At 41.6% G+C, this 124,525-nt stretch overlaps 10 protein-coding genes across 25 annotated transcripts; 7 read left to right on the top strand and 3 right to left on the bottom strand.

The window, feature by feature from the left end:
• The first annotated feature begins 6,812 nt into the window (after positions 1 to 6,812).
• Positions 6,813 to 47,170, top strand: ddr1 (discoidin domain receptor tyrosine kinase 1). Of its 8 annotated transcripts, none has more exons than XM_008295611.1 (20): positions 6,813 to 7,101; positions 18,749 to 18,906; positions 22,973 to 23,075; positions 25,398 to 25,473; positions 26,411 to 26,563; positions 27,201 to 27,348; positions 29,383 to 29,485; positions 30,205 to 30,391; positions 33,548 to 33,797; positions 35,288 to 35,434; positions 35,922 to 35,978; positions 36,960 to 37,123; positions 37,738 to 37,945; positions 38,802 to 38,921; positions 41,310 to 41,611; positions 41,696 to 41,823; positions 42,866 to 43,063; positions 43,157 to 43,424; positions 43,803 to 43,952; positions 45,467 to 47,170. In XM_008295611.1, the coding sequence occupies exons 2-20, from the start codon at positions 18,807 to 18,809 to the stop codon at positions 45,605 to 45,607; spliced, it is 3,003 nt and encodes a 1,000-aa protein (XP_008293833.1). In that variant the 5' UTR covers positions 6,813 to 7,101; positions 18,749 to 18,806; the 3' UTR covers positions 45,608 to 47,170. The 8 variants fall into 8 exon arrangements, with proteins under 8 accessions (XP_008293833.1, XP_008293829.1, XP_008293830.1 ...); XM_008295607.1 differs by lacking the exon at positions 6,813 to 7,101 and adding an exon at positions 8,378 to 8,555; XM_008295608.1 differs by lacking the exon at positions 6,813 to 7,101 and having other exon boundaries at positions 18,500 to 18,906; positions 38,844 to 38,921.
• A 62-nt stretch (positions 47,171 to 47,232) lies between these two features.
• On the bottom strand, positions 47,233 to 54,957 carry flot1b (flotillin 1b). Its single transcript, XM_008295603.1, is given in 14 exon segments — positions 47,233 to 48,898; positions 48,988 to 49,079; positions 49,081 to 49,152; positions 49,682 to 49,819; positions 50,041 to 50,086; positions 50,169 to 50,350; positions 50,575 to 50,727; positions 51,738 to 51,833; positions 52,204 to 52,323; positions 52,408 to 52,551; positions 53,257 to 53,347; positions 53,510 to 53,585; positions 54,037 to 54,087; positions 54,850 to 54,957. Coding segments are annotated over 12 exon segments (1,194 nt in total). The 5' UTR covers positions 54,080 to 54,087; positions 54,850 to 54,957; the 3' UTR covers positions 47,233 to 48,898; positions 48,988 to 49,046.
• Positions 54,958 to 57,161: 2,204 nt separating this feature from the next.
• On the top strand, positions 57,162 to 61,729 carry tubb5 (tubulin, beta 5). 2 transcript variants are annotated; one of them, XM_008295605.1, is made up of 5 exons: positions 57,162 to 57,280; positions 59,802 to 59,910; positions 60,173 to 60,283; positions 60,378 to 60,622; positions 60,743 to 61,729. In XM_008295605.1, the coding sequence occupies exons 1-5, from the start codon at positions 57,224 to 57,226 to the stop codon at positions 61,553 to 61,555; spliced, it is 1,335 nt and encodes a 444-aa protein (XP_008293827.1). In that variant the 5' UTR covers positions 57,162 to 57,223; the 3' UTR covers positions 61,556 to 61,729. The 2 variants fall into 2 exon arrangements, with proteins under 2 accessions (XP_008293827.1, XP_008293826.1); XM_008295604.1 differs by having other exon boundaries at positions 57,165 to 57,280; positions 60,176 to 60,283.
• A 1,789-nt stretch (positions 61,730 to 63,518) lies between these two features.
• Positions 63,519 to 74,346, top strand: mdc1 (mediator of DNA damage checkpoint 1). Of its 2 annotated transcripts, XM_008295601.1 has the most exons (11): positions 63,519 to 63,556; positions 64,053 to 64,190; positions 64,274 to 64,864; positions 64,945 to 65,023; positions 65,146 to 66,401; positions 67,163 to 70,353; positions 70,852 to 70,989; positions 71,848 to 72,030; positions 72,179 to 72,304; positions 72,756 to 72,866; positions 72,994 to 74,346. In XM_008295601.1, the coding sequence occupies exons 2-11, from the start codon at positions 64,055 to 64,057 to the stop codon at positions 73,198 to 73,200; spliced, it is 6,018 nt and encodes a 2,005-aa protein (XP_008293823.1). In that variant the 5' UTR covers positions 63,519 to 63,556; positions 64,053 to 64,054; the 3' UTR covers positions 73,201 to 74,346. The 2 variants fall into 2 exon arrangements, with proteins under 2 accessions (XP_008293823.1, XP_008293822.1); XM_008295600.1 differs by lacking the exon at positions 63,519 to 63,556 and having other exon boundaries at positions 64,021 to 64,190.
• Positions 74,347 to 75,034: 688 nt separating this feature from the next.
• On the top strand, positions 75,035 to 88,763 carry LOC103367538 (uncharacterized). Its single transcript, XM_008295599.1, has 11 exons — positions 75,035 to 75,113; positions 78,756 to 78,818; positions 79,150 to 79,170; positions 79,278 to 79,553; positions 81,560 to 81,680; positions 81,805 to 81,980; positions 82,241 to 82,386; positions 83,088 to 83,235; positions 83,472 to 83,653; positions 83,776 to 83,868; positions 84,604 to 88,763. The coding sequence occupies exons 2-11, from the start codon at positions 78,776 to 78,778 to the stop codon at positions 85,300 to 85,302; spliced, it is 1,905 nt and encodes a 634-aa protein (XP_008293821.1). The 5' UTR covers positions 75,035 to 75,113; positions 78,756 to 78,775; the 3' UTR covers positions 85,303 to 88,763.
• Positions 88,764 to 89,050: 287 nt separating this feature from the next.
• LOC103367536 (zinc-binding protein A33) lies at positions 89,051 to 92,239 on the bottom strand. Of its 3 annotated transcripts, none has more exons than XM_008295596.1 (7): positions 92,155 to 92,239; positions 91,886 to 91,960; positions 91,641 to 91,736; positions 91,224 to 91,457; positions 90,644 to 90,666; positions 90,338 to 90,453; positions 89,051 to 90,256 (listed from the first exon to the last, which is right to left on the bottom strand). In XM_008295596.1, the coding sequence occupies exons 2-7, from the start codon at positions 91,949 to 91,951 to the stop codon at positions 89,703 to 89,705; spliced, it is 1,089 nt and encodes a 362-aa protein (XP_008293818.1). In that variant the 5' UTR covers positions 91,952 to 91,960; positions 92,155 to 92,239; the 3' UTR covers positions 89,051 to 89,702. The 3 variants fall into 3 exon arrangements, with proteins under 3 accessions (XP_008293818.1, XP_008293820.1, XP_008293819.1); XM_008295598.1 differs by having other exon boundaries at positions 89,051 to 90,184; XM_008295597.1 differs by having other exon boundaries at positions 92,192 to 92,210.
• Positions 92,240 to 93,213: 974 nt separating this feature from the next.
• ino80e (INO80 complex subunit E) lies at positions 93,214 to 96,682 on the top strand. 5 transcript variants are annotated; one of them, XM_008295594.1, is made up of 8 exons: positions 93,214 to 93,240; positions 93,577 to 93,659; positions 93,747 to 93,817; positions 93,894 to 93,946; positions 94,062 to 94,152; positions 94,785 to 94,884; positions 95,221 to 95,319; positions 95,875 to 96,682. In XM_008295594.1, the coding sequence occupies exons 2-8, from the start codon at positions 93,579 to 93,581 to the stop codon at positions 96,076 to 96,078; spliced, it is 699 nt and encodes a 232-aa protein (XP_008293816.1). In that variant the 5' UTR covers positions 93,214 to 93,240; positions 93,577 to 93,578; the 3' UTR covers positions 96,079 to 96,682. The 5 variants fall into 5 exon arrangements, with proteins under 5 accessions (XP_008293816.1, XP_008293815.1, XP_008293814.1 ...); XM_008295593.1 differs by having other exon boundaries at positions 93,219 to 93,297; XM_008295592.1 differs by having other exon boundaries at positions 93,221 to 93,280; positions 94,062 to 94,143.
• A 1,128-nt stretch (positions 96,683 to 97,810) lies between these two features.
• Positions 97,811 to 101,783, top strand: LOC103367534 (uncharacterized). Its single transcript, XM_008295590.1, has 3 exons — positions 97,811 to 98,435; positions 99,206 to 100,138; positions 100,913 to 101,783. Exons 1-3 carry the CDS (start codon positions 98,121 to 98,123, stop codon positions 101,426 to 101,428), a joined length of 1,764 nt encoding a protein of 587 aa, XP_008293812.1. The 5' UTR covers positions 97,811 to 98,120; the 3' UTR covers positions 101,429 to 101,783.
• A 640-nt stretch (positions 101,784 to 102,423) lies between these two features.
• vars1 (valyl-tRNA synthetase 1) lies at positions 102,424 to 114,514 on the top strand. The gene is made up of 29 exons (XM_008295587.1): positions 102,424 to 102,516; positions 104,022 to 104,377; positions 104,453 to 104,596; positions 104,706 to 104,898; positions 104,981 to 105,096; positions 105,219 to 105,294; positions 105,785 to 105,885; positions 105,980 to 106,107; positions 106,268 to 106,432; positions 106,520 to 106,601; positions 106,692 to 106,811; positions 107,417 to 107,525; positions 107,626 to 107,805; positions 107,974 to 108,098; positions 108,241 to 108,344; positions 108,458 to 108,616; positions 109,302 to 109,392; positions 109,525 to 109,630; positions 109,771 to 109,841; positions 110,904 to 111,029; positions 111,116 to 111,220; positions 111,657 to 111,804; positions 112,019 to 112,146; positions 112,412 to 112,567; positions 112,686 to 112,910; positions 113,077 to 113,188; positions 113,549 to 113,724; positions 114,074 to 114,223; positions 114,309 to 114,514. Exons 2-29 carry the CDS (start codon positions 104,024 to 104,026, stop codon positions 114,375 to 114,377), a joined length of 3,819 nt encoding a protein of 1,272 aa, XP_008293809.1. The 5' UTR covers positions 102,424 to 102,516; positions 104,022 to 104,023; the 3' UTR covers positions 114,378 to 114,514.
• Positions 114,515 to 114,612: 98 nt separating this feature from the next.
• On the bottom strand, positions 114,613 to 123,917 carry abhd16a (abhydrolase domain containing 16A, phospholipase). The gene is made up of 20 exons (XM_008295586.1): positions 123,813 to 123,917; positions 123,184 to 123,240; positions 122,992 to 123,058; positions 122,068 to 122,154; positions 121,346 to 121,431; positions 121,078 to 121,151; positions 120,822 to 120,929; positions 120,565 to 120,679; positions 119,999 to 120,100; positions 119,825 to 119,888; positions 119,655 to 119,704; positions 119,238 to 119,361; positions 119,018 to 119,122; positions 118,872 to 118,935; positions 118,669 to 118,725; positions 116,468 to 116,530; positions 116,282 to 116,358; positions 116,043 to 116,141; positions 115,872 to 115,918; positions 114,613 to 115,276 (listed from the first exon to the last, which is right to left on the bottom strand). Exons 1-20 carry the CDS (start codon positions 123,912 to 123,914, stop codon positions 115,193 to 115,195), a joined length of 1,632 nt encoding a protein of 543 aa, XP_008293808.1. The 5' UTR covers positions 123,915 to 123,917; the 3' UTR covers positions 114,613 to 115,192.
• Positions 123,918 to 124,525: the final 608 nt, after the last annotated feature.

Below are 124,525 nucleotides of genomic sequence, written 5' to 3'. Positions count from 1 at the left end.
GGGGAGTATGTTGGGATTCTGCTTTTATTATAATGCTGTTTGTTTATCAAAGCACTTCCAAATTTCAATTTAATTTTACCGTTTGACATGACTGCTTTTAATAAAACAAGACGTGCTTCAGAGGAAGAAAGCTGCTCAAACAATAGAACATAGCTCCCACGTGGTGTCCCCAGCACCACAGGTTTTAATAACTCTGGAGCATATGGAAAAAATTATCACCTCTCCCACCTACTAATAAAATGATTTCCATAGTCATCTGATAAAAATTTGAAACCTGCCCTCGAGATTTATGTTCCATCTGAGTACTGTATGTCAGTGTCGATACGGAATGACTGCGCTGGCAGCGTCGTTCAGACTTTTCACACTCGACGCCTTTTTCAATCCTCTTGTCGGAGTAAATCTCAATGTAGATATTTCCTCATTATGTTTAGCGTGACCCACTGGGCATGTTTCATGAGCAAGCTGAGGCGGTGTGATTATAATCACTGGTGAGAACTGCCATAATCATTATTTACAGGATGGAAGTGGGTGTAAATCCCCTCATTTTGTGTAATTTGGAGTCAGTGCCAACTTGTATGGCACTTAGAGAAGCTATTCGCTGAATAGATAAACTCAGAGGAGGCAAGAATCATCTGGAATTGTTTGTGATTCACAGCCAGAGCCATGAACTGCTTCATTTCCCCAGTCAAAGCTGAAGCTATGTTGTGGCCCCTCAAACCTGCATGGCAGCAATTACAACCAGACAAAGACCCCAAATTCACTCGAGCGTGACACCCGTAAATTTCCAAACTGTTAATTAAATTCTGCTGTGTTGAATGTAGTCGCTGCCAGTGTTGGTCACGCCAGTAATGTCCATGTGGTTTGAATTTGATCTTTTCCCTTGTTTTGTTTTGGAAAGCTTTCCCATGATGCAATCAGGTTGTGGTGGGGACTCGTCCTCTCTCCCCTCCCCTCATTTGCCCTGTTCTTACTCCCTGTGTGACACCGGGTAACACGAGGGTGAGACCAGGGAGCAATGAATTAGTTTCATGTGAGAGCCAGAACACGAGCAGAAAAATCATTAGTCTGGTTTTACGACTCTGTCTCTGGGAGGGTTGGACACACACTAACAGGTGAGATGAAGAGTGAAGGGGAAGTTGTAAAAAAAAAAATGCTGAGGGTGAAGGAGAGTGGAAAGAGCCGCAAAGGTGTTAGCGTTCTCCTTTAAAGACAAAAAACTAAAATCAAATGTCCCAGTTGGCTCTATAAAAACAGCCAAACTGAAATGAGTCTCACAAATTCTACATCTCAGCTGGCAGGTACACGACTACGGTCACTAGAGGGCTATCAAAGCCTGCAGTAGTATTAACGGGAGTTTTGTTGCGGTTAATAGTCAGGTGTGCCAAGATGATTACACACAGGCACCTCAATTGCGGTGTTATTAGTGTGTAGCAGCAATGCTCTGCTTTGTCACCCAAAGAAAAAGTGGGTGGCAAATTATTCTGCTGGTGCTTTTATAAACTGCCTGTGTATGTTTTCAGAGTGCAAAGAAAAAAAACTTTCTGGAGTTTAGACCTCTTTGGATAATTTCCCTCCTCTCTGCACTGTGGGGAGGTTGTGCCAGCAATCACTATTTTACTCACATAGATTACTAATGCACTGTTTACTCATACACAGAGGCCACACAGACACTTTGTCTCCGTCTTTCTTTCACACACACACACTGATGTAAAAACTAATTTACAGCTTTGGCAGTAGCGCTGTGGGAGTCACCAATGAAGATTAGATATCTTGAGGTAAAAGGATGTGTCTCACTTGTATTAACAAATGTGAGAAATTAAATTTTTGGTGGCACAAACAGCCCAAATCGCTTCATTCAAACGCGAATAAAACAGATTCATCTATACGCAGCTGCAAACACAGTATTGTCACAGGAGAGCTCACCACACCCATGTTATGTAGGACAGCCTCCAGAAACTGCACACTTGGGGGAAAAAAGCCAGATCATCTTTTTCCTTCAGGTGATCTGCGCTTGGCAAACTCTCCCAGCATTATGTCAGCGTGGGGGAAACTAAAAAACAACATTTGCCTCAGTAAGCATTCGACACAATGTGTACAGAGCAGCTTTCCCATATTCCTCCTGTAGAGGGTCACAATATGGCAGCTGAGTTTGCTTGTTCAGAGGACTGGAGTGTGGAAAGGGCCTTGCTCTCTGTTTGACACCGAGCTTTCCAAAACACAAAGCGCTGCCAATGTAAACTCGAAGGGATCCTGGATTTTATAGTAATACTCCGAGCAGCATCATGTGTTTAATTTGCCGTTTTTAAGTGCGTGCGTTGGTGTTTTTTTTCCTTCCCTTGTGTGCGTTTCTCTGCCTGGTGACACCTGAACGGATGAGACCTCTGCAGGGTTGTGTGTTTGTCTGTGACCCTGCTTGTGAGTTGGAGCCCATGTGTCAATAGGTATTTTTAGCGCAACCTCTCACTGCATTGCAATGGCACTCATTCGCACCCCTGCGAGTCCTGCCCTCACCTCCTCTTCACCCTCCTCTCCCACCCGCCGTCCCGTCTCTAAGATCCTTTCAGTCCGCCACAACATTTCACTCTCACTGGCCGGCAACAGCCTGCCTCGGAGTTTTCGAGCAGGGTGGGAGAGTTTGAGATCCAGGAAGATGTGGAAGCAGATCAGACTCGGGTTACCATGGCAATAAAGAGCTCAGGCATGGTGTTCCAAATGGCTCCAGTGAATTAGCTGAGTTTTGTTTCTCCCTTTAATATTAATTAAAATAATTAAAGGATCGCTGTAATTATACGTCTACACACGCAGACCCTGGGAACAGTGAGGCGGCGATCGGCCAAGCTGAATTGAGCTAAAGACCAGGGGTGTGGAAACGGCTAAACATGTAATTGGTAAAGACAGTCGGGTGGAGATCCAGACACAGAAGAGTCCCACACAAATAAATAAATAGCTCCCGAGATGCTGTTGTTAGCGGCGCAGAGAGAATGAAGAAGAAAGAAAGGCCATTCATTCAGTGGTGAGGTAAGGAGGGGGGCAGTTTGAAGAGAGGGCAATGTTGTTGAAGAGCCTCCCAAATGCCATAGCAGGGCCTGTAGTTGTCCACGCTGTCAGATGTGTGTGTGTGTGTGTGTGTGTGTGTGGGTGTCATGCAGATAAATAGCCGGGGATTTCTAAAGGGGGGGGGGGGAAACATGACACCCAAAAAGAGTCTGCAGCACCTCCCTCCACCTCCACCTCCAGACATGAGGAAGAGGGACCACAAGTGCGCTGCTACAGCTGAGAGGGTCTCCAGAGAGTCCCGACTGTGCAAGAGGTCATCTGGAACGCCCAACAATTCCTCCTCCTCCTCCCCTCAACCTCCCCTCACCTCACCCTCTCTTCCTACAGCCGTGAAATTCTGTAAAGACGTTGCTGCTCCTCAGAACAGGAGTCCTAATTGCTTTGGTTACCCCCTGACTTTTCCTCTGTCATGACATTTGTGATTTCTCTACAACAATTAGATGGATTGCCAATAAGTTAGACATTCATGTTTTTCTAATCCCCTTTTAGTCCCCTCACATTTCCTGTAGGGCCGTCATCAAGGCCGATTTTCAATGTGTTTGGTATCTTTGTTTGAGACCTGATGATATTCCAACCAGCTTCAGCAATGTTACTATATTACATTTAGCTCAAAGCACCATTGGGCCCAACTACAGCCTCACTAGCAGAACTATAAACTCTTTCTAAAGAAATACATTAACAATCTTTATTTCAAAAATGAACAACAAGGAGCAAATGGAGCTGACACAAAATTCAAAGACCTCCGTGGAAAGTGAAAGGGGTGAAAGAGCCTTTTCCTCACCGTACACCTAAACAGAGAGCCTCGGGGCCTGAGACGCCCACTGTTACAACCTTCCCCCCAAAGCGAACACAGCTCATGCGACCCCGGACACCTCCAACACTCTGAGATCCTCTCTGGAGGCCAATCAAACACAACCTGCCCCAGGCCTGTAACGCTGATACTGACAGAAACATTAGAGGAACACAGGGGTGCCTGCGGATCTGTACGCTTACACAGACACACATGTGCACACTTCCACACACGTATGATTAAATATGCACGTGGAGGAAAAAAAAGAAGCGTTTTGTTGAACTTCAGGAGGATTCATTGACCGTTGAAAATCAGAGACATTTAGTGGTTTTGGATGTCCCCAAGAAAAAGACACTGGTGGGGATGTTTTAGACAGTAGAATGCATGGCATGTGGTTTTATACTGGTTCCCAGCATACTGCAATCTTTGCATTCTGCAAATGATCTGTGTTGTCTGAATCTTGCAGCCCTACACAGCTGTCAGACCACAACAGGAGGTGGGCAGGCGGCTGCCCAAGAGGGAGAGAGAGAGAGGGAGAGAGAGAGAGAGAATTGTCCAATGAAATACCTTAGTGGTGAATTCTTCCATTTCTCATTCTGATGTTTTTGTTTTTGCACTAAATAATATGTAAGAGGCAATAAATTCAAGCTGCATATTAACAATGACAAGCAACAGACCAACTGTCAACCCTTTTGAATAAAAGCTTTAGATGAAAAAAAACAATTTTCTACTGAATGCAATAACTTTTAAAAACAGTAAAGTCTTTCTTTTAACTATTAAGGGACTTCTGCACTCAGTGGAGACCCCCCTTTCGTCTTCTTGACACACCACTGATGTTGCAGGCAGCTCGGTCTTTTCCCCCTTTCTTTATCTTTCTTTCACCAAGTACTTGCTTGCCCCTGCTGACTCATGAGCGCAATACAATCCGAACTCTTTTTTTCTCATTCCTTTTCTCCCTGTTCATCTCTCTCACTATGTGAATTCCTCACAGGATCAGACCTGCTTTTTATGCTCCACTGGCTTTCACTCAAAACGAGAAGAGGAGGAGGAGGAGGAGGAGGAGGGAGAAAAGGGGGCTCTGGTGACAACCAACCAAAACTCTACAAGAGAAATTGAGTGTGTTTTTGTTAAAAGGGGGCGAAAAAGAAAATATGAAAAAGTATCATGGCAAAGATAAAGTGAGACACTAAAAGAATAGGAGAGCGGCAGAATTGGGTACAAAGGAAATAATGCTGAAAAAGGTCATAATTTCTGCCAGGGGATTTGCAGTTGCCCAGACAACACACAAAGCAGAGCCAGTTGGACTATGTGCACAGTAGAAAAGACTGAAAAGAGGAGGGAAAGGCTCTAGGGAGAGAAATAAGAGCTGAGAATTAGTGAATTTATCAGCAGAGCAATGTCTAGGATTCAGTAAACATTTTGTTGTGGATAATAACTCGAAAATTTCCACAGTTATTTCTGCACCGTTAACCGCATTAGCTACATCACTTTGTTTATTTGCATTTTATTACTCAGTTTATAAAGTTTATAAAGAAAAAGCGATGTCTGTGTATAAAACAGACTCAGGAGAATCATTACTGAGCCCTTATAGCATTGTGGTGGAGAAAACTCTGCTCACATGATTATACTGTATGTTAAAAAAAATAAAACAGAGGGAGAAAGAAAGAGGGGTGGTTGGGTTTAGCTCTGTATTGAAGAGTGATGAGAGAATGTTAATGATATGCGGTGAGAATGAGGCGAGCCCGGATGAAAGTCCAGCTAAAGTCTATATAAACAAAAGTTGGAGAGGGAGGTGGAGAGCTGGAGAAAAGGGAAGGCAAAGGAGGAGGAATGAGGATGAGGGAGTGAGCTGCAGTGAAGGTGGCATGAATGAGGTGGCATTTCTTGGTTTTAGAGGTATTTCTATTCATTTTTCTAATTTAAGGCAGAGTGTGTGCACCAAACACTAGCAGTAACACACACTCACTCATGTTGTTAATCTTAATCTGAAAGTCAACCAGTGCAGCCAAAACTAACAATGTTTTCCCCGTGAAAGAGTCCTTCACTTTGCTTACTTAACTTTGATCAAAAAATATTTGCTTTATTTGACAAAGCCGCCTCACTTCAGGAGATAAAATGTGCTCACGCATGCCGAAATACTGGCATAAGCACTCAGACATGCAAGGTAGGTAGCAGAGAGTTAATCAGTGTTCTCCTTCCCTGTTTATCCAAGGTGGAGCTCAGAGTCTGTTAAATGACCTTTATTGTCCCTCTCTGCTGATGGAGCACCATCTAAACTATCCCACCTTTCACGGGCAAGTAGCGACACATACTGTAACGACTTTCTCAGTCTGTCTTCGTCTGATTTGTTTGATGTAATTCAGCACAAAAAGTACAGACACGTGTGGCTTTTTTAAGAAACATGAATTCCCAGTTTCACGCCTGATTTGCCTCAGAGCCTCAACTGTCTTGGCTCCAGCTTCGTTGCTGTGTTTTACTGCAAACCCTTTAGTGTGAGTCATTACAGCCCCGGGGCAGTAATGGTATACAGTTAACCCACCAGTCCTCTGTAATAAAGTTTCCTGCAGAGGTAAGTACCAAGTGTGTGTGCTGTGGCTCTACATTAAGTGGCCCTGGTCAGATGCTACAGTTGCAGAACAAATTAATCAAGAGAAAACGGCTCCCAAACAGCTTGCTTTCTTGCAAGGGGTTAACAAGGTGAAATCATCCTGCTGCAGCTATCATATGTCAGTAAGAAAGAAATCCCACCGCTCCCACAGCCTCCACATTGGATTTCATTTTACAATGTTTTTCAGGTCACAGCTCCCTCCCACGGGATGCTCTGATTGGTCGAGCGGCCTGCTGGCATATCTAATGAGACACCTTACTCTGCGCTCTGATTGGCCGCAGCCGGTGCACTCATGTAAATGAGCACCTGGCGGCGCCTGCTGGCGGAGCCCGGACCGCGGACGAGCCGAGATTGAAGGAGGGGGCCGAGGCTGAGGTGTCTCCCACCAGCTCTCTTTTATAATGTCCCTCAGCGTCGACAAGTTTAAAACTTCCCCCCGAGAGTGTCAAATGAAAGTCAGGCCGAGGGAGTGAAAAACACGAGCCGGTGCGTTCACGGCAAAGTCCGGAGTATTGGCTGAGTTTCTGGGGCTGAGGTCGTTCAACAGCTGCTCCGGAGCTCCGTGTGGATTGTTGGGTTGTTCGGGACACTAAACCCAGAGTTTGTCTCTCAAAGTTTGGGCTGCTGTCACTTCTCTGTCTTTTAGGTAAGTACTGACAAACTGCCGCTAAACCCTGCGCGCTGCTCCTCAGCGGCCGCTCCGCTCTATAATAAGGAGCTGTGATGATATTGGTTCGGATATTTCCAGCTGTCTGTCTGTCTGTCTGTCTGTGTATGTGTGTGTCTGTCTGTCTGCTTTACTCTGTGACTTGGCGTCTGTAAGTCTCGCTGTGAGTTGCAGCTCTGGACTCCGGCCACGGTCTCTCCGGTATATTGGGTTTAACGCTGCCCTCCGGTCTGTGCACATTTTTCGTGGCAGACACCTTGTGGCATTTACCGACTGCGTAGCTGGAATATTGTGGCGGTGTACATCATGGTCTGGATTTATTGCAAACTGTGCCGCTAAATGTGGGTCACTGGCAGCAGAGATGGCACTATTCGGAGTGCTGGGGCTACTCTTTGCCCCTTTATGGTCACTTTGTTTTGCTTTGTTTCACTCTGTTTCTCTCTCAACCTCCCAAAAAAGTTGCCTGGGTTGCATTAAATTGTCACCAGTCATTTCTCTCTTGTCACTGGCTTTACACAGCACCTCATCTACTGAACCTCACAAGTTAAACAAAAGTAAGATGTTTTGAGGCAGCAGTCCTGATTGATGGCTCAGTAAAAGGTGTGACCATCACACAAACCGCTGACCCTGTGACCTCGCAGCATCTCCTCAGCTTTGCTTTCTCTAACATTAAATGAGGTGGTTCTCCATCAGGGAGCAAATCAGTCACCAGAACCAGCGCATGAAGCCTGGGAGGAGGACCTGTGTTGACTCTGGAGATGAGCTGCCACAATGTTTGGACTTTGATCAGGATGTACATTTGTGTTTTTATGAATCAGAAGAAATGAGCAATAGTGATGATTCAATCCTGTTTTCTGTGCAGAGAGCAGAAAAGATTATGTTCAAAACCTGCATATTTCACCTTTCTGCCTGTTTTTTTTTTTGGAGATATGGGTGTGAATGCATGTATTTTTGCTGACTGCTTGTTGTGTGTCTCTGTGCTTGCAGGGAGGCAGAGGTTGCCTGATGGAGGAGTTAACAATGGGCTTAAGTGTCTGTGTGTGACCGATCACCTTTCCCACCGAACAAAAATGGGAGATGTAGAGTAGTTTGTTGTTCAGGGAGCTGAACAGGCGGTCCAGAGGAGGTGTAGCGTTGTTGGAGGAGGGGGTGCTATTCGCTGAAAGAGACAATAAAATGTCATCTTCTCTCCCCGCCCCTCCATTTCTGCCTCTATAGTAAAAGCATAAAGTAAGAAGAATCCCCAAGTGTTGATGCACAGTCCCCTCGTGGCCAGCACATGTCTGCTGGATCCCTGTCTCATAGGCATCTGGCTGCTAAGTCTCCTACAGCGTCCCAAGAGAGTGATTGGCCTTGGATAGCTGCTTTTTATCAGCAGTGCAGTCCAGCAAATGACTTAGAGAATGTTTTAAATACTTGGATAGACCAGTTATGTAAGTACAAATATGCATGTGTACATTTGGGAAACAGATTTTTGCCTATTTGTCTTCCCCTTGGCAGACTTTTTTCATTAATTGCATAATGTGCTTTGTGAAGAAGTGGACTCACAGTAGGTGATTTGTTTAACAGTTACTGAGAAATGACTTGTATTTGTTTTGTGTCAGCCTTTCGAGATGTGAGGACTCAGCAGCTAATGTGTTGGAAGGCAGTTGTTTTTATGCACAACAGAAGATGAACGGGTTTTGCACTGTTACTGTTTTGTGGTTGCCTGTGTGTAAACACAGAGGAAAGGTTTGGTGTTGGCGATGGGAACACTGGTTGATCATTGACCTCCGTCTGTTGTCTCCAGTCTGAGCCATTGTTTTGGGGGCAGGCATGCTTTGTGACTTTGTCTTTGCTTTCTGGTTGTTGACCTTTCTGAAAAGGCTCTTAGCAGGTGGATAGAAGCCCAGAGGAGACAGACCCTGTACAATGACTGAATTGTAATGCTGGTTTTTATAGGGATGTGGGTAGTTAACCACTGGAAATAGCACAATAAAGATAATATTGTGTTCAACCCAGAAAAACAGTCTTTTACATGAGTTCCCTCACAGTGGTCATGTATTAGATGTATTGTGTTTATTTCGTTTGTAATTTGCTCCCAACAGATGAAGCAGGAAAGCCAGTGGGGAAATTAATTTTAGCATGATGACACACCATCATCACTCACCTCTTTCTACAGCGCCCCTTTAATGAGAAATGAAACCAATTACTGGCAGGACTACACTGTCCAGTCTGTTGTCCTACACCAATTTCCCTTCAAGTCCAGGCAACTGGACTTTTTAATTGCATTTGTCGTGTGCATGGTCACATGCAGAGTGAGCTCGTCAAGACTGTCTGACAAACAAATTGTTTGTGTAATGGGCAGTAGCACTTCAAAGCAGAATCTGGGACTTTAGTCAGCAGTGAGTTTTCAAAAATCTACTTCACTTCCTTTCTGTCAGTCTCCAAGTCCTACTGTCTCTCAGATCAGTTATCGCTTCTCTCCAGCATTGCTTCATCCCCTGTCCCTCCATCCCTTCCTGACATCCAGCATGCTTTTGATCCCCTAATTGATCATTCTAGCAATTTGTCTCTTTCCTGCATCTAACACAGATTCTGTCTCCATGTCTTTTATCTCTCCGTTCCCTTTGAAGCAGCACTAGATGTTTGGTTTATCCCACTCCTCCTCTGCTCATCCATGTTATCCTCAGTCTCCCCTCTGCTATCGTCCCTGTGAGTCTCCACATTTATCTCTTAGCTCTTTCTGTCAGTGCTGCCCTGTTTAGATAGCAATGTTGCTGCTTGGATGCAAGTCAGCCGGGGTTAAATTTTCTTCAAAGTATTTGTCACACACATCTTATCAAGCTTTCTTAGAGCTCGGCGTCATGAGTCATTTTAGCTCAGGAACCTGCAAAAATATGGTTCAAAAATGAAAGGTGGCCTGTTTTGAAGGTGCCAATGTACATTTATGATAAAGTTTGACATCAGGATCAGAATGTGGCAAAGTTCAAAAATCTAATAGACAAGTTATAGCTCCCTATTGTATAATTTCTAAAACATAATACATATTTTAGGTGTAGAAATATCGAAAACTTGTATTATGTTTAATACAATGCTTGTTAAGTTAATGGACTAATTAGATAATGCTTCAGTGTGAATGCTGTAAATCATTTGCTCGTTCACGCATCTCAGGCTGAAAGTTGAAATCATCAATGCGGAAAAATGAAGACAAACCTTGTGAAAGATGGAAACAAAGTTAGGTCACGATGCGTTCAGGTATCTGCCCCGCTCTTAAGAAAAAAAGAAATCATTTCATTTCAAGTGCATACACTTTGGTGGTGTTCTCGTTGGAGCTGCCAGCACACAGAGTGCCTATTACGATTATAATTACTATTGACTGAAGCAGGTGATCAGAAACATTGTTGGAACATGTAAGAAAACTGTGTAGAACATCAAAGCTTGCCTTATTTTTAATGTGTCTTCCAGCACATGATGAATTAAAGTTATAATGACATCCACATTTACTGGGCTCGAGATGTCTGTTTTTGCCTCCAAGGGATTTGGAGGGACACATTAGAACCAGGAAACTGTTGTTTGATGAGTAATTTAGCTATTTTTAGGAGTCCTTTTTTGCTGAGAGGGAGGAGGAATACTGGAAGTGTGATGGAAGTATCAGCATGTCCCTGAGGCTTTTGACAGAGAAGTGTTTGTTTGTGTGGCCGGAGTTTAGTGAAGCCCAGACTTTATATTAACCAGGTTACCACAGTATTGGTTCCTGGTTTGCTTTTGTGTGAGTGTAATTTTTTTTTTGTTGTTTGCCTCCTGCTGCTGTAGCCAAACATTAATCAGCCCAAACACTTGTTTCTCCTCAGCCATTTGTTAGAGAGCTGGGTAGGCAAAAGTGTTTTCATTAATTTGACTGAAAATGCTGAGTCTCGCTGAATTCATTCCTGTTTGACCCGATCTCTCTGCTTTGGCTTTCTGCTGCCTTCTGTGTCTCTCAGGTTCATTACTCTCCATATGCATCCCTGTCTCCCTCCTTCTGTTCCCTCTTTGTTAGTTTCAAAAGCGGCTCGCTGAATGAATAATTGTCAATCTCCTGTGGGCAAAGAGTTGTTTTTGTCCCATGCTTACACTGTCATTCTGGTTATCTTTTGTTGGATAGCTGGTGGGATTTTACCTTTATAATGTTCTTCTGTCTGTCTCCTGATCTGACTCTGTTTTCTCTTTGCTCATTGTGAGACTAGCACTGTGCTGCCACATGCCTCTCCTTTCTCCTTTCACCCCATCCTCCACTCTGCTGCTGGCAGTGGGACTGTGCAAACTGAACGCAGGGAATTAAGCTGCGTCGTGCCATCACACTGCAGCCCTAAAGTAGCGTCTGTGTCAAACCAGAACCAGAGATCCAGACACACCGTGCTGCTATTCTGTCAAATAAACATGCTAGTGCTCCGTCCTACCTGCTAGATTCTCATAATGATTGCACTCACGCTTCAGCTAAGGTCAGTCTGAGCTGATCCTTCCCCACAGAGGCAGTGTACGTTTATTGTTTCATTTATAGTAGAGGTGAGACAGGCCTCCCGTTAACTTACTTTCACGAAAAAGTGAAATGAACCTCGACTCATTCCTATGGATTATACAGATAAAAGGAGCTGAGGGTACATGCACTGACATGTATGAGGCTTCAAGCCCTGGGAAACAAAACTGTGTTTCAGCTACTGTCAGTCACAACCAGTTTCCCAAAATATACTCTAACGCACTCTCTTCTCTTGAGTATGCACAGGATGCACAGAGGGAGCATTTTTCTCTTTGATTCACACAATGCAGCTAATAAGACAGCCTGCTTTGTGTGTAGATCACATTGTGTTGCCAGAGGTGCTAACAAGGCCCTCACTTTTGTGCGAGTGTGTCTTTGTTATGCTCTGTTCTTTGTAGTATTTCAGCTTTGACAGAACATCTCTTAATGTTTTATTTTGGCTCTCTGCTATAATCAGGCTTATTTCCTTTTGATTGCCTCTGCAGATGCCATATTATTGGAACACAATGATACAGCTGTAATTACAAAAAAAAAAAAAGAAAAGAAAAAAAAGGTCCAGCCTGCTATACTGTTTTTACTGCAGGCCTGTAGACAAATATTGGATCTAAGTGGTTTGGCTTTCTCTGATGATCGACAAAAGACCAACATGCGATACCCACTTTTAAAACAGTTCACAAGATCTTAGTCGTCGAACAGATTGTAAAAATAACCTCTTATTAAGTAATATTACCAGGACAAGTAAGAGCAATGTATTGGCAGCATTGTTCTTTGAGCACTGAGACATTATGGAGCACATCGAAAAAGAGCTTCTGAATAAACTGTTACGCCAGAAATCCAGAATTATGTAGTCATTACTGTGTATTATTTACAACATTAAGATCGTGTAAGCTGATAATGAGGATAGACAAGGGAGCCGAGCCCAAACGATGCTGGATGTTTAGGTAGAGTCCAATGCCCATACTTGAATTAAATATTCTCGTAAAGATTCATCAGCTTGTCTTTCTGTTTTCACCTGCACATTTATGAGCATTTCTGCCCTGAAGTTAAAGTCTCAAATCTCAAAAACACTACTTCAGACTTCTGGAGTTTTCTGTGTAACAAGCCTAAGACACAATCTTGTCATCTTGTGGGGCAGGGCTGTGAATTATTACATTATTCCTCTTCAAAATCAGTTTCCTGTTGGAACAGATATGACTGAATTATTAAAATGCTACAACTCAACATTGCGTAGCACGGAGTACTTTTACCGTGCCACAGATGAGCTGGTGTGCTTGAACTGCAACAAGTTGCGTTTGAGTGAATGGAGAGAAAGTCTGGGATTTAATAGAGCCATATATTCTGAAGTATCAAACAGTGTAAAGTTACAACTAAACCATGTTGAGACGGAAAGAAATTATTGACATGATAAAAACTTGTAGACGTGTGGTTTGATTAAAGCAGGGAGGTTAAACAATAACTTCCAGAGTTGTGACTGTCTGTACAGACCTGAAGATTGTAATAACGTAATGTCAGTTCTCTTTGATGAGCTGCATAAAATGTGCCGTTGCTTGTTAACTGTTCTCAAACATACAACAACAACAAGGGTTGAGCTCTACCCACTGAGCAGATCTCCAGCAAACGTATGTAGTATGACCAACACAGCAGCAGACCCTCCTACATCATGTGGCTGACCTTTAAAAATGTTTTGGTTTAGGGGCTGTTGAAAGCATTGTGGTCTTGGATACCCTGTTTATGACACACATTTTATATGTTTTTAAGCTTTGATGTGTATGTTTTGGCTGTACTGTGTACTCTGGCTCTAAACCTGGTGTAATGTTTTGTTCCCTGCATTTACAATTAGGTTTGTGTTGCTGCTGTTGATGAAGGCTTTCTCCTTTGCCAGGCTAATCAGTCTCCATCCGTCTCTGTCTGCCATGCAGAGCTGCTACAACTACTGTGGTCTGTTCAGCCAACTGGACCTGTTTCCAAGTGTAAAGCAGGCAGCGAAAAGGGAAAAGATGAAAGTTTGACTCCTTAGCTATGACTGATTTATGCTTTTTGTAACTAGTTTTTGCTCTCACAGGTCTAAACTATTATGGGTGTTAGCTTATGAATTACATCTGTTATGAACTCTGTGTCTAGGGTAGGGTGTTTTTGGGTAAATGCTGAGCTGTCTTAATCATTTCGTGTTAAGCACAACTAAACAATTCCTGGAAACATGTTTTTCTCTTACAGTCCCCTTTCTTCACCATGATTCACCGCATGCTCTGTAGTGCTTCACTCCTGTGCTATGCTTTCTCCTATTATTGCTGCTGCTGTTTAATTGGTTTTTCTGACTCGTCTGCTGTTGTTGTCTCTCTTTAACTCTTATTGCCATGTTTAAGTGATTCATCAATTCCTCTCCTGGTTCCTCTGGTAAAACTCAGCAAAGTCAAATTTCACTTTCATGACTGGCACTTCCTTGTATAGATGAATGTTATGACACAGATGTACAATTCGATGATTCATGTATGACTAACACCATGACTAACACGGCCCTGTATTCTATAATTTACAGGACAAAACTGCTTTCCACTCTCACCCTTGTTTCTGCATTGAAGGAATTATTACACAGAGTAATAAATTAACATTTAACCAATGTAACCTGAAGGAAATGCTTTCAAACTGTGGGGACAAAAGAACCTCATGGGCAGATTGGTGCAGCCAAATAATGTCTGTCCTTGGAGCGTGTCTACAGTGAAACAGTGGCTCTGTGGGGCTCAGCACGTCTCTCATACCATCCCAGAGTCACACAGAAGCCAGCCTGTTTTCAGGAAAGCTGTCAAATGACCTTGTCTCTGTGGTGGGCACAGGCTCACCCATCAATGTGTTTTTAAGATTCAAGCTTAATTTGTGTTTCCTTCTCTCCAGCACTCAGAGCGTAGTGGTGCATACAGTCTCACCAGCGTCCTCACACACCAACAGTAATCCGAAACAAAGAGCCCACTACTCCGTCTCCCCAGCGACCATTAGTCATGTCTAACTGGCAGCAGGTCACTTTGTCTGGCCGTGACTTGAGACTTCACACTTTGATCAGCGTATTGAACAAGAAAGACGTGAAAGAAGCAAGTCTCATTGGTTTTGTATTTGGGATAGACTGATTGTTGGCCTGGCTGATTATCGTGGCCGATATTTGGCACTTTTCCTATTATCTGTATCTTTATCGGCTGATTGTTGATGGATTAAATGCACTACTTCAGGTCTGATGCTGCCTCCTCTCTCTGTTTGTCGTCACTCTGTGGGCTCAGAAATGTCTCTCAAGAGACTGCAAAAACTGAACAAGAAAAACAAGCCGTTGTCACAAACCAGGAAACTAGCTACTCTCACTGTGGCTGAAGCTACGCTAACAGCTAGTGGCTAAGTTAATGGGCAGCCACAAGAAAGAAGAAAGAAAATAGAGCAGAACAGCAGACTTAACTGCAGGAGACAAACTGATCAATCTGAGTCGATCCCACATAAACAGAGGAGAGCATCCTAATTTAATCACTTACTTCATTACATATGCAGTTAGTCACTTTTACTATTGAAGAACATGCTTATCACATGCAGTTAAAACATTATATTTAAGCTGTATTGGTTCCAAATATCAGTTATTGGACTCTCTTGCCAAATGCTAATATTCGGTATTGGTATTGGCTCTGTAAAACCCATATCGATCAATTCCTATTTTCTATGTTGCAAATTGTATGCATTGTTGGTGATTTTTTTTTTTTTTTTTAGATAATTTATCAAAACTTGATAAAACAAATGAGAGTATCTGCTGTTTTAAGCCATGTTGGTGATGTCTCTACTTCTGTTCAGATGGAAATGTATCAACGACTGCTTGATAAATCTCTTTCTACTTGTGGGTTACCGTTTTTAAAATCCCCTTTGCTACATGTAAGGACAACAACTTCCCAACAACAACCTACACGCTGAAAATGGCAAATTTTAAAGTGAATCAGGCATTTAATTAATTACCCCGTCGCCTTTGGTGCAAATGTTCTACTCTTGGCTCAGCGCTGCCCTGGATGATTGTTTTGGCTTAGGCAAAGCACCTTGTTTAGATTTATTTACGACCTAATACGCATCAGTTCTTTTCAATTACTAACTCAACAATACAGTAAGAGTTTAAAATCTGAGATGCTTAAAGCACACATGACAGCTATAAGTCATCAAAGTTATTAAGTGGTAATAAAACTGATAGATGCGTTCTACTCTTACAACTCCAAAAGTAAGCAAATAATAAGCAAGAAACTGCACAAGTGATAATTTGCAAAGGTAGTTGCTCAGCAGCTCTCTTGAGTCTTGGATTTTGACAATGTGACTGAGAAAGCAAAAATAGATTAAGCATCAACTGTGATTGATGACCTCTGTTAGGTTGTAAAGCTTGTGGAGTTGATTTTTTATTTTTTATTTTATACTGTACCCGCACTGATTTAAACTAATGTCTATCTGCAATGTAATAAATCACAAAAGCCTGGAAGTAATGATTTGCTTTGAAAAACAGTGAGCATGTGATATAAAATATTGCACAGTTTGCAGTAGCTTGGCTGAAACATGCAAAACTGTCTCCTTTAGGTCACTCCTGACAGTTGGATCGGCTTCATTCAACAACTGGAAAAACGAACAAATGCTAACATTTGATACCAACACGAGTGCCTCTCTGGAAAAGACACAACCCAGAGTCGAGGCACTCTGGCCAGCTTTTCACTGAAGCAATCTAGACTGACAAACTATCTCTAATGATGCTGCTAACTAAAAAAAGTTATCCTGTGTGTATCTGCTCTCCACTCCGTTTCTCTTGTCAGTAGTGTTTTGTTGTGTGGGACAGAAACAGCAGCTGCTTATAAGTATTCATTAGTCCGCTTGTGGATTAGCTGAGACAAAATGTGAGTGTAGATCAGGCTGCACACTGTGCTGCCTCCTCCAGAACACAGTAGGCCCTTTTCCCTCTCTCTGAGCACTAACCACAGCTGTTCAACACCACTTGACTTTTCAAGCAACAATGTTCTCAGATAGCTGTGGCCACTTTTGTTCTTGCTCGATGAAACATTTGTCTGGTCGGCTGTCTGCTTTTTTTTTTTTTTTTCAAAAGAGTTTGTCTCCCTGTGGAATCCTGGATAAAAGGTTGCTCTTTTGTTACTCCCTTGCTGGCAAATTGTTGAGACTCTGTTGAGGAAGATGTTTGTCGATATCCGGGCGGTTGTAATGGTGACTGCCTCGGATGTGTGGCCCCACTCATCAGATTTGTGCACTGAATTTGTCATCTGGGAGATAAACACACATACCCATTCATTTGGACAACTTTAAAGTTTTATTTTCTGCACAAACAAAAAGATGTCAGTCTCTCTTCCTGTGTGTTTTTTTTTAACCTACACTTGAAACACATACACCCTGTATCGGTTGCGATTCCCTTATTCAAGACAGCTGCACTGGCTGGCTATCCCTGAGCTCTCTATACCCACTTGCGCGCCCCACGCACCCGTGCAAACATACACTCCAAGGCCATAAATCACCATCTCCACACCACCTCCTTCCTCCCAAACGCACATACACCCATGACGTTGCTGCTCTTGTTCTGCCGTCTCTGCCCTGTTGTGCCCCAGCTAACGCTATTCGCCCATACATCCCCTCTCACTGCCTACCCTTCGTCCAACCCACCCCCACCCCGCAACCCTTCCGACTTTCTGTCACTACAGCTGTGTGTCAGCTGTCGGCCTGTCCCGGTCTAGTCAGAAATGAAGCCGAAACACAGAGGGTCTATGGGGAGGACGGCCTGGCCTCTCTGCCTCTCCCAGCTGTCACTCCCACTTCAGATATTCACCGATCATAAGGTTTCTTTCCCTCCATCGTTTTTCACAACCGTCTTCCTCAAAGACATTTGAAAGTAATATATGCACAAGGGACGAGGCTATTAATCTTGTTTTGTGTCCGTTCTTTTCTGTACAATAACTACACGTGTTTGTAAAGTATTAGGAGGAAATATTATGTCTTTTTGTAGAGAATAATGATACAGATATACTCATCAGCCAGTGTGTTAGGCACTAACAAACCAATAATACAGCAGACATGCAGTAAATAAAGGCTATGATGAAGTTCATAATGTAGTGTTAAAACTAAAGGGCTATTGTTTCAAACTTTATAGTCATTTTGGAGTTCAACAGCACGACAGACTCTAAAATGACCGTGAAGATGAATCAGTACAACTCTTAAAGATTTTTTAACAAAAACTCAACATTGTAACCTTCATGGAGGGCAGTTCATCGCAACTCTATTTTATACGCTTGCTTTAATTTCTGTAAGCGCGTTCCTGCAATTGAGGTGTAAAGCGGAGGTTGGTATGTTCAAAGCTTTCAAGGATCTTTAAAGAACGCATGCCAAATATCTGCGATGTGGTGTTATGAGCACGTAGTTTCCTTGGTAATAGCCTGTCACGGACCACAATCATGTTCCCATTGACTCAAAAATCTGACATCTGTACTTGTGGTTTCTCTCATCCATTGACTTTCATTTCTCTAGTCTTCGAGCTGTTTGTTTATTTATTTTCAAAAAGCTGTAATGAACTGAGTGCTCCAAATATGCTCCATCCTATTAAGCCAAAGAAGGTTTGAAATCAGTAATTTGGAGAAATGATTGACATTTCAAACAGAATAAAATTCTGTAGGCGCAAATTGGGATGGCTAAGTATACCATTCTCAATTACTAAGCTGCTTGTAGCCTTTCTGAAAGCAGAAAAGTTGTTGTATCACAGCATTCTGATGCCAGAGAGAAAAACTAATTAGACTTTGAAAATGGGGTTTGTTATATTGCTTTGACATGTAACGTGTTTTGGAATAAGAGGATTGGAGTTATTGATAGAGAGAGAGTGTGTGTGTGTGTGTGTCTGTCATTGTTGCAGTTCATAGACAGTAAGCAATCGTATGGTTAATAAACAGCAAGTGGAGTAAATCCAAAGAATTTGAAATTATAACAAGTAATAGAAATATTTACAGTGTGCAGGAATGCGCAAGTCATTTGCTTTAGAAATTTGCAAATTTACACATGTGCAGAGAATAAAAATGCTGTTTTAATGTAATATGTGGTAATGTATTGTGGATGCAGCTCTAAACGTGTGTTTTTCTCTGACAGGTATGCCTGTGGTCAGCAGTGTGTCTCCAGGGAGGTAACCAGGTGTGTTGCTGCTGTCATGGCCTTCACAATCCTGCGGCTGTGTCCTGTCGCTGTAGTCACAGTCCTCACAGTTCTGGTGTCGTCCTCTGAGGAACATGAGTGGCAGTTTAACCCAGGTAGGATGTCATATACACACATAAAGACAAAGACAGTATCTAAGTTTGTGTTAGAGAAATTGTATCTCTAGGTTTTTTTTCTTTTTTGTCCTTTTTTGATGTTTTTTTCCCCCAAAAAACATTTGTTTGAAACTATGTGTGTCTTGTGCCCGCTGTCCGTAAGGCTTGTTCTCCATCCACTATCAACAGGCTATCCTGTGTCCTCTCCTTGTCTGCCAGTCAGTCATGTGTAATTGGAGAATGAGATAGCAGGGTGGTTTCCCCCAGCTCGTCAAAACTGCTCATGCATCGGCAGTTTATGACAGTGTCCATCAAAATGTTCGGGAAGGGATCACACTGTTTGCACCAGGGGTCGACCAATTTTTTATTTTTTTTTCCAGGGCTGATGCCAATTATTAGTATTTAGGGAGATTATTAAGTAAAACTTGTAACCAATAGGTGCATCCAAACCAAGTAGTTCATTTTAAATGAACTTATTTTATTAGAGATCAGCTATAAAAATATCAAAAAACCAATACTAATCACTTGAACAAATCTAGACATTGGATCCAATGATGGGTCAAACTGATTATCAGTTGACCCCTAGTTTGCAGTCTGGACAGATTTCTGATTGCAGCAGTTAGACTGTTATTTAATTAAGCCAGCAACTACTGATTACTGTTGTAATTATGTGTTGATTAATTATTTAATGCATCACTTCGTCTACAAATTAATTCCCAGAGGCCATAGTGACATCGTGTCCCACAAACAGTTCAAAATCAAAATGTGTTATTATGATATATCCAGATAAGATAGAGCTGAGAGAAAACAGAAAAGTCTTCACATTTAAGCAAAGTGAAATCTGGGAATGACTTAAACTGTTGATCCAAAGTAGAGCTTTAAAAAAAAAAAAAAAATCCATTTGTTAATCAACAAAATGTCTGGGCAGATGTTTTGAATGTAAGTTAACTGCTTCATACAGTCAGATGTGTCGGTTCATCACTTTGGGCCTGACTGAAATACTTGCTTTGTGCCACTAAGGATAAATCGAGTTTTAATCTAGTACCATCATTAGAGCAATGTTTATGCTGTTCAGTACTTTGACTTGTTACTAAATACCTACAAAACATAAAAGATGTCCATCCATGTCTGCTGAATTTTGCTAAGAAACTAAACAGCACGCTAAAAAACATGATATATTTTACAACAGAAGTGAGTTCATCTCTGCAGGACATCACTTAAATGTCAAATATTTCAAATAAAAAAATCCAACAATAACAAATACTTTAGAAAGAGAATAATGAAATACAGGCCTCAAAGTAGAAAACTCAATGCAGCTAAAGTAAATATACCTGTGATCAGTGACACACAAGTTAGACAATTTGCCATCATTGAAACCAAAATGAGTCCACCTGTGATGTCCAACCAGCTTGATCGATGAATATGGTTATAAAATGACCTGTGAACACCAGAACCTTCTTATCTTTGGACCTGGTCCTGGACTGTGTCTGTCTGCATGTCGGCATCATGGTGCCACAAGAGAAAGAGCTGCCAGAGGAACTGAAACATTTGATTGTGATTCTTCACAAAGATGGAAAAGAATACAGGAAAATGAGTAACCAACTACAAATCTGTCAAAACAGTTGCAGCAGTAAAGTGGATACTTAGAATGAACCACAGTAGCACTAATCATAGCTACAGTGGCTGTCCCTCTAAAATGATGCCATAGACAGTGCGCTACTTGCACAGTTTCACTCCAAAGCAGACAGGCAAGTTTTGGAGGAGGCAGCAGAGTTTCTATGACAGGCTTTTGATAAAACATTGGAAAAAAAAAAACCCTGATGAATATTGGTAGCGCCTTGCTTAGATCTAGCATGTTTGGCTTGACCTACCAAAGTGAATGTACAGTTCTGACAGTGAAGCACAGAGGTGAGAGTGTTTTGATTTGGGGCTGCCTGAGTGCAAAAGGTGGTGGAGATAGATGACAATATGAATGCCTGTGGATATGCCATAACTGCCGAAGTCACAAAGGATTTGAAAAGAAGAAATAAAAGTATGACTTGGCGAAGTATTTCTCCTGACTTGAATCCAGCAGAAAAGCTTTTGACATGTTTTAACGTGAAAGGAAGAGGAACACACTCCCCCCCAGCAAAGAACAGCTGAAAACAATGGAAGAACATCTCTTCAGGACTTTTTGCAACACTGGTATCCTCCATGCCAAGGAGGCTTGAGTCTGTCATCAGCAATAAGAGTAGATATATGAAGCAGTCAGAAATAAAAGCTTTGAATCCCAGTAATGAAGATGTGCAGACTTTTGTTGCATCAAGTTCCGACTGTGAGACCTGTATTTTTAATATGGTAAATCTAAACTATTTTAAAATAGTTTAAAAGAAGTTTTAACAGAACAAGTACCGTATTGTTCAACTTAGAGGTCATGAAAAAATTGAGAGGTGATACATTTTTAAATCATTTGACATTTAAGTGATGTTGCCCAGGAGTGTCCTCAGTTCTGTTGTCTATGGAAGAACCATCCATCACAATGTCAGTATTGTCACTTGTTTGCTTGCTGACATTGGTGTTTACTTAGTTCATTACTGTGTCTCATTACTACCTCACAAGGCCACTAGCGTGGGTTTATACACTTGTTAAAGTGGCAAAATATTTCTCATTTCTGCTGTTTTTCTTTATCTTATGTGGTTCGTGCGCTGAATACTTGAGGGTTTTGGAAAGTTGATCAGAAAAAAATTGAAGTTATCTCGATGGGCGTTTTTCTTTTTACTACTTTTTTGACCTATAAACTGCACAATTAAGTGCGAAGTGAGAAATAGAGCCCTCATACAAGTTGTTATGAAGGCGTTATTGTCAGTTACATGACCAGTTGACTTCATTGATTCATGGAGTGATTTGTCTACACTAAATGAACGTAGAAATTGTAGTTAAGACTACAGATAAACAAAAACACATTTTGTCCTGACAGTGTGAGCAGAAAGGTTTAGCACATGGGCTTACATTTTTTGTGAAAAAATGACAAAGAGAAGGTGAAAGCCAAGGACACCGACATCATAGACATAGAGGGGTGAAAAGACTGCAGATGGTAGGCTGTTGACTGGCATGTGGTATAATGATGATGATGTAATGAAATGGGCACCTGTTCTCGGGGCGTGGATGGACTGTGTGTGTATGTGTGTTTGTTGTACCCGTTGGGTTTTTAGGGTTTGGCATGCAGCCCAACATTCCTGTTCACTGAGTCAGTGACAGAAACTGAGTTAGACACCCACTCCCGCCTCTTTCTGTCACCCTCAGCCAACACTCCATATCACTGTCGGTACCCCTTTCCACTTTATCACGGATCAAACACTCACTTAGCCTTCCTTCCCCCCACCTTCTCCTCATGACTGCTTCAGAGTGGATAGCCGGGTCATTGGGTAATCCCTGCCTTGGACCACACTATCTGAATAGTTTGATAGAGTGCTGCTGAAGCAGAGTTGGCGCAGATACCCTTGTCGGTATTCTATCTTTGCCCTTAGTTTCTTTCTCTCTTTTGTTCTCTTGGGGATCACCAGAGCCCTGAGGATGTGGGGCAGAGAGCTGCTTGGAAAGACAAAAGGAAAAGGAAACACAATAGGTGTTGTTTTATAGAAGACAGGTCTCATTGTCACGCAGGGTGCCAACACATAAAATATGATCATGCACTCCAAGAGGCATTATGGGTATTAATGACTACCTTTGATGGTTTCATTCGTAACAGGACAGAGAGGCCTTACCAAAACCCAACCATGACCTATTACATGAACTTGTTAGCACTAACCGATCCAAGAGATTCTGTTCCAAATGACAGCAAAAGGAACAGTGTCATATTTTTTCTTGCAGCACTCGCTGTCTGTTGAAGCACGAAGTCCGGAAGTTTTCCCAGAGATGACATAACAGCATTATGCTCCATGACTAATGATGGCTGCTGACTCCAATGGAAATATTGGGTTTCCCCTGGACAAGCGCCCCATACAGATGGGAATTTGGCGAATATCTCTGTCCAGCCTCTGTCTTCCCTTCACTCTCTTTTTCTCTTCTCCATGTCCCTCCCTTACAGCTCAGTGTCGTTACGCCCTGGGGATGGAGGACGGCACCATCCCAGACTCTGACATCACCGCCTCCAGCGCCTGGTCAGACTCCACCGAGGCCAAACATGGAAGGTGAGTAATGTGTGTGCGTCTGTCCAAGGAGGAAAGTAACGAATAACTAAGTAGATTTCCTTATACAACAACATTTTGTCTAAAACTGTAATTTAAAGAGTAATTTGACGCTCAGCTGAAAAGGTTTTTTTCAGTTGCTGATAAATTGCTTAACTTTTAAAGTGTTGAACGCTGTTGTGTTTGGAAAGTTAAGAAATATGAACAACAGGTTTTGATACAGTTACAATGATGTGATTTAAAGGAGAGCAGAAGTCTGTTTTACATTTTTGCAGACTTTTTTTGGCACGTGTGCTGTACAGTAATAACTTTCAGAAGAATTTATTTCTCCTCCTTCTATTTCTGTTTTGTTTTAATTATATCAGCCCTGTCTGTCACTGATTTGTTATTGTGAGGTGATGCAGTGCCGACAGGAGACATTACCATGTAATGACAGCGTGACATTGACATAAATTAATACAGACTTGATGTTTACTGTGATGAATTACATAACTGACATAACTCTGGAGAAAGTATCTGATTTTCATACCATAATGATGACAATTAGATGCCAAGATGAGTGTGAAAGGTATTTCAGATTTGTAATACAAATCAAAAGGATGGAGTGAGAGGAGAATAATTAATGTTCATGTATCTCCAGCCATAACATTAAAACCACTTGCCAAATATTGTGTAGATCCCTCTTATGCTGCAAAAATAAGCTCTGACCTGTTGGGGAATGGACACAGAACTTCTGGAGGTACACATCTGATTCGTTTGGCAAAATATATACAACATAGTTGTTAAAATGTGACTAAGTGGTAATTAGATCTGATACCAGTGTTTTCCTGTAAGTAGTAAAGGATCAGGATGCATCACAGGTCAGTTCACATGCCCTGTAGAAGAACTACTGTTGTACTAAAGTAATTTTTAGGAGGTCTATTAGATTTGTTAGAAGTTGATGGTGTGTCTTTGTATAACCCACTTGGTAATCATATTACCTCCGTCTCTGTCTGGCAGTGAGATCAGATTAATGAGAGCCAAGTTAGACGTGCAACATGCAAGAGCTTTTGCAGGATCGTAAGTTTGTTTGGGTTCATTTGTCTGCATCGGTCTCTTGGGCTGGGTGTCTAACCATGTGGAAGTGATTATTAGCCAAAACTCTTTTTAAGACACACCGGGGGGATCTTAAGAAACGAAGAGGAAACAGGGACCAGTGGATGCAAAGCAAAAAAAAAGAAGAAGATAAATAGGAAAGCAAGTGAGAAGTGGATTGCTCAAAAGCGTGGTGAAAGCTGTGGAGAAACTGATTTGAAAACAGGATTTGAAGTGTTGTGTGAAGGGAGGGATTCAGAACTGCTCGGGTTTTGTTATTACTCACCGCTGCATGGTAGATTGAAGTTGGCCAGCCATATTCCTCTTTCCTCCGTCTTCCTCTGTCCACCACAGAGCACTTGGTGGAGCAGCAATTTGTTGATATCATCTCGCGGTTCTCAGCTGCATGATCTCACTCACTGAAGGGAGAGCGGGATTGATTAGAATCCAAGTGCCACTGTCAGTGTGACCAAGTTGATATAGTGATTTGTTTTGGTGGTCTGAGCAGCAGCAATCATTTTTGAAAGAAGCCTCACAGTGGTCAGAGTGCGGTTGTGGCCTGCGTCTCTTCCAAAAGCTCCTCCAAAGCTCCTCATACGAGTTGATCTGACAACAGACACTCAGCCAAGTTTGTGGTCTTCACAAGGCCAATATGTGGTGCTAGTATGAGCTCTTCTTCTCCGGCTGGATTGAGGAAGGTCACAGCGAGTGAAAAGCTTTGATGCGTGTGTGTGGTCGAGGCAGGCCTGAAGAGCTGAGAGTTAAGATCTTGCCTTAAAGTCTATGCCAGATCTTTTTGTGAGATTTGAAAAATGTGAAGGAGCTAGTAATTTTCACCCTGCCTCCTTTAATCTCATTTCCTCTCTTCATGAACAGCGTGCGTTCTGTGTTTTTGATCTCTCTTCACTCCCTCTCTGTGTCTTTATCAATTGCCAAGTCTCTGTCTCTCTGTATTTCTGTCTGTGAGACAACGTTGCCCTATTTAAATGTGAATGTTTGAGCTGCCGGGGGAGCCAATATGTGCTGTGATGTTAGGGGAGGATTAGATTGTTTGCGCTGAGTTCTTGTTCATCTGCACGCTGCCGGCACTTAGAGTTTTAATGTAGTCCGTCTTGTTGTGTTTGTGTGGAAATGTTTGAATATGAGTGCGATTTATAGAACTTTTAAATTATGGTTTATTTTTTCAAATTCGTATTTTGTTGTTTCTATTTTATTTATCTCCCCTATTATGTCTCTTTCTCTGTTTCTAAGGTTGAGCACTGGTGAGGGGGACGGAGCATGGTGTCCAGCAGGAGCCGTCTTCCCCAGTGGATCAGAATACCTTCAGGTCACATACTCACTTTACTCTTTTTCAGTTAGCGCTCAGTGCTGCTGTATGGTTTGTGAAAAGAATAACATGCAACAGTTGTCATTTGTCACGTAATGATTATTTAGTCGATATTAAAGCTTTAATTAAATAGAATTTAATTAAAGCTATTAAACAAGATTGTCACTAGAATTTCAAACAAGCATGTTCCCAGCAGCCACTAGAGCTCCTTCATAACACCACCATGCTTTATTTGTAATGTTGTGACCCATTTTACCTTTATCCAAAAATTGCAGCTTTTGCAATTATACATATTGGGATTTTGATAGCATTTACAGAGCTTATGCCTTAGTTCAGACAGGCACGCAGGAAGGCCCTGTCTGTCCAATCATTCGCTGCTTAAGTCCAGCCCACCCACTTGGCGTGCTTTGTAACTGAGGCAGCGTTCATTCATTCTGCCCGCTCCACATCGCTGCTACACCAGCCTCTACAGATCAGCAAATCTCCTCCCCGACCTCCTCTCTTTTAAAAGTTCAGTTTCATAACTCTGGTTGTTCCTCATATTGTGGGAATGCAGATGGTTCATCATTGTACCTTGAAACTATGTAACTGGATTTTGTAAAGTGAGGACCGTTTAAGTTGGTCTCCTTGTTTTTGTGTTCATACTATATTTATTTGAACATTGTAAATTCAAGGCTCTGTTGGGGGGTTTGTGATCTCAGGGACTGTCTGTGTCATGCTTGTTCAGATTGTTCCAGAGCATCACGCAAGCAGAGTCACTGCCAAACTCAAATGCATGTCATTCCAAATAAATGGGCAAATCTGACAGAGTGTTCTGTTTGAACAATTCCACTATTAGCATACTATTTAAGTCTCACAGCTTTTTCATCCTTATCTGTGTTTCACGTGAGTATCTGTAATCCAGTGCGTGACATGTTTTGTGATGTATTACCTACAGATTGACCTGCAAAAACTCCACTTCCTGGCTCTGGTGGGTACCCAGGGTCGCCATGCCGATGGGCACGGCCAGGAGTTTGCCCGCAGTTATCGCCTTCGCTACTCCCGAGATGGACTGAAATGGATCACCTGGAAGGACCGATGGGACCAAGAAGTAAGTTGGAGTTTTCTCACCATGTCCGCTTGATTACACCACAACCGGAGCACATTGCCTCTTCTACATCTTGATGCAAAAGGAAAAAAGCGATTAGTTTGAATGTCAATAAATGAGCTTTGGGGTACCAACATACAGTTGAGGGGGACTCTTCCTTATTGATAGGAAATAGCTCAATGTCCTTCAGCTAATGAGTTTAAATGTAGCGATAATAACATTATATTATTTGTATTATTCATTTGCACTTGATTTACTTAGTGTTCATTGGGGAATGGAGCTTTTTGGAAGAGGCCCAGCTAAACTCTATAATTATGGTTCTATTCAGGCAGGAGCTGCTTTTACTGCCTGTTGAACAAAACACTGAGCACTTTACCTTGTGTTTAAAAGATAAACACCTGTTATTGCATTTGGTAAATGTCCAGTGTTTTCTTTGGTGATAAGTCTTGCTCTGTGTTTTGCACCATTATTACATGACAGTGTCTGACTCAAACAACTAATGCTGAGGGAAGGAGTCATATTGTTTGTGTCTCTGAATAAAAAGTCAGAGCCTTCAGGAGAGATTTATTCAACCCTGCAGTTGACAGCAGAGGGGAGCGATGTTCTCTGTGATTGAATACTTTGCACTTCTTCTCCCTAGGTCGTGTCAGGTAACGAGAACACCTATGATGTCGTGCTCAAAGATCTGGGCCCTCCCATTGTGGCTCGCATGGTGCGCTTCTACCCCCTCGCTGACCGGGTTATGAGCGTCTGCCTTCGGGTGGAGCTCTATGGTTGTGTATGGAACGGTAGGTGTGTGCATATGTGGAGTTAATAGAGACGCGAGAAGACTACAAATGGGTCATTCTGCCTCAATTCACCATTTCCCAGCTTCAATTTGACAGATTATTTTGTTTTTTTTTAAAGTGGTGAATATCGATTGAGTTGAAATCAGTACACTGTATTGTTGCTTCCAACTTCAGCAACACAGTGTTTCTATGTGACTAACTTTTTGCTAACAAGGTTATAAGAAAATGAAACAGATCTTGATAAAGAAATCAAAAACAAGTAAAAACAAACAACTAAAAAGGACTATGAGTTGGAAAACCTCAATTTTTCTTTTAGCCCAGTCACAATAATATATAACAGGTTTAGTGATTTTCACCTCATATTTTCACCCCAATTGAAAAAAAAAAAAAATTAATATTTTTTTTTCTCATAAAGTGCCTCTGACTGGCACCATATTCAGCAGTTTTGAAGCTCCTATTTGTACCAATCACATGAAAAACAAAAATCTGCCTCTTCAAGTGAACAATGAAGGTTTTATGGTTGGTGGAAAATCTGAACAGAAAAAAACAACAACATTTTTTTGACCAAAGTTGCACCATCATATAACTGGTTTGTTTTTTTCTATCAAAGCAGGGTTGTACCATTGAAGACCATGTGTACTTATCAGTGAGCCCACAGAATTTCAGGAATCTAGCTACATTAATTCTCAAGTTATGGCTCTTCAGACATTACTCTGCAGATTGGCACAAAGAAAACGATGCAAAAAAATTTACATGACCTGACCCTCCTTGAAGAAGTTTTAACTCAAAAATTAATGTTACCTAGGACCCCTGATTTTACACATTTTACTTAATAACATATGTAGCAAAAGAAATTGACAAATCTGAGATGGTCAGGCATGAGCCTTTTTAAAAATTTGGTGAACTGAGGTGAAATCACCCAAATATACACAGTGTCCCTGACTGTTTGGTTGCTTTGCTTTTCATTGGTTCTGTATATTCTGAGGCATGGCCTGTGGATCTTGATAAAGTCAATTAGTTCTCGAATATTGAGGGTAACTGAGTTCACTGTCAGCCTAGATTAATCCTATATCAGATGGTAATGATTACGAGTCTGTGTTTTTGTCATACGTCTGATGGATTTAGTTGAGGCAACACTTAAGATTTACACCCTTGGTGGGGTTTGCCTGGAGAAAAGAAGCCACACATTGATAAATGGTGTTGGTCTCCATGTTTCTTGAAGCAAAACACTGACTAACTGAGTATTTATGACTTGCTCACCTCCTCTCCTGCCCCATCCACCTCCCACAGACCGCACTTGGCTGCCTGTAAATCAGATCTGTCACTGATGCTAAAAGACCCAGTTCCCACTACATGTCTTAAGGGAGATCATCTCTCTAAAATATGCTGCAGCTCAGTTCATCTACAGACTAGATATTACGTAAAATCTAATCAATGTGAAGTTTAGCACATATTCTGCCTCATCTCACATTGTATCAGAACGAACAGAGGTGGAACAAAGTACTTCCTGTGTTTCTTTTGTGTAACATTTGACCTGCTGGACATCTGACCTGACTTACACTGGTTCGATGTATAATGACATCCACAGGCACTCATTTACAAACAGAAAATGCTGCACACATGCTATTAAATCCTACGTGAAGCAGTGTTTATTGTGGATGGCGGAGTGGTAGGCTGTAGTCAGTGCTGCTGACGTCACCTCTATTCTCTGGGAGCCGGCTGATTAACTGTATATTAGAGCTGAGAGGCCTGAGTTTTGTTGGTTAGTGGTGGCTGGGGCCAGCTAGACCTGAGGAGTCCACCTCTTTGTTTGTTTTACTACTTAAAAAACCAGCTGTGGTCATTTCCTTGCAGCAGTGCTTTCTGTCGAATGTTCGCTCAATAAATATGTAGCAGCTCATGATGAAAATTGAAAAAATAGTTTCACATGCACCGTTTCCACGTCTCTCTTAAATGGCAATCAACACAAAGTATGTTTTGTTTAAGCAATTTCATGATTCCTAATTGCTTTCCCTGTCCTTCTCTGTCACGCAGATGGGTTGAAGGCTTACACAGCTCCAGTGGGTCACCTCATGCACTTGCCCGGCATGTCCGTCTATCTGAACGACTCCACCTATGACGGGAGCACAGAACAAGGGTACAATATTCAGATGGTCTCAGCATTATATTGCCATTTTTCATTTTTATGTATGAGTAGGCATCTCATTTCCATAGATTCCTGGATTTCATTTTTATGGAAATGTGTGGATGTGACCCTTGCTGTAAATGACTACACTGCCGTGACAATGACTATTATAACAATTGAGGAATGTTACTGACAGGAATGTGGGCTACAATGTGGCTCGATCAGTGGCATACTTGGAAAAGTTTCTCTGCAGTGCACTTCACATCTGCTAGCACTGAAGTGGGGTTTCTGCCAAATCCTTGAAAGTTTATTCTGTCAGCCTAATCCAAAGGGAGCGACATTATTTTCTTAGTTGCTCTGGGTTTTGATGCGTGCTTCCTGGCCATAATGTTTTGGCAGGGAGCAAAGGAGGGGTGAATCGGGGAGGTGGGTGGCGCTCCACACTTGGATGGGTCCTGCAGTTAATGGGGCAGAAATGTTTTGCTTGTGTGTGAGCTAGAACTTTTGATGCTATCCAGAAGTACTTGTAACAGATGTTTGTGTGAGGGCTCATGTGGGACGTATTTGGTGACCCTGTTGTTTTGGCAAGAGGTTGTATTGTTGTGTGTGTGTGTTCATCTTTGCGTGCTCATACATAAATGTGTTTAGAAATAGAAAATGACAGCAAAGCACAGTTCCTACCATCATTGTTTGTACAAAGCATATTAAGCCACAGCGCTTTGCGTGTGCAGGATGCAGTTTGGAGGCTTGGGTCAGCTATGTGACGGTGTCCTGGGAGGAGACGACTTCATACAAACCAAGGAGCTGAGGGTGTGGCCCGGCTATGACTACCTGGGCTGGAGCCGAGAAGCCCTTGGGCAAGGCAGTGTGGATATTGAATTCGATTTTGAGAAACCACGTGTCTTCCACAACATGCAGGTAGGCACTGAAAGTTGCGTTTGTGTGTAACAGTGCATGTGTTGCTTTGTGTTAATGACTGTGACGGGTGATGCAGAACAACTTAAGCTGCCTGTAAATCAGAGATGCCATGAGGCTGAAAACCCTGTTTCCTGGTCTGTATGTTGAGGGAGACTCTCCCTCTAAATCGTGATTTTTATGCACCACAATGTTCATCCACTGTACATCCACATCACAGCACTTCATCCACAATGAGATGATGCAAAAATCAAGTTGTATGCACATACAGTCTTTTATTTCATCAGACCACATGTCAGTGTCCTACCTGTTTTGCTGTGTGTGAATTATTGTAAGAGGATTGCTGGACATTGTTATCCCACTGGGATCTGTGTCTCAACCCCCATTAAGAATAGTAAACAGAGCATCTTTGCTGCCTGGTGGCTAAGATGCACACTGTGTGTTGTTACTGTAACTTCCTTTTAGGTGCCAAATGGAGACCTTTTCCACCTTTTACTGCCAAAGACCTGATTTAAAATGTGAAACTGCTTGATATATAATATATTCTGCATATTAAAGACGTAAAACACATTTTATTTAACTTAAGGTCTCAAAATTCAATTCCGTAACATATATTCCCGTTCAATGAGAAGAAAACTAAGATGACAAAGTGCTATTTGTTAATGAATGCATTGTTTTGGTTAATAATCCCATAAGCCTAAAACAAGCATGTCATTGTAGTTATAGTCGGACATTAGGCTGATTGTTTTCCCATCTAAGAAAACTCCTGAGAAATTCCTGTAGCTCGAAGCAGGATGACCTCTGAAACAAACTACAACAATATGGCTGTGTGCTTATCTCATTTTCTTCCCAACAATTTTAACTGTCTTGATTTGCCATCTCAGGAAGAAACGTTGTGCGCTGAATAGCTCTGCAGCCGTTTAATTAGTTTGAATGCATCATTGTTTATCATTGGACAATACAGCTGTGCTCGTCTGTCTGGGAGCCACCAAATTGCATCACAGTCTGTTTGTGCGTCTGTGTGGCTTTTGGGGTTAGTGTGTGGAGCAACGAAGGGGATAATAATATTAAGCAACCTAGTTTGAGTTAGAACTGTGGTGTCTCATTGGACGTGGTTAGGAATGTTGGTTTGGGTGAGATGAACGCTGTGCAAGTGCATATGAAGCAGCCTGAATCCCCAGGCCGTCTTACAGCGGCACCAGTAGTCTTTTAGGCGCCTTTCTGGGGGATTTTACAAAAAGTTCTGGATGCTCTCTCTCTCTGTTTTTATTCTTCATGTGTTCATTGTACCCCAGTTACCTTTTTAAAATCTCCCTCAGTCCTCAGACCTCCCTTCCTCCCTTCTTAGTGTTTTCTTAACAGGCCTGTCTTGTTTTGCCTGCCCTCTCCCCAGGGGTTTTCCCCACACTAACCTCAGCAGACATGCCCTTGTGCTGGCCTGACTGAGCGGATATGTCAGAAACACGGGTCAAATAAATACAAAATGGGAACGTAACACTGATCCTGACTTGCCTTGTCTCTGCAGGTCAGAGTTCCTTAACCTGTGACTTCCAAAGGAAAATCTGCTCTTTAACCTTTTGTCAGGCATAATCTCCACCTCCAAGTCCCTTAACAGACTGGGGACACACTCATCTGCTTTTGTGGATCATTTAAGCTTTTTTCCCCTAAAGAAAGTAGATCTCCTTGATTCTCTTGATGTATTAGAGCCATACCTTTACCACTAACATGCAGTACATACCCACATACCCCCTTTTTTCCCCCCTTCCCCATAGATATGTGTGCATAATAACAGAGTATTTGGTGCAGCTGTTTGGCATTCATCTTATATGCGTGTGTGCATTAACATGTGGATTTGGTTAGTGTTTGGCCCTGCAGTGTGTAAGGTTAATGGCTACGCTGTCAGTCCAACCTTTACACTAGTTCTGCCATCTCCTCCTTAATTTTCCACCTCTCTGATCTATAGTATTCACGAGGGATTGGTTTATGTGTTGTTTTTTTTTGTGTGTGTGTGTGTGTGTGGGTACATATGTTCACACATTAAATCTTACATTAAAAGCATTTCACAACAGGGAAGCTGTCATTCATAACTAAGCTGTTATGCCCATGTTTCGTGGTACTTTGTGGCTGCTTCCTAACTTAACTGCCAGCTGTTAGCGTAGCTTTAGCCACTGTGAAAGTAGCTAATTTCTCGATTTGTCATGATGGCTTGTGCACTTCAGTTTTTTAATGTTGTGTCTGTGTTAGAAAGATATGTCTCTCCGTTAGGGCACCTTGCTAACATTAATCTTCAGAGAGATGTTGTGGATGCTCGTGATAGCCTTAGCCTAGCATCAGAATACATTCTCAATTGCGGTGACACCAGGTTACTATATGGGCCTTTTCAGTGCAACAGGAAAACTGGGCATGCTTTTGTAAGATTGCAGTGTTTATAATGACTTCAGCAGTGTTTACTACCTCACCTTCGAACCACTGCTCTGCCCTGCAAATGCTCTTCATCTATCCATGTTTGTACACCGTAGTGTTCAGTGTTGATTGGCTTTTTGTCGGGAAGCGTAGGAGCCATTTAGACAATGCTCTGGGGGGATGCTGCTTTAGCTGCAGCAGAGCCTATGTAGCACATTTAATTTATTCTATCGAGAATCGGTTAAAAATCAAATATTTTTGCAACCACAAAACCGATACCAATAATTGGAAAACGGACAAATATCAGCCCCAATAATTAGACAGCTGATAATTGATCTGTCCCTAGTTTTGACCTCTTTCTTGCTCATTTAATAAACCTCTATCTTCCTTCACATCCCCCTCTTCTCCTCAAGCGCTGCTTTCTCCTTCCAGCCACAATGACGCCTCATATATTAGACCAGCTTTTATGGATTCTTTGTCTCCCCTTCTGTGTTCCATTTTTGATCATTTGCAGTCCTGCACCGTTCTAAGTCGTGCCAAAGCAATTATGGCTGAACATAAAAAGAATGTGTAAATAATTTTGTGCATTAATTTAATCTCTTAATTGCCTCTCTACGAATAATAAATGAAAAAAGGTTCCAGGTATTTGCACAAAGGTCGAACTACTTGTGTCGGTAGTTAAAGGATTTTCTAACTGATTGCTCCTCTTTCTTGTGTCTTTTCCCTTTTCTGCACTCACACATCTCCCTCACATAGGTGCACAGTAACAATCGCCACACGCAGGGTGTACGAGTCTTCAGCAAAGTCGAATGTCTTTTTAAACCTGGCATTCTGCAGCCCTGGTCTTCCCCTGCCCTTACCCTGCCTGTGCCCCTCGAGGATCTGAAGGACCCCTCCTCCCGGCCCATCACCCTACCGCTCGGCGGACAGGCGGCTCAGATCCTTCGCTGTAAATTCTACTTTGCAGACCGTTGGCTGCTCATCAGTGAGATATCCTTCCTCTCTGGTATGAAACACAATTAAAATGGTCAGATTTTCCTTTGTCTTATGCTTGTCTGACTCAGACATGCAATTATACTTCTGAAGTGTCCTCTCACTTGTGTCACATCCTGGCAACCATGTCTATCCTGAAAGTCCAGCAGAGATTTGGTTTTGCCTAAAATATACAAAAACTGTGACTTTAAGTCCAAACACCATTTTTAACTGTTTAGAGTAAAAGGTAAATAAAATGAAAATAGCGTGCTAGATTTGTTTCCAGACCTAATGTGACAAAATCATACTCTGAGTCAGGTTTTTGTCCTGGATGTGTCCTTTTAATTGATTTAAGGTGTGAACTTTCTGACAGAATATGATGTTGTTTTCTCCACACAGAAAACATTAGCAACACAAATTCTTACCCCAAATAGTTGAACTCAAGCACATCATTTTACAAATATATAGGCCTCCTATAAACTTGTATCAGTTAGTGTTTACAACTTTTGAAGTTTATCAACTTTGGAAAATAGCTGGTACCCCTCCATCGTCATTGTCGTCCTCACTGTCTTCCTGTGTACCGGCTGGAACAGGTCCATTCAGCAAAAAAACGCTTGAAAGATGAGATTTATGCCTTTTTGAATGGAAGTCAGATAGAGGACCCCTCTGCTCTCCAGTTGAGACTGCTGTGACTAATTAAACTGTCTTCTCTAGTCAGACACACTGTCACTTGCGGTATGATAAGAATCTGCAAAGTGCACTTTATTCAAACCAAACTCAGGTTCCTGAAATTACTTGACCCAGCAGTGACACGGCTGGTTGATGGACCCGTGCCAGGCTATTGATAAATGACAAATGAGAACCGTTGATCTTGCACACTGGTCTGGTTTAAGGTCCTGATACTGCGGTATTCTAGCACAAGGGCTGCAGGCTGGAGTCCATGCTCCCAATGCATGCCTCTGAATGTACTTATATTGGTTAGTTTACTCACATCTGGTACCAGAACCAAGTACCAATTACATCAACTTGCTGCCTGGGTGACAAACTCTTAGTGAGTGAACTACCAAAGCAGGCCAAAACTGAAAATGAAGTGGGGATTTTAGAAACAGATATTCTTTATACATTTTAATCTATATGAACTTTGGCAATTATTCCATCTGATTTCAACAGCACTGAGCCCTGCATCTTCAGTGCTATCTGCTTCCAGAAACCGAACACCCTCCACCTCCCCAAAACAGAGATCATTTGTTTGCCACTTAACTGGTTTCGACCTATAAACATAATGAGTCATCTCAGTCAATGAATAACAGATCAGTTCCCAGTCAAAAACAACACAATTATGTATCCTGAAATAAATGGTGCTTTTCTGGAAACACAAACTAGCTCTCACCACAGTCAGTGTTTACCGACAGCTGAGGACTGCTAAAAGGTTTGTTATGCCACATGAAAAAACCCTTAACCGTACAAACATGGTTCATTTTCATGAAATATTCTGCTCCTCTCCCTTTCTTTCTCCCTATCCAGAGCCATTTGAGGAAGATGTTACAGGCGCTGATTCATTTCCTCACAATTTTCCCAAGAATCGCAACACCAGTTCTTTTCCTCCTCCCGTTAACCAAACCACCTCTCCTCCTACATCAAGCTCCTCCAGCACCACCGCCCGGCCTTCTGGTGAGTCCTGCGTTTCCCCTCTTCCTCTTTATGCTCCCACTCTTCTTTCTCTGTTGTCCCCTCCTCATCACCCACTATTCATCTACCCCTCCATGCTGCTCTCTTCTACTTTTTAAGTCCACGATCTCTCCATCGTGGCCCCTTTCCAGTGTGCACATCTCTTTTTCTCCACTTATGTGTGGCATTTTAGCAGTGTGTCTAATGTGTCTGTCTAAATCAGAACCAAAGGCAGGCAGTGCAGTAGGAGGCTTGTGTTTGACTTGCCTCCTTGTCACAGACACTTTGGCTCAACCCAAGTCGATGCTAGATGCTCGTCTGTATCATCACAGTCCTACTTCTAAAGTGTTGATGTGAACTTTTACAGATTTTTCACTTCGATGGCTGAAACCCAAATGAGCTACACTCTCCATGTATTTTCTCGCTCTCTTCTGAATCCTCACCTCATTTCTCACACATTCCTCCTTTGTCCATCCCTCACTTCCTCCAGACCCCCCCTTCACTACCACCTTCATGATGGACACCACTGGTAACTGGACACTGGCAGGTGAGAGCAAAAGCTAAAAAGTCGACTCAGAGGGAGGGGAGCTACCTTTATCCTCTCTGACCTTCCTCTAGCGTCGCACAACTGTCCCACTGCTCCGTAAAGAGCATGCAGAATAACAGAGGAAGGATTACAGGGGCAGGCTTTGGCACAGTTCTCTGTCCCCTGGGTTTGAGGATATACAGCTCTTAGAAAAAAACACTAACCGAGCTAGTAAATTATATCTATGTACAATAACAACTTGGCTTCCTGTGGTCTTACAAACTGCATGTTTTTTTTCGGGAACTCGCTGTAGTCTGCACAACTAAACAATACCAGGCTTTTTACAAAGCTGGAAATGGTTTTCTGTGGCGTGTATGCTGCTTTTTTTCCTTGTTACTGGTTGTGGTTGAACAACTTTGTTTGGGTTTTTTTATTGCCTGTGTGGTGTTGAAGTGACACAGGGAGAGAGAAGGAGGTTGTCTTCTGTTGTGACAGTGCTGTGTCTAAATCCTTGGTGGATAAATGTGTATTAATTAGGCTGGGCACAGATGTGTACTTGTTATGTGTTTATGTGCACTCATGCCCTTAAAGACCTCATTTGTGTGTATATGTAGTGTGCATGCCTAATTTGCTGGGCCTTCTTACCTGAAATATTTGTTTCAAAGTGTTATTAATACCTATAACAAAAGAGAAATGATAACTTGATGATTCAGAATAATAGTTGAATGTAAAGCTGCTGAAAAACAGTTTTGACATATTGTTCTCTGACGACCTCTGTGGTATGAACAAAACAAACTAAACTCACACAAAAAAATCTGCATCAGATGTTTTGTACGCCTGATAAAAATATGCTGGGGTGCGTGATCCCACTGAGTGTGTGACTGTGCTGAAAGAACTAAAGCGCAGTCTGTACTGTACACACAAACCCACACACACAGGAGTCCAGACACGCAACATTGGACCCATAACAGTAACATTTCATCCTGTATTTGTCTTCTCTAGGGCCTGAAGTTGGTGGTACTCCAAGACCAGGGCTTCCTGTAGCAGTAGATGATGGCAGTAATACTGCCATTCTGATTGGCTGCCTGGTGGGCATCATCCTGCTGCTGCTGGCTGTGATAGCTGTCATTCTTTGGAGACAGTATTGGAAAAAGATCCTGGGCAAGGTAGGTCCAGACTGAGGTCACGTGCAATGTTTTAGCTGAATTTTTAAGCACCTATTTCTGTTTTTAGTTGGTAATATGGGGCTTTCAAAAGGTCAGGTCACAAATACATTTTCATACTTCCCACTTTTTTTCCCCCAATACTTATACCCACCCATCAAGTCTTCATTTTAGCCAAACTTTTTAAACATCTGCCTCTTACATCTGCTGCTAAACCTTTGGCTCTCCTCAAAACTTTGGAAAGTACACTTGAAAAACTCTTCATCAGTTAGATTTTCCACATTGTGCCAGTTACTTTCGATAAGCCATAGATCTTGTTGTTACCAGCTAGCATCTTTCTAGGGAATAAATGCCCCTCAGGGAGACATTTTTTGTGTGATTAGGCTGAACTGCTGCTTTACCAATTTTAAATAATTGATAGCAGTCTGGGATAACAGCTGCCAGTCCTTTGGCAGAGTACCGCTACATCTCCTTGTGGATGTGCTTTAGGAATCCTTTCACACTCAATGCTAATTGTTCAAAGATTACAGTCTGTTTCTAGAGTTGATCTCACATCTACTTGAGTGATTGAAGTGCATTTATACGACCTGTACTTCAGTGAATTCTTTGCCTCCCAGGCCCAAGGTAGTCTTTCCAGCGATGAGCTGCGCGTTCACCTGTCCGTCCCTTCAGACAACGTGGTCATCAATAACACACACAGCTACTCAAGCCGCTACCAGCGCATCCATACTTTTCCGGATGACCGTGACCATGACAGAGAGGGAGAAGGGGAATATCAGGAACCCAGTGCTCTGCTCCGGACAAGAGATCACAGAGACAGCACAGGTAAGTCATAAACACATAATTGCAGTTATGTAGTACATTGGGAGAGCTGTCATGATACCTATGGGCTTCATTGTTTCTCAGTAGACTGATTAAAAACATGAGTAGCAAGACAAACAACATGCGGTAAAACCTGCTAGATAGACCAATAGTGAGCACACAACTGACATGAATCAGTGGAAAATTTGACCCAGCCCTCCATTGTACAATATTTCAAATTCTACAAACTTGTATGTGGTTTGTACAGATTGCTTTGTTTGCATGTCCATGTTTGTGTTCGTTTCTATCAATAAGCAAACTCATTTGGAGAGGGCAAACAGCAGGAGGAAAAATGTGACATGCATATTAGGAAAACAATGGTATTACAATACAATTCACCACACCAAAGAAAAATGAATCATACCAAATGCCCTGCAAGGGAGAGCGCTTTCAGAAAGATGCCCTGCACAGAGGAGGCACAAAAGAGCTATTGTTCTGAGGAAAGAAATAAAAAGAAGAGAGGAAGGGAAAAAAAAAGAGTGAAGAAAGAAAGAGTACATTTCTTCACTTGCAATATACCACAGAAAGTCGGCCTGCCATCTTTACTAGAAGCCTGTGTGAGTTTGAAACAACATTAATTCATCCACTGGTTCTTGTTATGTTTGGTCGTGGCATGAGTTGTGTTAACTTGCATGTTGTGATGCTCTTCCGTTCTGTGCTCAATGTGTGTCATGCTAATGGTTGCTAATGTGTTTTGTTGTGTTTGTATTTTGTGTCCTGTACCATGTTGTACGATCTGTGCGATCCATATTGTGGTGCCTGTCTGTACCCCACCTCGTCCTCTGCATCTTTGTGTGTTTATGTGTATGTGCCCTCCCAGCATTGCTGTTAAACAACCCAGCCTATCATCTGCTTCTACCAGACCCCAGAAAAGGCCTGAGAGCCCTAGTCGTCCCCAGCTCCACACAGGCTCAGGAAAAGAGCCTCAATGTGGCCCAGGGTAAGACGCCTAAGACTGGGCAAAACACAGTCAGAGGGCTGTACTGCGAAGCCAGATTAGTGGGTTAGCGAGGTGTGTCGAAGCAGAGTTTTCAGTGTCACGAAGGTGGCTCTATTTTATCCTGCGAGATCTCCATGGTAACTGATGCTGTTGAGCTAACCTGGTCAGGAGCAGGTTATGTTCAGTTTCGGGTTTAAATCGGCTTGAAGAAGCGTCTCCCTTTAACCAAATTGCTTCCTGACAATTCTTTATGAGCGATACAGATTCTCAGCTGAGAGAACGGGGTTTATCTGCAAACCTGTTGAGCTGCACGTTACTAATATCACTGAATAAAGCCGTACAGTTACAGTATCACACACTGTATGCATCACGTTGCCACTGAACACAACATGTATTTAGTTGATGATGCAGAAATCACATAAATATATTTTTATATTTGGCTCTGATTTGCTGTCAAGTCTGTTTACATGCTGGTACTGCAGCATAAGAAATGGATTATTCTACTTGTATTTATTACCAGACAATATTCAATCAGTAACATTAGTTTCTCTTTGATTTGGCCAAAAATTAAAGTGATGTCCTGCCTTATGACACAGTGTCAGATCCAGGTGCACTTCAAAACAATATTATGTTTAAATATATGAAGTTTTAATGTTAAACCATTTCAGTGTGCAGCCGTCAGTTAGAAATAATCAGCTGCACTGATCTGTAAAATAAACATATTAACCAACAATTAACAGTTTTCTTCCAGCATTCCTGTTTTGCATCATTTGCAGTAGCAGTGCTTTTTAATGTCATACATTTTTATATTCCTCATTGTTCTCCATTATAACAACGTGTTGACTGATGCAGCTGCACATGATCGTTTCATTTAGTGCAGAAGAAGAGTCACGTGATGCGCTAAACGCCTCCTTTTATGTGAACACACGCAGAGTTTGACGCAGGAAAGTCTGAGTTGACAGAAAGTTGAGAACCACCTTCGTGATAGCCGTAATCTCTGACTGGGGTTTTAGTTTTTGTCGAGCCAGCTTACACAAAGAAAGTCTGGCTATGTCAAAATGGCTTCGTGATGCAGCCCTCTGGAGGGGCTCCTCTCTCACTACCTACCTCCCTGTCTAGAATAGAATCACCCAGGTTGGGGCAGCAGAAGTGCTGTCACCATTACTGCACCAAAATTGTTAAGATGTTTTTTTTTTTGTTTGTTTTGTATGTTTGGTCGTTGATTTTTTTTGCATGTGTAACCTTCATCATCTCCCTGGTAACTTGAATAATTAGTCACTCATATTCTCTCACCATTCAAAAGACTGTTGCTTTGTTTGAAGAGATAGTTTGGCCTTGAAGGAATGATAAAATGTTTAACACTTACCAAGAGACCACTAAATTCAGATTTAAATTTTTTTGTGTGTGTTTTTTATTAAGTCTAGCAATGAGCTAAGCTGAACTCATGGCAGTGCTCCAGTGGCAGCATGGTTTTACCGGCGTGTTCCATGTTGTAATATCCTGACTACTATAGATGCCCACTCATGTTTCATGATCCTTGACTTTTCAGTTGGCGCCACCAGCTGGTCAAAGATTATATGTACCAAGTGAAATATGTTCAAATCAACTCAAAGTATTGTGCTGATATTTTGTATTGATATTTATAGTTTCTTCATAATTTTATGACTTATGTGATTTCCTCTATTGCCACCTGGACACTGACATTTTTGGGTTCAAGTGAAATATTATTTTTTAGATGGATTGCCATCAAAGTTGCTTTGATGCAGAGTTTTCTGCACAGAGGAGGCACAAAACACCTGCATAACTAATTACATTCTCATCGGTTTCTTCTTCATGATGTAATGATAAATGTATTTGAATGAGCAGATCACAGAAATGACAATGCAAAATACATTCATACATTTGTAATCATGTACTACTGTTATAAGTGAGGACAATGTAGACATCCCTGCTGAACACTGAACTTTCTGCTGGTAGACAGTTTATCTGCATAACTCCTGCTTCAGCTCAGCACCTCAGTAGATGAATAAGCTCCCAGTTGTCCACAGAAGTATCTCTTATATATTTACAATAATCAATGACCTTGTATTTGGTCAGATTTGCTGATGAATCTAATTTTTGCCATCTCCCTGTTTATTTTTGTATTACATGTATTTTTTGTTTTATGCTTTCTATTTTATATACAGAACTTTGTAAAATTAGGGTTCAAAAAGTTTTATTGTTGTTCAAATAAATTTCCCCCAAATTTAAGCGACCCCTTTTACATTAAGGTGTCTGAATTTATATTGATTCGTTCACTCACAAACAAAACTGTTTCTAATCACACACTTCTTCTTTAGTAATATCTCAGTTTCACCCACACTCTCTTCCTCTTCCTCATCTCTCCAGCCTGTGGTTTGGACTTGGACATGGAGAAGGGTTTCCCCCCAGTGCACGACGAGCCTCCTCCCTACCCCGGCTCCCCTCCTTACCCCTCCCTGTCTCCGCCTGTGTCTCCCCCGCTGCCTCCCAGCGTCCCCCACTACGCTGAGGCAGACATCGTGAGCTTGCAGGGTGTCAGCGGTAACAACACCTATGCCGTGCCTGCCTTGACTTCCTCGAGCCCCGGGGCCGAAGCTGCCCTGCTGCCGGAGCTGTCGCGTCAGTGTCTCATCTTCAAGGAGAAACTGGGAGAGGGCCAGTTTGGGGAGGTGAGAAACAAGATGAAAAGAAGTGCTTGTGGATGGCAGGGGGCATCGTTACTGAAACAAATACCTGTGTTTTTGTCCTTAAAGGTGCACCTGTGTGAAATTGAGAACCCTCAGGACCTTCCCAATTTGGAGTTCCCCTTCAATGTCAGAAAAGGTCGCCCTCTTCTGGTAGCTGTGAAGATACTGCGCCCAGATGCCTCCAAGAATGCTAGGTCTGGACCATCATATGCTCATCCACTCAGTCTGGACTCTAGTTTCAGTGTGGTTCACAGTTTTCTTTCTGTTTCAACAGCTTGTATCCTCTTTCACACTTCCTCATTCGTTCATTGAATTGGAGCATTCTCACTGATCATAGTCTTTCTGAAATATCACAGCATATTTAAAAGAGCCAAATCGATTATTTGTCATTGGCAAGCAAATGTAGTGGAAAAAAATGACTCGTTGTCAGGTTCCACCTTCTGAAATGGCAGTACTGTTTGCTTGTACTACAATAATTATTACTATAGTAACAGAAAACAGTGAAACAAGACTTGTAGGATACCGCCTTGAGTTCTGCGAGGCTGCGATTTTCATTTTACACTATATTTGACATTTTTTGTGTGTTTTTTCACCTGTATTTATGTTATTCCTACAAATATGACAGGAGGTTTTGGAGGAATGTACCAAAGTATTATGTATATATGTAAGTTTTTACTTACAGTTACGGCTAGACAGAGATTTTAAAGTCATATGTGGCCTTTAGAGGGTAAAGAGCACAGGCCAGACCAGCGTTCATGTACTACATAACAAACAATCCCACTCACACAATCTCTCAGTTTAGCCTTTGTTTGGCTCATCAGCTCCAATGAAAAAAAAATCTAGGTGTTGGACTGTCTTCGGCTAATGCTTGTCAACTTTGGCTCTTTATGCGTTTTGCATTGAGCAGCATGTGTGAGCGTTTGTTCTGGGAGTGCCTTTTCACAGGTTTATACATGAGGTTTGTGAGAGCCGGAGCAATGCAAACAAAACAAATCAATGAGAGAAAAAGTGTGGAAAGCCACATAAAGCTGCAGGCTGGGGCGTTAAAGATTAGAGGAATCAGCAGCCTCTTCTCTTAACTGGATTGTAGCAATAAAAGCGGTGCTTGGTAGTGCTGTAATGTTCAAGTGTGATATTTTTACATTAGGCCAGTGAAGGAACCCACATTCTGCATTATTTTCTCCATATTCTGCCTTTGCTTTATCTCCTGAATCTCACTTGTGCGTATCCTGGCAGAAACGACTTCCTGAAAGAGGTGAAGATTCTGTCTCGCTTGAAGGACCCGAACATCATCCGACTGCTGGGAGTGTGTGTGAGCAGTGATCCCCTCTGCATGGTCACTGAATACATGGAGTGTGGAGACCTGAACCAGTATCTCTCCCACCGAGTGCTTCTGGACAAAACCGGACCTTCACACAATACGCCAACCATCAGGTGCATACAAATGTACACACACACACACACACACACACACACTTACACAACAGTAACAGTTTTTATTTACTATTTCCCATCTATCCCCCCCAGCTACCCTGCCCTCATCTCCATGGCCAGCCAGATTGCATCAGGAATGAAGTTTCTCTCGTCTCTCAACTTTGTGCACCGGGATCTGGCCACGCGTAACTGTCTGGTCGGGGGCGAGAAAGGTGAAAGGGGAGAGGACCGAGGTGGTGAGCGTCACATCAAGATAGCTGACTTTGGCATGAGCAGAAACCTGTACGCCGGAGACTACTACAGGATCCAGGGCAGAGCTGTGCTGCCGATACGCTGGATGGCCTGGGAGTGCATACTCATGGTGAGAGGCCAGGAATATGCGTATTTGTGCAGCTGACGGTGTGTGATGGTTGTAATTCTGTATGTTATATTGCTGATCAGAATGTGTACTTAGATTTTTTGTTGTGCTTTTGGGACGGTGACAGCCTGAGGCCCGAGGCATCGTGTGGTTTAGTCTGTATGTCCCATTCTTGTGAACATAGCATCTCTCACGCAACTGAAGGCAAATCCTTCAAATTCAGCACAAATGTTTACTTGGGCTCAATGATGAACTGATTAGATTTTGGTGGTCGAGGTCACTGACTTCATAAAACATGTTTCTGACAATAATTTGATACTAGAGGTGATATTGATGATGAAGAAGATGACTGTGTCATTGTGTGTTGGTGTGTCCTCCCAGGGGAAGTTTACCACGGCCAGTGATGTGTGGGCGTTTGGGGTCACTTTATGGGAGATGCTGAGTGTCTGTCAAGAGCAGCCGTACTCCAACCTTACAGACGAACAAGTCATCGACAACGCTGGGGAGTTCTTCAGAGACCAGGGCAGACAGGTACATCACACATCCATATTCAACACATTTACTGTTTTTCAGTCTGAAGCTGAAACTTCACTTTTAAACCAGGGATGCACAACGACACCTGCATCATCATTGGTACTGGCTGATAAAGACTTTGAATATTAAATATCAGCGTCGGTCCAGAATGAACACTGACAGGCAGATAATACCTTTTTTACTTCCTTTCCCACTGAATATGCGAATTTGAAAGGCATTGTGTTGTGTATTTGCTTCTGCCAGTAGATACTACTACACTAGAGGTCTGTTGTCTGCAATTAAATGGAAAAAAAATATGTATATCATGGCTTCGTTAATGAGTTTGAAAAAAATCAGCAAAAATCCAATACCCTGTGTCGTCTTCTACACTGCAATTTTTGCGTAATGTTTAAGGTTGCGGTAGATTTAAATGGCCCCAAAAAATTAACACAGCATAAGCGTCACATATTGTATCAAGTTTTCAGTCTTTAGGCTCAGTAGGTAACAGTTAGTCATCAATTATTTCGCGTCCTGCAGAAACAGAGCAGATGTTTCTTTTATTCATATGTTGAAGACAAGTACAATACTGAGCGTTTGGACTCTAAACTATAACATTACATATTATTTTGTTGCTCCAGATGAATAATAAATACTTACTCTGTGTACATCAAAGTTTGCTGAAACTCAAACTGATGATGAACAGTAAGGAGTGACTGTCACAGTAACGAGACAAACAGTTACATAAATGCCAGATATTTTGAAATAATATATATTATATCAAAAATATTTTGATATCTGGGCTGGAGCCGAATAGCCGAACAGCCGAGTATTCGTTCGCTGCGCTGGAATCGGGATCTCAATTTTGATCTCCGAATATCCTTCAGTAGAAGGGATAGCCTCAGTAGAACAGCAAACCACATCTGTTTGACCCTCTGTTCTCAGTTAGACGCTTCAACAGACTGAAAAACAGCTTCTAGCCCAGACCCACAGGAGAACTGACCTCTGCCAAACACTCTCACTAACCATCTGGACCTGAGTGTCTACCAGCAACTTAACTACTACTTTATGCACCTTGTATTTATTTATAATGCACTGAGAGGATTTTTAATTAATTGTGCAATGACGATGTCAAGAATACTAATCTAGTCTAAACTGCATTCACAATATCTGTCAGAAGAATTGCAGTTCTGTTCTTCTCAATCATTCAGCCCTGATGTACCCTGGTACCAGAGGCCCTCTAGTGGCTGACATTGGGGATGCAGCTGTGTGTTGCATTTTTTAAATAATAAATAATGTAATACAGACTACAAGTACAACTTGTATCCACATTAGTTAAAAGCAGGAAATTAAATGTATTGGGCCAACAAATTAAATGTGAAAACTGAATGTGACAATTGTTCTTTTGTTAGTTTGTTTTTTCCTCATATTACCTTGCCGTTGTTTAAACCAGGTGTGATTTATTGTGTGAGGAAAACGAGGTATTCAAGTGTATAATCTCCATCTCCATACACCTCTCTCGCTCTCTGTTGCAGGTCTATCTGAGCAGGCCGGCCGTGTGTCCTCAGGGTCTTTATGAGCTCATGTTGAGCTGCTGGAACAGAGACTGCAAGCTCCGCCCATCCTTTGCTTACATCCACTCCTTTCTTACAGAGGACGCCATGAACATGGTGTAAACAGAGAAGCAGAGAAACACAACAAGGAGAAATGCAATGCTAGACAGGGGAACCAGCTTATACGTTCTTCCACCCTTGCTACGGTGGGAAGGCGTGGTGGAGGTTGCACACAGAGCAGATAAATAGGAAGTAGGGTGCTCGCTTTTTATTTTGTACTTATTGGGTGGATGGGCAGAGAGACCGCTGGTTCGGTTTTATTTTCCGTTCAGACCCCAAAGACGAATAACAGTCCAAGCTACATTTCTGCGGTTGGTGATGAGTGCAGTCTGCATAGAAACTTTGTCTCTTCTCAGATACTTAATTAGGGAGGGTTAGTGTTGGAGGTGATGAAGTTGATGATGCAGCCAGCTACATCACAGGAAATAAATAGCCAGCTGCAGATGGCAGGCTTCTCTAACCTGGGTGATGGATCTTAACGTTATCTCAGCCCCATATTCATACATAGCAAACCACAAGTTCAACTCTTGTTTTTGTGGACTAATGTGAAATGGAACAGACAACTCTCGCCCCCTTTCTGTAATGTGATTACATCTAGTTTGCCCCCGCCCCCAAATCTCCATCTTTGAGCCACGGAGAAAAAAAAGTACTGTGTACCTGGTGCCAAATGGACTTCCCAAACCTGAGGAAAGAGGCACAGAAGAGGAAGGTCTGCTGCTTCTGTGAATGAGACGAGACCCGCAACCTTAAACAGAGACGATGCTGCCGGGCGCGTGGATGTGGCACCTGCTGAGGTGTTGGCAGTTTCTTTTTTTTTATATATATATATATATTTGGCTGTGACTCAGTCAAAAAGATGTAAAATTCCACAACCAGCTGCACTTTAAACCCCTACATGCATATCCGCGGCCATGATGACCCTCTTCTCTGTGATGGACCTGAATGATATGATTCCTGTCAGTGTGGATTCTGATGCATTTTAATCGTGTAAGACAAACTCTGTTTGCCTTACAACTTTCGCTACGACAAAGGCATTGCCAAACCATTAGATGTAAAATATTCTTTTTAAAAATGGAGTGGCATCCTCAGTTCATTTTAAATGTATGACTACCTTTTTTTTTTCCATAAACTTTGTGTGTTAGGACATTGCTATAATGGGGAATAGTTGGATTCCTGGTGTTAGTGTGAATGTCAACATCAACCACTGCATTATCCCATGTTAATACATTAAGCTGACTGCGGTAGACTCAATGCATCTACCTTACTGACTACATATCACTGTAAATCAGTCCTGAGATGATCAAGTAATACATGTTTACTGATTGTAAAAGGTTGTGCCATTTGTCATTTTTGATACACTGTAGTTTGAGTAACCCATATTTTTTATATATATACTGTATGTACTTAGACTCCCCTTGATGTCTGATTTCATCCTTCTGTGTCTATGAGGCTGAGCGTTACAGTATGTAAATAGTCTAAGGACAGAATTGTAATTTCCTTCACTAATATATAGAAAACTGTTAAATTTGGGGTCTCTGTAGAATGCTTGCTATCTTGATGCTATTGTAATTCACTGTGTCGTCTATTTTTGTAGATGTTTTATTAAAGCCAACCTTTTCAAATCAAGGTGTGTGTCACTGCATTCAGTTAGACTTGACTGACTTCACAAAACAAACAGACCAGCAGGGTGGTTTCAGTGATTTAAACATATTTTATTATCAGTCTATAGATAATCTTGAATATTGACACAAGCAGCCGACTTTAACACTAATCAGGAACTATTTTTCATATCAACTAAAAACAGACATGCGACAGGTTTTGAGAGAAAGCGTTAGTCACAAGAATATACGAAAGGAGTCGAGACTAATTTGGCTTTCACTTGCAGGCCATCAATAGTGATGACCAATGGCTTAAGATCAGTCGGATATGAGGAGCTATTCCCTGACAGAAGTTTTAATAAGGTCAACTACAGAGGTAAACTTGACTGAGGAGGTCTGAACAGGCACTTGGCGGTGGAAAAATGCATAAAGCTTGGAAGCTGGAAAACTTTGAATAGTTAGTGAGTCTGAAAAAAGGAGAATATAAAGTCCTGATCTAAACCACTGGGCTATGATACGTTCAAAAACCTACTAAAATCAGCGATAATCAATAATACTCGGGATCAGACTATCATAGAAAATTAGTACAACAGATAAAAAGACAATAAAAACGACACTATGTCTCATATCATTTCAGATTAAAGTCAGCAAGCAAAGGAAGGCAGCACGCTGGTTAGTGAGTCCGTAACATAATGTTCCTTACTGATTAAAAGCCGAGACTGTAACATTGACAACAAAAACTCTGCAGCTTTTCTCACCGCAACCTACTTGCATTGCTTTAAACAGGAAAACCTCATTCCTTGTTCTCATCAACCACTTCCCCCCTCCTCATTTTAAAACAAAGAAAAATCTTTCCACCTGCAGTTTGAGTTGATGATTTCGGGGCCATTAGTGTAGTCAGTTACTAAACAGACATCAGTGACGTACACTCGCAACACCTCCACTTTATAGCAGATCAGTGAGGACAAAACAAACACAGAATGCCTGATGTGTCTAGTATATATAAAAAACATGGATGTCAGTAATAATATCTCCACACACAAAACTAGAAGGTGGTGGTGTGATAAAATAACACAGCAAGATGTCCGTCGGCCATCTCACACGAACTAAATGTAGGACAGAATTAATGTCGGGCGTCCAAGCTCTGACCTGGTCGCTTCTCTACAGGGAACATCAGGCTAAAGGCTCGTCAGACTCAGAGCCTGCAGGTAAATACTCCGTGACACTGACAGTTCAGGAACACCGACATTATTAATTGGATGTGTTGCAGCAAACTCGACCTGGGCTACCTGAACTAGCTCGATTTCTTTGCTTAATTGAATGAATTGAAAGGCACAGGACATAATTTGGACAGCAGCCAGAAACTTTTCCTCTCGGGGTATCACTGGCTAAAGTGGGATGAGGCTTTTGTCTCCTCCATACATATATATATTTTAAAAAAGGGGAGCGTCGTCAGAAATTCTATCTTTTGTAGCTGCTCGATTTACAGCAGAAAGCACAACGATCTGGGACACGAAACCACATCATTGAGGAGATAAAAATTGCATCCTGTGTAGATGAAGAAGGAACTCAAATGAAACACATGCATGCATACTGACAATGAGACGGGACTATGGTGCTATGGTGTTGCGAGTCAGCACAGTGGTTACAGGCACAAGGAGATGTGGAGCTCTTCGCCTAAATATTGTCGCCAACTCTCCTGATTGCGTTCCTGCTCCCTTTCTTCTCAATACACACAGGTGGTCTTTCCTGCAGCCTGTGAGGTCAGTGAGAGGAAAATGAGTTCATTATTACTTGCACTTGTTGTTCAGTCTGGTACATAATGTGTCTGTTTTTCATACACACCTGGGAGATGTCAACTCCAGTGAGTTTCTCCACAGCCACCGGCAGCCTGGTCATGATGTCTAGCACCTCTCCAGCAAGTTTGGCTGCTCCCACCTCTGAGCCACCACTGGACACCATGGTGACCTTCTGGGCCGCTGACAGTGGCCTACTGATCTCCTCGGCCATCTGCAGAAAGATGACGAAAGAGGAGCAAAATTAAAACAGAGAAAGCAAAATCTGAAGATAAAATGTGATGAAGAGATTACCACTATTTGAATTTTATATAGAAATATTTATCTTTTTTAAAGTGAAAATGTGGGCCCCACAACGCCAACATGGAAGAGTGAAAGACCTTTGGGCTGCTTCATAACAAATTCATAAAGAAGCTGCTATATTTTGAATGACAAAATCAGCTGCATGTGCAAAAAATTACCAACAAATTCTAAATAAACAAGAATAAATTCATTAAACTTAACCATGTAAAGCTAACATACAAGGAAATAAAATTAAAATGAACTGTCTGTTCAACTACATTGATGTCAAGTGGAAGGACAAAGAAAAAAAAAGAAATCTAAAATAATAAAGTTGATTGCCCTTAATATGGATGAATCATCTAAAACTAATTCAGGCAATGCTGTTGTTTGTTTGACAATCACACAGTATTTCAAGACACAGCACCATCACTTATGTTCAGCGCTTATTTCATCTCACTGACCAATGGCAGTTTCTCCAGCAGCATGTCCACCATGGCTCCTTCTTTGTACTGCTTGAAGGATTCAGCCTTTTTGGCCATCTGCTCGGCCTCAGCACGGCCCTTAGCCTCTAGAGCGAAAGCCTCTGCGTCGCCCTTCATCTAAATGGACGCACATTAAGGGCAGGTAAGATTACGATAAAGGTGTAAATGACAACAATTTCAGGACGTACATAAAGTATGACAGGAAAGAATAGTTAAATAGATATAAATGCTACATAATTAGTGAGTAGAAAACTGCAGTGTGATAGGTTTTCTATCGATCTCCAACACTTCTCACCAAGGGTAATAAAAACGGAAGAGAAACCAGTGGCAGTACTTACTTTGATGGACTCGGCCTCGGCCTCTGCCTCCATGATGAGCTGCGCGCTGCATGACAGAAGAAACACTGAGTCGCTGCACAGAGTGTTCACAACTATACAAGATAAGGATATTATGCTCTAGCACTCACCGCTGCGCCTCAGCCAACTTCTCCAGTCGGTATTTCTCGGCATCTGCGGGCTTCTTAACTTTGGCCTCCAGCTCCTTTTCCTTGCGGATAATCTCCTGCTCCTGCAGCGTAATCTGCTGTGTACGCTCAACCACCTGAACCTGCATCTTCTCCTCCTCAATACGCTGCTTGGTCTTAGCCACCTGACATGGGGTGTAGAAGAAAAAAGGAATTTGCTCATCCTTCAATATATGAAAGGTCATCAAAATATTATCAGCCAGCCTTGGATAAAAAGACTGTGGGTGCAAGTTGATCAGGCTAATCCAAAATTTCCCCAGCATTTCTAGAGCAAAGGGAACCGAATGTCCCTCAAAAACATACTTGCAGACGGACCCTTGAAGATCAGACCGTGAGCAGATGACTGTACCTGAAGTTGATAGGCCATTTCTGACTCAGCCTTCTTGGTGTTGACCTCAACGTCATAGGCTGCTTTCTTCAGCTCGTAGTCTCTCTGGGCTTTTGCCATTTCAATCTCGTTCTTATATTGAGCTGACACCTTCTCCTGCATTGCGTGGGCTTCCTGCAAACAGACAGCAGCAGGACGGAAACAGAGAAACGTTGGTGGTACTTTTCAAAAGATGGCTCATTTCTCATTTTCAGGATGTCTTTTTTTTTTTTTTTCCATAATGTTTTTATGAACATTTTAACAGCATGAAATACAGTCATTTATATTTAGAGCATGTTGTCAGTTTGCTTCATTAACACATAATGAAAAAAATAATTAAAAAAAAAAAGTATACAAAATTAAATAAAAATGGCTGAGGTCTATAAATGCTTGTTTGTTTTTACTATAGTTATGCCTCTCTGGGTATAAACCCAACAGAAAAAGCTTTGGATCCAGTAAGATTTGTTTTGTAATTCTTTTCTCGACTGAGTTTCTTACCTCTTCCCAAAACTTTTTCATCATAGTGCATTGCCAAATACAATGAAACAGTGCCCCCCTATGTTCCATACATGTTGTGCATATGTCTGGTATGTTACTGCTGTATCGATTTAATTCCACCGGCGTCATGTGTGTCCGCATTAGCCATTTATATTGTATTAGTTTTAAGCGTGTATTAATGGATTTAGACTGTGCATCAGCACAGGCTAGTTTCCAATCTTCATCTGAGATTTCTCTCTGCAAGTCCTCCTTCCAGGCTGTTAACTTAGACTGTGAGCTTACCACATTAACATTAAGTTTGGACATTTTAAACCTCCTCGATCAAATGGTAAATACAGTAGAGTTAAACGGAGTCGTGCCTTCTTATTGTTCCATATAAATTGTAAGAATGTTTTTTTCATTTTTGAAAACATGTCTGGAGGTGGAGGCAGGGGAATGTTTTGAAATAAATAGAGTAAATTCGGTATAATGTTCATTTTCAAAATATTGATTCTCCCTATTATAGACATTGGTAGTAACATCCATTTATCTACTGACTCGTTCATTTCTGTCATTAGAAGTTCTTATTTAGTGCTGACAACATGCTCCAGCCCGGGCAAAACTTAGGATGTCTTGCTGAGCAAATAGGCAGAAGGGTGAAGATTTACCCTGATGACAGCATCCCGTTTGTACTGAGCCTCTCCAATCCTGGCATCCTTCTGCACCTGGGCTGTTCTGGCTTTACCCAGTGAGTGAAGGTAATCCTGTAAGACCACGACAGGCACAAAGAGGGGGAAACTGTGAGACCACACAGATCGAGCAGTACAAAGGAAGGCAGTGAATTAGACAAACAAAAACAAGAGATGAGGTGGTTACTACAAAAGCACTTAGGCTTAATTTATCTCTGTCATAATGGGAGGCTGGGGGTCGGTTGAGTCACAGGCACTCAATATCAATCACTTAAGAGCATTACTGTAAAAGAGGAAATCATCTAAGACTAAAAGCTTCCATATAATAAATATTGTGGGCTCACAGTCGCACTAGAGATTTCTGCCGCTTTCTTGCTTTTGGTGTGACATTCATCCTCAGGTATTTTGCCATTTGCGCATGATTAACTTAAGCAATTAAACATACCTGATCATCGTGAACATCTTTGAGCGTGTAGCTGACAACACCAATTCCCATGTTGACCAGGTCAGAGGAGGCCACTTTAAAGACTTGCTCGGAGAACTTCTTACGGTCCTGGTAGATCTCCTGCACACAAACAAAGACAGATATAGATAGATACACACACACACACGTATATATATATATACACAAATACATACAAACACACACCTCCACAGTCAAATGGGCGATAATGGCTCTCTGGTGTCCCTCCAGTGTCTCCAGTGCAATCTGAGCAATCTCACCCTCAGACTTGCCCATGAACATCTGACAGGCAGTGGCCAACATCTCCTTGTTCTGGCCCTGGATCTTCACCTACAAAACAACAAGATAAGAACATGTTACAAAAAAGAAAAAAGAATTGCATTACTGATACATGTAAATCACTTACACAGTTACATATGTACTGCTCAGTTATTAGCACAAAGGTCTTTAAAATGTCAGTCAGACGTCCTTTTTTTTTTTTCTTTCTTTCTTTTCTTTCGAGTTTAAACTTGTCCAAATCATGCAACAACCATGTACAAATAACTAATGACTTATTTAAATTACATCCCTAGGGGGTGTCCTTTGGGACCATTTTCAAGTGTCATCATCCTTTCCCTTCGCTTATTACCAGAAATAACCTTCTAGCTGAACTCAATATGAATACTATAAGTGTATACTGTGCACAGAACTGATGTTTGTTTTTTGTTTTTGTTTTTTTAACTCAGGCAAATATATTTGCACCAGTTTAATCACAGAAGTTTTTGTTTTTTCTAATTTATCACACACTGAATGTTACAACATCCTAATGTGGTCAGACTCTCATTAAAAGGCCTAAGGCTCACTCTATGTCTGACAATACACAGCAAGAATCAGGCCTTAAATGTCTATTTCTGTAGGGATGTTGATTTTAAAAGACAGTTGCCCCTTTTCCCTGCAATCTAGTAACAGTACAAATCATTTCAATCTATTGTGGAAATATGCACAGCTTGTTAGATCCATTTAGGAAAAACCACTCACACAGTGGACAAAGCATACCTGTGCGATGCCAGTGACAGAGATTGGGACACCGTGACGGGTGTACACTTTGTCACTCTTCACATTAAGAGTCAGGGTGTTGAGTGTGATTCTGAGAAGGGAATAAAAGGAAAAGTCAGACAGAGAACAGGTGACAGAAGAAATGCAAACAGCAGCTATTTTTTGGTTCAAGTTTTATCAAGACTTATCTCTTTTACTCGTTGCCAAAAACATTAAAATGTTGTGTATGTTTGTAATCGGAAAATAGGAGCACCTCTGGATTTGCTGAATACACGGGACGACAAACACTCTTCCTCCAGCAATCATGAGAGGTGGAGAGCGGCCAAAGCCTGGAGGGAAAGACGAGGCAGAAACACATAACATAAACATCACACCACCATTCAGTAACAAACAGCTAGTTACTCATAAAGTAAATGGTTCAAGGACATAGTTGGACTTCCTACCTCATGTTACAACGATGTAAATGAAGCAATTCACATAAAATATCATGAACCCACACACTGCAGCAAGCTGGAAAATTCCTACCTTATTTCAAATTGTAAGTGCAGTAAATGTTGCGCAATTTTATCTCGTGACAAACCACTAATCGACTACAACACTCACATGACACTTGTTTACACAGAACATCGCTCCAACAATCCACTTGTAAGGTAATTATGGCACATTAGTGCAGTGACGTCCAGTAAGGCATCACAGAAACTCTAGTATTTCTTTAAACATGGGGATATTCTTGCTCTAAAAATGTTGTGCTACTGTAAGAAATAATCACGCATCCATTACCAGACACCACCATGGCTTCATTGGGTCCACACGTGTAGAACATGTTGAGTCCTAATGTGAGACAAAAAAAAAAAGACCTTTATAAAGAAGGGATATTTCTACAGTTATCAGTGGATTACATTTGAGTTGTAAAAATGCTTAAACAGATGTATTAGAAAAGATATTCCTGTATTGTAGGGACACTGTCCAGTGGATCCATAGATAATACCTAAGAGCCCCATAATAACCTCTTGTTAAACCCCATAGACTAATACATTAACATACTTTATTACAGTATCAGACATAATCTTATGTGCATCGTTTTATTTTAGGCAGCACCATCACACAGTAAGACTAACAATCCAAATTTTTACTTAGAATACTTTGAAAATCATTTTAATATTCATTTTTTAACAATTTCGAGACTTATTAATAGGCACTCGAGTTTATTTTGGTAGCTACAACTGGCATTTGTCAACGTCTGTCATTTTGGTTTCCGTGTTTTCACAGAGGACCCCTCCGCTCCTCCCTCTTCTAACAACCCTAAAAACTGGAGGTACTACTACGCATTGTCAAATAGTAACTGGAGCATCAAATACACACATGTACTCCAATATTAACGTGAGCCATGCACAGGTGTTATATGTAAATCCAATGACCTCACGCAAGCGAAGCTAACTTGCATGCTAACGCTAGCTAGCTCCGAGGAGGCAGCGGGATGGAGTCTGACTCCATGACATCCTTAAAGACGTAATTTAAAATCCAAAAAATCAAAAAACAACTGTGCAGTATTGTCGATTAAATACACCAAAGCACCCATTCTGTTTTACTCACCTGTATTCGGGCAGCACAAAAAGCAAACCTTTAAAGACTAAATCGAGGTCTATTTCCTGTTGCCCGTCAACTGGAATCGCAAAAATGTCTGTTAGCAGAGGGAGGCGTTCATGACCACGCCCATGCCCGCTGCAACGGTGACGTCAGTCTGCTGCCAACTAGCGGTCGACGGTGGAAGTGCGCCTCCATTGTTGTCATGTTATCAGTTGATTTCTACTGAAGCTCCGAGGACTACCACGTCCTGGATGACTGAGAATCTGCACAGATAATCACGTCTCCGTGCACTAACATAAACATGTAGTTGACTTTGCACATTTCCGGAAATGTCAACAAAAAAACATAATTTTGAACTTTGTGGCAGAGCTGAGGTCACTGAGTGTGTGCACTGACTATTACATTTGATTTCACAAGTTGTTCGAGGTGGTATTAAATGTTTTATGTTTGTACAAGGTCCAATGCATCAGTTTGCTGCTGTCCTAAACCCTGTATTCTGACATGATAATGCCCACTCCCTGTTTGTGCCTTGGATGTCTGATTTCAAAAGTAACATACAGTGTGACGCAGCAAGAACACAGGATTAAAACATGTGATACAATATCTATAAAATGGATTATTAATTTTATGTTTAGGTCACTTGTCTGAGATAAAATGGTAAAGATGTTCATTGCCTCTTTTGTCAATGACTGAAGAACAAAAACAACAGCAACAAATTCTTGATCAACTTTCTTAATTTCATCACTACTATCACCCAGTTGTAGTCCTCTATCTGGTTAATGACTGAATAACGTCTTAGCTTACATATGTTATGAATTTAGATATGATGATTTCCACAATCAGGCTTTACTAATAGATGTGCACTACATGAATCTAAAAAATACTTCAGTTTGGAAAAGCTCATCATCATTATTATCACTGCTGCTCGATATGAGCATGGCGGTCCATATAGGTTTTGTTTAGGAATCTGCCCAGGAAGCTGTCCCAGTTTGAGAGCCTCAGCAGCCTTTCGTCTGGCTTGTCTCTCTCTTCCTCAGCCTTCCTCCTGTTAATTTCAAAGGACCTCACACCGCGACGAGCCGTTCTCCTCCACACTAGTCTGTCTAGTGGAGCTGTATCCCAATTACCAGTCTCGCAGTCCTTGAATATCTTTTTAAGGACATCCTTAAATCTCTTCTTAGCAGCACCAACGCTTCTGGTTCCTTATGAAGGAATATTACCAAACATTATTCATGGGACAGTGTGTGCTAAAGGGTTGTGGCCTCGAGCGCATGATTCGAGGCCACTTGGCTGCTCCAGAACCTTGATTCCATGGTAAGACGGAGGCGCTGGAGAGTTGCAGTTTGGTAGATGGCTGTTGGCTCAAAAGGAGTTTGTTCGCCCTTTGCAGATCTTATTTTTCTTCCACAGGGTGTCTACCGACCCATCTAAGCTGTTTGAAAACAAACTGCTAAGCTGAGCCAGTTTAGTTGCCGGCAACCCGACCATGAACCATGTACCAGGTTACTTATTAACTGGTGGCCTACAGTGTTATGACCAATATGGCTGATCAAGCTGACTGACTGACATGGAAAAGCTAAAGGTAGGAAAAACGACACTGATTTAAACATGTTTTCTTTCAGTATGGCCACCTCTATTAACAAAATTAATTAATTGATATTCTAGGTGCATTTTAAATCTCAAACAAAAAATCTCCCAGCAGAAGACTTCAGTTTATATTCTTTAATCCACTATTAAAACTATTAGTAATCTGACCACTGAATAAACTGTATTTGCTCTTGTTTTAGATCACAGCTACTTACCACTCCAACATCCTAATTCCTTTAGTTTGGTTTTTGTTTCTCCTTCACATATACATACATGCATGCATATGCAAACAAGCTCACTAGAAGGATGTAGACTTTGTAGATTTTTTATGGCAAAATTATACACAAACATGAACAAAAAGCCAAGGTTCCTGGGGAGATGCTGACTGACCCCATCTTGTCCAGTGAATTTTTCTCATTACAAGGAGACAAAATGATGATTAGTCATTCTCTTCTGATCTCCCAAAAACAACTGCGATGCATCTCACTGGGTGCTTGTGCACACCAGCTGGTAAAAGTCTGGCTAATCTCTCCATTTGATTTCCACTCTGTGCTCTGCAGCAGCGTGACCCCGCCCACTTCTGGCTCGGTCGGTCCTTCTCAGCCAATCATCGCTGGCGGCAGCTGTTCCTCGGTGTGGCCACGCCCCTCCACCCAGCCCCAGCTGGCTCTGGAAACGCTCCAACCTTATAAATCCATTGTCCGGCACCATCGTACAAGTCTACGGCTCCTCTCGCTCCCCAAGCAACGCTCTATTACTCGCCGTTGTTAAAAGAGAAACTTTTGCATCCATAATGAGGGAAATTGTGCACATCCAGGCTGGCCAGTGCGGTAACCAGATTGGTGCCAAGGTAAGATAAGAAAACCCTGAGAATTTTTGTGTTCATTTATAAAATGATGCTTTTCATGTCACACCACAGGTTTTTTGTTTTTTTTTAATCCAGAGAATTAAACTTGTAGCTGCTGGTGCATGAAGACAAAAGAGGGCATTAGATCTGCTGCTTGAATGAAAAGTAATTCATTTGGTAGACAATATAGATTTCAATATTTAAACATACCATCTGTCAGAAAATAACAAGAAAAAGTAAAAGTGACCTCTTTGATTGGATCCTGTGCACTGCGGTAACAAGTCAGTGGGTGTGGAGCAGCGGACCGTGCAGGCAGCTAACGGTATAATAGGACTCATGCGTCTCGACGGCTTTTTGTTCACACAACACCGGGCGTGTCTGAGTCCCGGCACTGAGCTGACTTCACCACACTGAACGGGGAGAAGACAGACAGACAGACAGACAGAAAAAAAATCAGTCTATTCTTTACTTGGTAGAGCCCTTTATTCAGTGTACACTCTGGTTTCTTTGTCTGGCACCGGCAGATGTGACTGGTATGTCAGTGACAGACTGGGAGCTGAGGGATGAGAGGCCTGGGGATTTTTTTTTCCTCTCTAAATGACGAATGGATCAATATCCCATAATGATTAGATTTTATTTCTGCACACTGTGGAAGCCAGACTGCAGTTTAGGCTGTTGGGAAAGCAGAAGAACTGCGGGAGGGTGTGGCATTGATAACTGGTCAAGAAAATACAATTCCTCCTTCTCTCTTTTTTTTTTTTTTTGTATAAGAAAGACTACATTTCCTGAGACACCTTTTGTGATTTTAAAATTAATACTCAGTCATTTTCCTTATTTTTTTTGTCAATGTTGTTTAGAATTCTCATTTTAATGCATTTAACTATATATTCCATTTAAAGTGGAGCCAAAGTCTGCATAGTCACAGCACAATATATCATCCACCCAGTCTTGCAGAAATAATTGCAGTCTGCTACTGTATGTTTTATTCCCCTGCTACTCTTTGTATCTCCTTTTGTTTTACAGCTGATCATTTGTTACAGACAGCATATGTTTAAGTAGGACTACCCAAACCCATGCAGGGATCCTGCCCTGGTATTAAGATATACTTTAGAGTTCACACTGACAAAAGCCCCTATTTTACAGTATGTTGATGTGAAAGAAAAAAACAACAGCTTTTCTTTGTAATCAATGTCTGTCCTCCCTATAGCCAAATTAGGAGTAGGGTGGGGGAGGACTGGAAGAAACAGCTGATGCACAGTGGGTGAAGTCATCGGCTTCTCAATTGATGTGCAATTCTCGGCAAAAATCTTTGGAGAATAATTGTGGGAAATAAACATCACACATTGCTATTATCTGCAATTTTCTGATTTTTAATTTTTTTAAAGCTCTTGAATCATAGAATGCCCGCTGTAGGAAATAAGGTATTAATATTGGAAAATTTTTGGTGTTGCAATCAATTCATCTCCCCCTTTTAAGCCCACAGTTCCATTTCTTTCTTTTTGTTTTCTAAATTTGTTGGTAAAATAATTCCTAGTGACCTGAGAGTAAGTATCCCCATTGGTGTCCCTTCCCCTAGGACTCATTGACTCTGATGTCCAGTTGATATGATTGACAGAATTGTTGAAGGGCTACATTGTGGCGAATTAGGTCAGGGTGTGGCATTGCTTTTCTGCTTATTGTCCTCATTCTTTCACTGTGATTATTTGCAGTATTTGCTGATAGCCATCTATAGCATCACTGTCAACTGTCTGTCAGATTCCCAGTCTTTTGGATGTTCTTTATCAACTCTTTAATGCTTCTTTGTTCTGCTTTGCTGCAATCGCCCTCATTTTAAGACCACTCTGTCAATTTAGTTTTGCATGGTTATATTTAAATGTCATGATGCGTAGCTCACAGCTGACTCCCAATCACTTAAGTACTGAGCTGCTATACAGCCCGCTTATCCAGATTACTCTAAATCCTCCTATTGCTGCTGCTGGCAGAAAATCACTGGGTGTATTACAAAGAAATGGCCAAGTTGGAAGATACCATAAAAATACATGCATGCAGATGATTTTCTCCAGTATGGTGCAATCGTAGCTCGCTGGATTTCATGCTAACACACTTTGAAAGATCTAAGTGTGGCATTAAAAGAGTGAACAAGCCATGAATACAGATCCATAGACAATCGGTGTTTTCAGTGTAGTGTGACTCCCTGCAAATTGAGTTTATTTTAGTTTGGCCTGCGGGGAGATCTGTAGCTTCTTTGTGTGCTTTCCTTTCCTTTAATATATGAAAGAACTGCATTCTGCTAAGTCATCAGTCAACGACTATGTGAATAATAACAGCTGCGTCGTAGGAAAAAGGTTTAGATATGGCTTTGCTGAAATGGGAAAAATCCTGTAATTTCCACAGTACAAAAATGCAGCCCACTGCTGTTTTACTCATTAGAAGCCTCCTGTCCCAAAAACTACATGGCTAATGGATAAATGCATACTTTCATTTTCAAGTAACTGTCATGTGATACCGTCCATTTTGTCTGCAGTTCTGGGAAGTGATCAGTGACGAGCACGGCATCGATCCCACAGGGACATACCACGGAGACAGTGACCTGCAGCTGGACAGGATCAGCGTTTACTATAATGAGGCCACAGGTTGGTTCCCGAACAACTCATTTGAACATACATAGGACTATTTTATATGTACATATTTTAAGCTTTACAATTTCACTTAAATTTCAACAATTGATATTTAATTCTTAATTCTTCTCTTGTGCACAGATTTTCTTAGTAGTGTACTGGTTATCCTGTGTAACTTCCAACATAGTTTTTACTGCGTTACTGAGCTGGTCTGTTTTCCTTTTTCTCTGTCTCTTTCTGTCGCTCTCTGTTGTGTCTTGTTCTATTTCTTGCGGAGGAGGTAAATATGTGCCTCGGGCCATTCTGGTCGACTTGGAGCCTGGCACCATGGACTCTGTGAGGTCTGGACCATTTGGGCAGATCTTCAGACCAGACAATTTTGTGTTCGGTGGGTGGAATAAAGACACATTACATGTTACTGAATGAATACAGACAAAAAGTAGAAAAGAAATGCTTAGCTATTGTCATTCTTTCCCTTTCAGGTCAGAGCGGTGCTGGAAATAATTGGGCCAAGGGTCACTACACAGAGGGAGCTGAATTGGTGGACTCAGTCCTGGATGTGGTCCGTAAGGAGTCAGAGAGCTGTGACTGCCTGCAGGGCTTCCAGCTTACCCACTCTCTTGGTGGTGGAACTGGATCTGGTATGGGAACTCTACTCATTAGCAAGATCCGTGAGGAGTACCCTGACCGTATCATGAACACCTTCAGTGTGGTGCCTTCCCCCAAGGTAACATAGTTATGTGACAGCGCACTGGTGTTTTTATTGTTAACTTTAGTTTAATTTACCTTTTATTCCTCCTTTACGATCATGAGACTAAATAAAGTTTGTGTATGTTTGCATCCTCAGGTGTCAGACACAGTAGTTGAGCCCTACAATGCCACCCTGTCAGTCCACCAGCTTGTAGAGAACACAGATGAAACCTACTGCATTGACAATGAGGCTCTGTACGACATCTGCTTCCGCACTCTGAAACTGACCACACCCACCTACGGAGATCTTAACCACCTGGTGTCTGCCACTATGAGCGGAGTCACCACCTGTCTGCGCTTCCCCGGTCAGCTTAATGCTGATCTTCGCAAACTGGCTGTAAACATGGTGCCTTTCCCCCGTTTGCACTTCTTCATGCCTGGTTTCGCTCCCCTGACCAGCAGGGGCAGCCAGCAGTACCGTGCCCTCACAGTTCCTGAGCTCACTCAGCAGGTATTCGATGCCAAGAACATGATGGCTGCATGCGACCCACGCCACGGCCGCTATCTGACAGTCGCTGCTGTGTTCCGTGGCCGCATGTCAATGAAGGAGGTCGACGAGCAGATGCTCAACGTGCAGAACAAGAACAGCAGTTACTTTGTTGAATGGATCCCCAACAATGTGAAGACCGCCGTCTGTGATATTCCACCCCGTGGCCTCAAGATGGCCGTCACTTTCATTGGCAACAGCACAGCCATCCAGGAGCTGTTTAAGCGCATCTCAGAGCAGTTCACAGCCATGTTCCGTCGTAAGGCCTTCTTGCATTGGTACACAGGCGAAGGTATGGATGAGATGGAGTTCACTGAAGCAGAGAGCAACATGAACGACCTGGTGTCTGAGTACCAGCAGTACCAGGATGCCACTGCTGAGGAGGAGGGTGAATTCGAGGAGGAGGCTGAAGACGATGCATAAAGTTGAAAGACATCAAGGTCAAGACATCATTGCCAAAAGAAATACAAATCAAAAAGGAACGACAACAAGTAACTAAGGAACCAACATAGTGTCAAGAGCATTGCTAGAATCAAACTTTAGCGTACGTTAGATATCCCTTGTCATTCGTTGCAAATAAAGTTGGCAATTGAAAACTGTTATCCTTTCATTCATGCTTGCATATAAATGAGTCATTTGTCTGATAACACATCAACTACGATTCAGTCATTCAATTTCAATCACTCAGATTTTCTCATTAATTGTAAAAGAATAAAAATCATGGGTGAATGTTAGTTGAGAGCTTACTGATGCATTCATTCACAGCTTGAAGGTCCTAATTGCATCTCGGCCTGGGGTCTTCCTGTGTGGAGTTTGCATGAGTTTGCTTCCTCCCACAGTCCAAAATCATCCATCCATTATCTATACACTGCTTAATCCTCACTAGGGTCACGGGGGGGCGGGGCTGGTGCCTATCCCAGCCGACTTAGGGCGAAGGCAGGGGACACCCTGGACAGGTAGTCCAAAAACATCCATCCATTATCCATCCATTATCTATACACTGCTTAATCCTCACTAGGGTCGCAGGGGGGCTGGAGCCTATCCCAGCCGACTTAGAGCGAAGGCAGGGGACACCCTGGACAGGTAGTCCAAAAACATGTTGAGGTTAATTGATGATTCTAAAACTTATCTGTAGGTGTGAATGTGAGTGTGCTTGGCTGTCTGTCTATTTGTGTGTAGCCCTGTGATAGACTGGCCACCTGTCCAAGGTGTATCCTGCCTTCGCCCTGAGCCAACTGGGATAGACTCCAGCCCCCCCGCAGCATAAAGCGGTGTATAAATAATAGATGGATGGATGATACATTCATGTAAAATTTTCTGCAGCTATGAAAAAGCATCAATTGTCAGTTCCATGAGCATCCATTTATAATATAGTCTAGTATACGGTTAAGTGCACATAACTAAATGCAACATAATAGTCAGACCAGTTTTAGTTTTATTTTTTTTTTCTGCACCAAACCACATTCTCAAAACTATCCCAGTGTAGGCAGTCAGTCCTGTAGGAACAGAGGTTCATTGCACCCTAACAACAACTTAAAAACGCAGCAAAACATGTATTTAAAACAACAATATCATTTGCTTATCATCATGCTTCAAAAAAAAATCCAAACCCATACATTTCACGTTCCAGGATTGCGTTAAAGTTCCTGTGGAGTGTTACATCACATAAAAATTTGGCATTTCATCATGCTTTTTGCTCTGATGACACTGTTTATTGTAAGTACTTTTACTATATTTGTTCAAAGTCCTTTGAGAGTTTTTATACAATATGAAACACATGTAAATTAGCTGCTGGAATCTAGTTCACCCACACAAGTGTGTTAATTTAGAGATATGAATCAGAAAACTAAAGTGTGTGAACTATTAGGACAAGACCTCAATAAAATAGCACCCACCTTTTCATATATGTTATGCTGCATAAATTTCCTTAAACACTGGCCTAGGGCGGCTGTCTATTTGACCTAACCCAGTAATCAAGCCTTGTGTCAAGGATAGTATTTTTCTCATGCAAAGAGAAAATCAAACAGTTGCAATTGAACTGTGCTAAAGACTAGAATGCCTTAAAACTACTTCCTGGCAGCAAACTAGGCTTGAAGCTATTGATATATAAAAAAAAAAAAAAAACGGTCCTTCACTATTTGATGCTACACTTAAGCGTGAAAGAGACTCAATCAACGTCCACTGGTTTCCCTCAGGCAGCCATGTCTACGTGAATGTAGGGCGCCAAATTATATCGTTTTGTCCTATCAGAGGCGTTTTAAGAGAGTTCTGATTAGCCAATGGCAGCAGAGTCCGGTGTGATTGATGGGTGTTTCAGCCAATCGCCTGCATCAAACACGCCTCTTTTGGGCGTAATTAGCTCCTTCCAGGATATGCGAGTACTTTTTTGTTTATCTCCACTTGGACAAGTTGAGGCGTGTGACGGTGGGTAGATTGTAGCTAATAATGTTTGGAGTGCATGCCTATTTTACAATAATTATGAATTTTACAATAGTTATGTCGCGGTATTAAATTGCTATACTTGACGTTTGAATTTCCCACAACTGGCCGTTAACATTTTGGTTTTTTATGTCGGTCGGAAGTGGGATGGCTGCACTGTGGTTTTGAAAGAGATATCCATACACGTTTACTTAAAGTTGTGCTCAGCGTTGCTTAAAGCTCTTCAGACCAATGCACCAAATCGGAGATTAGCAAGAATGCTACGGAAAAGTGTTATTACCGGTCAGTGATAAACGTTAAAGTTAACGGCAGGCTTGACATCATATATTAGCCACTTAGGCTAACGTTAGCTGCATGGGGCTGCTCACTAATACTTGGGCATATGTGGCTTTGTGGGTTTAATTAGACAGTTACATTACAGTCTAAAGAGCAGTTTATCTGTGTATAAGTATAGCAGTAACTATGTCTTGGTGTCTGGTAGAAATGGAAGCCACGCAGATGATCTGTGACTCAATGTTGGAGTCAGATGAGGAAGAAAATGAAGAGAGCAATGAAAATGAGAGGGGACGACCAGTGGCCAAACTGTGCATCTTAAAAAATGCACATATCTCCGAGAGAGGTGATTGTCAATTTAAGCACAGTCTGCATACATGAACGTCCTTGGCTATGTGTTTCTCATAATGCATATTCTCTGTCCCCCAGAATTGCCCCTCTTTTTGGGAGATAATGTGCTGGGCCGTGACCCCAACACCTGCACCCTGCCCTTGTCGGCGGCCTCAGTGTCCAAGCAGCATGCAACCATCTGCATCTCAGTCTACAAGAGCAGAGGTTGTGACAAGGAAGCTGAGATGGAGGCTTTGCTTTGGGACCTAGGGAGTATGAATGGGACCCGTAAGGGCCGCTTAAAGCTGACTCCTAATGTGCGCTATGCCCTCAGTGAAGGTGACAGGTTGGTGTTGGCGGACATCCCTTGTCAGTATGTCATCAGTGGTGTGGACTCAGTAGTCTCTTCTCAAGAGGACACGAGGACTCCAGTGAGCAGAAATCCAGGTGTGAAGGCCAGGTTGCCAGATGATTCGACAGTAAGCGAAGGTGACACAAGCACTGGCAGCAAAAAATGTGTAAATGGAGATACAAAACCCAGGGTTTCGCCGAAGAAGACTCTTGTCAGCACGAGTTGCCTGTCCTTTGAGCAAACTCCAACACAGCCACAGAAGACCTTGGTCCCAGAATCTGACTCGGACTCAGATGGCGAAACAGTGGGAGGAGGAGAAAGAAGACGAGTGGCTCTTGGTATGTAAATTGAGTAAACAGTCATAAGAGATGATGCTTCATTTTTTTGTATCTCAGCTCATCTTTATTATCTTTTACAGTGTCCGATTCAGACTCCCAAAAATCCAGTCCCACTTGTTCTACATTCCTGAGTCCCACAAATAAAGTCGTCCCTGAAAGGTATATATGTAACATTATGTATATAGTACTGGCATAACCAGTCCCAATATATAAGTGTGTCACATTTTTCCAATTTTCCCCTGATTGTAATACTCATCACCTTGTTTTCCACTGCTTTACAGTGAAGATGAAAGTCCCATCACACTGTCATCCTCCACTAAAAATAGACCATGCAAACATGTCAACCTCAGCACTGAGGAGACAGAAGTAGATGTGGGGCGACAGCAGCTGAAGAAAAAAAAGTCACTTGAAATTGCGGATGACAGTGAATCGGAGGAAGAAGGAGCAGCACAAGGAGGGACAAAGTCTAAGGAAAGTGGACAACATGTGACAGTGAAACACAAAAGCAAAGGTTATGCAGGGGAAGATGGATTGCCTGTGTCAACGCCAGCAGTCTCCACAGATGACGGTCCTGCATTTAACATTGATAGTGACACTGATATGGAGGAAGAGGAGGAAGGGCTTGTGTCTGCAGGGCCTTTAACTTTGAATACAAACCAACACGTTGATCAGCCACCAAATACAGTTCAGTTTCACATGGACAGTGATACAGATATTGAAGAGGATGAGGATGTCCAAGTTAAAGCTCCCAAAACCCTGCCCTCCTCTAATGAGACCACCAAACCTTCTCGCTGTAGTTTAGTCATTCAGCCAGAGGACATCGGCATAGACAGTAACACTGACGTGGATGAGGATGATGATGTTTTGGCAGATGCTGCCATGAAAGCAAAACCAACATCATTTAAGTCTGCTCGGACAGCTGACTCTGCTTCTTCAATGCAGCTGCGAGATTTCCACCTAGACAGCGGCACAGATGTTGATGATGAGGAGGAAGAAGAAGATAAATCTGCAGAAAGACATGAAAACTCAAAAACAGACGGAACGCTCAGCAAATTAGATGTGAAAGTCATAGGGCCTGAATCTGCCCCTGCTGCTCCCACAGATGCTGAAACTGTCCCTGCCTCTACCATCAGAGAACCCACAGCAGTTGTTGCCGTCAGAGAATCGTGCACCATTGCAAATGCAGGGGCTGTTTTGGATACTCTGTCTGACAGTGAGACAGATATGGAGGATAATTCTCCTGTGGGTATACCTGCTGCTGTCACAACCTGTCCAGTCTTTCCTTGTAAAACGTCAGAGGCTCGTCACTCAGATTCAGATGCAGACACAGATGTGGATGAATCTAGCATGCCCCCTGCTGGGAACAGGGCCAATCCTGCTCACCTTAGAGTGGGCGGTGATAAAGATGAAGTGGAGGATAAGGAGGCTGACATTGAAGAGGCTGGGGAGGACCGGATTCCTCACCTGGACAGAGAAAATACACCTGGGTTTCTGGTTCCCATTCTACAGAACTGCTCTACTCCTGTACAGCTGTCAGGTAATCAAGTCACTCTGCGTTCAAATTAGAACTAAGACTGCAAGTCAGTGATGTGTTCACATTGGTTGTTTTATGTGACCCACAGTCCAAACAAACCCAAAAGATACTAACATATGTGACACAGAAAAGCATTTAATCCTCAAACTGAACAAGCAAGAACTTAGACACCTATTGGCATTTTTGCTTAAAAAAATTAAACCGTTAATCGATCATTTTAGTTACAGATGGATTTTTCTGTTAATTGACTAATTCATTCATGTATTAACTGGCTGATCCTTGCAGCTCTCAAAGAAATGACACATTCATTTATAAGTCACAATTATTTATTGTAGTGGTATTTAATATTTTGTTATCTTAAGTTTATGCATTTTTGTGAATACTTTGTTCATTTATGTCAATACAACTGTTAATTGCACAAACGTACTGAACAAAAACTGTGAAGAAGTGAATGATACAAATATAAGATTTGGTCATACACCTCGCAGACTTACATGTTAAGAGCTTAGGTGTGACGTAAAACCATTTCATGCATTTTAATGACGGAACAGGCTTGAGATAAAAGCTAGTTAAATTATCTGGTTTCAAAAGCGGAGGGGAAAGATAAGGAGCTAAGGCTTTTGGAAGTCCTTCAAGTCCATTTAGATGTGTGCAAGTTGCTTTTAACGCATTATACAATGTCTGTTTATGTAATAGTGGTAATGTTGGAGAGAAGTATTTCTTTTACTTTGCATTTACTGCATGTTGTCGTCTTTGTCTCCCAGCTGCAGTCGCGCCTGCTGTATCACCTGTAGGATTGTCTTCCTCTTCCGACACCCAGGAGGATGCAGACTTTGCTGAGGCTGAGACGCAGCCCTTTGTTCTTCATTGCCACAGCAGTGTGGACAAGCCTCAAGCCTCCTTTGAACTTGAGGCTTCTGGTGACAAAGAAGAAGAGGAGTCCAGCAGCAGGAGGGAATCTTTACAGCTGAGATTGTCTGACAGCAGTCACCTGCAGTGTCAGAACCAAGCTCTAGCCACAGAGTGCACTCAAGCTTTTGTCTCTGTGGAAGGGAATGTGATTTTGGAAGATGCCCAGTCGTCAGACGGACTCTCTGCAGAGAATGACTCAAACTTGGAGGCTACGCAGGCCTACGCAGAAAATGAGGATTCTGCCAGATGTTCAGTTGCATTTAAAAAAGAAGAACGTCATGTCGATTTTGCCCTAGAAGCAACACAGGCATATATTTCAGCACCCTACAGTGATTCAGATGACGACACAAACCAAGACGAAGGACAGAACACTGCTGATGCTGAGACTCAACCCATCGCATCTACGCTTGCCTTTGCTGAAACCCAACCGATGCCTTCCTTTGTCGAAGAGACGAGTTCGGCAACAGACAATTCTGTGTGCTCTGTACAGCAAGTTCCCTCCAAAACACAGATTGAAACAGAAGAGAGGGAAGAATATAAGGAAGATGCTCACCCTCAGCAGAGGCACATCAGTGAAGCTCAGTGTATGGCCGCAACTCAACCGATCTGTGCAAGCAGCAATGAAGAAAGTGATGAAGATTCATTTCCAGGTCTACAAAAAAGAAAAGCAAAGCCGCTGCAGCTCGAAGAGGAACAAACACAAAGCCTCACTCATTCTGGTGCTGATCAAACTCAGGCCATGGCTACAAGTGAAGATGGTGAAAGTGACGATACGGACTGGATGCCAGGCCCACGAAAACACAAAACGAAGCAACTTGAAGAGACACAGTCTCTCACAAATTCTGAAGTCTCCACTGTTGAATCCCAGTCTTTACGTACATGTGCTGGTGAGCAAAGTGATGAAGAGAGCGTGATTCCTTGCCGACGAAAAAGGAAAGCAAACTCATTGCAACTTGAAGATGAGCAAACGCAGCCCCTCACTAGTTCTGATGTCTCTGCTGTTGAAACTCAGCCAATTGTGACAAGTGAAGACAAGGACAGTGATGATGATGACTCAGTTCCAGGTCCACCAAAAAGAAAAGTAAATCAGCTTCATGTTGAAGAAGAGAAGACACAACAGCTCCTGAATTCTGAACCCTCTGCTGCTGAAAACCACCCCACAGCTACACGTGAAGATGATGATACAGACTCGATGCTGGGCCCACGGAAACGGAAAGCAAAGCATCTTGAAGATAAGACACAGCCCCTCACCAGTTCTGAAGTCTCTGCTGATGACGACTCTACTCCATGTCGGCCGAAAAGAAAAGCTAAGTTGCAATTTGAGGAAGAGAAGACCTCTACTGTTGAAACTCAGCCTTTAAAGACAAAAACTGGCCGAACGCCTCGGAAAGGAAAAGAGACAGAATGTAAAACAGAAACCACTCGAGCCAGTGTTAGAAATGTAAGAAAATCAACTGCAAAATCAAGAGAAGGGGACGAGCAGGCAGAGTGTTCTGTACCACCAAGGAGACAGACAAGAGGTGAGAATAAAACCTTGCAAAGTACAGAAGAGATCAGTGAAAAATCCAGGTCTGATGATGATGATAACAATGAGGAGGCAGTAAAGCAGGCTAAGCAAACCCGAGGAAAGAAAAAAGTGAGTAAACAGAAAGATGACGATGAGCAGAAAGAAATGCTTGAAATAGAAAGAAACAAACATGCTGTAAATAAAAGTCTAATAAACGAACAAAAAGAAGGGAAACAACAAGAGAGAGATAAACTTGAGAATGAAGGGAAGGAGACTGAAAGAATGGAAAATAAATGCCAAGCAAGGCTGGAAAGTGGAGCAATGGAGAGGGAAGAAACTGATAACTTGGATAAAGAAAAAGAAAAACAATCAAAAGAAAAAGAACTACAAGAAAACAAGGAGGAAGTGGACAAGCCCAAAGCGCCTACAAGAGGTCGAAGAGCTACCAGAGCTAGGGCTTCCCAGCATGCAACACAGCAGGAACAAGAATCAACCAATGATGATTTCCCATCAAGGAACACCAGATCTCGCTCAAACTCCTCCAACTCAGTCAGCTCGGAGAGGTCAGCCTCAAGTTCCAACACCCAGGAGGGCAAAGGACGGGGCAGAGGGAGAGGAGCCAGGACGAGCAGTACGTCACCTCAGGCAGCCGCTGTCAGAACTAACCATCGAAGAACAACGGCGGCTGCAGTGTCGACAGAACAGGAGGTTTTCGACTGCAGCATGACGCCTGTAAGCAGAGGAAGAACAGGTAGGCTACAGGGAAGAGGGAGGAGAACAGAACCTGCCCCAGACTCCATCCCTGCTGCTGTTGGTCAGAGCGATCAGGATTCATCTCCTAAACCGACAGCCAGAGGCAAGAAGAGCAGGAAACCAGAGGGATCCTCCAGCAGTGTTCTCCATGAAAATGAGAAAGAGAAGGCAGACTCTCAGCAGACTAGGACCACAAGAGGGCGACAGCAAACCAGTGCAAGTGGTTCTGAACATGCAGCTGCAGATGAGACAACTCAAGAGGAAGGATGTGTCAGTGAGGAATCACTTTTGCCTAAAAGGAATGTCAGGGGCAGGAGTCAAAAGGCAACAAGGAGTGAAGCTGTGGAGGGATCAGTCGCTTCTACAGTCAATAATGAGGATGAGGCTAAAGACAAAAGAAAAGGAAGGAAAACTGAATTGAAGGCAAATATAGAAGCAGATTGCAGCAGCAGCACTAACGTTTCCAAAGCAAAGGATAAAACCGAAAAAACAGAAGCAGCGGACGAAGATGGGGAGGATAAAACAAAAGATGAGATTCCTGCTGCTATCCAAGTGAAGAGAGCGGGTAGGGCACCCAGCGCTCAAGCAAAGAAGAATGCAAAAGATTTACCTCCTGAAGTGAAGGAGAAAGAGAGTGAGAAAATAAAAGTGGACACTGTTGAGAAGAGACCCAGAGGTTCGCCTTCAGCATCCCGCAAAGAAAGAAAGAAGAATAAAGGGGTGGAAGAAAGTGAAACATCCGTCACTTCCATGAACCAGAGTTCAAATGAGGAAGCAACAGAGGTGTGACTGAATTACTTCTTCCTTAAATACGCATCGTAAACATTATTGTCTTAGAAGTTGTAGTTTTGATTGAAACAAAAAATATATTAAGGCTGAAATTTAAATCACAGAAAGTGGAGTACTGAGTCGTATATAATTAATGTATGGAAGTTTGTGTTCTCATAACGTACAGCCTTTACCTCGGCCCAAGGCCTCAGTGCATTTCTCTCTGAGTCAGCCTTTCCAGTCACCTTAATGTATTACCGTCGACATCTCGGTCTGACTCTGTTTCCTCCACTCTTCCACAACAAGAGCAGTCTAACGTGCTCTGCCTCACCAATAACTCACTAATGAATTAAGTGGTTCCGTGATCACCCAGTCACTTCCTACTCTGTCTGTGGTCCGTCTGTACTCCTGATCCCATCATTTTCTTTGTGTATTTAATCCTTTGCCTTTGTTTGTCTTCATTCTCTCAATGGTTTACTCATTATTAATTCCTCCTTCTTATCTATTTATCAGCCCCAGACGCCAGTGGACCGTGTGTCTCGGAAGCGACTAACTTCTCCAGAATCCGTTCTCGTGGCAAAGACTCCTCGCTGCTCCTCTGCTTCCCCGACACCTGGTGGTCGACCACGAGTTTCAAGCCTGGCCTACAAGGTCTGTGTTTCTAAACCTGTGGGCAGTTTGTCAAAAAAGTACGTGCAAGAGGACTGCCTGGTCAAATCTTTCTGTTAGGTATGGAGATGGAGCCAGGCTTGATAAGTCCAGCTTAGATATTAGAAGCAGGGGAAACAACTTGGATCTCTCTAAAATTCAGAAACCCTCCTACCTTTAAAGCTGACTAATTAAAACACTTTTGTTCTTTGTTGAATCCTCACAGAAACAATTAAAATGACAAATTGTGGTTTTGTAAGGAGCTGTCTCTGCAGCATCATGTTGAGGATGAGCCTTTTGGAGTCTGCACTTTGACTAATGAGGTGTTTTTACATGTCTTTGTGCGGACTGGTGAGCTATAGAGCTGCTAATTGGTCTGTTTCTGAACGATGGATAGAGCCAGGTTGGTTACTTCCCCGTGTTTCAACCGTTGCTAAATGTTAAAGTTAATAAATTGCCTGGGCACTCGAGATCAATACACAGTGGACAGATATGACGAGTATTTATCGACTTAAGTAAGTCTTATGAAGAAACCAGATTTCTCAAAGCATGCATTTCATGTTTAGAGTTAGAGCTGTGTAATCTATCCATGCAAAATCAAAGTTATTTCAAATGTTTGTACAGGTGAGAGTAGTTATTTTAAGTTCAGGTGGCACCAAATCACTGCTTCCTTTATAAGTTAGTTTAATAATCATTCAGTTGGAGTCAGCTACAAAGAAATGATCCCAAAATGTGTGAAGCAATGCATGACAGGGCTGCAGTACTAACACATGAATTCCATACATTTATTTTCCACTATCTCTTGCCAGTGGATGTCCAGTTACACTGTTGTGATCTAACTTGGTGTCATTTTTTTCTTAGGTGCTGTTCACAGGGGTGGTGGACGAAGCAGGAGAGAGAGTGTTGGCTCGTTTAGGAGGCAGCATGGCTAAAGGTGTAGCCGACATGAACTGTCTGGTGACCGATAAAGTGCGCAGGACTGTCAAATTCCTATGTGCTGTGGCTAAAGGCGTCCCGATCGTCACCACAGAGTGGCTGGAAAAGGTTAGTTTCTGTAGCAGGAGTTGCATATCTCGGCCCACACAAGTTCTCGCTTTGAATTTATGCAAAAGTAAACACAAGTGGTACAAACACATACAGAGACACAATCAAATAGACTCTCCGCTCATCTCTTGTCTTGTCTGTGTCTCAGAGTGGTAAAGCCGGAAGCTTCCTGTCTCCTAATGCTTTTGTTGTGAAGGATCCAGAGCAAGAAAAGAAGTTCAGTTTCTGCCTGCAGGAGTCTCTGAGGATTGCTAGCAGTCAGCCTCTCTTACAGGTATTCACTTGTGCTATTTATGTATGTGCTTATATTTTTCTGTGAGAGGTTGACAGTGTCAGGATGATATGTCCCATGGTGGATGGCACAGGGGTGGTTTACAATACTGATGGTGAGAAAAAGCGAATCATGGTAGGAATGGAGTAAAACTTGAATCAGCATTACTTTTAGCTCAGCCCCTTAAATCTTTAATAGAGCAAAGGGTTGATTGTCGTTACACTGTGGCTTATGGGAAGTCATTTAACATTTGCTGGTTATGTTTTATGCATTATCTTTCTGAGGCTGCACAGTTTCATTAACCCTGAGAAGGAATGTTTTAATGCAACAAATAATTCAAACAGCTAGAATGAGAGTATACACATGATGCCAAAGTCCATTGGCCTTTTTATACAGAGAAATCATATGTGTGTTTACACGTTTTCTGCTGTTTTTTCCTCATTCTTTCTCGTAGGGATATGACATCCATGTCACAAAGTCGGTGAAGCCAGAGCCAGCTCAGATGAAAGACATCATTTCCTCAAGTGGAGCTAATTTCCTACCAAAGATGCCCACCACTAACAAGGTGCCAACTGAGCTTAGAGCCGTTCTCACATAAAGTACACTGATTGAGTTACTCTGTCTTCATGTTATCATTCCAGTGTTGTTTTATATTTTTATGTTTTATTTTCTGTCACCGTTCTCTCTCCCAGCCTCAGACTGTGGTGATTTCCTGCGAGGAGGACCGGTCGCTGTGTCGTCCGGCTGTATCCGCATCTCTCCCCGTGGTCTCTGCTGAGTTTATCCTCACGGGGATCCTACAGCAGAAACTTGATTTTCAGAACCATATGCTCTCTCCTCCTGCAGCGAACCTGCAGCCCTCTGCAGGGGGCAAAGGAAGGGGCAGGAGGAAGACTTAGCACTGCTGTGGTGTGCTATTGAAGACCTGCACCACTGCGCGTGTCACCAAATTGGCCTTAGTGGGCTCTATCCATCATTTGTAGACTCCCTTTTAACTTTTAGATTGGTGGGAACATTTATGAGTCAGCTGCTCGTCTAGATTTAAGAATGTATTTGTCATATGCAGCAAAAGCTTGTTGCTCTCTTGAATGTAAACACATTGCGTATGTACACAGTTAGTACCAGAAGTATGTGTGTTATTTTACTGACAGCTGGCAAATGTTTCCAAATTTATTTTACACTTTACGAAAGAATGATGTGACAAACAAAATACGGGGAGCTAACCAGACAGACAAGTTTTGGATGGATGGTGAAATCTTTCCATAATCCTGTTAAGTTCTTTCAGTCTCATCTTCTTATCTACATGTGAAAAAATGCAATGTTGCAAAGCTATTAAAGGTAGAAAATACTGTTGCTGCTATGCAGGGGGAGAAAAACCTGCTCCCCATTTCCACAATGACACCAACAAGCAGCGTATAAACTACTGCTGCTGCTGAACTGCTGCTCGTCTCTACGTCTACCAGCCAGTTTGGCAGGTGACTACCATGAACAGAGAGCCATAGAAATCATGTCTGGACGGGAGAGTGGTGGAGCTGATGGGGTTTGTTTTGAAATCCCTCAGCTGCGTTGGTCAGTCTATGAAAAAAAAAAAAAAAAAAAAGTCTATGAAAAAAAAAAAAAAAAGCTTGTTTACTGTCTCAATAAGTGCATGGTAGCTTTTATACTGAGATAAACATGAACCTCGCCATGTTTGTTGTGTCCATCGTCTCCATTAACCACCTACTCCATTAAGACTTCATCCAATCCTATTGCCTTCAGGGAAAGTGAAACACAATTATAGGTAACTGACTGCTGATGCTGCTTCTCCATCAATATCTCATGGCGTTTGTCCTCGCCGTCCATTTATGAACCGTCCGGCCACTTATTGCATATACATGTTTCAGAAGTCACATTTCTGTTATGACCCAGTGTAAACTTCATCCAAGCTGTCCCTGGTGTTTTAACGATGGATTCATTAGCTTGTAACTTTTACAACTGTTAACCAGCTAATGACTTATAACATTTACTAATGGAAACAATAAATCATGTCTCTTACTTGTAACTAAGTGAGTTTGGTAACAGTATGTTTTATGGGGATTTTCTTTTCTTCCAACATCCAATATGACATTTTAGTTTTGACCCAAACGTGGAAAAATATGAAGCCCAGAATGATCAACGTGGCTTATTCCAGCCAAAACCTGTGACCTTGAGTATAGTTTTGCTTTTTAGATTCTAATGAACAGACAGCACATCTGAATTATTTTTGGCACAAGAAAACTATGATTTCAGTTTGGTGCCCCCAGTGGTTACAGTGACTTTTCATTTTGTTGGCTACAGATCCTTCCTTTGATCACTTTGCTGACTGTTTTTTATACCGTGTGGGGGGGAAGTGATCTGACATGAAGCAATGCACCAAAGCATCCCTGCAGTTTAAACACACCTATCCTCCAGTGATCTACTTTACATGATGCCAACAAGGCTTCATTTGTTTGTGCTGCATCAGCATCCTCCAGATCTCCAGACTAAAAAAAAAATAATGTGGTTAAATGAATCCTCCTCGGTGCCAGATGTGCCGGTTTTGAGGAGGTGGTCGCAGAGTTGGACGTGGATTGACTCCGAGAAGCCAACAGAGCCCGACATATTCTGAATACCTCCCCAAATGTTGAGCCCGAGCCGTGAAGTGCAGCTCTGGAGGGGGGCGAGGTTGAGGAGGGGAGGGAGCCGACGGAGGAGGAGGAAGAAACGGGCAGCAACGATCGCAACACATTCTCACTCTGGAAGCGTCTCAGCATCTCCTCCGTGACCGCACCGAGGCTGCAGCGCTCAGCTGAAGGTAGGTGAGACACTCGGACGGTTTTTTCTTCTTGTTGCTTTTGCTGTAACATGTGCGGATGATTTTTATTTTTATTTTCTGATTCTGACTGGTGCGTGACGGGTTAAATTCTGCAGTTTTTTGGTGGATACGCTGATCGGCTATCCGGAGGTGACTGATAAGAACTGAGATGCGGCGTTTAGGTTCCAGCAATTTTTATTTTTTATTTTTTTTACAGTGAGAAATAAGGTTCATCCTGTTTAACTGACTATATGTCCTGGTATGCTCCATCACCTCAGCTGATGTTTTAGGGTTATTACATTTATTCCCTAAGCCTCCTTGATGGCAAATCTTTAAAAAAAAAAAAAAAAAATCAAGAAATGTATATTCAATCCAACTCAACACAAACATTATTATTATGATTATAACCCTGCTACTATTCCCCCTGCATCACTAGTGTCACATCCATTCCATTCTTTACCCTGCATGCTGTGTTACCATTTTAAAGGTTAATAACATCTGAGAGGATGCTCTGGCCTAAAGGCTTCTGGCTGCGCTGTCTCCACCTGCAGTGTCCATCTCAGAGGCTGTGGCCAGAGCTGCATGAAGGCCCTGAATAACACAGGGCAGCTGTGATTACCATCAGCTAATGCAATCATATCTGCATAATATATCTTAATTTTTTTCCCCTCCTCTCACTAATTTCCCCATTTCCTCTTTTATCACCTCTTACACTGTGTTTGTCAATACTGCACTTAGCTCTACCAACCTCTTCCACCCCCTCCTCCTCCCTCCATCACGTCCACTGATTTTAATGCATCTGGCAGGTGCAAGCAATATGGTGGAAACCTGTCCAATCCTTCAGTTCACCGCAGTCATCGTGGTAAGAAAATAGGTTGTCAGCCGCCACAGGCTTCCTCTGAAAGACAAACGTCAGAAAATCACATTTGGTGTTTGTTTTCGTTCTGCCGTGCTGATCTGAAACACGAGAAGAGTCACAGCTCCAGAGTTTTGAATTCCTCCTCATTGTGTGTAGTGGAGTTGCATCCTTCTGTGTAAATGTGTCACTTGTAGCATGACTCCTCGTCATCAAGAGAGGGGCCCTTGACCCCGGGTTCCCCGCATCACTTATGCAAAGCAAAGCATTAAGGTGAAAATGAAAGAGAAATGATAAAGGGTAAGGATACAGAGTTTGCTTTGTTGGTTTCTCGACATCTGCGGTCACTGAAGGCATTTCCGCCTCTTTAAAGACCGTGGACAAAGACCCGTCTGTCTCGCCAATAAGTAGGGAGTTTGGAGTTTGAAGGAACACAGGCGCAGGCTTTGATTTCAAAGTAGGATGCACTGGCTTGGATTATATAAGACAGGGAGGAGGAGAGCATGAAAGACATGCGATAAAAAAGAAAGATCCAGAGAGAAATGAAGAGAAAGTAGGGGGAATGAGACAGATGCCCCCAAGATGAAGTGAGGCAGACCTTGCAGTGACTTTGGCTCCAAATGCTCCAAATACTCACAAAGACAAAGCAGAATATTTAGGATTTTTTGGGGGGGGATTCACACATTCTGCATAGAAACACCAGATTGTCCGTGGTGACTCTGTGAGGCCAACTGCTGTGACAAACAGATGGAAACGGTTCCCTTCTCTTTTATTTTCAGCCAACCAATCCTACGCTTGTTGTATTAATTAAACACAGAATTCTACAAGGGTCTGTTTTTTTTTGTTTTGTTTTTCCAGACATTGTGATGGAGGCTGTAGCAATAAAATGATAGTGACTGGATACTGAGGATTTGTTTGCCAAAAGACAGTGTTCTACGTGGCACATCTTTGTTCAATTATTTGTCTCTTGCGCAATAAATTCGTTGAGCTTCTTAGGCTTGAAGTTTTGAGTGAGAATGTGGCAGTCACAGTGCAGAAGGTTGTGTGAAACAACAATTCTGCTTGTCAGGAAATGACACTGTGGAATGTTGGTTTATTCTTGTAATATAATAAGAAAAATGGAAAGTCTTTTTACTGTTTTATTTTAATATCATGTATAAAAAAAGTGATGCCAGACATGCAGTAAGTGTGAACATTGCTTAATGCTTCATCATTTCCAACAGGTAGTGAAGGTCTTCTGGCACCTCCTGTGTTACAAAGAGACACTTTAATCTTTACTGCATGTTTATTAGCTGCTGCAAAGTGACTGTGAGCACTGCAGGTGTTCCCTCCCAGTCCCCTCCTGGGCTTACTACATGAAAACTGCAGCAAAAACCTCTTCTTTTACAAGCTCTTGATGTGTTGCCTCAGATGCGTCAGTATAGCAGAAGGCAGTTCGCGTCATCACAATCATTTCTTCTCTTGTGGGTTCCTGTGGTACTTTCCCTGCTGGCTTGTTGTTCTGGACGTTTACTCGTGGAACCCTCGCCTAGTCAAATCAGCGTGATTTAAACTATCTCGAGGTTCATGAATTGTTTTGGATTCCGGCATATAATCAATGGACAGTCAATGACAGCGATCCAAAGCCTGTTGAACCTCTTAAACCTCCTTAAAGGGAAGCGTCTAAAACACAATTGTCTGTTGGTAAGAGCTTTAAACAACACTACCGTTGACAGATAAAACCTTCTTAGGACCTTGACTTCACACTGCTGTCAGGTAAGCCATTAAGTCCTAATGGCTTTCTCGACAAAAAGTCACACCACGGGCCGATTTTATGTCTGAAGTCCAATAATAGTCTCCAGACAGATAAATTGAATTTACAGTGACTGCAAGATTCTCTGCAGATGGGCTCTTCAGGGAGAATTTTTAAGTATAATTAGAAAAAATGCAATTCGTCTTCATTATACAGAATAGGACAAGAAAAAGAAACACAGACAGCAGAAAGAAAGCCCTCACCTGAAGGGTCTGCAAGTTTAAAAATGAAACATATTCATGCAATTAGTAGGAGGTTGATGTACATACTTTCCCTTAATAATATCCTTCCGGTATCTGTAGACTGTCCTGGCTGCCTGCTACTTAGTTCGACCGAGATCTCTGCAGGTATTTCCTCCAGGTCCCCCCCTGGGCTTTTAAAAGGAAACCCACGGAACAATCTTTAGCTCTGACCCCTTGATGTGCTGCTTCTGATGTCTCTGCACAGAAGAGAGTTGTATAAATCATCAGTAGTCCCTCAGTGCTGCTGCAGTTAATCAGGATTCTTCTTTGTGCTCCTGTAGAAACTAATTTGCACCGTTTCCTCCAACATGTTTAGTGTCTGAAGCTCACCTAAGCACAGAAGACATTGTGCGCTTCCTGCTGAGAAGATCTGTTATAGCTACGATTCTACACTGATTGTAGCACTGGAAGCATTATGTTGAAGTGATTTATGTTGAATCTTTGTGCAAAGTGCTGTACATGACGTGATGTACTGAATGTAGAAGCATTATAGAATAATGTGTACATTTATTGTCTCTTGAGACTTGTATCAACTTCACAATTTTTCTAACAAGTTCAAGACTTTGAACCAAAAGATCGTTATTTTTTTTATCCAGTCGACGCTCAAACTAGTTGCAATAGTTGCTTTATTCCAGGTCATAATAGGGTTTTATGATCCTCAATTTCTTTCAATTATAAAAACTGCTCAAATATGAAAATGTGCAAAAATGAATATTTATTTTCTGAACATATATCCTACTTTTTCTTTCTAGACACAACATAATCAGCCAAGATGGTGGCAGTCAGGTTACTGCTCAGTGTTCTGATGACCGCAGGTATGTAAAGAAAAAACAGTCATTGTGTCCAGTACTTTTAGAGGAATAAAGACAATTGTGTGTTTTTCCACCAATGTCTGTGGGCAGACTTTTGATAATGCACTGATGGTGCTGCACTGTATTATTTGTTTTACAGTTTTATAGTTTAAGCTCAGTGTAATGGTGCTGACATGTTAATCTGTTTAATGTTCAGTATGTTTTCTACAATATATACTATTCAGCTATATAATAGTATAATAGACAGCAAAAGGACTCAGTTTAAGTACTGAAAAAGAAGTCCAAATCTCATTGATATCACTTTTAATTTTTTAATTTTTGTCTTTAATTACAGCTATCTCTGCATCTGCAAAAGGTAAAACTGTTGTGCACCAGTGCATCATACATAATTCCGACTCATCAGTTATTTACATTTCCTTGCCCTCTAAAGTGTCTGTTTGCTTTATCTGCTGCATAATCCAGCCGAGCCGGTCTCCATCACCTTATTCCACGGTGAGGATTTCCACATTCTGCTGCCCTCGCTCGAGGTGGAGGTCATCTTTCAGAACAGGTCTGCTCCTCGCTCGCCTAATGTGCTCCTGATGAAGGGCGTCTCGATGGTCAGCGGTCGGGCCAAACTCAACCGCTACCTCAGCCACCTGGTCATAGACGCCGTGGGTGAGGGCGATGAGGGCGTGTACTACGTGAAGAACCCAGAGAACTCGACCTTTTTCAAAAACATTTCGCTCATAGTTCGAGGTAAGACACCATGATGCACTGGGACTGGTGATGAAGCACAGACCTCCACTGACATATTTTTTAAAATGCATCTACTGGAAAACTCAAATTCATATTACAACTAGTTCCCTTTGAAAAACAGCATCTGTGATAATAAATGAACATAACACATAACTATTAACTCAGTTGTGTTTTTAACCATTAATGCAACAGTATATTGTACTTTCACTACAATAGAGGCCAGCAAAATATAACTTCAGATTTAAAATAATTTCTTAGCACAGCCTTCTTTGTTATTTATTTATTTATTGGTTTTGTCTGAGTGGTGGATCAGGACCAAAAGGTGTTCAACTTCCTATCATAAAAGACCAGTGAACCAAGTCAATATTTATAAGAAGCAGGAACCTGTGAATTTTCTGCATTCTTGCTTGAAAAATATTTAAATAATTATTTGAGTATCATAATTGTTGTCGACCTGTCCAGGGTGTCCCCTGCCTTCACCTTAAGTCAACTGGGATAGAGTCCAGCCCCCCTGCGACCCTAGTGAGGATAAAGCGGTGTATAGATAATGGATGGATGGATGGATGGATAATTGTTGTTAATGCATTTTTTTTTGATTGACTTATTGAATTATTAACAAATGATTTTAATTCTGGTCTTAACCTCTTTAGACCTGGCGTCCACATGCATGGGCATCACATTTTGGGTTATATTACCACAGTAGCTATTAATTTTTTTTAAATTTAGTATTATTTTATTATTTTTTAAAAGAATTAAAAAAAAATTTTTAATCTATATTTATTTTCTTCATATTTTTTATTAAATAAAAAAATGCATATTAAGCAAGAGCTCGGGTCTGTAAGAGGTTAAATATGTGCTACTATCTGATTTCGGCAATAATTAAACATAGAAAATCTAAAAATAAAACAATCATTTCAATTAAGTTTTGTGTTTTGTGGAAAAACCACATCAGTCGACTCCTACGGTGTAAATACTGCAAGAAGAGACGCCAGAAATCACGATAGCTACGAATCTGGACTGTGGACACACACTGCTGGTGTTTTACAGTCTTTTTCTTTTTTCCACAGCGTTCCTTTGGTACCAGAACACGTAGAGATCACTGTGTTCGTCTCCTCAGTGTGATTAATGATTTTATTAGTGTTATTTTTACATCTCATTTTTANGTCAGTGGTAGAATGTCACCGAGTACATTTACATAAACTCAAGGTGCTTGTGTCATGCTCAAGTATTTCCAGCTATCAGAGTGGCTTATGTCCTGCATTTTACTTTTCATACTTTCAATACTTCTGCACTTATGTTAGAAAATTGATGCTTTCAGCGCTGCATGTATTTCCACATTGTTGTAATGTTATTTAAGTAAAGGTGTGACCACTTCCCCCACCACTGGAGAACATCAGAGCTACAACTACAGGATAAAGATTAAGCCTCTTACAACTGATCTGGAGTGAAAATCACTTTAATCACTCAGACAACAGCTGAAACAGAAACCCCTGACGTTTGCAGACCTGGTTTGTCTCGTGTTTCAAGCTGCAGCGGCGTTGATTCTGTTGCTCCGGCTGCCAATTCAGATGAGATTACGCACACAAATGTGAGAGGAGCAGGGAATGATTCAACACAGCGTGAGCAAAGGTGACGGTAGTGTAGCAGTATGTGGAAGCGGTACCATATGGAGGGAGTAATGTGTTGTGAGGAGATGAAAAGGTGTTTGTGTGTGTTTTTAGAGTGTGAGAACACTCTCGAGCTGCCAGGTAGTAATTATGCAGCCCTTAAACCACTAACCCACTTCTCTCTCCTTCCCTCTCTGCTGTTTTCCTATTTTTATCTTGTAATCGCTCTCTTTCTGTTCTATTTGTCTTGTGTTTTTATTCTTCCCTCACTCCTGCACCTCTAACTGTCCTTTTTCCCTCTAAAACTCTGTCCTCTTTCATTTCTTCCTACTATAATGTCAGGCAGTTTCCTCACAACTCTGATTAATGTTGTTGATTCCTCCTGCTTTCATGTTCTAGACTGCTCCAACGAGCTGAACATCAAATATGGAGACAACTTCCGTATTCCTCTGTCCGGCGTAAATCATCCCATCACTCTCGATTTCAGGTCCAGTGCTGTGGAGGCCAACCAGACAGCTAGGTAGTAAGAAAAATGACACTGATAAATTTAACCCAAGACAATCTGTAATGACATTTTCCAACCTCGATGTACGGAGACAGCATGTCGAAGAAAAGTTCTTCTTCTTTGACTTTCCCTCCTGTAGACCTGCCTTTGTGGTTTTGACTGCTGCCGAGTTGCCCACGGAGCCCTATCAAGGTCGCATAACCGTCAGCGAGCGTAACGTCACCCTCCTTGCTGTTACGGGTGCAGATGAGGGCAGCTACACCGTCATGGACAACAAGGGTGTTATTCAAAGGAAAGTGTGTCTCAATGTCAAAGGTGAGAACCCAGATGATATGTTGTATGTTGTCCTCTCCCATGCTTGGCTGGTTTTAAATGACCAGAACCTTCATTAAGGAGGTTGTTGTTTCCCTTTTAGTTTTTAAGCTCCTCTTGTCTGCCGTAATAGCTTTTTAAAGACTGAAATGTTAATGGGCTTTCGCAGGCTAATGTATTTTAAATGATCCATGGGCCTGCGCAGAGAGCTGTGATGTATTTATCGGATGTCCTCCGTTCTCCTCTGTCTGTTTGTGTCTCAGAGCATCAAAACTTTGTGACCCTGCCATACGGTAAAAGACTGAAGATCAACCTGGTACTCAGCAGTTCACTAGTGCAGCTCTTCTACAGCCCCAACGATGCCCCCGCAGCCCTGCACCTGCTGCTGGACAAGGGGCAATTCACCAGTGTAACTGGACCCTTTTATTTCTTTATAGTCTCCACTGACTGTTTGATTCCTGTATTTTACGACAAACGTGTAAAAAAATTAATATTAATGTGAGAAATAATGGTATCAGTGGGGCTTTAACTTTTAAGTCACCACAGCAACAAAAGCTGGGTGATATGACTGGAGCTTGCATGTCGTTTGTGGCCCTCTTTGCACTGTATGCCCGCCGTTTCTGCTGTTGGTTAGTAAAAACTTCTTATTCTGATGAAGTATACAATTTCAATAATTATATAAAATGCATATTTGAATGCTTTTGTGTGAGAACATGTAATATGAGCAGTCAGCATTAGGATTCCCATTACCACAGAAGCTGCCATTTGCAAAGTATAAAGTATAATATGCTGTAAAATCTGAGCAGATGCTCCTATTAAGCAAAAAACTATGACAAACAATCATGTATCAATCAATTCCACTGATCTGATTCTAGTTTTTTACTCCTTGTTTTGGACATTTGCCTTCATTTGATTCAGCTTTTAAGGCCATTAAGCCAGCATACTTTTGTAAAGTGTGTGTTGTTTGTATTACTTGTAGTCATTATGGATAGTGTCTTTGATCATTTCTTATTTGTCATTGATGTTATTTGTCTTCTGTTCTAACAATGATTTAATTGTTCTTTTTAATTTTTGGCACCAAGGTCTCAAATGTCTGTGTTTTCATCGTAGGCCGCAGCAGAGTTGGGTTTTGAAGACCGTATCTCTTTGGAGGGTTCGTACGTTTATCTGGATCAGGTCAAGGGTGCAGATTCTGGCCAGTTCAAAATTATGGACATACTAGGATTCACGGTTTCCAGCATTTACCTGGATGTAGAACGTAAGCAAAGAATGGGATTGTTGAAATTCAAAGGCTCGAGGGCTGATTGTATTGCTGTAATAGCTACTAGAGTGTAGTATCAAAACATAGTAGAGTAAAAATAAGTAGAGTAGAGAATGATCACTTTCTTTTCACTTTTGTATTTATGCAGTTGAATTTCAACATTTCAATGAAAGGTCAGTTGAATTATTTACCTCCCTACTCCTGTCCTCTCCCCCTACTATGCATACATGTAGCCTACAGGCTGGAGTCGCTGTATGTGGCCATCATTGCTCTGCTGGGCCTGCTGGTTTTCCTTCTGCTGGTTTGCCTGCTGTCCTGCCTGATCAAAGTGAAGAAGAGGGCCAAGAGGGCGGCTGCTCTGGAAAAGATCGCCCAGAACGCTGGCAAAGAGGAAGAGGGAGAAGCCTTTAGGCAGGTCAGAGAACCAAATATACAATATCATTTTCAGTGTGATGATGATGATGATGATGATGATGATGATGTGTATTCTGGTACAATAATGTCTTTTGTTTCGTCTGTCTGTGCACATCTTCATAGGTGGTCAAGAACATCACAAAACTCAGTGAAGAATCCAAGCATTCACAGGCTGACAATACAGAGAAATCTCAGAGCACTGAGGTGGACATTAAGGTAAGGATATGTAATAGTTCTCTTTTAAAACTGAGTCAATGAGGGTTTTATTTAAAATAATGTCTCAATTTTTATGCTGTTTTCTGCGTTCAGACAGCTGCAGCTTATTCAGAACGCTGCTGCTAGAGTCCTCACTAAGATCAAGAAAGTGGATCACATCAGTCCAGGTCTCAGATCCTTGCAGTGGCTTCCTCTGTGACATACAATGGATTTTATAATTTTACTCTTGGTTTATACAGCATTGAATGGTTTTGGGAAAAATATGTATATTTCTGATCTGCTGCTATATTAGGAACTTTCTGATTTCTCGGGTCTTCTGGGACAGGTCTGCGTACTGCCCCCAAAGTACAAACGAAACAATTTTCAGTTTTTATGCTCCATGTACCTAAAACATACTCCCAGAAAACCTGAGGTCTGCCCCAACTCTCTTCTTTTTAATCCAGGCTGAAACCATTTCTGTTCACCACTGCCTTTTATTGAATTTTTGAGTTTAACTGAGTAAAACCTTGCACTGTGCTGTAGCTGTGCTGTGACTTTTATTCTCTCGTTTTATTCAATCTTAGCTTGTTATCTTTCGATTTATATCACTGTTTTAAAATCTGTTTATGTGTTCCTTTTCTATCCCCTTGTATGCTTGTTAGATCTTGTCTTAATGTCACTTTGAATCGCATTGTTGTTGAGGGATACAAGTTCTACAAATACACTTGTCTGACTTTGTTGTCTCTCTGAACTCAGGGACTGGAGGTCTCCTCTAAAGAGGTTGGGATCGGTAACCTAGAGACCAGTGACTCTGGCGTTGGCTTTAACACTGCCCTCCCACTGGACACTGACACCGATGCCCCTGACCAACTCCCTGACTCTGAGGCTGTAAGCATTTCTGTTGCTCCTGAAACCAAATCAAGTCCTTTATCTGCTGCTGAGTCCAAGCCAAGCGCTCCACCAAGTATGGAAATTAAACCCAGTCCAGTTGCTGAACCTAAACTCAGCCCAGTCCCTGAGGCCAAGAAAACCCCTGATCAGCCGGTGGAATCGAAACTGGATGTCCCTAAACCAGCAGATGTTAAACTTAGCCCGGACCCAAGCCCAGAGCCCAAGGCTGGTCTGAGTCCAGCTGATCCAAAGCCTGCACCCAGCCCAAGCCCAGAGCCGAAGCCAAGTGTTCCCAAAGTCATCACGCCAACGCCTGAGAGTACGAGCGCCCTCACTCCCACACCTGAGCCCCCCAAGACAACCACGCCAGAACCTATTACCAATGGTACATCAGAGCCAGAACCAGATTCCAAACCGAGCCCGGATCATGCTGATATTATTGGAGGCTCAGCTCCAAAAGCAGTCCCTCCTAAAACCCCTGAAGTGGAGATGAAACCTAGCGGTGCCGTACTAGAGGTCAGCAAAGACGGCACTGTGGCTGAGGATTCAACCACCAACACCTGAGAGCTGCCCCTGCAAAAACACAAAGGAAGCCCCACAGATCTTGTCCATCTACCACTACTTTAGACAATCAAACACCCCCTACCAAATAATGAGAAAACCACTGCAGCTGATCTGACGTTGACTGAACATGCCTGAACACAGTATTACCTTGATGATGGCGTCTCACTTGTCGGTAACTAACACTAAAACCTTTGAGACTTTTTGATTTAGAAACTCTTTGCATGACAAACATGGCTTTTGTTAAACATTTTAGTTGTATGCACCTTGCAGCCTTGGTTTTTGGTAATTTCATAGTAAAACTGCCAGACTGCAAATGAAATCCTTTGCAGAGTTTACAACTAAAATGTTCACTCCTCATAAGGTCTTTTCTTAAATATCCAAAAAGGTTTACGACATTTCATGAGAGTAACATACTAGATTTGCTTATTTGTCCTTAACTAACCATCATTTCCCATTTAGATGTTTGTTCCTCCATCAGCACGTGGGTGGAGTTTTCACTAGTATCATCTTAAACCAGCTAAAGCATGTGATGGCACTGACATCATCAGAACAGAAATGAAAACCCTTCTGATCACACTTGACTGTGTGAGATTAAGAGTCATACTCCCAGTGGATATCTCCAGTGATTAAAATGTGTTTTGTAGATTGATCCCTGAAGTCCAGATCAACTAATTCACTGTCTTTGATCTGGATTTCCTGTTGGTTCTATACCAATCCCAATACTCTTACAGTTTAATAAGAGGCTCATGCCAGTAGAAACTTCTGACACTTAAAAAGACCACCAAGTTCCAACTATACGTTGGGCTTTCCAGTGATTAAATACAAAAAAAAATGTGGGATAATTTCAAATTGTTGGAATATGCTTCCTTTGATTGTTTATTTCTTTGTTTTTCCTTCCCCTGCTGTATACTTTTTGTTTGCTCCTCATCCTTCTTTCCTCCCTCTTACTGCTTCAGTTTACTAGACATCACTTTAAACTACTTAAACACATGGCCTTTTGAAAGAAAGTAGAATATTAGTCATTTATTTTTTTACTCGAACTAGATGCTTCCTCTGTATTAGGTTTTGTTAACAGTGACAAAGTCTTGTTCATGTGTCTTTGACCCTAAGAAAATTTGACAAAAGCTTCAAATGCGTAGTTGTCATTGGCTTAAAAATTCTCCAACAGCACGAGGCCTTTATCAGTGCCATGACACTGTTCTAAGTGAGTTTCTAGGTAGTTTCTAGGATGTTCAGTCAACACAATTCAATCTCAGTTGAAACTGTATGTATAATACAGAGGAGGTGTGCAGATACTTTTTCATGTAACAAAATGCGTGTCTCTACCTCGTGTTTTAACTGACTGCTGGCAAACCAGTGACTATCCGTGTCTGATGCACTGAAATAACCCCCCAAAATTAAAAATAAAATAAAAATATATACATTTGAATTTTTGAGAGAAGCACAAAAAGACAGAATGGTCAGAAAAATATAGGAAACTTACAAGCAGACCCATTTACAATCAACTCGGCCGTCTTCATATCTTTCCTGACAAATAGATTTTCTTAGGTGTAAATTAATATGAGATGTTGCATCAGCATCTTAAAAAGCCATAAGACTAGATAGGTTTCGATGTCAGATTTGATACAAAAATTAACACGATATATAAACTGAAGATTTTAAAAAATTGAAACATATAGGTGCCTCGATAGTAGATGGATTACTGTTATCATTCTGATGTATTACACTTGGACAAAGGCATTCTAATGTAAAACTGAGTAAGACATTGTATATGCCTCATTTTCAACCTGAATCTGTGAGGGAACTACAAACTCATTTGGCAATACTGACGACGTTCTTTATACAGACATGCATACATACACACATAGACCACAAACAGGCACTGCAGCCTTGTAAATATTGCATGTGTATGCCAGTTTAACCCCCTTATGGCTGAATGTTTTTAGTGTGTAGGACAGTTGTTGTATTGTACTTAAGAATAGAAGAGAAAACTAATAAAATTTTGCACCGACTTCAAACACGCGCACACACATATATATATATATATATGTATACAAACCCAGATTAGATACACTAATGTCTTGAACTAATTTAACAACCAAATATTGTAAAATTCCATTACGACTCTATTATCTCGTTAAGATCAATTACCTGCTGTTATTGCCAACTTGATGATACTCACATCATACTATATCTGTCACCATATTTACATGTTGTATTGAAATGTTTATCAGTACCACTTACAGCATTAATTGCCGCATGCCCATGACATGTTCCCAGAAGTTGTGTTTGTGTGTGTCACCAAAGAAAGTTTTGATGTTCCCATTATTCTGTGTTTGGAATTTGTGTGTTTACGTCCGTAAGTGTATGAGTGTGGGTGTGTTTGCTAAATGTGCCTGTGCACAGGCAGTTTGTACAGAATGAATTTAGTGTATTTTGTGTGTCCTTCTCCATCCGTAGTAAGGTTTCCATGTGCCTGCTTAAATCGTCTTGCAATGTAAAGAAAAAAAAAGTACCGCGTTTAAGTCATGAGTGTGAATGTGCTTAAAGCCACTAAAAATTCTTCAAGATATGGATATTTGAGTGAATCTTGTCTTCGTTTTAGTGCCTAAAATGTATATTGGATAGTTAGCCTGTAACCCAGGAGGAAGTGGCTCATGATGGATCATCAGCCACTTCCTAATGGCACCTTTTTATTATTAGGTAGCATATTCACAGATGTATGCAGTTTGCACACCTGAAATTATACCACTGACTGGCCTAAGATGTGTTTATGTGAAAGAAAATGGAACGGAATACTGGAAGGGATGGAGAGACTGACTTGGCTTGATTCTAAATGGCATACAGACTGCTGAGTGTGCTTGTGTTTTCACTAACCAAGTCTGTGGCACAGTTTGGAGCATGTGTGTGAATGCATGATAGCAGCAGATGAATGACAAAGCTTTGTGTGCGTAACCCTCTGGGTTATGTTGTTGTAAGCAACCGATGAGAGACAGCTTACGCAGCATATCCCTGCACCACTACTACTGTATATTGTCAGTGATTGTAATACCAAGCCGCTCAGAGTAAGTAGGGGTGTGAGAGACGCAGATAGTGAGTGGTGGGCATGAGGAGCCTTTGTTTACACATTACCACCATCTCAAAGAAGGCTCAGTCCAGTGGGCTCAGAGTTGTTACATCTAACAAGTGCCGGAGGGATTCTAGTTTCATACCCACCTCTGATAGGCCGCTAATAGAAACCACTACTGGTAATACCACTGGTTCTCCTTGCACTACGTGAGTTGTTTCTACCCTCTCTGATTACTGCTGCTGTACTGGCCTGGTCGTGGCGTGATGTCCCACGTGGTCTCTCTGTACACTCTTTTTGCACAACACTTCACACAGATTTTTTGTAAAGACAATTGTTTTCTTTTTCTTTATTTGTCTAAAGGAATACTAAGAATAAACTAAAGGTTATGGCATTTCGCTGTGTTGTCGTCTTTGTTTTCTATCTCTGCGAGCGATAAATTTGCAGAAGGAATGTTTGGACTCGGAGTTGTTCATTCCATCTCAGTCACTTATCGCATTCAATGTCAACCACCACGCTGTGTTCTGAGTATCACGCAACTTCTCTCACCCAGGGTCCCACTAATCCTGTTGCATTGCTTTGAGCTTCCATCACCTGCCAGGACACATCACAACAGGGCAAGCATAACAGGGATACTTGTAAACAGGCCAAAGGTAAAATCATATTGCTGTTTACACCTGCTATGGATCCTGAAGCTCCAGAACCTTCCCCATGCTTTATTATTATCCCAGAATCACCCCAGCTCACATGCATGTGATGATCAATCTCAACAGCATTTAAGTGACATCACAGTAAAATCAGATGCACAACAAGAACAGAAAAAGTTGTGGTTACAGTAACAGCCATGTTTTTTCATTCCAAAAACTGAATGAGGACTTTCCTATTTAGAGCACTCTTTCAGAAAATAGTAACATAATTAGGCTTTCGTTGACAATTCATTTCATTGTTGTTCAATTTGTTAATTATTTTCTTGATAAAAAGATTGTTGTGTCTGTAAAATGCGAACAAAATTGCTTAAAACCCAAGGTGCTGCCTTTTTTGTCTGACCAACAGTTTAAAACCCATTCAGTTTATTTTCACACAAGAAGAAGAGCACTTTAAAGTAAAGATAAAACAGACAGGAGCTGAAACCTCACATTTTTGGCGTTGGTGCTTGAAAAATAAAACAAGCAATTAACCAATAATCAGAATCATTGCACATGATTTCTTCTTTTGACTGATTCATCCATTAATTCACTGAATTGTTTCAGCTTTAAAAACACAAAATTGACTCTTTTTTTGGGGAATCCTTGATCTGTTTAGTATTAGTATTAATGCTGGTGACAACAGCTTCTTATAGTGATGGGTTAAAAACCTTGATTGGCGCTATGTTTTTCCCATCGTCGGTGTCACAGGGGTTAAAGTATGGAAACAGAGGAACCCCAACAGTTTCCATTGAAAAGGTGTAGATTGGCGACATGGTAATGGCATTATAGAAAGTCACCTCTTCCTTTTCACAGTCTAAGAACACGCCAATACGGACGAGGCGGAGAGACACCTTGATCTTGGTGGGCTGTGGGTCAGTGCAGGCTTGGATAGATCCACCCTTCAAGGCCAAGGTCCAGAGACCACTTGAGGTGCCGGTAGCGGCCATCTCCCCTCTTGGAACATCTTCTTGTGCCACACCCAACCTCCACGCTGTCTTGTTGCCGACCTCCACCTCCCAGTAGTGTCGGCCTGATATGAAGGCCTGATGACCAAATATGCAGTAATAGTAGTTGAACCGTCGTGGGTTGGCCTGGCAATCCCCTGTGTCTTTATCGTCATCGAACCAAACTGAATCGCAGGACCGGGACAGGGATAGATTAGGGTGGGCGGTTTCAGGGTCAAAGGTTACTGATGTAATATCTACAGATAGAAACAGGATGAGGACAGTGAGTTTTGCTGTTGCTCTGCATGTGTTGTATTAACCAACATATATGTACATACTTGGGTAGAGGCAGTTTTTCATGTGCTTCCATATCCTGTACTGGATGGGCCCCACGAACTGGCCTGAGCGGACCTCTGTGTCTATCTCCACTGGAAGAACAAAGCTGACATGAGACCTGCTTGGACAGAAAGGGAAGGGGAAAAGACCGAATGATGGATGATAGAATGTCAATCCGCCTTACACGGGATTACGGTGATGGATTGATGTCAAGCATGCGTACACACGAGATTAATGAGTTGGCTATAAAGGTGGAGACAGCAACAAAAATATATTTATTAGTTTGATAAAACCACACTGTGACCTGCCTCTTTATGAGATCTTGAATTTCCTGCAATGAGAGACAAAAAAAGTTATTTGAAAAAAGTTTTAGTAATTTGGTTGTAATTAGTAAAGTGACACAGCACGACAGAGACAGGCGACTATTTGCTGACTAATGAATTGATTGCCTTTTGTCCTGTCACTTTTAAATGAGTAATTGACTTTGACTTGCAAAACCAGGTAACTCAACTGTTTAGTCTTTTAGTGTCATTAACTCATCAAATAAGTGCCAATGATGTGCTGCAAAACAGCCCGAAGTTACAATGAAATTCTGCAGCTAGGTCCCTTTGACGTAAACCTGCAAAGTCACGTTATTGGATTACATCATTTGATCATGACCAAACAGGACATACAGTTGTTTTGACAAGCTGAAAGGAGAGTCTGTCAAATGCCCAGGGCAGAGTGACCCTGAACGTGCCCACATGTTGCTGCTCCTCACTCACAAGTTAGGTCAACTTAAGTCTAAATTTACTTCTTCCCCATTACCACACCACAGTTCTGCATAGATACAATTCATTTAAGGCAATAATAAGCCAAACGTCAGTAACAATCACATGTATGTCTCACTTTGAGCAGCTTAGGACTGTCGTCCTCTGTCAGTTTGCTGTTGAGCACTGCGATTGCGTTCTGAAGGTCTCTCCCTTGCTCTGCTATTTTCTTCTCTCTGTCCTTCAGCTGCTTCAGTTGCTTCTTCTTCTCCCTGCTCAGTCGCTCAAGGTCCCTACACTCCTCTTCATCAAGGAAGCGGTGAAGGTTCTGAAACTCGGCTCTGATTTCCCGTTCCAGATCATCAAACCGATGCTAAGAGATAAATGGAACAATAGTAATTCAGTGTACATCCCACAAAAGGCTTTGTGTGACGTTCATGATCATCCTTGTCAAATCTGGCGAGCATATACTCACTAGTTTGCATTAAACTGATATCATTGTGTAGGAAGAGTGTATTTTTGAAAAAGAAAAGAATGAATAATGCAGCAACATTACCTCTACTTCCACTGATTCTATATACGTCTCTCTCTCTGCATCTTTGCACTCATCTACCTCATGCTTGATTCTTTTAATAGCCTGTATGAGCTTTTCCTGTAACACGCACACACACAGAAAATTGGAGAACAGGGAACAGGAATGTTAGTGGTTTAGTATCCTGCAGATTCGTTTTCCAATGAAATATGAACCGTCAGCTGTTCTAAATACAGAAGCAGGTGAAAACCGTAAAATATGAAGCTTACCTTGTGATCACAGAGACGGCTTTTATTGCAGTTGTTGTTGGTGTCTTTAGTGTGGTTTTGGTACATTCCAGTTTTCTGCATATCGGATGAGACAGAAAGAAAACAAAAATAAAAGTGATGGAATGGAAAGAGAAAGGAGAGACAAGGTGAAGGACATAAAAACACACAAATACGGGGAGGAAGAGAAAGCCAGGGAAAGAAAAACACACGTGTTGGCACGATTAAAAACAACAGACCACATTCGGATTAATAAAACAAAAAGGACGTACATCCAAGCAGGAAAGCGACAAGAGAAATCGTACTGACAGGCACAGATCACAAGCAACAGCCTGACTTGAGAATATATGGATCCATTAAAAGTGGGGGAGGACAAGGAGGGGTGGGAATGAGGCAGATGACTGGAGGTGCCAAGAGGGCTTGCTGGCTGGCTGGATGGTTGGCAGCAGCGATTTATGGCAGCAGACATACAAGAGTCTATTTCTGTCTGCCAGTGTCTTTGGAAACAACGAGAGAGGCAGCCAGTCAGTCAGATATTGTCTTTCATATCTGCAGTTGTTTTGCCTGGAAGGGAGACAATGTGTGTTTATTTTTGCAAGGTAGCTCTCTAATGTCTGGGGGATGGGAGGTGAGAGGATTCAGTGCTGCAACTACACAGTGCTTGCTTTGGAAGTCGCATATAAGGATGCTGTTATGCCTTCATATTGTCTGAGAAGGGGGCCTCTGTCTAAAAGTACAGTCAGCATTTTCCTGCTCCCTTAGGAATAGTATCTGTATCCCACTACCGCCCACCACAAGTCATTTTTAATCTCCCCTGGGTCGGTCCGCTTAGTTGAACTTTTTACATTTCGACCCCACCCCCAGCCCCATCAAGTCCACACACAGGGGGGGTCTGGATATGGGGGCTATGTGCACTGAAGCAGCATCTTCGCAAATGTTCTTCATCTATAATTCATGGTGCTGGGTCCTGGCAAGTAGCTGTGCTGAGCCAGGGTTGAGCTGCAAAGTCAGTGCATTACAGTAAAACGGCCGGTAGAGGGGGCATTGACAAGACGATTAAATGAAACACAAAACCTTATCGTATGAAGCATGCAAAGTGATTGAATCAGAGTAGCTAGAAGCCATTTTCTGCAATCAACTTTAAAATCAGTGAATTGTCTCTTTGTTTTTGTTCAGTTACTTTCCCAGTACTCACCTAATGACTGAAATCGTTTCGCCGAGGTGATAGATTTCTGTCTATTGATACATTTTTGTTGAAAATGTGTTCTATGTAATTGTATAAATAAAAGTATTAATAAACAAGAACAATAAACAGAAAAGACCCCCACAACACGTCGCATGAATATGACGTCACGAAAGTAAGCAATAGCATGTCTCAGAGGCAGACTCAAGCAAGAGGTACCGCTGGTTCTTCGGTGATAAAATTAACTTTTAAATTCACCAAAGTCGCGTTTGAATTTTTAAAATAAGTGTGTAATGTCAGCCTTTATATAGACCCGCAGCTCCGTATCTTTAGCAAGCTAGCTATGTGAGCTCTCCGTGTCAGCTAGCATAGCAACCAGCCTACTGTAGCCTGATAACAAACACTGGGGCATTTATCGCGTTTCACAGACACGAAAGTACATTTAATAGAAGTATATATCTGCAACTTTTAGCAAACGGTAGATATCATGGTTTCATGATTTGTTTTTCAGAGATGAACGGTCAAGCCGACGCCGAAGTTGACTACAAACGGAAATACAAAAACCTCAAACGAAAGTTGAAGTTTCTCGTTTATGTGAGTGTTTTTTTTTCATTTTGAGCATTAATGTTTCAGTACTTTCTGATTACACGCCTCGTCACGCTGATTTTGTGCTTTTAACAGGAGCAGGAATGCTTTCAAGAGGAGCTGAGACGAGCACAGAGGAAACTTCTCAAGGTTTCCAGAGATAAAAGGTGAGATTGTGTTTTCATGAATGTGTGTAGATGTTAGTGTTAGTGCGGTAAATAATGCACTTCACTTGTCTTCTAGCTTTCTTTTGGACAGATTGCTGCAATATGAGAGAGTAGATGAAGACTCTTCAGGTAATTATGGAACACCATGGAATTGTGAATGAAAGGTTGTTGTTGTTGTTGTATTATTGTTGTTATCATGTAGGAGTAAGTGTGGCTGATCAGCGCTTTCTGTCTTCTGCTCCAGATTCAGATGCGACGGTTTCTTCAGAAAACAGTGAAGGGGAAGCACCCAGGGAGAGGGAACGGGAACGAGATGGAGCAAAGAAGTTAGTTGGGTATTGAAATGAATACATTACTAGAGCAGCTGGCATTGATCAACACCCTTATTGAGTAATCATTAACTTTTTTGAGTAAATCAACAGTTAACCTGTGAATAAACTCGCTGGTTTAACTTTCATGGACTGCTTGTACTATCAAAGTTGCCTGTATTGGCACAGATATTAAAGTCTTGGTAGATCAGACTTCTCTTTTCGCTCAACGTGCTCAATTTAGAAAAAGAAGACTCTGTAATAAAAATAATCCTGGTTCACTGAATGGAATTTAAGAATATGATTTGAATATGATGGGCTGCAAGGTGGCCTGTCCAGGGTGTCCCCTGCCGTCACCCTAAGTCAGCTGGGATAGACTCCAGCCCCCCTGTGACCTTAGAGAGGATTACACGGTGTACAGATAATGGATGGATGATTCCAAGCATTCAAAAGTCGTCTCTTCTGCAGCTCAGTGTTGGGTCATCTAAAACAATATAGTGTGCAATGAAGGCCAAAATTAGAAAAAGTTAGATTTTAAAAGCTAATGTAGATTTAGATTTAGATTTAGGAGCTATTTAGGACACTGAAGGGTAAAATAATTTGTGCTTTCTTGTTGCTACACTCAACACACTCGATTTCTCTTAATTTGTCATGAACAGGCGAAAGAACAGTCCTGGAGCATTCCTTCATTCATCTCCCCATCTCTCCCTGCTGTCCCGTCCTCTGCAGTCAACCGGCTCTGGACCCTACCTCAACACCGTGAGTTCCTACCTCCTTTATTTCTACCATACTGTGACCAGCAACAATAACTTTGCTGCTATTGTCATCCTCTCATCAGCAAACATAATCCCTGTTTTAATTTGGCAATGTTAGATTTTTTTTTAATCATTTTTTTTCACAAGTCTGTTTTATCTCTTCCTTTGTTTTACGTTTGAGATTTATAATGGCTTCACTGTCTTTGTATTGTTCATTCTTCTGTGTATGTTTTTTTTTTTGTGTTTTTGTGTGTGTCTGTCTTTTAAACTGCCTATGGCTGTGTGCATGCGTGTTTGTGTGGTCACTTGGCAATTTGGGGCCTGCGTCTGTGTTGGGCAGATGCCCTTCCCGCCAGAATATTTGGCTCCCCCAGCTGAACGAATGAAGAAAGACAGAAAAACAAAGACGCCTAAAAACAAGAAAGAGACTACGGGGAAGGTGAGAGAGGGATAATAAGATGTTCAGAGATAACAAATCAAATATGCTGCTTAGCTCTCAGAACCTGAATATGAATGCGCCATTTATGATTGATGGCAATGCAGGCCATTTACAGTTTTTTGTCCCAGCGTATGTGGATAAATAAAAGACGGTAAAAAGTGTCTGCTTCTGTGTGAAAATAGTCTGAAAACTCTATGTTGGGTAGGTTAACATAGTCTGTTGTAGATTAACATAGTTGTAGATTTAAAAAAAAAAAAACAACAACAAAAAACAGTTGATCTGAGTTTTTTTGATTTTTACTCAGTAATCTTTAATGATGACATTTAAGGATGTTACTGTTGAAAATTCAGTCCCCCAAACCATTTTAAATGTGGCATTATACTGAAGTGACCTTCTGGTCACTATGTCCTTAAGTCCATATACATGCTGCATGCTTTGTTCTGGTTTACTCTTTGCATCTGTGATGTAGCCATCCATCCATACTCATTGTTCTTTCATCATATCTCCACGCTTTGCTGTGTCATTCCAAACATCTTTGCTTCATTTTGATTTTAGGTTGTCCCAATGGCAGCTAATTACCCATCAGCCCCTGCGGCGCCTCCAACAGCCAGCGGCCACTTCAGTTGGGTTCCCAGACAGATGCTTAGTGGAGATGCAGCTGAGGAGGAGGGTGACAGTGATGGAGACAGCGACAGAGGAGATGAAGACAGGGGGGAGGGGGATGAGGCTGAGCTTGTCATTGATATCCCAAATGAGTGAGCCTGAGTGTGTGTTTAGATGTATTTAGGAAAGTGTACATATGCATATAGGGTGAAAGACAGAATGTGACTGAATGTATTTCTATATTGAGCAGGCAAAGCTCCCCCATGTGGACTTAAGCTTAACTGCAGTATCATTGTACAAACAACCTCATGAGAGGTGTGTTGTTCAAATATTATGATAAATTAATCTGTGACAGAGGCACAAGTGCTGATTATATTTGTCTGTACAGTTTCAAACAACAAAGTGTGAGTACAACTAGGTATGTGATTCCTTGAGCGATTATGTGGTTTTATAATGTTTAACTGCTCTCTCAGACTTGGTGTTGTAGAATCGCTATAGTACAATAAAATTGTTTAACTGTGATACAGATGTTTGGAATTTTCAAATGTTAAGTGTTGCATACTTGTTACAGACAGTTTTGTCACAGGGTTTTCTTGGCTCAGCGTGGGCCTTTGGGGAGTTAGTTTGCACAACAGTAAGAATGATTGGTAGAGTGAAGGCAACAGGTCTGTGTTACATTACTCTGGGGCTGATGTATGTCGTCATAAGTTTTTTTCACCTATCAAAGTGTGCCGTATTAAAATATTATAATTTAAGCCCATTATTGGTTTTTATTCAGGTCAAATTGTGTGTTTCATTCACAGATGCCACGGAGACAATTTTACTTAAAAAGCTGGTCCTGGTTGTGTGTTTGGCTAGAAATATTTCTCATTCCAACATAGTTTACCAAACTGTGAATGTGTTCAACACATCTTGCCTTTATGCTGCACCTTGATTGTCACACCCTAAAACTCTCATTCCACAGCTACACGCAGTCACTGAAGTATGTTACAGTTCATGAATACATTTTATTGTATCGCATTTTGCCTTGTTAATGTTCAGCACACTGCAAGTATGATTTTGAAAAATAACTTTTGTAAGCTTCATGCACATGTTGGTTGCAGTGTATGGTTTTCTTCTCTTGCTTGACCTTTTTGCAAAGGAAACCTCTTGACAGAAGCCCAGGGGTATATTTGGTTCATGTTTGCTGTAACTCTTAAGCAACACTGAAGGCAGCCTGGCAGGATTCCACCTCTTCTTGATGTCAAAAAGAGTGCTAGATATTTTCCTGTTCACTCTTACACATGCTCACTATGGGGTTATGAGATTATGCCAACTGCTGCTTTTGCCTCATCATTTTTGTTCAGAACAGTGTGTGCCAACATCATGTCTCAACAGGCATGATTTAAAATGTTAAGGAAGACGAAGTGCAATCTGAAAGCCATGAAAGGAAATGCGTTTTGTCAAGGAAATTAAATTTCAAGAGTCACTGGTTTCTAGGTGAAACAATGCCCTGTGAATCAGGATCAAGCTTTAATAAGGATTTCACAAAGAGAACATTTTAAATTTAGCGTTCTGTTGGTCTCATCTATCTGGACTATCAACTATGAAGTTCTGTTTGATTTGAAAGCACTTCAAAGCAACTGCTTGGCTTGATACAGAGTCAGCACTTTCGGGAATGTGCTTTACCATTAGCAATAGATGACAAGCGTTTGTCAAATCAAGTAACCTCGTACAAAGACCATTGTTTTGGAATGTGGACTTACAGGTAATTAACAACTTTTAGTGGGTGTGGACCTGCTTTTGTGTACCTAGTAGCAGTGGGAGTTAAAGGTGTAACCATAGAAAGTATAAGAGGGAGGGCTGAAGTGGAGGTAAAGCCAGAGGGAGAGTCAGAAAGGGTGGGACAGAGTGAGGGGGTGAGGCTGTCAGGGAGAGGGAAACGAAGGAGTAAGCAAGATTGTGCCTGCAAACACAGATTCACTCTCTCAGAGTGCGGCTGACACAAGAAGACAGACATGGTTGCAGACTAGCTGGAAGACGAAACAAGGAACGAGTGAGAAAACAAGCCATCAGCAGCCAACCTTGGCCACCTTATCTTTTCCATCTATATACGGAAACCACTGGATAATTTATAAGCCTCTCCCTCTCACTCTGTGTGAGTGTGTGTTAGACAGAGACAGAGAGGGAGGGGGGGGATCGCTGAGCTCACCACCACCATGCTGAGTCCTGCTACTGTCAGTGCAGCTGCTGCAGCTGTCTGGCTGCTAGCAATGCTGGGCCCAGGCCTGTCTCTTCCAGCTGAGGATAACTCAGAGCCAAATTTCACCCTCTGCAGCGACTGCTTCTACAGACAGACGCCTCCTCAGGGAGCCTCTGCGGGGTCGCTGCTGCGCCCAATGTGCCACAGACTGTCTGGGGGACAGGCGTTTGCCACTCTGTCCAGGCCGACCTGTGACATGGCTGTCTACTCTGCCTTCCATCTCAGCCATGGATGGACAGAGTGGGAGGGAGAGGAGGGGGAAGAGCTTGTGGTAAGGACATATCTATCACATTGTTTAAAGTAGAGTTATGGAGTAGAGTACAAAATCTCATATTGATTAGCAGCAAAATGCAAACAGAAAGCCTGTGGTGGAAAGTAACTAAGTACATTTACTGGAGTACAGTTTTGAAGTACTTGTTCTTGAGTGTTTTGATGTTATGGTTCCTGGCTACTGTTCCCTGACATTCCAGAGGGAAAAAATGTGTTTCTTATTCCACTCCATTTGTCCTACAGGGATAGTAACCAGTTTCTTTATAGATTACAGTTTTGCATTAATAACATATATACACACAGGGCCTATTAAAAAATAAATAAAATAACACTCCCTTTGAAAATGTCCCCTATTATTGCTTTTCAACCTTCTCGTCTGGTTGGAGCGTTAGATGACTACGAACTGTAAGCAGTTTTAATGATGAGTCATTACATCTATATACTTTTCCTACAATTAAATAAATGTTCAAAGTCCAAAGAGGTACAACAAAAAACAAACAAACATGACTTTGCACAAATATAAGTTTTAAATGCATTTCTGATTGGTCAACAAATTATTCAAAATATAGATTGTCTTAAAAAAAGTTACTTTTACCTTTTACTTGTAACCTCACATAATTATCAAACGCTATTGGTACACAATGGTAGGAAGCTATGTGTTAAAATGTACTGATGCACTTGTGATAATATAAACTGAATTAATGGTGTATACGTTCATAGAGTTTCATGCATTCATACTTAAACAGTTGGTTTGAATTATTTGTCTGCCAGACAGAGAAAGAAGAAGACTTTATTAAAGTATCAGTGCCAAGTCTTCTCCGAAGAGGCGGGGATCCAAGTCATCCTGTCTCGCCCGCAGACTTCCCTCTTCAACACTGGGACTCAACAGTCACAACACTGGTCCAGTCAAGCATTGCTCCCCAGTGCACCACTTTAGGGGGTCATCTGTTCATCCTGACTGGAGCTGGAGGCTTCAGGGCTGCTGAAGATGGAGACAAGGAGTGTCAGATAAAGCCGCTGTGGTCTGCAGTGTGCTGCGCTGTCCCAGAGGGGAAGGATAACTTTATTGTGGGGTTAATCAGTGAGACAGGGGAGGGGGAGAGGCAAGTGCCAGTGAAGGAACTGGAGGAGATGCTAGGAGTGACGGATCTGTTTTTTGAAGGCTGTGGAGGAGGTAAAGAAGAGGCTGTTGGTATCAGCGTGGGGATTCACAGTGAGGGCCTTCCTGTAAATACAGAAAAAATAGAAACAGACGCTACTGGTGAAGAGGCAGATGATACAAGTCTGGATTCAGGCACTGCTGACCAAGATGCAAGTCCAGACGTTGAGGAACCCAGAGAGGCATCGATAACTCAAGAGCAGGTGGCGGCTGGTGACGATGCCCAGTCAGAGAAAACTGACTGGGCATTGGGGGCTGGTGATGATACCCAGTCAGAGAAAACTGATGATGCTGATGCCACAAGAGAGACTTCAGCAGATGCAATGACTTCTGAGAGCAGCAGTAACAAACAGCAAGATGTGACACATTCAGAAACGGTCAGGTCAGAGTCTCCTGAGTCTTTAGGTAACTATGAATCCGTTGATGAGCAAGAGACGGACACAAATTCCACCAGCACTCTGATGTACATCCTCTCCACCACTTTGTCCATCCTCAAAGCTCCGCTGCACCCTGTGGTCTCTACAGTCACACAGTTACCTGGACAGGTGATGCAACAGAATGAACAATTTAATCCCTGTTTTACTTGATTTAAATGTAAAGCAGTTCACCAGATATTTAGTATTACACTTCCACAGAGGGACAGAGATATATTATGAAAAGTAAATGATAGAAACAAATGCAGCAAACGCTCAGATGTTTTAAATTTTAACCACCAGATATGTGGTATTAACATTTCCCGTTAAACTGAATTTCTTGTTGGATCACTCCTGCCACTCCCTAGTTTGTAACACAGACTTTGTACCTCTAATCCTAACCCTGATTACTTTATTTGGGTTATTTTGTCAAACTTAAATACTCCACATTCCAGAGGTGCACTCAACAGCTGTTTTGACAGACTGACCACTGCTTCTCATAGTTTAATCTTGCTTCCAGTTGGTGGAATGCCCCTTTAATTTGACCTAGCAAGCACTGATAACTGGAAACACAAAAAGCAAATTACGCAATAATTATGAGTAATTACAGTATAAGCAAGAATACCAAAGAAAGAGTTTAGCAAGTTTTCCAAAAGCATAAGAAAACATTACAGAAATGCAAAGACAACATCAGGACTTAGCAAAACATGTTCAGGTTTTGAGTAATATAAGAAATGTTCTTATACTCGGCTGCTGCTCCTACAGACTGGGATAAGGTGTGGCCAGTAGGTGATAGTAACTCTAGACTCATTGCATTGCTTCATATCTTTCTGTCATTTCATTATTTCATTATACTTTCTCGAAGTCCCACTTAAGAACTGATGCTCATTTCTCATCTTGATTCAGGTGACCTACGTTCTAGAGAAAGACCTTGGAGTTCTTTCCGCCCTGCCTGGAGAGACCTTCGCCTTTTTCCACCTCTTGACCTCTGACCTCCTATCATGGATGCGATCGGCATCAGAAATGCTCCTATCTATTGGGGAGACCTGCTTCTTCAGCGTTTACAACTGTGCCTCAGCCATGCTGGAGGCCCTGCTGTGCAGCTGCCACACTGGGGTCACTGGCATGGGTACCCTGGCTGGAGACACAGTAGGGATATTTAGTGATGTGTTTGATAATGCTTGGTGGGTGACCAAGTTCTTTGGGGGGCGACTGTGGGAGCAGAGTGAGGGTTATGTGGGAACAGTGGCATCAGAGATGGGGGGTCAAGTGCAAGCTGTAGGCGGAGGGTTGGGGAGACTGGCATGGAGGAGTGGAAGTGGAGTGGGCAATGTATTCAGGACGGTAGCGGGTGTGATATTAGGAGTGATTAATGTGGTCAATGCCGCAATAGGAGAGGCCTTTGGAATGAATGAAGAGTAAAAAAGACAAGATCACGCCATTAACAAACTTCTTTTCTCCTGTTTTAGCTTGTAAATTTTATCAGAATATGGGAGTGTGAATTTAAAAAAAATGGAGCTGATATAATTTGATGTGCCTTAGTTCTTATAGAAGGACTGCCAGGTCTTGTTAGGTCAAGTGTAACAAATTTTAAATGTTGTACACTGTAGGTCTTGCTCTTCACTGTGGAAAGCTTGCTGCCCAACTAATCTGAGAGCTGAACTAACTGACACACTGTGCTTTTGGATGTAACTGCTCAAGACAACTCATGTGTGATAACTACTGTGTATGTGCATTTGAATTAAAGAGAATGCTGGGTTACTATTGTAACATGTGCCATCTGGTTCAATTGTCTTTTTATTTATATATTTCTTCGTTTCTCTAGTAGATTGTAACTGAGTACATTTACTCAGTTATTGTACACTAGTTTTACTTTACTTCACTGCAAAATAATTCAGAAGGATGTATTTTTCACTCTATTACATTTATTTAATGACCACCGCTATTGTTACTTTGTTGATGCTGGTTTTACACCAGCAGTTTATAGGATTTCATACACTGGTACAGAATAAACGTCCCTATTATGTAGTCAAAATAAATAAATAACTACACTTAAGAGCTACTTAATGCATCAGTAGCAACAGTCCAGGGGTATATTCCAATTTCAGGGCTGATTGTCTCATATACACCTTACTTTTACTGGTTTAAGTACATTTTTCCCATCACACTTAATCACACTTGAACACAGAAGCTGTTTTATTTGATTTTTCGATTTAATTTATTTATTTTTTATTTTTTTTTACATTTTTCATCTGTCTACAACACCTCTTCTGCCACTGGTTGTTGCCGACATTATTTTTGAATTATTAACTATGTAGTTGTTATATGGTTGTTAATAAATAAATACAACGTTTTATTAGAAGTAACTTCCGTTTTGTGGCGGAAGCAGCGGAGGAAACCCGGAACACGTTGCTGTCTCCGTTGCATCAGATTGCGCTAAGGCTGAGAGAGCTCATGTGGCTCTGTGTGTGTGCTAACTAAGCTGACGTCTCTTTCTGTTTCATTCAAAGGTATGTGTAACTTCTTACAGAAATTTAAATGAGCGAGCCCAAGGTTGCTTAAAGACCAACTTTAGTACAAGTTTAAACCAGTGGTAATGTGCATGAAGCCGTTTAATGCTCTCCGTGCATCTACAAAACTCTATTTTTAGTTTGACTGATTAGCTAAAGCTAACTAGCCTGTTGGGTATGACTTCTCATCAGTCTTTGACAGGTGGCAAAGATTCAGTCTACAGAGTGACAAAAAGCAAACCAGCGAGAAAAAATAATTTGAAACGACATTGTTGGTCAGTGTAAACATTTAATTTTCTTTCTTTAGCACGTTTAAACCACAAATGCCACCAAGTTTCTTGTATAACTGCATAACTGCTGTCACAGGTGTTGTGACAAAAAGCGATCCTCTGCCAAAAAATTATTCGCGACTGGTTTCTACACGTCTACAGCTGCTTTCATCTGGATCACACAGTCATTACATGCAAATACACAGAACTTTATGTTCCTGCTCAAAATAAAGGTTAGTCTTTGTCAAACTTGTCTTGTAACTGGATAATTATGACCAAAGAAATGTGCATTTTCCAGCATTATCAGACCTGACATTTAACATTATTCTAGAGCTGCAACAATTAATTGATCAGTAGTCATCTATTAAATGTATTGTCATCTATTTTGATAATTGATTAATTGGTTTGAGTAAAGTTTAGGGGGGGAAAGTTTTCAGACTCCAGCATATTTAATCTAAATATTTTCTGGTTTCTTTACTCCTCTATGACTGTAAACAGAATATCATTGGGCTGTGGACACAACAAGACATTTAAGGACATCATCCTGGGCTTTGAGAAACAGTAATCGCCAATTTGCACCACTTTCCGACATTTTATAAACCACAGAACTAATCTATTAATCCAGAAGATAATCAATCAGCACTGAAAATATTTTTACTTGCAGCCCAAGACGTTAGGTGATATTATATTATTATTTCTGATGTATTAGCTGTATGTGTTTAGTACATCTAATATCTTTATTTAGACTGTAATTAACACAAGTTATGGTTCAGTTTTATATATAAAATAAAGAAACAATCTCTGTTCCAATTATCCTCAGAGTTAAAATCTTAAATCGTCACATTTATGTCTAGAATTGAGTGATGATGATTGATGCATTAATAACATTTTGGTTACAATGGAGAAGCTGCAGCCACTTTTTGGGAAATAAAAATCTGCATTATATGAGTTGAGCTACTCCTTTAGAGCAGTTTTCGCTGGTAAAGGGGACTGGATTGGTTAAAGTACAACATGGAACAAGTGAAATATTGAAGATGGCAGACTGCAATCAGGTTTTGGCAGACGATCACTTTTTGGCACAACGCCAATAAACACACCCACTCCACCAGCCTCATTCAAATACGGAATGTCGTTATTTGTGTGCTTTGTTAAGTGACTCACTGTTCGCAAAAAGTCAATAAAATGTGGATGAGTTTCACTTTGATTCACACCGTACATATTTTATGTCTCCACCAGAGATGGCCACTCTCTACGTCTCCCCTCATCCCGATGACTTTAGGAGTCTATTGGCTCTCATAGCTGCAGAGTTTGGTCTGTCCTCCCGCCCACGGATCATAACAGAGGATCCCCCTGCCTCCCTGAATGCCCGCTCGAGGCCAACCCTGGTGCTGTGTACTGGGGAAGATTGCTCTGTCCTGAGTGGGACCAGTGCTGTGTCTTGGTACTTGGCTTTTCAGGGCAAGAAGACTGGTGTAGATACCAAGCAACAGAGCCAGGTGTGGCAGTGGCTCAGCTTTGCAGACAATGAGCTCACCCCGGTGTCCTGTGCTGTGGTCTTTCCTCTGATGGGATTGCTAGCAGTGGATAAAAAGGTATCCAAATGCGAATTTTGACATCTGAGTAATTCATTTATGTGAGGTCTTACTCTCTGACTTGTGCATTGTCAGGTCCAGCAGAGCTCCCATGCAGAGTTGATGCGTGTACTAAAGGTTCTCGATCAGGCCCTGGAACCAAGAACCTTCTTGGTGGGAGAGAGCATTACCCTGGCTGATATGGCTGTGGCTACAGCTGTTCTTCTACCCTTCAAATATGTACGTCGGCTGTAAGACTTTTTTTGTATATATATATATATATTTGTATTTTATATTTATATTTATGTTTTGGTTTGTTCCTTTGTTTCTCTTTCCTCTTTATTGTTAGGCACTGGAGCCGTCAAACAGGAAGACCTTGACCAATGTTACCAGATGGTTCACAACCTGCATTAATCAGCCACAGTTCGCAAAGGTGCTGGGGCAGATCACTCTTTGTGAGAAGATGGTGCCAGTGACATCAAAGACAAATGCTGCTGAAAATGCCAATCCTGCTGCTGACTCTGCCGACGCCACAGCTAACGGTTAGGAGGTCCCATGTAACAGTTCATAAATATCAGCTAGATGTTACATGTAACATAACGCATATTCTGTTTCTTCTTGCAGGCCCACCAAAGACAGAGGCCCAGCTGAAAAAGGAAGCGAAGAAGAGAGAAAAGCTGGAAAAATTCCAACAGAAGAAAGAAATGGAGGCAAAGAAAAAGGCACAGCCAGTAAAAGAGGTATAGATGCTCAACTTCTGTGAACCAAAATTCTCAGTCTTCTCACATTTGTTCAGTGAATAATACTTTAAACAGATTCATCATAGAATGTAATTTATGTTCTGCTCTGCTTTTACTCCAAGAAAAAAGCCAAACCTGAGAAGAAGGAGCTGGGAGTGGTCACATACACTGTCCCTACACCTGCTGGGGAAAAGAAAGGTGATTATTCACTATGTGGAAACAACTATGGATTGTGTTGTGTGAAAAACTGCTTCTATACAACCTGTGTGATATAAATAGTTTTACGAGATTATCATGTGACCTCATATCTAAATAATAGCACCACATGTGAACAGCGACAGCACACTGGCACAATGTAGATATGGATGTAACATATAGATGTACACACACAGACACACTCTTATGCATGAACATAACACACAAATGACTTCAAGTCTTGCACTGTTGTTAGCAATGTCTTTGCTCATTGTTTATGGCAATTTTAAGCTTTTTTTTTTTTTTAAATGAATGCTTTTTTAAAATCATGTCTTGCTGTTGCACAGCCTTGTGGAACAGTCACATTTTACTGCGAATACTGAAGCATGTGACAAATCATAATCTTGAATGTTCATGTGATGTAGCTTTAGATGCATCAGTCAGCTCTTTCTTTCCCTCCTGTTCTCTTATTCTGTTCTCTTTTTGGTGTCAGATGTGGTTAGTCCTCTTCCTGACTCCTATAGTCCTCAGTATGTTGAAGCTGCCTGGTATCCATGGTGGGAGAAGCAGGGATTCTTTAAGCCTGAGTACGGGGTAAGAAAGTCCTTCCACTAGCATTATGCAAATACAGCAGAAAATGTTTTTATTGATTATTTTAGTCTTCAAATATCTGCCTGTGTTTTTGTAGAGGGCGAGTATTAGTGAGCAGAATCCACGTGGCATCTTCATGATGTGCATTCCTCCACCTAATGTGACTGGATCGCTTCACTTGGGCCATGCCCTCACCAATGCTATTCAGGACAGTCTGACCAGATGGTAACTATAATTGAACTATTCTGCAGCAAATTCAAAGTCACTTTTATAGTGATGCTTCAGTTGCATCATTGGAATTATGTCTGTTCATTTAATCCTCACCTGTGATGTGAAACCCGTGTGTTTGAGCTGATGGAGTTCTTCTCGCATCCTATCTGCGTAGGCACAGGATGCGAGGCGAGACCACGCTGTGGAACCCGGGCTGTGACCACGCTGGCATCGCCACACAGGTGGTGGTGGAAAAAAAACTGATGAGAGAGAGGGGTATGAGTCGCCACGAGCTGGGTAGGGAAAACTTCATTCAGGAAGTCTGGAAGTGGAAGAATGAGTGAGTAAAAGAAGTAGAATATGAAATATTGAAAAGAACTTGCTTAGGAGGAATGCCAGAGTAGTTTTTGACCCTTTGCTTTTGTAGGAAGGGAGACCGTATCTACCACCAGCTGAAGAAACTGGGCTCTTCTCTCGACTGGGACAGAGCCTGCTTCACTATGGACAATGTGAGTTTTGTAAAATTTCTGAACTATCATCTATTTGAATAAAGTCTAAAGTATGTTTCTTAATTCTCATTGTCTGTACAATCTTTTCAGAAACTTTCCTATGCAGTCCAAGAGGCTTTTATCCGCATGCATGATGAGGGAGTGATCTACAGGAGCAAGAGGCTGGTCAACTGGTCCTGCACGCTGAACTCTGCTATCTCTGACATAGAGGCACGTTACACCATATTGAACCTTTTTGGTTAAATGTCCTGCAGTGAGCCTCATTAGATGGAAGATTTTCAAGGCCATTTTCAGTACAAAAGACGTTTAAGAAATCTGTCCGCCTACTCGTTGCACAGTTTCATACTGTGTGCACTGATTAAGTTCTAACCAAAAATACTGAATTTGTATGTTGAAAAGCTTTCAGCTGATACATATGCAAATATATACCTCAGTGATTACTCGGGCTGAGTATCAAAATGAAAATGTTTTGTATACTTACACAACTATGTCTGAAGCACAGACTATTGAAAGCCGAAGCACTGAAAGTAGTTTTAGTTCAATTTACATATTTTTCAAACAGCTGTCTCCTTTTGAAGCCTTATTTTTGTTGGTTGTGCACTGCTTTTAGGCCAGGCAAAATTCTGTTGGTGTGAAGACAAACTTAAGTAAGGATTTTGACATATTTAGTTAAGAAATACATTTTTGTGCAAAAGTGAGAAAATGCAGAAAATAGAGGCCCTATTGATGACCTTGTTATTACTCTGTAACAGATCCATTGAGACAGTGCTGGCCATGGTGTCCTTTTCTAATCAAATCTGCTGTTTGGTTTTCAGGTGGACAAAAAGGAGCTCACCGGCAGGACACTGTTGCCTGTGCCGGGCTACAAGGAGAAAGTGGAGTTTGGTGTCTTGGTGTCCTTTGCATACAAGGTGGTTGGATCAGGTACATAAACTCACAGAAAGCAGAAAAGTTTAGCAAAGACACCGTGTGCTACTTTGATATGACTGTTCTTTACATTTCATGCTCTCTCTCTGTCCTTTAGATGAGGAGGTAATTGTGGCCACAACTCGTATCGAGACAATGCTGGGAGACACTGCCGTAGCTGTCCACCCTGCTGACCCCAGATATCAGCATCTAAAGGGAAAAATGGTGCTCCACCCCTTCTGTGACCGCCAAATGCCAATAGTCTTCGATGACTTTGTGGACATGAGCTTTGGAACAGGTAGGCATGGTTACAGGACAAGGTGACATGCCTGTGGGTCTGCAGCGTCCTTAGAATAAGTAGTCATTACAAGTTGTTATACCAGGCCAGTCTCCTCATTAGAGTTGTTCTTTTCTTTTTTTTTTAATCCTTTGTACCTCTCCTGTCTCTGCACCATTTTCTGTTCAGGCGCTGTCAAAATCACCCCAGCCCATGACCATAATGACTACGAGGTTGGAGAGAGACACAATCTGACCTTCATCAACATCTTGGATGAGAATGGCCTGCTCATTAACGTGCCTCCTCCCTTCCTGGTATAGAGTCTCATTATCGTCCTTCTGCCAGCAGTTTGTGCATTTCCGCTATAGCACAAAAGGCCAGGCCTCTTCACAGATTGCTTGTGGTGGCTATTTTGTTTCTAAAATTTTCATATTTAATTATTCTTTCTGTCCCCAGGGCATGAAACGTTTTGAGGCCAGGAAAGCAGTGCTTCAGGCCCTCAAGGACAGAGGCCACTTTAAAGAGATCAAAGATAACCCTATGGTGGTCCCAGTCTGCAGGTAAAGTTTGTTTTATGTGTGCAAGTAGAACACAGGGTATCTGTGTTTGAAATTCACTCACTTGGTTTCGGTGAGATCCTCTTTTAAGCCCAACTGTGTATTGCCCCTATCAGTCGCTCCAAGGACATTGTGGAGCCACTGCTGAAGCCGCAGTGGTATGTGAACTGCAGAGATATGGGCAAGCAGGCTGCAGACGCCGTCAGAGAGGGCAGGCTCAAAATCATCCCCGATCACCACCTCAAGACATGGTTCAACTGGATGGACAACATCAGGTGATCATCTCTCCCTGATGTTCCTGTTTTATGCTTACAGTTTGAAATAGTTCTGAGCGTTTATGGCCTGTTTATAAAGTGTATTTAATGTAGGGTGTTGTCAAAATAGGTGAGGATTTTTACACTTAAAGTTTTAGCACTTTTGCCTTTTATACTAATTTTTATTTATTTTTTTATTTTTTTACGGAAGTACAATTAAGAATTTTGCATTGAAAAATGAAGTCAAGGGAATAGACCCAGTATTCTTTTTAATGTCACAATAGTAGTGGTACTGCAACTGGTTCTCTTTGTTATTAATTTATCTGTTGGCTTTTCGTACATATTTGATTTAAAAGGAAGAAAATAGAAAAAAAATTCCAAATTAAATTCTTTTTTTTTCCTGAACTCAAGGCGAATTCCCTCAGTGCTTGCTTTGTTTAAGCAACAGCCCAAACATATTTGATCTAGCATCATATAAGACAAGAAAAAGCAAATCACAATTGAGGAGCCAGTACCACATATAGTATGACACGTTTACCAGAGAAATTGAATAAATTATTAATTGATTATCAAAATTGTTGCCAGTTTATTTCCTGTCATCATATCATCAATTAGCCAACTGATTGTTTCAGTGCCAGAAAGTAGATCAATATGACTATTCTAAGCGAGTCCTGCCTCACACTTCACTCATCCATCCTCCTTTCAGGGACTGGTGTATCTCTCGACAGCTCTGGTGGGGTCATCGAATTCCTGCTTACTTTGTCACCGTCAGCGATCCTTCTGTGAAACCAGGAGAGGTAAAATGACTTCTGATGCTGTTGTCTAAGTCTGGAGGCTTTTAGATCAAAGTTAAAGTAATATGCATCCTCCGTTCACTTATCTTTGTTTTTTCCCTTTGCTTTCTTTTGCTGTTTTTTTTCCCCCACGAGGACATGGATGGTTATTACTGGGTGAGCGGGAGATCAGAGGAAGAGGCCAGAGAGAAGGCAGCGCAACGCTTCAACGTGTCTGTCGACAAAATTACCCTCAGACAGGGTAAGATGTAACTGTTTAACTTAGCCTTCTCAGTACCACAGGTATTGTAAAGGTATCTAATCACTTTGTATTTTGCCAACATGCAGATTTACCTCATTCAGTTAATTCTACTCTTAGATAACTTTTGTTCCGTGTTTCAGATGAGGATGTTCTGGACACTTGGTTCTCATCTGGCATTTTCCCCTTCTCTATCTTCGGATGGCCTAATGAGGTAAAAGACTGGGGTCAGCTCTTTGTTGCGTTACACAGAATATTTTCTGCAGTAGAAATGCTGCCATAAAGAAAAGCTTAAAACTGGAGATGTTGCTGTGAGTTCTCGTAACTTCTGTTGATGTTAAAGTTGTGCTTGGCACGTTAATAGGTCAGACTGAGTAACGTTTCTGTATCACTTTGAACACGGCACAAGTCTTAACTAAACCAACACATTAACAGATAAACACGCACAAGCAGCGGTACTTTTAGTTGTGTAAAGTGGTTTAGGGAGGATTTTTCTACATTTCCAGTATCCATTGAAATAGATCACAGAGACACTTAATACACAGTGTGTGTGCAAAAATCACAACACACCTTTGTCATGCTTTTGCTCTACAAATTCAAATCTATTGGGCAACAAAATGAAATGTCCATAATAATAAAACTTTACTGTGATGAAAACAAACACTAACAGCTTAAACATTAATGATACTCCCCAGTAATGAATGTAATCTGTGTTTCTTTTCCCAACAGCAGCTTTCTTCTAGCTGTTGAAAACAAGTTTTTTCCAAGTTTGTTTATTACCTGCAGCATCAGACAGCAGTAGAATCTATACGTGCGTCTCCAAAGACAGAGAGCATAAATTAATTACACTCTTGCAATTATAAATTATTGCCGAAAGGGCATGGAAGGCCCGGACCAGGATTCAACAGCAATCAGCAGACATGTCAGCTGTCATAAACAGAATGGCAGTTTTAGTTTCCAGCTGTTTAGGGTTATTTCTTCATAGTTTATTGCACACCTGAAGCATCAGACAGCGGTAGGATCCATAAGTGTCTCCCAAAAGAAAGAGCTGCCTGCAGTTTTAGTTTTAGTCCGTTATTGCCTTATCGTGTGTTATACATCACTTGGTGTGTTGACTAGTCTTGTGTGAATGACATATATCGCATAATATTATGGAAAAGTGACCCATGTTTGAATCACTATGAGGCTGTTACTTCAACAGATTGATGAAGCCAGCAATGTTCCATGTCCCATGTCTGAAAGGAGCTCATTTTGTTGTTTGTTATCTTCCTCTTAGACCCAGGACCTGAACGTGTTCTACCCCGGCACCTTGCTTGAGACGGGCCATGACATTCTGTTCTTCTGGGTGGCCCGCATGGTGATGATGGGCCTTAAACTAACAGGCAAACTGCCCTTCAAAGAGGTGACACTGATCAAAAGCCCCAATACTGCAACATGACACAACAGGATATCATAATAATGTCTCAATAATGATGCTTTTCTTTTCAGGTTTATCTGCACGCGGTGGTGCGAGATGCTCACGGAAGAAAGATGAGCAAGTCTCTGGGGAACGTCATTGACCCTCTGGATGTCATTACAGGGATCTCCCTGGAGGTAAAGCCTTATTACCCTGTGATGCCTGCTCAGATGTTCATAAGCATGTACGCATATGTGCACATTTGCTCTTCTTTTTAATTCCATTTGAGATGCCTCTGTACCTGATCACCAGTCATCGCTCCACTGAGGCTCACATGTTTTCTGCTTCCAACAAGTTTTTATTGAGTCCATCAATCTCATTACTAGCTTGGGGGGAGATTGCTCAGTCAGATGAAGCAAACCTGTCCTCTAGAGGGCACTGGAGGACCTGTAGAAAACTGAACTTTGCTGTAAATGTTTTCCTTGAAATGTAGTATTCTGCCCTGCTATTACAACAGCCAGCAGTTGAAAGGGTTTTCTTATTCTCAAGATGAAAAGAGAAAATTGTTTTAACACATGGTTATGTTTTTCAGTGCTTTCATCTCACCTAACTCCCCATCTCCCTACCCTCCAGGGTCTTCATGCTCAGTTGATGGACAGCAATTTAGATCCTTTGGAGGTGGAGAAAGCAAAGCAAGGTCAGAAGTCAGACTACCCAAATGGTATCCCAGAGTGCGGCACAGATGCTCTCCGCTTCGCCCTGTGTGCCTACACCAGCCAAGGTGAACTTATTTGTCTTCTTTGTTTTCTTCTTTTATTGTTCCTCCTTTGGCTAGAGGCCTGCATCTCATCCCTTAATAAGAGAAATATAAATAAATATTACAAAACACTGAAAAAAAAAAAAAATCCTGGCAGTTGAAGGTCAACAGTGACAAAGGTTATCTATTTTAAATGTATTTACTGAAATGATTATTTATGCCTGTCTGCATCTCCCAGGTAGGGACATCAACCTGGATGTGAACCGCATTCTGGGTTACCGTCACTTCTGCAACAAACTGTGGAACGCTGTGAAGTTTGCCATGAAGACGCTGGGAGACAACTTTGTACCACTGGAGAAAGCCCAGGTGAGACCAGGGGAAAAGATGAGAGAGCGAGAACATAAACAAAGACCGTTCTCGGCTTATTTAAATTCATTGTGTTACATATATGCCATATTTTGACAAAAAGAATGTTAAGTAATACAGTTTCGTTGTTAACACTGTTTGTCTGGGGGTTTAGTTTACCCAGATGTTGCGCTGATGTTTATTCACAGACTATATGTTGACATTTGGGATGAGTTAAGTCATGTAGACTGAACCTGAAGAGTTTGTCTTGTTTCATTCTTCCCAGTTGTGTGGAGATGAGAGTGTATCAGACAGGTGGATTCTGTCCAGGCTCAGTGCTGCTGTTGGTCTCTGTGACGCTGGTTTCAAGGCGTATGACTTCCCAGGAATCACCACCGCCATCTACAACTTCTGGTTGTACGAACTCTGCGATGTGTACTTGGTAAGAATCAGCAGACCTGGTCCCTTCATCTTAAACACATAAGTTCATGTTTTATTTTCAGATGACTTACTGTTTGTCTTTATATGTGCCATAAGAAAATATTATTACCGTTATCCAGGAAAGTGTGAAGCCAGTGTTCAGTAAAGCAGAGGAAGACAGCAGCAGCCAGAGACAAGTCCTGGTGTGCAGACAGACCCTCTACACCTGTCTAGAGGTTGGTCTGCGCCTTCTGTCTCCCTTGATGCCCTTTGTCTCTGAGGAACTGTACCAGAGGTTACCAAGACGACAACCTCAGCACGATCCCCCGAGCATCAGCGTCACGTCATACCCCGACACCAAGGAGGTGAGATTCAAAACAGGAGAAAGATGTTGATACTCACTGATGTTCAAATCACATATTAACAGGTCCAAATATCATTTACTTTCACTAATAGTCGCAGAAGTGAGTCTTTCTGTGATGGGCTCCTTGTGTTTTTGTGAGCAAGAGGTGTTTCTGTGATTTGCTGTAGTTCTGCTGGCACAGCGAGGAGGTCGACCGTGACATGGAGTTCATCATGACGGTGGTGAAAACGATCCGATCACTCAGGGCTGACTACAACCTCACAAAGACCAGAGCTGACTGTAAGTCGACTAACTCAAACTAAATTCTCAAAGTGCTTCTAAAATTTATTTTAGTTTTGCTCATCACCACCTTTGCTGAGATTTTTGAAACACTCTTTGCCTCAATTAATACGTGGCACTCTACATAATTATTTCCATTGTGTCCTCCATGGTGGGTGGGGCTTATATTCAGGTCCGAAAATTATGGTAGTTAGCCTGTGCCAGATTTACCGTTTTGACACAAAGTATGTTGGATTAGAAGACCATACTCGACCTTTAGGCCATCACATCTCAGTAGGACACATGGGAATCCTCATATTATCTTGTCCCTAAGGAAGTTATAATGCCTTAACCTTTTCCATTTGTATTTTTCTCTGCTAGGCTACCTCCAGTGCACAGACTCTGCAACTGTATCACTGGTGCAGAAATACAGTCTGCAGATCCAGACCTTGTCTTATTCTCAGGCCATCATCCCTCTGGTAGCCAACCAGCCTGTCCCAGAAGGCTGCGCCGTGGCGATCGCTTCTGACAGATGCACTGTCAACCTTATGCTCAAGGTGAGGGCCAGTAATCTGCCTCGTTCTGTCGCCTTCTTTCATCACTGTTTTATATCTGGTGTATTTTAGGCCTCTTATGCTACAGATTGAGTGAGTTTTACCTGTAGAGATATTCCTTCAGTTGCAAATTGGTTGAATTCCCCCCGTTGTGTTTTGTGAAGTTACATGACTCCACACGAATACCCTAAGCCCATCATCGCACATCACCTCTGTGGTATTCTATTTAAATGAGCTCCACTTGAATCTGTGCTCAGTGTTTCTTCGGCTACTCCTCTGCTGACCTGATTTACCGAGATTATCATTTTCAGCTGTTTGTACTTGTCATTACTTCACTTTTTTTGCTCCCCAGGGTCTCATTGACGTGGAGAAGGAAGTGGCAAAACTGATGACAAAGAAAGGTGACTTGGAGAAACAGATGGAGAAACTGAGAGAGAATATGGGGAAGAGTGACTACAAAGAGAAGGTGCCAGCGAAGGTGCAGGAGCAAGATGCAGAGAAGGTGGGAAAAAGAAATTGATTTAATGGTTTCTAAGACTTTAAGGCATTTAAATTCTCAGTAAACAAGAACTTCCTTTCCTTCACAGCTACGGCAGAGCCAAACTGAACTTGAGAAAGTGAAAGAAGCAGTGGAAAACTTCAGGAAAATGATGTAACTCCCCCCTCACCAATATGTAAATCAAGATTCGTTTCCACTTTTTCATGTCATTGTGTTAATTTTCATATTCATTTTTCAAGTTGATTGTAGCGTGGAAGGACTTCAATAAAGCTCTTAGACAAGTGTCTTCAGGGATGCGCTGTTCTGAAGCAATCTATTAATCTAATGCCCTTGTATATCTGTGCAATTTGCTGAACACTTGTATCCCGTAATGAACAAAAGAATTAAATCCCTTCTGTTGAATTTTTATTCAGCATATTTCATAGGACACTTACGACCATCATTTTAGGATACAGTTGTTTTGTTTTCAAAAACACAGTGCCCACAGAAAAGAAATGAACCTGAAACCAACATTTTGGCTGCATTTTTAAACATTCTTCTGACAACATGAGGATTTTTTTTTTCTTTATTTATTGGTTAAACTGTTGCAATGTATTTCTACTTACAGTTGCTTTACAAATACAGCCAAAGAGAGGCAAATGGAAGTAATGAGTAATGGCTTGTGCATTAACACACACAAAAAAAATTGCAACCTTTAAGGAGAGGACACTGAAAAGAATGACTAAACAATGACGGTAACACAAAAGATGTACCATATTTTACAAGTGTTTGGCGGGGAGGGGACCGCGAGACCATAGCTTTCAAGATGCCACTGCAGCAACACTGTACGTGACAACAAAATCTGTCTTAGAAAAATATCAAAATCACAGTAGTACATTCACACCATGCCAGGAACACACTGTCCACACGCAATCCAAATCCTCGGCTGTTGATGTCCCCTCATCCATCCCTCCCCTCGTCCCTCCTCTTCCTTTACAGTCTCCAGGGCGAGTGGAACTCGGTGGCAGGGAGAGGAGTGCAGTGTGTTGTCTCAAAGTTTTGCATGTACTTCCGTGCCTTGGAGAGAGAGAGAGAAAAGACAGCAGGGACGGAGAGTGAGAGGTGTAGGAGGGCAATGAACAAAAAAAAAGTGCAGAACTTGATTATATGACTTTTGGTCTATTTGGCTCAGTGCCTTAAAAAAATCTTGCCAAGCTCTTAGGGGTTACACAGGAGGCGAATAAAGCCTAATTTAGAAGGCATTAGCAGGGGAGGAGAAGCATAGCATTAGATGTAATTGATGGCACTCCTCTTGTTTGATGTTAAATGACTTCAATAAGCTGAGCGCAGTGAAATATATTACACCAGTCAACCTGAGAGCACAGGTGAGTTGGTTACTATGGCAACCGGGAAAGTGTTCCTTCGTGGTAATGATGTCTGAATAGCTGTGATATGTTTGGGTTGTTCTGTTTTTCTTGGGAGTGTAAGGAGGGGGGGAGGTAAAAGATCCTGAAAGAAGGAAACTGGGTGAGGATGAGAGAAACAGAATGTGTAAAAATCTGACTTTGAGAGATGATATAAAGACAAATGGCTGCCCTTTAAACTAGACAGAACAACAACAAGTAAACACACTAAGATGAAGAGCGGAGATAACATTGGAATACTTCCTTACCAAGAAAAGAGCCAGCTGCCGCCTTCCCTCCACAGTCATATCTTCACCTGGTAACATCAAGTCAGAGTGTATAAGAACACTGGGGGTGTGTGTGTGTGTGTTTTCTAGGTGGTACTGTGTGGAGTTTATTTGCCCGGTAAATGTGAGGAAAAAAACAAAACCGTGGCTTACCAACACTCCACGGATAAAAAACATCCCTGTCTGACTGGTAGGACTGCAGCACAGACACACACCAGTCGTCATCCACTTCATAGCCGCTGTACACAGATGCTACAGAGCAAGGGTGAAGTGGCATTACACGCAGTTTCTTGTAAGTCGTGTCCTTGCTTTGAGCAAAACACATTAAGTTCCATATTTTTCATGTAGTGAAATTAAAATGTAAGATGTCATGCAGACATGGACACACCCACCTTCTTCTAGTTGACTGGAGGCTCCCAGCCATTGTCTGACAACTCGGATCCCCTCGTCTGTCATTATTTTGGGGTACCTGGCAACAAAAATGACATTGCCGATTATATATGCGTTACTCAAAGAGGGGTTGAGGGGTTCCAGCAGTGAGAATACTAAAATGAAAGATCTGAAGATGAGGAGACCACCTGAATTGGAGCAGTTTGAGCAGGAGGTCGTTGCCCCTGTTAGACATGATGTCCTCTGGACCCCTGCAACACAGAAAAAACTTAATGTGACTACATATATTTGAGATTTCTTTTTTTTCTTTTTTTTTTTTACCGAGACACAGTTGGGGATACGTGGACAGAGAAGTACTTAGATGTTGAAATATTCACGTAAAATTGAAGTAACTCAAAATTGTACTTAAGTACAGTACTTGAGTACTTTGTTGCTTTTTATCATGGATTTATTTTGCTGTGCACACAAATGTACACAACAAAATTCAACAACTTGTCACATTAAACAATGAATAAATATAAAAAATATATGCAATCCTAAATACTGCTAATAGAAGAAACATGTTGTTCTATGATTCAGGTGAACTTGAGCCTTTACTGCTGGACGTTTTGTGAGAGCTGCTGTTTTGCCAACAGTACTTTGAAAGTGCTGGTTTGTTTCACAGACATGAACAGATGTTGAGTGGTGCAATACTAGAAAAAAAAAAAGCAAATCTCCTCAGTCCAACCATATTTAAAGAATATGAACCAAAAATGAGAGAGACTCATTTTTTGTGGATCAATATCCAAGAAGTATACAACAGATATTGATACAATATCATTTATGTGTTAATATATCAGCTCTCAATAACTGCATGATTTTAAAGTCGACAAATGGAGTATTTCCTCTTGTTAAGAATCTAAAACAAGTATTTTAGGAAGACTGTAGACAATGAAGATTCCACAGTAGAAACTCAATGCCAGCGAAGTGAAAACACCTGGGACTTTTAGTTCGTCCAATCACATGAACATGGTTATGAAATGGCCTGTGAGCACCACACCTCTCTCAGTTTAAACTGATGAGCAGCTTCTCCCTGCATGTCTGCATCATGGCTCAACACTGAGAACAACTGCCAGTAGATTTAAAAGATGTGACTGTGAGACTTGAAGATGGAAAATGACACAGGAAGAAGCAAAAACCAGTGGAAACGCAGCTGTCACAGTAATCAGAATATGTCGACGAGGGACAGTAGTTATCAATGGAAATCTCCTGGATGATTTCACACAAACTTAGTTTCTCCGACAGCTCAGTCAGCGTGAAGGACATCGCATGATGTTAACTTCTAGAAAAAAAAGGCCTTGCTCGCTCTTCAGCACAAAACTGCAAAATTAAAGTGTGTGAAAGAACAGAAATGTGTGCAACTCTGGTACCCTTGATGCCGAGGAGGCTTGAGTCTATCATCAGTTATTAAGGTGCACATACCGAGTTCTTACTATGGGCCCTGTTCTGTTAATGTAGTAAATCTAAACTGCTGGTTTCTGATTGTACATAGGAGCTCATTCCTGACTGTTCAGCTTACAAGTGAAGCAAGTATTTCCAAGGTGCTCTGATAATGCACAGGGGTGTGCTCTTTTCTGTGGTTCCATATGTTGAACTGACATGAATATCAGGTTACCAATATTGTCAATGCAGCAAAGATGCTGCAGTTAAAAGAAAAATCTAAAAGAAGAAATATAGTGATAAACAAATTCAATAAGATGATTTAACAAAAAAGGGGTAAGGAAACTGCAATGGAGAATAAAAACAGTAAATGTGTAAGTGTGTTTGTTTGTGCCAGTATAAAGTATAAAAGTTCACGATACCTGTTATATTCAGTGTTTTAATCATGTGGTTTTTTGAAGGACCTTCTTTGGGGATTCAGCTTCTGGTTTTGTAGAGCCTGAAATCTTTGTGTTTTAGGGGCTAAATTTGAGATGTGTTTAAAATGTACATGTTCTTTTTTTAAACGATAATAATCTACAGGTAGCAGTCTGATTCTGCCATTCATTCATTTGATGGTGTGATATATGAACAAGAGGGTATTTAAGAATAAAAACAAATACTTTAAGTCGATCACGTGTTGTAATAATTCCAAGCTTTTACTATAATGTACCTATTTAACAACAGTGTTAGCAAGATCAAACATTTATTTTTAACTGCTGTATTTAGATGTTCACACAACGGGAAATTATTTAAAGGAAAAACTCCACTGTTGATCAATCCCAATGGTTGACAGGTGAAATTGCTTCAAGAAAAAACTCCACTGGTTCCATACTTTAAAAATACAAAATCCTGTCAACCAAAATATTTCCTGCTGACATTTTACTTTGGTTGGTCCTGAGAGATTTAAAGACGCACTATGGGGACTCACGTTGTGGTAATGATCTCATCTCTGGTTCTCCTGATCAGCAGGACTGGTCCCTGGTATCTGAAGGAAGAGAATTATCAGTAACATCACTATGAGTAATGCCAAACAACAGGTTCAAGTTTCACTGTTGCTCACTGTATTGCATAATATTTACCGACTCAAACATTTCACGATTAGTTTTACTAGAATCAGTCCTCCCCACTCACTTGAGAAGCTGGTCTGCATTGTTGAGGTTCATGTATTGCCTAACTGTGTGCTGCACCAACGGTCCTGGAAGACAACAAAGATGCATAAAACAGTCTGCTGAAAGCAATTAATGAATAGTTTATGATGTTTAACTGCAAGGACTCACTCCAGCTGTCAGGCATGACCTTGAGGGCCAGAGGCAGGAGGTCATCAAAAGAGGCATCCAGCACTACTGACTGGATCTCTGGGTATGACATCACTGCCCAAGTGGCTAAAACAGCAAACAAAGACAGAAAGGGAACAAAAAGAATGAAGACCATGGAGAGACTACATGAAATAACCCACACTTAGAATAAAAAAGTCCTGATAATCTATTGTTTGTGTACCTGTGAATCCTCCTATGGACCAGGCATATATGATAATGTCACTGAGCTGAAAACCCAGTTTGTGTATCGCGAACTGGATCACCACATCCATGGCATTGGCCTCATTCTGGGGAAATGGCACTCCCTGGCAGAGAGATATGTAAAGAAGAAAAAAAAAAACAAGTAAAAAACAACAATATTTATGCGTTGTCAAAGTAACAGTAACACTCAATCCCACTTACAAAACTATGAAGTGCAAAAACACATTCGCAGTTTCCTCACTTGTTTGTCAATCTTAGGAATGTTCATGCCCGCTTGTGCAATACTTCCCCAACTAAAACCAGAATTTTCCACCTGCTGTTGTTTTCCATTGCACTGTTTGTAAACTGAAGCCCAGAATACACTGCATGCTGACTTTGCAATACAAAATCTGCTTACCGTACTGCCTCCAAAGCCAGGGTGGTTCCATCCTAGCACTGAGTATCCACCTGCAGAGTACAATAACCCAAGATTCAAACCATAATTGAAATACAAGACCTTGGGACTGATACAAAATACAAATGCCAATATAACATTTGGAAACTGTTGTAAAGTAGTGCAGTCCTCACCATCCAGTGGAGTGTTCATGCAGCCCACCTCATAGAAGCCTGCATTCCCCTCACAGCAGATGACCTGCGGCAGAATTCAAGAACAAACTGTAACGTGACCAGTGTGACACAAGTTTTATTGGATCCCGACACTAGCCCAAGGCATGAAAACAACAAAGCACTGCAGGCTTTTACCAGAGTCTGGCCATTCCGTCCCCCATCTTTCCTTCGATCTACAAACATGGTGTCGATCTTGTTGCCGTCGCAGGCTACCAGCTTGTTCCTTTGACCATCGTACTGTGACAAAGTAGGGACATAATGACTGACAATGATGTGCGTGTGTTATATTACAGTCGTCCTCAAATGCATTCATACCCTCCCATTAAAGAAGGAAAAAAACATCTGTCACTGAAATAAGAAACAAAAAAAAAGAGCAAATAAGCAGGATGGGACCCATCAACTAATATTTTGTTGAACAACCCTTTGATTTTGGCCCACTGCTCATCAGCAAAGTGTTCTAATTTGTCCAGGACAGTTTTTTTTTTTTTTTTCAATTATTCTTTTAACCACAATTCAAAAGCAATGTCTTATTTCACTAAATTAAAATTTAGCATTTTTTCATTTATTATTACTTTTTTCAGTTTCTAGTTATTTGAGCGACTGTTGTGAATTTTGCCTTTTCTTTAATGGAAGGGTGTGAATACATTTGAGGACGACTGTAAGTATAAAACTTGAGGGAGCAAGTGCTTGTTTTTTGTCACCTCTTCTATTAGTCTAGCCTGGCCTTGCTGCAGCATGGGCCTCATCGCTTTCTGCAGTAAACCCACAGAGCCAGGGTACAGCATCCTCCTCCCGAACGAATGGGCAATGAGGAAACTGGAGGGAAAGAGAGGATGAACAGACAGTGCTTTCCGAACGGAGGGGGATGAAATATGAAGCCGACCAATAAAGCAGACGGTGTACATTGTGTCAGTGCGCTATTACCAGACATGTGGTGTATTGCAGAGCCCACACGTACCTGATGACGTGGCATGGTAAAGTGCGCACAGAGTTGAGGACGCTATCTGCTGCTCCTCTTAATCTGGGCTCTGGCTTCAGCAGAGAAACACCGGCCTTGGACAGTTTCCTGTCACACAAGTCAATAAGCATTTGACCTCAGTAGATGGATTCATTCAGTGTACTTCACAGTGCTTTGAATGCGTGTATTTATAGTAGAATTGCAGTGAACACACGGTTGTTTCAAATGGAAATGAAGTATAAGAGCAAATACTTACGGACTGCTGACTTCTGTCCATTCGAAGTCCGAAGGCCAAAACGCAAAGTCAAAGTCGTAGCACCTCAGCTTTTTCTATGTGGAAAGCGAAAACAAACTGACTTGAATTCAAAGGTTTTTTAGTTCAGATACGCACAAATGAAAAGCTATTAATTTGTCCCCCTTAATTCCTATAACATTATAGTAATAGTTATAGTATAGTATAATATAGTATAGTTATAGTAATAGCATCCATGCTGAGCACCTGCTTTTATTTGCAAAGATCTTACCTTGTTTGCTGGTGTGTGATTTTTCTTTGTTTCCTCAAGAACTGAGATGAACTGAAGATACTCAGAGTTCTTCCACCTGCCCCACCCTTGGCAAGAAATGGAGAGTGCGAAGGGAAGAAGAAGGAAAGCAAAGGCAGACAAACACATAAGTGGGTGAGTCCATGTGAGATTCAAAATACATTTTGAAGAAAAAGCCTCAAGGGTGCATTTAGTATGCTTGGTGGGTATAGACCTTGTTCAGCTGTCTCTGTGGTGACAAATACTTATTGACATGCAGCACACACAGAGTACTTGCAACAAAAAGTTTGTGAACTCTTTGGAATTATCAAGATTTCTGCATTGGATTTTCATAAAATCTGGTCAGATCTTCGTCCAAGTCTCAATTATAGACAAATCTTACTAAAGTAATAATACTGTTGTAGAGTAACTGTACATGAATCACATGTGTCTAAATTCCTGTTTTCAGGGTTAAAACCAGCACTACTTTGGCCACGTCTGCTCTTTCACATAATCTCCTTGTACACAATAACGGTGCACAATCTGACATCACAAGCCAAAAGTTCTCTGTTTTCTGTATACACATTAACACTGCAAACATGAGAGCGGGAGCAATTCCAAAGGGTTCACAAACGCCGCTTTTGTGATGTATGTTGTGATATCTAAAGATAAATTAACCAAATGAGTCATTGTCTGTTCAAGTCAGTTTACATGAGCGGCCTTACCTCTAAGACAGGCGACTCCTAGAAGACACACCAGCACAGTTCCCACATATTGACTCACTGGAACCAACTTACTGCTGCAGATATAACCTAAAAATGAGCAAAGTAACAGTAAGACAGAGATCCAAGCATCCTCACTGTCAAAACCTTCTGAGAAAGACATCTAGTGAAACATATGGAAGTCACGCTTGTTCTGAAAGTATAAGGACACAACGCACCTCAAGAAAAATGGCTTCAGTGTGTTTTTACTATTTACTGTTCTCCCAAAGCTGAGACTGTTTACAAGGTAGTAGCACAGGGCCAACGCACTGACATCCAATAATATGATATGAATCTGGCTGTTTTAAAATCACACATAGCACAAACACATATCAAACAATCAACTTGATGTCCAAAGCTACCTACAGTGTGTTAGACAAACGCTTTTATTTCACCTTTCTAGCAATGTTTAAGGACTTTTGTACAGAGATAACACATTATATCATCGACATAATATTTCACTTGTAATAAATCACTTATCTAGTTACATATTAACAAAATTATCATCTAGCCCTTGCCAGGATGGTTTTCTTTTATAAAAGCAAGTCTGTCCATCTTTAGAACATCAACTAAAGCCTCAATTAACAACATCTATTTTCAATTAATCTGGCAATTATTTTTTTAATGAACAGATGAGTCTATCAAACAACAGGGGGGGGAAATCTAATTAAAATCTATATTAGTTGTCCCAAACATACTCAGCTCATAAAAACGTAACATGACAACGGAAGAAGCTGAAATCAGAGAATGTCTGAGGCTGTTTTTTAATAAGTGACTCATCAAAATTGATTCCTAACAATTTCAGCTCTGATCACAAACACACAGAGGAGTGGAGAATGGAGATACGTCTCCCCATGTTTCCCACCAAACACAATTTATACGACCTACCTTTCCTGTAAAGATAGCAGAGCAGCAGAGGAGAGCTGTAATAGGACAGGGACCACAATGCTGACGCCTGAGAATGGGGAAAAAATATACACTTAAATGAATGAAATCACCACTTCTTTCTGTGGAATTACTACAACAAATAATAATAATAATAATAGTAATAACAATAATAATAATAATAATGATACTCACCCAACCAATAATGCTGTGAGTGTGTTTTTCCAGACTCCTAGGTTGGTAGTTCCATCCCTGGCAACAGAGAAATATTGTTCATGATCACTGTTGCTAACGCCTTTCACATTGATTAGCTAGCGTTAGCCTAGCCGACACACACATCGTTTAAAGAGAAAGGACCACATAATAATAATACCACGACAAATCATCTTTACAGTGGCTCTGTTTTAGTTAACTACGATCATTTTCATTATTCACATTCTGTTTGCTTTTTTTAAAATTTTTTTTTTGCTTTTTCTTCCCGTCTCGACAAACATGTATTTCACTTCCAGCCTCCAAGCTACCGTTAGCAGAACTACTTTGACAGGACTGAAAACAACCCACAGCGACAAGCTACAGTAAGACTGAATGCGAGTGTGAAAAAGATGCAGGAAAATACAAAGTGTGCCGCTGTGTTCCACTCATTTCATTCATTTGCTACCTGCCATCCTGGCTATGCAGCGCGGTGACAGCGGAGTTTCAATAACACACATCTGACACTTCCGGGCCGCAGCCGGAGCTACATTAGCAGCACAGACACGAAATGTTGCTGAATTCTCGCACTCGGCTGTTCTAAACCAAATGCAAAATATATAAGACATCCCTACCCTCCTTCCCGACCTGCCGTCAGGTCGAGACTGCTCCGGTGAACGGTGAATTCGTTGCAGATGAGGTCCTAAAACACAGCGGAGCCACATCCAGCCGGCCATTCTTCCACTGAAATAACTACGGAAGCGCGTCCGGACCAAATCTCAAACGCGAAAGCGCTTAGGAATTTGACTGAAAATGAATTGAAGACAAACTACACAACAAGCTAAATGTTTATTTAAAATATCGATACTTAGAAATAGATATACATAGAAGTAAAATACAAGAGGCACAATACCAAGTGTTTATATACACCTGTGAAAAGACAACAGCCTATTAAGTAGCACACATGGGACAATTTTAGAACCTCATGAGATAACAGTTTCTTCTTCATGACTTGAAAAGAGCAATAGGAATAAAACAAGAAGAACAAAAACATTAAAACAACTGAACAGCATTTCCCTGAAGCACTGAAGTTAGTCTTAACTCTGAGTTTCAGTTGTTACTTCTGTTTATAAAGGCCTTCTGCTGCAGCTGGGAACTGAGCGGATGTGACAGCTGGATGAGGATGAGATGTGGGGAGGTGATCAGCCCTGACATTGCTCGTATCTGAAAACAGAGCGCAAAGACAAACTCACACTAAAAAAAAATCTCCCATCCCCCAGCGTCTTTTTATTCTTCCCTTAACGTAAACACAGACAGCCCACGCAACAACAATACACGGGGTGAAGAA

This window comes from Stegastes partitus, unplaced genomic scaffold, assembly GCF_000690725.1.
Source record: "Stegastes partitus isolate 25-593 unplaced genomic scaffold, Stegastes_partitus-1.0.2 Scaffold1061, whole genome shotgun sequence".
NCBI lineage: Eukaryota > Metazoa > Chordata > Actinopteri > Pomacentridae > Stegastes > Stegastes partitus.
The sequence above is the reverse complement of the archived record's forward strand: the minus strand, read 5'-3'. Positions and strand labels throughout refer to the sequence as shown.

Coding starts and splice junctions, on each gene's coding strand:
- abhd16a (XM_008295586.1), bottom strand. CDS start 123,914: ATGGCCGGCTGGATGTGGCTCCGCTGTGTTTTAGGACCTCATCTGCAA. Junction 122,155..122,991: donor CTGCTATCTTTACAGGAAAG/GTAGGTCGTATA, acceptor GCTCATTTTTAG/GTTATATCTGCAGCAGTAAG. Junction 119,889..119,998: donor GACGGAATGGCCAGACTCTG/GTAAAAGCCTGC, acceptor ATTCTGCCGCAG/GTCATCTGCTGTGAGGGGAA.
- ino80e (XM_008295591.1), top strand. CDS start 93,253: ATGTCTCAGAGGCAGACTCAAGCAAGAG. Junction 93,281..93,576: donor GAGGCAGACTCAAGCAAGAG/GTACCGCTGGTT, acceptor TTTGTTTTTCAG/AGATGAACGGTCAAGCCGAC. Junction 94,153..94,784: donor GGAGCAAAGAAGTTAGTTGG/GTATTGAAATGA, acceptor TGTCATGAACAG/GCGAAAGAACAGTCCTGGAG.
- ddr1 (XM_008295606.1), top strand. CDS start 18,705: ATGTATTGTGGATGCAGCTCTAAACGTGTGTTTTTCTCTGACAGGTAT. Junction 37,946..38,801: donor AGATCACAGAGACAGCACAG/GTAAGTCATAAA, acceptor GTGCCCTCCCAG/CATTGCTGTTAAACAACCCA. Junction 41,824..42,865: donor GATGCCTCCAAGAATGCTAG/GTCTGGACCATC, acceptor GTATCCTGGCAG/AAACGACTTCCTGAAAGAGG.
- vars1 (XM_008295587.1), top strand. CDS start 104,024: ATGGCCACTCTCTACGTCTCCCCTCATCCCGATGACTTTAGGAGTCTA. Junction 108,617..109,301: donor AACTGGATGGACAACATCAG/GTGATCATCTCT, acceptor TCCTCCTTTCAG/GGACTGGTGTATCTCTCGAC. Junction 112,147..112,411: donor TACCACTGGAGAAAGCCCAG/GTGAGACCAGGG, acceptor CATTCTTCCCAG/TTGTGTGGAGATGAGAGTGT.
- tubb5 (XM_008295605.1), top strand. CDS start 57,224: ATGAGGGAAATTGTGCACATCCAGGCTGGCCAGTGCGGTAACCAGATT. Junction 57,281..59,801: donor GTAACCAGATTGGTGCCAAG/GTAAGATAAGAA, acceptor TTTTGTCTGCAG/TTCTGGGAAGTGATCAGTGA. Junction 60,284..60,377: donor ACCAGACAATTTTGTGTTCG/GTGGGTGGAATA, acceptor TTTCCCTTTCAG/GTCAGAGCGGTGCTGGAAAT.
- LOC103367538 (XM_008295599.1), top strand. CDS start 78,776: ATGGTGGCAGTCAGGTTACTGCTCAGTGTTCTGATGACCGCAG. Junction 81,981..82,240: donor AGTGTGTCTCAATGTCAAAG/GTGAGAACCCAG, acceptor TTTGTGTCTCAG/AGCATCAAAACTTTGTGACC. Junction 82,387..83,087: donor ACAAGGGGCAATTCACCAGT/GTAACTGGACCC, acceptor TTTTCATCGTAG/GCCGCAGCAGAGTTGGGTTT.
- LOC103367536 (XM_008295596.1), bottom strand. CDS start 91,951: ATGTACCAAAACCACACTAAAGACACCAACAACAACTGCAATAAAAGC. Junction 91,458..91,640: donor TAGAATCAGTGGAAGTAGAG/GTAATGTTGCTG, acceptor TTTATCTCTTAG/CATCGGTTTGATGATCTGGA. Junction 90,667..91,223: donor ACAGTCCTAAGCTGCTCAAA/GTGAGACATACA, acceptor CTCTCATTGCAG/GAAATTCAAGATCTCATAAA.
- mdc1 (XM_008295600.1), top strand. CDS start 64,034: ATGTCTTGGTGTCTGGTAGAAATGGAAGCCACGCAGATGATCTGTGAC. Junction 70,354..70,851: donor CAAATGAGGAAGCAACAGAG/GTGTGACTGAAT, acceptor TCTATTTATCAG/CCCCAGACGCCAGTGGACCG. Junction 72,031..72,178: donor CCACAGAGTGGCTGGAAAAG/GTTAGTTTCTGT, acceptor TCTGTGTCTCAG/AGTGGTAAAGCCGGAAGCTT.
- LOC103367534 (XM_008295590.1), top strand. CDS start 98,121: ATGCTGAGTCCTGCTACTGTCAGTGCAGCTGCTGCAGCTGTCTGGCTG. Junction 98,436..99,205: donor AGGAGGGGGAAGAGCTTGTG/GTAAGGACATAT, acceptor TTTGTCTGCCAG/ACAGAGAAAGAAGAAGACTT. Junction 100,139..100,912: donor TCACACAGTTACCTGGACAG/GTGATGCAACAG, acceptor ATCTTGATTCAG/GTGACCTACGTTCTAGAGAA.